Below are 112656 nucleotides of genomic sequence, written 5' to 3'. Positions count from 1 at the left end.
TAGCAAAATAAACTAGTGTTTGTTTCCTCCCAATGCATTTCAATAGGCATCAATGACAATGTATGCAGAGTTTCCCTTTCCAGCAGAGATCAACTTTAAATGTATTGTCAATAAAAATGTCGCTTTTCGGTTCACGGAAAGCATCACATGGCGCAATTCATAAAGTTACAACTAATTATTCCTTGTCACTTGTCCTTGTTACAAGTAATTGAATGAGTGTCATATTTAGCACATCTTTGTTGCACTCTGTATTTTATGAGTGTTTATTTTTATTAAATAAACGGTGACTCAGGTTGTGTGGCAATAATGACATCCAGGTAATTTCTTTCCACAGCTTCCTGGAATTACTCACCTAAAAAAAGAGAAATTAAAAAGAAAAATTAAAGTAAAAGTAAACATTAAGAGTAACATTAAAAGTAAAAATTAAGATTTGCTTTGCTTTGAATGGCAGATCCGATGATTTATCTAATCAAGACATTTTATTTGTGTGTGTGTGTGTGTATATATATATATATATATATATATATATATATATATATATATATATATATATATATATATATATATATATATATATATATATATTGATCATTGATACATTAACGTAAAAAGGTAAAATAATCAAGAAAAAAATGGTCACCTGGCTATTTTGGGCGGATGTTTGAAGGGCTATAATCGCTAAATTTAATCGACTGTCCGATTAGTCAGCCGGGTCACACTGAAGGCCTGGATACCATATAAAAAGTTCCCCTGAGAATGGTGGTGCTCAAAGTACAATGGCTAAAGTAAAAAAAAAAATCAAGAATCAACCCAACAAGCTGGACAGATTCATCAGACAACTTGAGCCCATTTTGTGCTTTACGTGAAAACAAGAAGCATTTGGGGGAAAATGCCTTTACTGCGCATCAGTTGGGATATTTTGTCTATCTGCCACAGCTAATCAACACAACATCACCCGCCCCCCTGAAGTGTGATACCGCAGCTGATATGTTTAGTGAGATGTCAACACAAACATATAAACATTACCGTCTTACTGCTTATCCACGCGCCTATGTGCATATGGCCGTCCATCTGTCCAAGAAAGTGATTCAGCGGCCCCGTACGTCAACATGTGCCGCAGCGGCTCAGCCTGTAGGCCTCGCTGCCTCACAACCCGCTCGCTCGCTGGCTAGCTTGCTTGAGGGCAATTAGGGAGCTTTGCCCTGTGGTCAGAGGCCCCCCTGGGAAGCCCTGATTGATTGGAGTCTCATCTTCCTAACGGGCTGGCACCCTGCCATCCAACTATGGAGGATTGGGAGGGGTGGAAAAAAGGGAGAGAGAGAGAGAGAGAGGGGAGACACACACACACACACACACACCGAGGGAGTTGGAGCACAAGTGACAAGCATAAGAAAAAAGAAAGAATAATGTCTCTGCGCATGTATGTCAGATGACAACGATTATTCTCTTGTAATCTTGGATTGCTCTTTAGACTTACTGGGCTGAAAGGGAGGAAAAAAAAAAATCTGTGGGAATGGGCACACGGGTCAACATGAAAGTGAAAAAGCAGTGACACATGTTCTATCAAACTATATTTATTTCCAGTAGATCTTTGTTCACGTCTTTCCACGATATGCGCCTCAATGTTCCAGACAAAAGGAAAGACATGACTATAACTACCACATGTATTTCTAGAAACGAAACAGCATCACGGGGTTAAAAAAAGCAACCCTGCCACATTTAAAAAAAAAAAAAAAAACATCTAGTGCAGTTTTGTCCATAACCTTTGGCTTATTCGTGGTCCCAAATCACAGATGTAGGAAGCTGTTTGTGCAAGGTAATCCTCATTTGTCCACCGTTTGAGGTCCAATCAGATGTCTAAACAACAATAACCCACAATATAAAAAAAAGAACACCATAACAATGTGAAAATGAGCAGCCGATTGATACATCAGTGTTTAGGTGAGCATCCATACTTTAGTAACACTCTGAAGCCAACTCACAAGACAGATGGAAGAGACCGATATAGTGTCACTAATGATCATAGCAGCTCCAATCGATGCTTCCCCTCCTTTGATTGAACAAGAAACACAAATGGTTACAAGGGCCTATTTAGTACTGCCTGAGACCGTTCCCCCAACTCCCCTGCCTCAAGTGCAGACAAAGGGAATGCACTTGGATCAATTGTGCTGAACAAAGGCTGAACTATGTGGGGTGACGCATCACACGGCGCTGCACCGCACATACGCGTAGCCACCCAACACTGAGCTGCCAACAGCCTTTCTCCTCCAACAGCCGCTCAAGCACAAAAATGAAGCAAAACTCTTGTTTGTTTTCCCCCTCTCAGCCCCCTTCTCCATTTTTTTTTTTTAAAAACTCGCTACATTCCGTCCCTCCCTCATTAAAGCGTGACAGCAAACCAAAAAGCAACTGTGCATGAGTATTTTTTGGTATATTCCCACTTAAAAGGTGCCATCTTACCTGGGTTGGGGCCCTTTGAGCAATTATTGATTTTACAGTCAAGTTTTGTATTTTTTAGAAGGGGATTTTTTTTTAGCCATCTGTGCGCCCAAACTCTTACAAATAGGGGTACACCAGTGATCTATTTCTGTCACTCAAGTTACTCTTCTACTCCGATGATCCCCACGGGACTGAATTTATGAGTAACTTTTGCTTTTTTTTCTGGAGCATAAATGTACAGCTGTGTTTCTCTGCTGTACAAGTTTAGGGTTAAAAATGAAAAATGATAAGGAACCGTCCCAGTAACAAATCTACTTAGGAGTACCGTTGCACACTGAAAAGAAATAAAACGTTTGAACGATAACAGAAAAAAAAAGTTGTTGTTTTTTTTATCAGGAAGAATGACTGACAATTACAGTAAAGTTAGTTTATGGGCAAAAAGAGTCATATTTTTGGGCAAATGTAATGAGAATAAAGTTGTTGTTTTCAAAACTAGTTAAAAAGAGTATTCATAATAATATAATTATTGTATAGTGCTAAAAACTAAAACATCATGAATTCACATTGAAAACAACATTTGGGAATGAAAAAAAGACATTCTATTATAAATTTGGGGTAAGAATTAAGTATTTTTTCAGGAAAACGATAAAATGTGATAAAAATATTTTGAGAAGAGAGAATGAGAAAATATTTTTTTGGGGGGGGCAAAAACAAACAAGAATCTCATGAGAATTAAGTTATAATTTTAAATGAGTGAAGCGATGACGTCATGAGGAAAAAAAAAGTTCTAACTGAGAACAAAAGTATGTTTTGGAAGAACAGAGACATGCATTTGTAGTTTCATCAAATGTTGTAAAATATGAGAAGTGAGTTGTTATGTGACGAGGGTGAAAAGTTTTCATTTTTTTAAGTTCAGATCTTTTTGGAAGTCCAAATCCTTCATGTGGATGTAATACCCCTTTGTACTTTAAACTATGATTGTCCTATCAACAAAATGGCAATTGGATTCATATAGTAAAACAAAATAGGGGTAAAGAAACGCAAAGGAGAAGAAGTAAAGAAAAAAAAACAAGAAGAAAGTACAGCACAGTAACCGGATTTGATTGACTATTGAGGACGGACGCACGGTCATGGAAAATATGGCCGCGCATTCAAAAAGGGCAGTCAGAAACGCATCATTCATCCACTTTATGTCCTTGACATGTAAAAAAAAAAGAAAGAAAAAATGAGAAGAAGAATAAAAACGTAGAAACAAAGTCTCTAAATCTTCAGTTTAGAATCCTTGTCCTTTGCATCGAGAGTCAGGTCCCTGCCATCGCGTGATCATGTCGGGGGAGCCACTCGATGTCACTCCCCATCGGTAGTCACATAGGTAGCCAGGTTTTATCCATGGACTGGATGTGTTCCTTGGCTTTCATCCTCAGTGCCGCGATACTCGAGCTACGCTGGTCCATGTCCTCCAGCGGGAACTTGTCGGGGTACTGCGCCGGACACTGGTAAGGCGGCGGCGCTGCCATACTCTGCATTCCCTGCCCCATGGACGGATGGGGGCTTGAGTTGAGGAAGCCGTGGCTGGGGTAGTTGGGCTGGAGACCTTGAGGGCCCATGAAGCCCGGGATGCTGTGGACCGGCGTGGCGCTGGTCAAGGGAGAGGTCAGCCAAGGATCCAAGGGGAGGGAGTTGCTCATGGGTCCCATGGTGGTATGGACCGGCGCAGGTCGGTTGAAGGACAGCATTGGAGGGTCGTGGAGCTTCATGGTGCTTGCGTCCATTTTCTCCTGGCGCCTCCATTTAGCTCTTCGGTTCTGAAACCACACCTGGAAATTGAATAGATTATTTCCAACAGTTCTATTTTCTCTTGAATTTGTTGAGGTTTTCGAGGCTGCGCCGCTTCCCTTATTCGTCCAATCAAATTTAAGCGTTTACGTGTTGCCATGTCAATCCAATTTCCTCTTTTAGAATTGTGTCGGCCAATACAACTCAAACCATATCTTAACGGACCCAGAGTGTCCCCTGATTGGCTAGTCGGAGCAAAACCTACGGGCATCTTTAACTAGCAAAACACATCTGTAGTTAACTGTACACATTAATATACAGGGATTTAGTTTTTATGTAGCACATTATGTACTGGCGCTAATTCTGGTGAATTTTGATTTTTGGGTCAATGCAAAGCTCCCTGCAATGTTTGCAAACTTGGCAGACAAGTTTCGGCCAGGCTAAGTGGGCCATCAAAGTTGAAGTGGAGTGACAATTTGGTGGCAGAAAATCAATGTAAATATCATCTCACTGAGCAGGATTTTTTTTCTCCTTTTTTCCCCAGTTTAGAAATCATGTTTTCCCGTCTATATCTACGTCAACATTTATATTTCAGTCAGTTCAAACATTGAACGGAGCAGTTCCAGACTGAATCTTTTTATGATCAGCCGATATATTTGGCAGAGGTTATCGGGCAAATGTTATGCTGAAGAGAATATGACGTCTCGATGTAATAGGATCACAGTGACTGGCGAGACCAGAAAATCTAAAGGGTTAATATGTTTGGAAACACACACGCTGCGACTTGCGTAATTATCTGGTATAATCGTTCGACTTGGCAAGCAAGGCCCGGAGCTTGTTGGCATGCTGCCGTTATCCTATAACGGTGTCGCTATGAGTCAGGGTTAGAATCCCAGGTCAGGTTTCGGCAAGACATACAATATACATGTACATATTTGTTGGTTCTCCAGCAAAAAGTATTTACTGGGGATGGACGTGTACCGATAGCAAGTATTGGTATTGGGTCGATATCGGGTATTAGTATCGGGCTGCCAACATGAACTTATTCGATACCATACTGGAAATGACTAATTAGAAGACTAGAAAATTACCTTTAGTTTCATGACATTTTAAGAAAAAAAATGCTATCTTACAATATACAAGTCTTTCTTTGAAATTGTCATTTTAATTGGTGGGGGAGGGGCAGTATTGTTGACTACTCAGTCGTACTGGTCTGCAAAATGTTGCCTCAAACATTGTTAATATTAACATAGCACTTATTGACTTTATATACAAAGCCTAATCTATTACTACACAATTTCATTTTATTTATTTATAATATTTGTAAATTAACCAGTGCTCCTTTTAGGGTATTTCCTGTAGTCCTGTGTAATTCTGTGCAGCTTTCTGGTCATTACGGTGGGAAGTCTTATGCGCTTGAAAAATACCAATCTGCATTGTAACTCCTCCCACACTATCACTGCTCAGCCAATCAAATGGAAGCTTTGTTTGTAGACAGTAATGAGTTCGAACGATGTCACACAAAAACTGCTTTGAATCGAGCCTCCTTAAATTTGAATTGACACCAGACTGACCTGAACCCGGACTTCGGGGAGGTTGACCTTCATGGCTAGCTCCTCACGACTGTACACGTCAGGATAATGGGACTTTTCGAAGGCACGCTCCAGCTCGTGCAGCTGGTAGGTGGTGAAGGTAGTGCGGTTGCGCCGGTGCTTCTTCTTGGGCTGATCGTCCTTGCACGGCTCCGGGGACTTGCCTTCGTCGCTCTCCGCGCTCTTCCTTAGTTCCTCCTCACACTTATTGCTAAACAGGTCGGAATCTTAAAAAACACAAGGAAAACACTTTACTATTTATTATTATTATGTTTCTGATATTGGGTTTCTACATTTGTTGCTACATTTGTGTTCAAATACATGTTCATTTAAGAATCATACTACCTCAATATCACTGCTAGTTTTGTTAGCCTTTCAGTGGTGTTTTGTATTATGTTTTAGCAATAAGCTAGCAGACTTTATTAAGGCCGTTATGTGGTTTTGCTGAAGAGACAATTTGTAATTATATTTGTTTATTTGTTACTTTGGAGTTGGAAAAAACATCATGAAGGAAGATTTTTTGAACAACTGAAGTTATTTTCCTTCAGAATTTTTGTTGTTACAAAAAGAAATATTGCAATATAAGATATTTAATGATTGTAAACAATTCCTGTTAGTTAGCTTTTTTCAATTATGGATGAACCTAAAATGTACTATCACTTTACAGGCGACTTTTTCTCAACCTTTAAATGTTCAGCTGTGCAAAACCGAAGTCCTTTTTGTACAAATTGTTGTCTAAAGGGCAAAATGCACAACAGGTGTTTGATTTCTGTTTCTCAAAGGGAAGTGTTCACTGAGCTTAGAGTATCACAAAGTGTAATCAGAAGCTAGCAAGAGCGCTGCACACACACTGAGAGAAGCACAGAAATGCCAATTTGTACTTTCTGGAAAATTTACCGTTTGATTTATGGATTAATAATAATAGACATTCATTGAAAATACTCATCATAAATTGACAGTCTAAGCGATATTTTCTTGTGTATTTATGTCAAAGCTGTCAAGTTGGATCTTATTGGATATAATTGGAATTCCCATTCACAAAACTGCAAATCAACTAGTCAAACTGAAGAATGTAATGCATACATTCCAGACATGCAGCCATTAGTTGGACAACTGCATCATTGAGCTACTGTAGATGAGTGAAGCCATCAATCCTCTCAACCTCATTGAGGCTTGTAAACACTGCTAATCGGATTTGTTAAACTTGTTTCCACCCTTTATCTGTTCCTAAAGTAAAACTGATGAAATGAAATACCGTGGCCTGGATAGCAAGTATTGTCCTTAGACGTTTATAAAACAACACTGGACTAGAAATACATTCACCATTATTGATGGGTTTAAATCTCAAGCAAATAACAGCAGTTACAAGCATTACTTCTGTTAAACATGAAAATCATAAGCAAGTAATTTGTACTCAAATTTGTTTAATTTTAAAGGCTCCCTGAATTGGATAATAAGGGGTGGATTTTACCGTTTAATTTATATTCCACAAATGCATTATTAATCACAAAGCCATTTTTTAGACAATTTTTGGGTTGACTTCCCTTTTAAGTGATTTCCATCCACCATAGTGCATCATGAGAGATCATCAGGTGTGCCTTAGGTCAGTATTTTTCAACTTTTTTTGAGATATTTTTTTCTTTGGGAAAAATCTCGAGGGACACCACCAGCCAAAAATGTTGAATTTGAAACTATAGCCTATATGAAGTCATCAATCGATGTTTTATCAATAGGATTCAAATAAACATCTTTTAAACACCCCTTAAGATCTTGTCTCAAAGTACTGTGCTGCCACCTATTGGCTAAGAGTATTTATTACATGATTATGCTGCAACACACTACCTTCACAGCCAACAATGGCACATTATGGTTCCAAAATTAGAAAAAATAAATGTAAAATTGAATAATATCCCGCAGCACAAACGACTATATCTTGTGGAACATGTGCGTCACAGTGGTTGAAAAACAACACAGGAACTGAATCAACCAAGTGCACTCATTGATTTAAAGACATCAGAAACTAAAAAAAAAAGTATCTTTTTTCATATATTTATATCAGCATTAGATGACAGATGTGGAGACACTTGTTGCCATTCATACACTAAAGAGATTTGTGTTCAGCTGAACCAGTTCAAATTCCATACAGACCAATTACAGTGAGTAAATTGTGATAAATATAAATATATATATATACGTGTGTGTGTGTGTGTGTGTGTGTGTGTGTGTGTGTGTATGTGTGTGTGTGAGTGTCCCGGCTCAATCGAGGCTGAGAAAACCTGCCTCGCGTCAGAGATAGTTCACAAGTTAGAAATGAGCTGCTGATTGCATTCATTTCTAACGTTCCACTTCATAGACAGTATGACATCATTGTTTGGAAAAAGCAAACGAGTGGGCCATGTAGCAGCCGGCTTTTTTTTTTTTTTTTTTTTTGGTGAAAGAGACGCGGTGGAGGCAGATAAAGGAGGGGTCGTGGTGCTCTTTCAAGTGGCGAGCTGGAGCGCGGGCGGCGACAATGCTGGATGCGGAGCTCGCTTTATCGAGCTCTCATTAAGCAGCCATGACAAAGGCCGGGCCGGGACAAAGGCCCGAGGTCGGGTGTGGTTCAGCGACCAGCTCTTGTGCCTGTCAGCCCATCACAGCCACTAGTCTGAAGGCTGTCCACTGTTTAGTAGCCAGCACACAAGGGAGGGGAAGCGGGAGGCGGGGGCGGATGACACCCAACTTGGGAAAAGTTGCTCATCCAAGGGGAAGTGGCCTGACTTCACTGGACGGTTACACAGTGAATGTCATCGGTGTGGGTGGACAGACATTGCACACGGCTATATGAAATATTTTTTTAAAAATGTGTAATTTTACATGAAGTGGTTAGAACCATGAACACCAAGATGAAAGAAAATCCCATTGGTACAGAAAGAACTTTCTTCGGGATTCTGATGGCCTACAGGAGCAAGTGTCAACCTCCAGTCCTTGAGGGCCGGTATCCTGCATGTTTTCGATGTTTCTCTCTCCAGCACACCCAATTCAAATGATTTGCTCATCAGCAATCTCGGCAGGAGCTTGAAAATGATCCAAATCCTTTGGAATCAGGTGCGTTTGAGAGAGAAACACTGAAAACATTCAAGATGCCGGCTTGAGGACTGGTGTTTAACAGCTATGACCTACAGTTACAATTATACCGCCGCCTACTGTTCTGGAAAGCAAATCTCTCTGATTGAGGGAAAATATATTTTTTATAAACAATAATGCCTCTAAGGATCAAGCTTGAATCAGAATCCTGGTCATTCGTCACATGCGTGTATTCCTCCGAAATTCATGGAAATTAATATTTGTCATGTCTGTGCTGGAAAGTCATCAACCACCTGTCAGATGTGAAGAAAGCTTCAGATTAGACGTCCGCATAACATAACGGTGACAACAAAACGAAGGCTCGTGCATTCTAATCTGCACGCAAGAGAAGATTAGAGGGGAATTCCACTAGGAAATGGGATTGGACTTTGGGGGCATAAACCCACTGTACCATCTTGTTCTGTGATTTATCTCCCAATCTCAGCCCTCACAGCTCATTTCATGCAACACATGGCAGTGTGGCGGAACATGATTTGAAATCTGCCCGTGTTAACACTGTTGACATAAATTGAAGATTTTTGTATGTATTTTTACATTTAAAAAATGTGACATTAAGTTCAACAAGCAGCTGTTGCAGAGTGAATAATTCTTCAAAAGGGAGATTTCATGATGAAGCTGAAGCTTACCGTCCAATCAAGCAAAACATCAAGCAAAGACTCGATACTTTATATTTTAAAACAACCCCTAAAGCTTAGCCTTTCGGTCTGCTATCTTAACGCTAACGTGGAATACCTTCTATGTCGTGGCGCTGAATCCTTTTAAGCAACAGACTAAACACAAAAGGTGAAGCAACACAATGAGACAGACAATATAACTGTACTCGGTCATATATTCTTGGTCCTCCACACATGAATCCTTTTAAGAAACAGACTAAACACAAAAGGTGAAGCAACACTACTAGACAGACAATATAACTGTACTCGGTCATAGATTCTTTGTCCTCCACGCAGAGCAACTCACGTATATCTGTTTTATGATGCATTCGGAGCACCAGCAAGCAAAAATTGACACAGTGCGGTAAAAAAAACGTGCTACATTCAAGTTTATCCAAGGACCGAGCGAGTCCCAGCTCCACTCACCCTGATACTGGTGCTGCTGCTCCGAGCTATCATCTTGAAGAGCGCCGAGGTGGCCGCTGTAGGACGGGTGGGAGTCGTGCTGCTTCCCGGAATCCGCCAAGCCCTCGACACCCACCTTCTGCGGCACCGGGACCCCGGCGGGGCCGAGCAGGGAATCCTGGTCCTTGCTGAATCCGAGGATGACGTCGATGCTGTGGACGTGGCCCCCCACCGTTACGCCGCCACCTTTGGCCAGGTCGTGGAAGTTGCTGGGCGAGAGGCAGCCGTCGTCCACCATGCTCATGGTATCCAGTGATAAATGCATCCGAGCGTGTGGGCCCCTCAGCGGCTCCTGCGGGCAGAGGGGAGGAGGCCTAATTGAGCGACACCACGTAAATAGGAGGTCAGAGATCACCTCGTTACCTCGGAGGAAGCCTGACGTGCGCCTAAACCCGCTTAGCACCGCGCTGTGGCGGGGGGTCCTAAAGTCTATCCCCTCTACTTTCAAAGTTTGGAACATTAAGAGGACACAAATGCTCACTGTTGACTTTTAGCTTATACACTGGACCTACAGCAGTCAGAATTCTATCAACTTGTGGAACCTGATCAATCAAGTTGACTGTGAATTGGAACCAGCCATCACTTATCGAAACTTACTGTATGTTTGACTTTACATAACAATTTTATTGATCATTTTCCATTATTTTATTACATCTTTTTCCAGTGATTTTTTTTTCATGTGTTGCCTTCAGAGAAAGTCAGAAATCGTAGCGTTCCTCACGCAACTTCCGTGAAAATCTTCTTTTACTGTATTCTACATGATCTATTTTTTCAAAGTGTTTATAATTTCCAAGTTTTTATGGTTGATAAACTGTCAGTATCTTTTGCTTTTTAAATACTGAAATTATAATATAATATAATATAATATAATATAATATAATATAATATAATATAATATAATATAATATAATATAATATAATATAATATAATATAATATAACAATGTGGGGTTTTTTTAATACATATTTTACACACTTATTTCTTTACAATTTGGCATGTATTTGAAGAAAACACTAATTGGGCATTTTACAAATACAAACTATTTGCTCCAATGTCTTTCTCTATATCTAATGAAAAGATTGTTAATCTTTGGTTTGTTTTATAGACTTTATTGATACTTTTTCATCGCAAACTTCAAACGCTTTCTCTTGGATGACATTTAAACTTGAATTTTAAAATTCTGAAAAACAATTATGCCTTCCTGTGGTCTAGCAGTACAGTACACACAGGGATATAGTTCAAGAGCAATAGCCATATATTTCGATAAAAGATGCCAGTGCACGTGTACGTATTATCACATGACAGTTTATGGGATCTTAATGGTAGTATACTCACAAATCCTAAATCAATTTCCTTCTCATATGCCTGCTCACAAGCGAAAACAAGTAAAAGTTCCAAACAAAGTCCATGACCACTTACCTGCTGTTACAAGTAAACGTGTTTCTCAGTTACTGATGCTCCTCTTCCGAATCCACTGCGCGCTCTCACCCTGCAGTTTGTGTTCGCCTCACATCCCTTTTGAAAAGAAAAAAAAGATGTATACCGTATATATAACTTGCGAAACAGCACAGCCAAACGCTCGTAGCGTGGAGAAGAAAGTTTCGGGCGTATAGTTGAGCCAGCGTGCACTGCGGAGAGGAGAGTAAACGAAAGGCGGGAGGAGGCGAGAGGGAGAGGTGGACGAGGCTGGTGGGAGGTGAAACAAGGGGATTACGAGGAGGGTTTATTAATTGGAATCCTTCCCCTTTAAGAGTGATTGGCAGCTGTTTTCTGCTCAACTAATTGTATTAAATGTCAATTTCATTCACGGCCATGGAAGGAGGCCTGGCCTAATGAAGCAGAGCGCAAGACTTTCTTTTGAGAAATTCTTTGTCTTTGGGACAAAAGATGCGAGGAAAGTTTTCACTTGGCACAGCCGGACATTATTGTGTTAAACGGCGAGGGAAAGGAAACTTTTACAGTAGAGCACTTGAGTCTTAACGTATTACAAGTGAATTGGTGAGACACAAGCGTTACCGGTACACGTAACACCAATTATCCATCTGCCTGTCCGTTTAGCCATTCATCCATCCATCAGCACTATCTATTGATCCGTCATCCATCCATCCATCCATTTATTCACCCATCCATCATCCACCCATCCAACATAATTATTCACCCATCCATCCAACATCCTGTTAATTGTCCATCCAGCCATCATCAATCCATCCAACATAATTATCCATCCATCCATCCATCCATCCATCCATCCAACACTATCCATTTATTCACCCATTCATCATCCCTCCATCTAACATAACTATCCATTGATCCATCCATCCATTTATTCACCCATCCATCCCATACTTCTAATTGTCCATCCAGCCATCATCCCTCCATCCAACATAATTATCCATCCATCCATCCATCCATCCAACATACTGGTAAATGTACATCCAGCCATCATCCATCCATCCAACAATTATCCATCCATCCATCCATCCAACATACTGGTAAATGTACATCCAGCCATCATCCATCCATCCAACAATTATCCATCCATCCATCCATCCATCCAACACTATCCATTTATTCACCCATTCATCATCCCTCCATCTAACATAACTATCCATTGATCCATCCATTGATCCATCCATCCATTTATTCACCCATCCATCCCATACTTCTAATTGTCCATCCAGTCATCCCTCCATCCAACATAATTATCCATCCATCCAAACAACACTATTCATTTATTCACCCATTCATCATCCCTCCATCTAACATAACTATCCATTGATCCATCCATCCATTTATTCACCCATTCATCCCATACTTCTAATTGTCCATCCAGCCATCATCCCTCCATCCAACATAATTATCCATCCATCCATCCGACATACTGGTAATTGTCCATCCAGCCATCATCCATCCATCCAACATAATTATCCATCCATCCATCCAACACAATCCATTTATTCACCCATTCATCATCCCTCCATCTAACATAACTATCCATTGATCCATCCATTGATCCATCCATCCATTTATTCACCCATCCATCCCATACTTCTAATTGTCCATCCAGTCATCATCCCTCCATCCAACATAATTATCCATCCATCCATCCATCCATCCATCCATCCATCCATCCATCCATCCATCTATCCAACATACTGGTAATTGTCCATCCAGTCATCATCCATCCACCCAACATAATTATCCATCCATAACTTCATTTCTTCACCCATCTATCATCCATCCATCCATCCATGCATCCATCCAACTTAATAGCTTTTTTTTAGCATAATTAATCAATAGCTTCACTTAAGTAGCTAAAGTTAGTTAGTTAAAGTCGGATATAAAACAGCAAAACATGGTGGGGCATGAACCACTTAAACAGCAATCTCTTCTCTTCCAACCTTTTGGAATAATGATACAACAAACAGGAAGTTAGTATAACTGCAGAATCGCGTCAATGGTTTTATTTCTTTCCATGATTCCCAATTTGGGCGGTATAGTGTCGAAGGGCAGGGCAGGGCCTCGCCATATTTAGTTTAAACCCCGGAGAAGAGCCGGTAATCTTAAAGCGTCCGACCTGAGAGCTTTTCAGTGTTCAATCTGGAGGACAGTATTTTCCATGTAAGCTGTTGTGTGACGTGCAGTATTTGACGTCTACGTCTATTCAGAAAGACGTGGGAAGCTCCTCCTGAATAATGTCTGTGATGTGTGGTCCTTGAGGATCTCATGTAGACCTGCAGCATCCTTGTCTGATTTATTAAAGGTCACAACTATATTTCAAGTGGTATCTCTAGGCGTATTTCATTCATCAACTCCAGAAGCTAGATTGTGTAACATCATCTGTTTGACTCATCTGCTGAAAATTTCTGTAATTAATTAATGTGCATTCATATAAAACTTAAGAAAGGAATACAATACTTTTCAAAGAAGTCATAACACATTACCAATAAGTTGCTTCATGTTCAATTAATTTGCTCTTAATTTGAAAAGAAAATGCACAGTTCCTGTCTTGGCAATAAAAATCTTTTGATATGATATTTGATTAGAATTTATAGGTATCATACTTTGATCCTCGAGGGCCGGTATGCTGCATGTTTTCCTTGCTTCTTTCTCAAACACACCTGATTCAAATGATAAGAATAACTTTCAAGCTCCTGCACATCTTGCTGATTAACGAATCATTTAAGTCAGGTGTTTTGGGGAGTGAAACCTGGAAAACATGCAGGACACCGGCCCTTGAGGACCGGAGTTTGACCTGTGGATTAAATTATATCTATAGGGCAGCTCCGTGGATTGGGGGGTTTACAAATATGGATTATGTTAGTATTAAAGCAAAAAATCTTTTATTCCTTTATTTTACCTACGTTTTGCTCTATGGCCGCCAAACATCATCACTTTGGAAAATGTAACCCATTCTGCACGTGTGGACGTCAGGTTAGCAAAGCGCTAGCTTCGTATTATATAATAATTTATCGTTTTTGCTGTTTGGACATTTTAAAACCAAATCGAAATGTATGATACATTCCTACGGTGTCCATAGATGGCATAATGACAGGCGCATCATGAGTTCACGCATGCGTGCATGCTTTGTAGACAAGTACAAAAGTGGCAGCTTTAAACAAGGGGAGGACACAGAGTTGAAGAAGCTGATGCCAGCTTAGCGTCCTAGAAATCAGCCATGACTCTAAAGACACTAAAGAGATTTCCTGTGACCTCAAACAAATCTAAAGATAAAGTTAAAGAGAGAACATTTACTAGAGGGACTGTCTCGCTGTTTACTTGGACGGACAAATGTTATTAAAAACCACAGACCGGGGCCAAGTCAGAGAGACGTTGATTGTGTCTTTATTTTTGTTCGGCCAACAAGTGAGTTAAATGCATCCTGTGTGTGATGTACGTTCCATTAACCTCGTTCGGGATTAGTTGGCAATGCCAGTGGCGCAACGGAGTCATACTAACATACTTCATTTCCTTGAATGGCTCATGGTAAATTTGAAATTCTTTTACTGTGATGAAAGCTGTGCTTTAAGTGATCTGACACGCAACGGAACGGATATATTTACCTGAAACCAGTTTAATAAGGGGAGTACTGACACAATTTTTTTTTCCTCACTTTGAAGTTCTGGATTGAAGAAGTTCTGAACTCCTGTTTTCATGCCACTGCAATACTGGACACAACACTAGCGTAGCGCTTTAAACCCTAGGTGTCAAACTCAAGGCCCGTGGGCTAGATCCTGCTCGTCACATCATTTTATGCTTGTTTGACTTCAAGTTTCTGGATAAAATACAAAATTTGCAAGTTTTCCTCAACTTTTAAACATTTTCGGGGGGACAAGCATTTTTTTTGTTTCCAATCTCTCTTTTGAACAGTTTTTACCAGCCGCTGATTTCAAAACTAGGTAAATGTGTTGACAAAAATACTCCAAATTGATTCGATTTCACGGTCAAACCTACCCTCTGACAGAAACTATAACTACCATGTGGCCCACTATAAAAATGAGTTTGACGTCCCTGCTTTAAAGAGAATACTTAGCTGAGGCGGATTGAAACAACAATTAATAAAAAAAATATATGTCTACTGGTACCAGTTGCTGCACCATTTGTGTTTAATCTGTTGCTTAAAATTTTAAATTGGCCAATTAATGAATTATTGAATTACTCTACAGTAATTCCTCGTGTTTTGCGGTTAATGGGGACCAGAATTCCCCCCACAATTAGTGAAACACCGCAAAGTAACATCATTGGCCTACTTTTTAAATGCCTTATGTTGAGATGTATGTTGTAATGTGTATGAAAAAAAATCTGCAGAAATCCGCCACCTACCCCCAAAACGGCAGATTTTTGCCAAATTTTAAAGTCCCGATATTGGCCGAATAATTGGTGAGGCTTTTCGAGTTTTCAATAGCCTGTTCATGGCCTTTAATGTAGAGTTAGCAATAATCAATCAAAAAAGCGAAAGGTGTGTTTTTAATGCACATGTATGTTTTTTCTTTTTGTACAGTAAACTTCAGATAGAAGAATTGTTAATCTGTCAACTCTTCTGCTTGTTTTAAAATTCCATTCCAAAATCTAGCCCTTTTAACTCAAATTTCGGCTTGCAACAGAAAAATAAATAGAAAAAAAAAAGTCAATACCTTGTACTCTCACAAAACTTGAAAGACTGGGTACTACTGAAATATGTTTCCATTCACTAGTAGGGAAAAGAAGGAAATAACCACCAACTTCAACTTCCTCAGCCACAAGATTGCGGTGATTATCCCGTTCCAATTTTGCTCTTACAAATCTTTGTCCTTCTTCTGTTCTACGATTTGCCCGTTATTCTGCGTATAAATTGGCTAAGGGGGCAGCAGTGTAGTTTTCAAGCTGCTTGGTTTTATCAAATGACAACATAAGTCGCCCTGATCCTATTAAAGGTAAAAGCAGCTAACGTGTAAATGCGCAGTGTCAGCTTACCCCGAGCGGTGCACAGACAGGCTGTAGGGGGATGGCGGTTGAGGCAAGAGCAGGGAAGAGTGAGGTAGCGAAGGTGATGGTCATGTGATTTTACTAGTGCTCTTAATATCAACTAAGACATGCAGGAAATAATCACTAAAAAAACAGCATCTAGTTGTCACATAAATGTGCATTTGAATAAGGCATTAACCTTGGTGACCTTAGGGGCCCAATCTTTCCTGTATAAAGTGACTCATTTAATTATCCAGGCAGTATTGTATGTATTAAATTGACTTGGATTTTTTATGTATTTGTTGTCTTATTGCAATGTGGGGGAAAAAATATTTTCTAAATGTTATGACAGTTCATGCAAAATTACATCAGTTATCCATCCATCCATTTTTGAAAGCCGTTTATCGTCACAAGGGTCACGGGCTTGCTGGTGCCTATCCCAGCCAAATAGTATGTGTAAAAAAAAAAAAAAAAAAAAAAAAAATATATATATATATATATATATATATATATTTATATATATATATATATATATATATATATATATATATATATTACACACACACACACACACACATTCAGAACGTACTTGTGTCTCAAGTCTGAGCATGACCCAGTTACTGGCACTAAAACGCATTGTGGGCTAAACATACAGTTCTTAGGCCGATTGTAACGAGTTGACTGGTAATCTATGCAACTGTTTCACTCTAATGACCTAAACGACTCAAGTTAAAAGCCACCTTTTTAGTCGGTGAAGAATAAATGCTTAAATAAGTGCATTTGTGGATTTGAAATAGTGACATGTAATGAATAGAATGTCCCATAATAAATAATACATCAGCAAACAAAAAATTCACAGTACATAAGGGGATTAATTTTGTATAATTATGCAGCAAAAAAATAAAAATAAAAATAGACACAGGGTGTGAGGAATATTGTGTATAAATGAAACGGTTCTATCCCTCTCATCATTTGACAGGTTCTTGTCTGTCTGAGTCAAACAGAAAGCCCACCTTAGAAGGTATTAGATGCATCATTAACATATGACGATTGGGATGAAAGCACCAGTAGGTAGTGACACAAAAACACAACCCTGTAACCAGCAGGCAGAAGTAAATCCTTCATGCAACCCCATCAAATCTTATATTACTATTATTATCATCTTTTTTTTTTTTTTTTTTTTTTTTACATTTGGTTTTATAGAAAATCCTTGTGTGGAAAATTGCAGCTCATCCCATTACGGATCTTGAGTTAAAAAAAGAAAAAAACAAGAGGCAGATTGAAGCAATGCTCCAGGACACTGGTTCATTGGGTGATGAGGATCAAGCCTCAATTTGGGTTTGTGTCTCCCGGGACAGAGACAAATACTGAGCTTACGCCGACTTAAATCTGCTCAACGCTCTCATCCAATGTGACAACAATCCAGCAAAAGGAACTTCATGTTCTGCTGACTCCTCAAGTGAGGAGCTTGTTGGCTAGGAACCATGTGGGGGGTGGGGGCGTGGGGGGCATATGCATTTAAACTACACTAAGTCCTATAGACACAAGAATGAACAAATACTGGAGTCGGTTATCAAGAATTGGTTGCTTTGCATAGTGCTGCCTCCCATCCAATCACTGGGAGCGTTCAACGTAAGGCCTTCTAGCTGGCTTTACTGTCACCAACTCATGATCTGATTGGCTATCGCAACTGTCTATTACCTATATGTGCCCATTGAACAGTGCACAGACGCCCGCACTGTTGATTGTGAAGCCCTCGGGCAGATTTCATGCCGCCTGGCGACACAATTTAGCTTAATTCTGATTGGATATAAACTCTAACCTAAACTACAACACTGGAATCACCGTAACCAAATGGATATAAAATAACACAAAGAGAACAGAATGTGGAGAATAATTACATCATACTATATTTAGGAAAAATACATTTAAATTATATTGACTTTTATTATATTTACTATAATGATGTCAGGTTGTGTTTAGCCAGCAGAGAAGGCCTTGCTGGCCCTGAGGTCCCACCAATGAGGGAACCTATCAGTGATAGTCCAATAGATGCAATCTAACCACTGTGAGTTCGATATCCACCTCTACATTTGGATCCACGCCCGACTCCATCGTGATGTTGTGATTCTTAACCAGGGTTGCATTTGGACATCACTTGTTCAAGTTTATCCCTCAGTTTGTGGAAAGTAGGCCTTTTGCGAGGCTCCTTGGCCCAGCAATTGGTCATGAGGGCGTAAACGGCAGGGAGACAGTTCTCCGGCGAGTCCATGCGATAGCCACCCTGCACTCGCTCCGTTACCTCTTTCAAAGTCTGTGGCACCCACAATACAGAGAGGAATCATTCTTCAGGCACATTGATCTAAATGTCAATGGACATTGCATTCATTACATGGAGGCTTCCTTCATACCATCTTTGGATATGGTTGACGACCATAGGAGAAGATTTCCCAGAGAAGAACACCATAACTCCAAACATCTGACTTTGTGGAGTATTTCTGCATTATGAAGAAAATACAAATAGAAAGAAATGTACAAGTAATTCTGCTTGCATAAGTATCATTCCCTTATAACCTTTCTAAAAGTTGTGCATTTATAAATGGTGTAAACTAGTCAGCCACCTCTTTGGTTAGAGCTTCAGGGGCACTCCAGCGGACAGGCAGTTTGGCACGTTGCTTATCGGACACCCTGGAGGCTGCCCTCGTCAGCCCGAAGTCGCTGACCTTGGCCACGTCGTCGTCAGAGACCAGGATGTTACGAGCCGCCAGGTCTCTGTGGACCAGCTTCTTGGATTCAAGGTACGCCATTCCCTTGCACACATCACTGTAGACACACACAACGGATTTTTATTTATAAAAAATCACAGAAAGACGTTTGTGGACGCACACGCGGTGTAAGGTTCTAACTTACAGTGCAAAGCAAAGAAGCTGCACGGAGCTAACGAGTGAACGTCCTCTTGTCCTGAGGAGGTTTGCCAGATTTCCCTGCAACATGAACGTAAATCCATGCAAGACAGATCAATATAATAGTTGCTCATTCAATCCAGACACCAAATCGAAATTACTTTATGTTTTTAAAAGTGATTAGCTTAAGAAGCATATAAAAATGGCTTGTACCAAATGGATTTTGTACTGATATAATCAACCTTCAGTAATCAAGTATGAGTGTAATCAATTACTTTAAACAATTCTTTAGTACAAAAGTATCTAATGGATTTTAGTACGTAATCAATTACTTGAGAACCTATTACCAAAAATGATCGATTAGTACTTAAGTATCTAATGTAATTGACGGTAATACTTAAGTAGCTAAAGTAATTCATTACTTGAATACTTATTTAAAATAATAAATTACATTAGGAATTGATTATTTAAATTAATTGATAAGCACCTAAATTAATCAACTACTTTCATACTCTTAGTACCTTAAGTAATCGTTACTTTAGTATTTAACTACCTAAATTAATGGATTACTTACTTTAAAACTCAATTGATTAATTACTACTGCTTTTTAATTCACTAGCTTCTTTAGCCAAACACTTGAAAAAAAATTATATATACACACATATGTATATGTATATATGTGTGTGTATGAACAAGGATTGGTCTGAGGATGGGTCATGTACTTATACCAAATGTCCAGCAAATGACAAATTAGGAAAATAGAAAATTGCCATTAATTTCATGAAATTTGAAGCAAAATGCTACATTGGGATGGATAGGTCCTTTTTCTAAACAATCGATCATTGTCTTTTTAATTTTTTAATGGTGTGGGGGGTGGGGGGGTGTCAAAGGTACTAGTGGTATTAGTTTTTGGAATTGAGTATTTCACACTGGTATCTGTCTGAAAAAAGTGGTATCGAACGTGGAAATGAGTCATTGTTTTGCACACTTTAGTGCATTTTTTTTACTCCACTGGTTTCAAAACAACAATATAATAACCTATGGTTTTATAAGTTATTGTACACAGTGGTGTGTAACGTACCTTAGTCATGAGCTCTGTCACAATGTGAAGGCCTTTGTGCAGGATGACACCCAACAAGCGCACCAAGTTTGTATGCTGTAGCGTCCTGAAAGAAGCCAGTCAAAAACGGCCGAGTGAAGACAAGCAGCTGAAAATATTTTTCTGGCGGTTATGGAAATAGACGTCTCCAGACGCACGTCATCACAGTGGTCTCCTGCAAGAAGGCCTGAGCCGTGACATCACACTTAATGGTCTTCACTGCCACCCGCTGGCCCAAATATTCACCTTCGAACACGGCTGGAGGACAGCAGAGGACGCAATCAAACGTACTGTACAACTTAATCATCAAACGTATTTTATTAGGAACCTCATGTGTGGACCCACCACCAAGGTTGCAATCCTAACAAATGTTTCTACATTTGAGCCAAAGAAAATCTATGAAAAAAACGCACCGCCAAACTCCCCCTCTCCAATGATGTGTCCCAGTTTCAGGGCCGTGATGTCCAGCAGCCATCCAGCTACAAAAAGACACACTGGTAAGATCAGCGATTCCTTGAAAAAGACCGATTTGGCCCATCTTACTCTTTGTCAACTCCGTCTCTGCCGACTTAGCTCCGTGTTTTGCTTTGGGCTTTATTAGATTTTGAGCAAGGGCGCCCTTGTTGTATAAGTAGAACTGCAAAACAGGAAACAATCACAGTAAAATGGTGACATTCATGTGAAAATCACATTGTATTTTTCCGCTTTTGGCTCCACTGTTTTGTGTTCCTCATTTAGAAGTTATAAATATGGCACATTGCCTAATATGGGTTTTAAAAAAAATTGTCGATCAGGCCGTGTAGTTCTTCTGCATGATTTTTAGCTCAGAGTTCTTTCACGGGACACTCTTCACTAATCTGCAATACTATATATCTCCCTGAGACCCACGGCCTATTTATGTTTGTCCAATTTGTCTCTGTAAAACAGCAAAGTTAATTGCATCCCACACAAAGACACGACACATCATTAAGACCAGGATGTCCTCAACTGAGCACACTGGGACTTCGTTGGGTTTGTCCAATGAGTCAAACGATGTAGTCCAAAAACAAATGTCCATTTGAATGGACACAAATTTATAGGCTATGTCTCGGGAGGATATTATGATACCAGACTTTTGAGACATTGGATGGACGGTTGCAGATGCTTGTGTGTAATGCTTTTGAAGGATAAAAACGACAACAACAGCGGGGTATAAGTGTAATTTTCTTTGGAAGTAAAAAAAAAAAAATTCATATTATACCTCTATCATATCAATGAGGTTGTAGAAGTGCTCCTTGTTATCAATGGTCAGTTTGTTGTCCTGATACATCACTCTGTAGTGGATGACCTCTCCACAAACGCTGACGCACAACACGTAGTCGCCGGGGTGTCGTATGGACTCTCGCACCAGAAACAGGCCGTCCTGGGCCGGTTGGAGCTCGCGGACCGCCTCTGGGCCCGTGATCTTCCCGTGGAACCATCTGCTGGAGGACAGCATGTTAGTTCCAATCTTGAAAAGAGCCTATTTTGATCAGCTATAATCAGGGTTATGTTAGTTTGAATTTTTTTAATATAGTTACTGGAGTTTTTGATTAGTTTTGCCTGTTTTGTCCATAGTTTGATGGCAATTTCTTTTTAAAATACAATTAATGCCTTTAAAAACACATTTTGCCACAAGCACAATATATGATTTCATTTTTCTATGTGACAGCAAGTGGAAAAAATATATATTTGTAGTTATTAATTGTGCATGAAAAATAATTATTTGTATCAAATTAATTATATCCAAAATATGAACTTCGCACTGCTGCAAAAAGCAAAATAATTGTACAAGCCCTGTGAATGCATTTTGTTTTCTTTTTACTCGTTGTTTGAAATGCTTTGCTTTATGATTCAGTTTTAGAATTAGTTCAGGCTTTCATAGAAAATTGTTGAATATTTCTCAAACAAGGTTCTAGTGCAAGATTTTTTAAACCAATTCACAAAGTGTGTGTAGTAAACAAAACTAGAATATCGACAAACGCTGTACATTGAGAATGAAAATAGAGGACATTTTCACTATAATTATAGTAGGTTTAAAGCATTTGGTTTTATTAAGTTAATGAAAATGTTTTTTCAGTTTGACTTTAGTGACTTTAGTTAGTTTGATAAACTATAATAACTGATCACAACATTTTATCTCAATTAAATGCACATTCTTTGCCATTGATGGCTATAAAACGTCAAAGATCCATTTTTACTGGGTTGGCAGTGAATAATTATTCTAAAGGTTGCTGGCAAATATCAGAAAATAAAAATGCATTACTCCCAGCAATTTGACATTTTGTGGAAGAACATTTAACTCGTTCAATGCCACTGACGGCTAGAGATGTCAAAGATTTATGCCCTCTAAACGTACAAAAATAGTAAAAATGTGATCATAGCAAAAGCAACTATGTCTATTAATGAAATTGAAATTTTTTGAAAACTTTTGCACTATGGGAGTCCAGGCTAAGCCAATCATTGACGTCATTGAGAGGCTTGCAAATGCCATAAGTTGGCCGCGAGCACCACCTGGTGGTTTTGGGGTGTCAACGCAAAAAAATTCTATTGTGCCTTGTTCGCAAGTTGTCGTTGAAAGGATTCATGCAAAAATCGGGGGGGGGGGGGGGGCTGCATAATAAAACATCGGGTTTTCAATATGTACAAATTCAGCAATATTTCCAATTTTGAATGGCAGTAAATGAGCCCGACATGGGTTAAATTTCACACCAATGTGTACTGGCAGCGTGGCATAATGAAAGTCATCATGTTTTGACAATCCATGCAATATTTTAACCATCCTACTGTTTTTTGTGTGCTTTGATATCACACATCAAAAACATCAAAAAGCCAGAGTTGCCTCAAAATTTCCCCCAAGGGTTAATGGCCCCTAAACAATTTTCCCGTTTTTTATTTGCATAGCCAACACAAGGCCTAATGGTTAATGAGATGAACTACTCTTGTGTAGTCCATGCAACTTTGTGATACAATACTTCCTTGTTGCCATTCTCCTTTTCCCAATTAGTTGAAAAACCTCATCTTTGAATCCACATTTAAAATCCTTTGGAGCTTTCTTCAGGTTAAGTCGAGTCATGTGACTCGAGAATTCGGTCTCTTGTTGCTGGAAAGCCCCTACATTTGAAATCAACCATTTCATTTAATCCGAGGCCTGGGTCCAATTGGAATAAGTCAGATATGCATTTCCACTAAAGGAAGTTATGAGCATGACTCCTACGATTGTGTTTTGTGAGAAATAAATATGTCACAACATCGACGTGAGATGATGAGATGTGTGAGAGCAAGAAAACAATCCCATTCAGAGGAATGTTTACGTACGGCATGAGGCTGAGGCTTGGATCCACACGCAGAGCTTCTCTTTCACTCACGTCGGCGCCATTTATGATCCCCTCGTCGCCGGTGAAGTTGTGTTTGGCTTTGTAACATCTCTTACTCTACAAGAAAAAAATGAAATGGTGGCAACACATTAGGTTTCTTGGTTTGACTAGTATGAAGGTTTATAGACGATCACTAACATAACGACGTCAGAAATAGGTCTCCGTTGTGGAGACAACATGGGGAGGTAGTTTGCATGTGTTCCCCGTGTCTGTGTGGGTTTTCACCAGGTTCTCCGGGTTCCTTCCAAATTCCCCGAAACATCCAAATATTGGACACACCAAAGGTTAAGAAAATTGATGGAGTTTTTTTTTTTTTTTTAAATAAAAAAGAAAAAAATGTTAAAAACGTTTTTTTTTCCGTTTTTTTTACCGTAGTCGTGGCAACAATAGTGAGAATGTCTCCTTTGTGGTATGACAGCTCCCCTGGTTTGGGCTTCTTGTGGTCCCCCTTGGCAACACATTGCGTACCAGTAGTCAAGCTCATCTGCAAGGTATCACATCTAAGTGTTGACACTCAATTTACTGTTTTAAAAGCATCCTAAACTGTTTAAGCCATTTTAAGCTGCAAAAATGTTTCAGAATGTGTCACAAATCTAAACTTTTCTTGAGCAAATGTAAAAATATTGTATGTCACACAGCTCAACTGTTAAATTGATAGTGCACCTAATTAAGACAACAGGACCACAGTTCTATTTCTGAGTTGGTCCATAAATTGACATAAGAGATACACACATTTGCTATACCGGTGATTTTGCCCTTGCAGAGGGGCCGCAGGGCTCAAATCATGAGAAAAAAGTTGTGACTTAAAATTTTCAAACGGTAATTACTAAAGAACGGAATAAGATAGACACATACTTTTTCTATGATTGAAGAATAGAATCTAATCTTTCGTATAGTACCAGGCAATATTTTGTCAGCCTTGAAAGATGAGTGAATGAGCTCAAGATCGTCTAGCACTCTCTGGGTTGTCTTTTCAAAAAATAATTGGCACTGAAAGAGTTAAAGGAATACAAGAGACTTTTCCAAAATAAATCGCATGCTCACACCATTAGGTACACCTGATACTGACAAATACACACTCACTGAGAAAATGACAAAAACTACAAATAGAAACTTTTCTCTGTCAAATATATCCACATCATGCCACTTTGGATGTTAATTCTTATTATTATATTATTATACCTACCTTTGCCATGGGCAGGTCAGGCTCGGAGGTTCTATTGATCACCTGGCAAACAAGAAAATTAATTACCACCAAAAGGCTGAGAAATTCTTAAGATCTAGTGTCCTAAAGGTCACATTACCTGATTTGGACAGGCAGCACTTCAACTTATGATATTGTCCATCACGAGCAAGGAGAGCAGATGCCGACCAAAGACGCATTTCAGTGTCTCTGTCACAGGACTTCCTTTATACTTGTTTCTCCATGACGCAATTAGTCACACGGCAGTTGGAGGTTTTGCTCCACAATTTTTTTTCTTTTTTATTTACAACGGCATAAAACCATAAACAACACAAACTCCACTGAGATAACAACTTGGCTAAAATCTCGCTCAGAAGGAAGCAAAGTGGGACAACCAAAATGAGACAACATTAACATTTTCAATTTCAACTGAAGACATAGTGGCAGAGTCTACAACTAGAAATAGTTGCACTTGGCAACTGAAACAAAAGCACTCATAGAAAACTTTTCAACAAAATAGTTGTGCAATCACCCCTTCGTTAGCTCACGTCGCACTGACGTAAGATGTCAACGTGTCCTCTTCCCGTCTTCAGTGTACTGCAGCCTGCATCATCGCGCAGACAACAAAAGCTCATAACCGCAAGATCATTACAAAGGCCATTCCCTCATCTCTTCTGCTAACTGTTACTGTTTACAAACAGGAACGGCGGCTTCTTAAGTGCTTGTTTTTCGCTCTGTGGACGAGTGACAGTTCAACATCGGAGTTTTGCTCACATGGCCACTGATTCGTTAGATTGTATTTTGCACCTTTTTTAAGTGTCAATAATTTACAGGAGGAATTTGTTATACATAAATGGCCCAGTCCTTGCCCTCTTAAAAACTTAAAAGAGGAAATGATTAATCGGCAACTAATTGGTGAATCGTTTGGATACATATTTCAACTAAAATTGCCCAAGGGCTCAGAACGTCAGCTTCTGTGCTCGATGAATGATTTTCAATTTCTATAGCCCTCCATGAACTGATAAGTATTGTTGCATCAAAATGAAAACATAAGTAATTGAATCACAATTGTGTCAATTTGAATTCAAATAATTGAGATGATCGAAATAATCATCAGTTGCGGCCCTTACTGAACTCCCATGTTCATGTTTTTTCTTACAGGCAGCTTGGCGGAGCAGCGGTTAGCACGTCTGCCTCACAGTTTGGGGACCCGAGTTCAAATCCACCTGCATGTTCTCCCCAACCCACATAGCTTCCTCCCACACTCCAAAAACATACAAGGCAGGTGTGTTGGACATGGTAAATTGTTCTTAAGTGTGATCGGGTACGTAAATGTTTGTTTGTGTCCTGCAATTGGCTGTCAACCAATTCAGAGTGTCCCTCGCCTGCTGCCTGAAGTCAGCTGGGATAGGCACCAGCAAGCCTGCGACCCTTGTGAGAATAAGCGGCTCCAGAAAATGGATGGATGAATGGATGTTTTTTTTTGGGCTTTGTGAAGTGAGATTATTGGTGTTAAAAAAAAAAAAAAAAAAGTTGACTGCTGCAGTTTGTCTATAGTGACTCATCCACTGATGCAGTTCAAATGAAATGGAATGATGCAATCAGCTGCTCTAGATCATTTTACTCTTTACACATTAACACCTCTATACGCATATAAGTAATGATCATGAGGGGAAAAGGAGTTGCACCTTTTACACAGTGAATCTTTTTTTCAAGAAGTCATCTCCTTCAACTCGACCCAGTCCTGTTTATTTTTTAAAGGTGACATTCAATCAGATGCTAAAGTAGCAAGTTGACCTTCTGGACATCAAGCACTCACGACCAATTCCTTCTTGTCCTTTTTGACTTCGCCTTCTCCTTCGCCTTCGCTCGTGTCGCCCAAGTCCCGTGGGCGTTTGCGGGTGCGAGCGCCGGCCTTGTTTACGGGCACGGAGTCCATGCCAAGGACCCGGTGGATCTGACGGAAGGCGAGCAGCCGTAGCGCGTGCTGGAGTAGAGGCAACAGAGTCGTCAGTTTTGCTTGTGGATGATAAGCATTTTACGATTGAGATTTTTAGAGTTTACCTGCGCGCTGGCGGTGACGTCCTCCCTGTCTTGAACATTCATGCCCTCCAAAGCGTCTGTCGGCTGTTTCTCGCAGGGGTCCAACAACCCTGACCCATCTACGAAAATGTGGCTCATACAGTCAGCTGTCCAATTGAATTAAGGACCATTTCATTAATGCAAAATACGCATTTGCAAAACTACTAATTCAATATTTGTAGTACCAGGCAAAAGTTTGGAAACACCTTCACATTCCAAACCTCCCTAACACGGCAGTGAATGCATTAAGTGTCCTTACACAAAAGTGGCAAATTAAGTCAGTTATGCAGTGAAAGTAATGCATTTATTCTTTGATACATGCCAGTTATGTATCGTGTTCCCTCGCCATTTTACACGTTTTTCCTCAAAATACCGTCTCTTAAAAACGGCGCCTTCTCGATATCCTTCAGTCACATTCTGTAGATGTTGAATGACAAGCAGTGATTTAGTTTAACCAAATGTGGCTCCGGGGCCATGTGTTACAGACCCTTGGTTTAGCCGTGATAGGTGGAAAACTCAATTACACAAGTACAGTGTAATTGTGCTGCAAACACAAATGAATAAATACAGTTGAGCTAACAAGAAGAAAACCCAATTATAGCAAGGGACCACTGTACCTGCCAGCAGGATTCCTGTGGCCATACACTCCAGCACCCTGCGCAAGGCTTCTCCTGGACTGAGCGGGCCAGTCGCACTGCTGATGACTTTCTCCACCAGCAGCTCCATTGCCTGAACAAAATAGGTTTCATATCACCTCTGCATATTTTTTGTTTACATTAAGAACCAAGAAGGCTTTCACTGGACTGTTTTCATGTTGACTTATATATAATTGTCAAAATCAATGAGCAAAATCAAGTTAATCTGCATTTATTTTGTCACAGTTGGATCAAGAACTAAAGTGCCTATAAATTGTACTCCGGCATTCTGGCAAAGAGACAAGAGGCTGTGATGCCACAAGTTAACCAGGATTTTACATTTTGAAAGAGATAAAATAAACAGTAAAAAAACATAACTAAAGTACCCACTCACCCAGCTTGGAACCTTCCCCCAGACGGGCACCCGCTGACATAAATCTCTTAAGACTCGAATGATAATGACACAGGACTGCAGTCCATTGGCACGAGCCTTCAGATGAAACATTCATAGAGGTGTGATCATCGTATTGGCCAAAAACACTAACATTGCATGCAAAACTCTCACCTGGAACCATTTGGCATGACGGAGTGCGGCCAAGTGTTCCAAACACGTTTTCTTATTCAGGAGATCAGGTGGGTCACTCTCAGCAACATCTTAAAGAGACAATACACATCAATTCATTAATTCGATCAAAAAGTAAGCCATGTATAGCCTTGATACACAAAGTGCGTGAGGAATAAAAGACGGACCGGAACTTCTACAATGCCTTGCGCATGTCTTTTCGGGTGAAACAAACAAATGCACTAAGGCCCGACTGATTTGAATTCTTTTGAGCTGATTTATTCAGGCCGGCCCTAAAATGTACCAAAAAAAAAAGTTGTCAAACATTTTCAAAGAAAGCAGTGGGTAACTCAAGGGCCAATGTGAAGGTATTAGTGACATCTAGCGGTCAAAATGCATATCACCTTGAAAGCCATTCCCAATATGTGTTGCCTTTACATCCAGCGGATGCTAAATATTTGGTGAAGCTTGCAGCATGATGAGGAAAATGATAAACACACACACACACGCTTTCTAAAAGATAGTTATGAACAGCAAGAACACTTCAATTTGCACTTTTCCCTAATGGAGCCCCTCATGTCCAACACACGGGCCCTTTATATATGACTTATGCACGGATCAAATTGTTTTTGACCCAGAACCACACATTGTGTGAATATAGCAGCTGATGCCTGGGCGACATTAAATTTTCAATTACGGATTGGTATTTTCAAATAACTTTTGATCTTGGCTTCCCTCTTCTTTTTAGTCATTTGATCTGCTGCATTACAAGGGAAGCCAACATCAGCTATTTTTGCCTCTTTGAGAAACATGAAAAAATTGCCTTTTTTCGCCCTGAAAACTTTGTGTTTGCGTGTCTTCCAAATATTCTCTTCGATCTTTAAACAAAGGCACCACCTCTGATTTTATGAACAATTTGAAAGGAAACTAGAGCAACAATTTCAATGTTTGATCCACCTGTGCTTTCCATGCTTTGCCAATTTATATTTTAGCTTCTTGAGCAAGGATCCTTCCATCCATTCATACCATCATGCAAGACAAAAATAAAAAATCGGGGAAATCAATGAACAGAACAATAGATAACAAACACGGTTGTATTATTGTGTGTTCTTACACAAATCCTATTGAATATGGTCTGCTTGGTTTCATTCATTTCCCCATTCTTAGTGCATTCTAAGGTTGAATCAAGATGACCCCGATAATGGTTCAAAAAGGGACTGTGAATTTGACCCACCTTTTTGAGAATCATTTGTACATAATTTAACTTCTTAGTTTCTTTTCAGTGTTATTCGTTTCACACAAGTTTTTGGGTGAAATGATCAACCAAGTTAGGTCAAATGAATAACCCAATAAAACAACCTTTTTTTGGGGGGGTTATTTTTTGCACTCTAAAAACAGTTGGGTTAAAAATAATGGGTCAAAAGAGGACCAAACCAATATTTGGGTGAATTTGAACTTTTGAGGTTGTTTTGCACACAAAAAAAAAAGTCATTTATTACAAGACAACCCGAAAAATTGAGTTGTTTTGTATAAAAAAGTTGGGTCAAATTGACCCAAAATTTGGGTCATCCCTTTCTGACCCAAATGTTTTAGGAGTTTGGGTTACTTGTTTCACACAACTTTTTGGGTGAAACGAATAACCCGGAAAGATGGACAAATGGACCCAAAGGGCAGTTGGTCCTGATTTGACTCAGTTTTAGGTTACTTCAAGACTCAAAAAACATGAAATGTGAACGTGAGTACACTCTAAAAACAGTCAGGTTCAAAATAACCCAGTTTGGGGCAAAAATTGGCCACTCTACTACTTTGAGCTGTTTGACCCAATTAATGGGTTGATTTGTCCAAGAAGAACCAATATTTTGTGTTGATGTGTTCATACAAAACGACCAATGTTTTGGATCATTTAGTGCAAAACAACCCATAAATTTGCGTTAAACTGAATCAAGAAGTGGATTGATCCTTTTAGTCCCAGGTTGGGTTATTTTCAACTCAACTGTTTTAAGAATTACAAGATTACATCTAGATCAGCGGACACAGAATTACATGATCAGCAAAACAAAATAAACAACTGTAGCCATGGAATATTTCACTAGCATGCTTTCTCAATTGAAAACATGCCAATAAATGCACATTATATGGAATAGGAGTGCTTGCACCAGAATCATTTTGGCGTTTCACGACAACGCTGGGTGGGCTGGGCAACAAAAGCAGGATTCCTTCACTCATATCCGAAACATGGTGATTGAATAAAAACAGATACGTGTGAGGAAAACACTCAAGCTCCCATATCGCTAGAATCGCAACATTGTGACATTTGGAGGAAAATGATTGGCATCAAGAAGTCTCCCCAAAACTCAGCTTATGAGCATGTTGAAAATTAGGGATGGGACGAGATAAAGATCAAATGAGATCTCGCACGTGTAGAATGCCACGAGATTTCTTGTCACTGCATTGGATGAGGTAACATTTTATTGGGCTGGTTTTTTTTTTTGTTTTTCCCCCAAGGGGAATTTGAAGTTGTTCCCTACAACGTGTTGCAACAACGGCTGATTTGATTGAGTGTTGACTTCCCATATATCAATCACAAATTTAGAGTACTAAAAAAAACTCCGTTATGCTGAAATTTTTATGTATGAGGCATGTTGCCAGCATTTAGCACGTCCAGCATAAATTAGCCGCAGGCAAGCATGTCGACTGCTCATAAGGCTGGCGACAAAGTTGACTCAAAATGTGTTCAATGGTTCTGACGTCACTCTGTATCATTGATTCAAATTTATGGGTAGAGATGTCTAAAATCTAATAGTTTATATTTGATGTGAAGAAAATGTTGATTTCTCAAAAATATATACACAGTTGGTCATTTATAATTAAATGGAAATGTGTTATTTGATCTTTCGATTTATATTTGGTTTTCATGAAGCACGAAAACGACCTAGCTGAAAAATGACCCAAACTCTCCTTTCTGGTTTACATACAATCGCGCACTAGATTGTAAATTTTTATCTGCTTTGTAAAAAAAAAAAAAAAAAATTGGAAAAAAAAATTGAAAACTGGAACATTTATACAGTAATAGGCATTATTTTATATTTCAAAGTTTGAAAGAAAAAAAAAAAAGCTAATCTCATTCTCGTGAGACATCTTTTCTCATGGGATTTGTGTCTCGTCCCATCCCCAGTGGTAATGTAACGACTGCTAATAACATGGACACAAGTATTCGGCCACTTACAGGCACTTTTATAACATCCAATCTAGATTTGGTGGCCACTTTACAGCTTTTGTCACATTTTGGAATGTGGTAGTGGGATGGTATAAAAGGCCTGAATACAATGTGGCCCGATACATTGTCCATTTAAAAGTACATACCCCCCCAAACAGTGTGCATCAACCGTGATTCTCACTGTTTCATGATCTTGTTTATTGTTAGCGTATCTGGGTTGCTGAGATGGCATATCATACACCCTCGTGGCACAGAAAGGTCGGAGAGCCCGGCTTTTGATTCTAATATTGTAAAAATAAATCAATAAGATAAAAAGATTGGGAGGGAGGGCTTCGTGCGGCTGTAAGAAAAAAAGGAGGGATGAAAATATTAGGACAAATTAGTATGAGCTTTTTTTTTTTTTTTTTTAACGGGTTTAAAACAAAGTTTGAGTGTAAATCACATCCAATCCATCTGAAATTGAAGCCGGGGTAGGGGTTGGGTTGGGTAGGAGTGTGTGGGGTGGGGGGGGTCGGTATACTGTGAGTGTATTAGACACAGTGCCAACATGTGCTTCTCTGCTACAGCAAGCTTTGGCTTCTCTAACCTTTCTCAGCCGCTTTTCCTGCTGCCTGCATGTCCGTCTCAGCAGCAGGGTCGTCCCTCACGAGCGGCGAGGTGAGAGAAACGGTCACCTGCATTACGGGCTCCTTGCTCGATATTATGACGACGCTGGCCTCCTCGGGGTGAGCCTGCACCTCATACTGATCTTCAGAAAATGTCTGCCGGTTAAAAGGACACTTAGAATTACTCACTACAGAGGAGGTGGGGTACATATGTGAGGGCAATGAGCCTTAAAAGGCAATTCTTATCTTTTTTTTTCTTTGATAGGCTACTGAAAATACAGTTCTCTTGACAATATATTGACATCACTAATATTTAGGGGAGGAACGTGAACAGCTGATGAAACCCCGTATCTCGCTCTGTAGGATTCAGGTGTCATAACCAGGCAGTGCATCTAAAGATCAGTGGATTAAACAGTACATTCACAGCAGGAGGAGCAAGCCTAATTCAGCATGTCATAACTTTCAAGTTGTCTCCTTCCGGCTTTGTCTTCTGATGGACTGGGGTTTCTCTCTAACAGGTGGCTCAATTTGTAGACGCCATCAAATGCTTATTGAGAGCATTAAAATGGATGTTGACTTTTCAAGCTGTCAATGGCAGAGAATAAAAGAATAAATGCTGTCCAAAATGTGTGAGATAAATGCCACTATGGGATATGAGAGAAACCCAGGAAAGTTAATCACAATCAAAATGTGTTTCCCGCAATGTAAAACGCGTTTTGCTGCTGATGATATAACCTGCAAAATACAATGTGTAAATTCAAAACAGCCTGCAAAATGCTCGTGGTACACATAAGCAAATGTTCTACTTTGTCAGGATTCATGCAGAGGTGTTCATATGAAATGTGAATGTTAAAAGTGTTTTGTCATGCATGGGGGAGATTTTCTTACCGCCAGTTCTTTAGGCAACTGCTTAGCAATGTTCTTGAGTAAGGAGATGGTGGGTTTTTTAGAGGTGAGCAGGATGAGTTGAATATTGGTGTCTCCTCGAAGTAACAGGCCTTTGGCAAGGATGCCCACCCGCATCACACCCCTTAACAGCCGAGCTGCGTTCGCAGGGCTACCAAGAAAAGCATAGAGGCAAAAACTCAATAAATTAAAGGTCATTTGGATTCCTATTATTTACTACTTTTAGTTTGTTGACGTAATATTGTTGATGAACTTTTAAGTAATTCATCTCTATGCATCTGAAAACACATTTTTTTTTATTTATCCAAGTTCCTTCGAGGAAGGCAACCCCTAATCTAAACTTTCTGTTTACTATTTTATTTGTGAAATATAAATTATGCAGTAAAATATAATGGCAGTTGCTCAGGGTTCAGGTAACAACCAATCGCAGCTCAGCCTGCGAATGATACAACTAAATGCAGGGGGAAAACAAGGAGAGACGTGATTGGTAACTTCGAGCCGAGATGCCATTTTTAGTGGTTTTTGCGGCTTAATTCATATGCCACAGATGCAATATTCTTCAAAATGTGTTAAGACGAGTGGGGGCTCCGAGAAGATACTGTTGCAACAAACATTTTGGGGATGACTTCCAAGTTAATAATTTGCTGAGACAGTTTAATCGTCATCATCCTCGTCGTGGACCCTATAATCTAAAAACGTATCCAAATTTGTACCTTTTTAGGTCTCCGCTCTCAATGGCAGCAGTTGCTATATTTTTCTCAAGCAGATTGTCAGATACCATCTTCAGCGCTCGCTCAGAGTGAGAGACGATCCTCTGAACAGCCTGCAACTCTTCCTCTCCTGGGTAAATGGAGGCGTGTTTGGCCATCACGAGGCGGTTGTCGGGTGAGTCTGGCCGCCGCACACACGACTTACACAAAAGGGTGAAAACACACATTAATCGACTACAAAAAAAAGGGGGATAGAGGACACTTTGGGTGAAAGAGAGATCTGCATTAGCAAAACTCACCAGCAGAGGGGGCACTGGCATACCGGGGCGGCTCATCAGAGGTGGGGGAGCCATCCTTCTCTGCTCCCCCCAGTACATTTGCTCGTCCTCCATTCTTCTCCAGTACATGTCCTCGTCATATCGCCTGCACAAGTGCGAAGGAATGTGAGAACAGTTCTTTTACACAAACAATTATAAACATGTTTTTGAGATCGAATGAGTTGAAGATTCTTAGCTTATTATAACAAGAGGGGACCTCGCAGTAAGTCCAATTGAGACATCAGTATTCAAAAATCAATTATTTTTAAAACCCATCCCGACCTTCTCTCAATTTGCCAGCGCTGCTCATCATCTTGCTGTCTCTTCAGCACCATCTTCTGCTTCTTTAGTTTGATCTCCTGCAGCTTTCTGGCTCGGTTGCTAGGCTTGATTTCCACTGGGAACTCCGGGTTCACCTTCCTCTGTGGAAAGAGCAAGTAGACCATTAAAGACATGTCAGGAAATTATTAGAAAATACGATAACTCATTTACCTTGTACTGAAGTCTGTGCCTTCTTCCTTTCAGGTGCATGTCTTTAGCATTGGGGTCATTGAAGCTGCAATCGCACAACTTACAGTGGAACCGAATTATTTTGCCATCACTGTTACGCACCTGAAACAATGACTGCTGGTCATTTACTGCACAAAATAAATTGCAACCTCTTGAAAGCCAAGATATCGTTGGTTTTCTCGGCTCACCTTCTCCACATAATCATGCCCGACTGGCTGGATGTCCCCCTGGCCTTCAATTTTGTTGCAATCCTCGTCTAGTTCTTGTGGCATGGTTTGCTCTATTTTCACGGCAGCCGCCACAGGGGGCGCTGATATCACAGTTGCAGGAGTGCTGGCTGGCTTGGCTGTAAAACAGTGTGACAACAAATGAAGCCTCCTGATACTTTGCGGGTCAAACTAACCAATTTCAAAGTGCAATACAGTCTCATACCTTCTGTTGCTAACTATTGTCCTTTATTTGAAGAGTATCACTTGATCAATTCAGTATCTAATTCAATATTGTTATTGTATCCTAAAAGTTATATTGGGACACCTCTAAGAGGATGGAATCAGGGCTGTATTGCTTCAGCCCTACGAAGGAAAAGCCTTGTGGAAAAGTAATCCAGTAAAATTGGAAATGCTTGCAAAAATGAGGTATTAACTACACCTTCAAAAAAATAAATAAATAAAAAATCGGCTTAAATAATTTTACCAGAGAAAGAAGCGTATTCAAATAACAATTTGAATAACAAAGACTCATACCGAATGTCAAATGACTTCATAACTTACAAGTGACAGCTGTTTTGGAAGAAACAAGTTTCTTGACTGTTGTGACTGTTTTGTTTGCCGTGTTTACAGCCGGTTTGGGTGCAGCAGTGGAGGTTGAAGTGGTGGCGACTGAGGTCACGTTGGTGGTGGAGGCCAGGCTTTTGCCAGCCGTTAACGTTGTGACGACCGGTGCAGAGTTCACCAACACTGGCTCAGTGGAAGGGATGGGCTTGCCCAGCTTGGTGTGCAGTTTTACCACCTTTACAAAGAAAGAAAAAGATTAAACTGTTATTTATTTCTATTTATTGCCTTGAGGATAGTTGCACAGATGGGAGATGCGCCGCGAATAAAACATAACGGTAAAGCATGTTGACTGACTTACTACTAATCTGAAAGAACAATAAACACTCAGACAATTGCACAGCTCCGCTAACCTTCTGGTGTTTGGCGCCGCGGATATGCGCAGCATAGGCATCAACTCCAGTGCAGGACACGTCACACAGCTCGCATCGAAACTGAGTCTGAACTCCTCTGGGCCCATTGGTAGCTCCCACCGGACCGCCGTTCTTTAAAGCAGCTTCTTTTTTCTTATGCTTCTGACCCTCAAGGTGCTCCCGATATGTCTGAGTCAATCAGATCACATGGTCAAAGAAAAGAGCAAAAGATCATCAATGAAAAATGCATACTGAATCCCCAATCATATACAGGCAAAGTACCCACAATAGTTGAAATCTGTGATAAAAAGCAGTGGTTTCTCAAGCTTATATTGTTGTCGTCAAAGTATTGCGTCAAAAAATTGTGTTACGAATGGCAATGCATGGCCATATGAAACCACAAAATAAAAGCGTCACTTTAATAGTTTAGCTCGTTGTAATTTATAACAAAAATGGCTGGAGTACACAAGTTGCTTTATGTTCCAATGTATTTGTTCTTAAATTGAAAAGAAAAATGTCCTGTTTTTGTCGCCTACAGCCAACATATGTATATGCAGTCGGACGGGGGCATTCAATTTGTTTTAAGTCACACGAAAAAACAAAATAAAAAGACAATACCATTTTTTAAATACCATTAGTTCTGTTCCACCCCTCCCACAGATTTAAACATAATGAAAAACACTTACTTGAACATTCAAATAAAAACTATATGTAACTGCAAGCATTTAAAGTTTGAAAATAATCACACATATTGTAGCTTCTGTATGTTAGCTACTGCATGTGGCTTTACGAGGCGGCCCCTGGTGGCGTGTTACGTGATATCTAGGAGCTAGAAGTATGCAAGTTGGCTCAAGCTATGACATAACTGGAGCACTCCTTTCCCACATAATGTAAAAGAGCATAAGGAACTTTCGCAATAAAGCACAAATGTCCATGAGACAAATAAATACTCTCTACAGAAAAAAAATGTGATAGTGTGAACAGTGATAAAGTAGGAGAATACTGTATATTTGTTGATGATGAAGCCCCTAAACAATTAAAATACATTCAAATCCAACCTTAGCCAAAAAAGTAACATTTGAGCACCTCACCTGAGGCCCTGCACAGCTTATTCTGCAAATGTCACAGTAATGAAGCTGGGGCTGCTTGGCAGGCCCTCTGGGCTTCTGCAGCTTATTCTGGTGAAAGGTAGGCTTTTTGTAGGCACTCCCCACTGAGCTGGTCACCATGTTGCTGCCGGGATTGCTCCAGGAAGCGCTTGTCAGTTGCTTGGAGGGCTGCGCTTTTTGTGGCTGATGGGATGAGGACAGCTGCTGTTGCTGCTGCTGCTGCGGCTGGTGCTGCTGCTGCTGCTGCTGCTGCTGCTGCTGCTGAGGCTGGGACAAAGTCTGCTGAGCAGACTGGTAATAGGGGGTGGCGGATGTGCAGGTGTAGCCGGTTGAATCATAGTTAGAGTAACTGAGGCCTGAAGGGATGCAAGAAGCCCAAGTATGAATTTCAACAGGCACGAGATGAATTTCCATTTCACCAGAAGCTCATTTTGGATGTGGCTCTCATATGACCTTATTAAATTGTACAGGAGTCACTCATGTCACCACTGCTACTATTACTGTTTTACTACAGCTGAGTTTGATTTTATGATATTGATCATTTTTGTGGATAGAAAACCCCTAAAAGATTGTGTTTACCAAGAATGTACATCATAATCAATACAACAATTATCTAGAATTTTCAGGAATAAACAGTCTTGTATTAACTACTGTAGCCGAAATTGCCTGAACAGAAAATAACTTTGATAATCACCTTGTAGAATGTAATGTAGGCCTAGTAAGGGGATGCCTTACTTATTAAGCTATTTTCAGCAATAAAAAGTTAATATTTTGTGTACAAATAATGTAAATATAAAACGTTTTTTTCCAGGTATACCTGATTCCTAAAAAAAAAAAAACCACATTTTACAACCTATCAACTGAAAATGACATCAGATGCGCTGAGGGATCACGTACTGATCACAGCTCAGCTTGCAGATGTTACATGACAAAACCAAGAAAATAGGTGAGCTGTGATTGGCTCTAAGCAACTGTGATGCCATTTTTAGTTGAAACCAAAAGGTAAAATGTGTTTTTTAAAGATTTATTGCACATAAAACATGAGATTACCAAATTATTTAAGAGAAATTATTGACTTTTTACTGCTGAAAGTGGCAAAAAATTAAGGTATTAGAGTATGTAAACTTGAAAGTACAACAAATATTTTTAAAAAGTGAGACATTAGAATTTTAAACATATTTTTATATGTATCAAGACCGTGAATTTATTGATGGTGAATAATGCTAAAGCAATTGTGACAAAATGGAGTGCGCTTCTCAGCTGAGACCAAACGCTGCACTGTTAATTTAGACTTATATAGTTCACAACCACAGTTATTCATGAATTACAACCAATGACGTAAGGCGAGCTGAGTTTTTGAAGAAAATGTAAAAAATGTATCAAACCTTTTCATTTTATCTGATGAGTGTTGTCTCTTACCTGAGTAGGAGGTGGCTGAAGCGGTGGAGCCAAGAGTGTAGGATGAAATGGGTGTTTGCGGTTGCTGTGTACTGCTGGACACCGGGTAGATGTTGTAGCTGGTGGACACGGAGCTGCACGGCGTCACTGACTTCAGCGTTGTTACCTGCCTTTGGGGAGGAGGCGGGTGGCTGTACACAGTGGTGGGAGCTGGAGTGTAAGCACTCTTTACTCCGACTGAAAGAGTAAAGGGGGCAGTGAGAAGGGCGACGGGACATTGGATAGGGAAGGCAGGTCTTCCGGGACAGTTGTCAGCGGTTTTGACAAGGTGAGCTTTTAAGTGCAAGTATCATGTGACCAGGCATGAGCCGATAAATGTCATGGTTATATATCGTAATTTTGAAAGTCACAGTTATTTAAAACTGCCCAAATCTGACAAAACCGGTATTTTTTTTTTTCCTTAACCCTCCCGCGTCATCTGCCTTACAGGAATTTTGCTGTCTGCAGCGGGACCCTTCTTTCGATGTGACTCATATTCTTTGGATGCCCCAGCCAATCACGTCTCCTTCCTGGTTTGTTGTCTTCAGTACCACTGTAAGTTAGCTACTGCAGCTAACTACCTCGGCTAACGTGGCTAACATGCTTATGCTACTTTTACGGATATCGCTTGAGGTAGGACACAAGCAGTCTAACGAGCTAAAGTGTGGGTCAAGAAAGCGAACCCTCGTTGACTTGAAATGACAGAATCTATATTGTACCATCAATTAATACACAGTACTTGAACGATTGATTTGAAATAAACTACTGTCATTCAAAGGTAGTTAATTTCACGTCAATAATTTTTCTAAATTGTGCATATATATATATATATATATATATATATATATATATATATATATATATATATATATATATATATATATATTTTTTTTTTTTTTTTTTTGGGGGGGGTATTGTTGTGTATGTAAATGTTTGTTATTGTAACAAGCTTGTTCATCTTAAAAACATTATAGTAAATAAATTGTTTGCAATTATTTGATTGATAATTGTTGGTGTGCTTAATATTAAGTCAAAGAATTTCAAAATGGCCCTTGAACCCTTGAATTTTTCCTTGTATGACCCCCGAAGAAAAAGTTTGGACACACTAGATATAAACTCATAGTAATCTTTTCAGCAACATGAACAACAATGAAATGTAGTCCTGCACATTATAAACATGAATTTGAAATTGATCTAAATAAGCTTAATCAAATGTAGAAATGTCTCACCAGTCTGGTAGTAGTTGTCAGTAGTACTCCTCTGCGCTGAAGCAATACTTGTTTGGTAGTACTGTTTATTGTCATAGGTGGTCACAACAGCAGGACGGGCATAGTTGTAGTTGTCCTGCTATAAATAACATATCATTATCAGGGCAACACTTCAGAACAAATGACTTTGTATATACTTTGAGATGTTCATGATCAAATTCAAGTACAGCGGTGTTCCAAATAGGGCCTAGAGAACATTATTTCTATAGCGTGTCAACTAGCTGTGAAGAATAATAAACATCTGCAGTGGTCTACTTTCCAATACATTTGTAAGTGACGCCATCTTAGAAGTACTGTAACTGTAAAACGTTTTTTTTTTTTTTTTTTTTACATAACATTCAAATGTATTGCCACTGAATCTTCAAATTTAAAATACCATACTCTCAAAATGTTTAGTAAAAAAAAGTTTACAACCATAAACTAGATACAAAAAAAACATTAGAATGAAGTGAGCAACTCTGATGCCAGAGCACCAATTTGCCATAGAAGATATTTCAAACAGATGTTATAATTGTTTTATATTTAATCTCAAATAATTGAGCATTTCCCTCCTAAATATTATTAAACGGCAGCTATTAATTTAACATTTTACGGTGCTTAGTTATACTGTTCGCCTATAATAGGTTATTAGGCTCCCATAGGTCATTGGGTCAACTGACCCCCGTTAGCCCCAGTTTTAGAACACAGTGGCTTTAGATAGCAATTAACTAAAAACGTGCACATTTGGGCATTTTGTCACTAAATTTCAAGATAACCTATAGAAAGTATGAGACTTTATGTCAGTTGTAAGTGATATAAAGGGAAGCCACAAAGCAATGCAGGAAACGACACGGATAATGGAGAGCTCACCGTGTCTGAGTAAACCTGATACGTTTGTGGTGTGGTGGTGGGATGCGAGGCTGCTGGGGGGTCCGGTGGCCTGTAGGTGTAGTCTGGAGGGGGCTGGTGGCTCTGATAGCTGATGTAAGAAGCACTAACAACAGGCTGAGCTGCCTGCACTGTAGCCGGAGAATAAGAAGCGGTCACGACATGAGGCGCAGCAGGAGCCTGCTGGACACTGTAGGTGGCCGTCGAGGGATGCGAGTAGGCCGGGGGAGGCTGGGTACTGAGAAAAATATATGGGTCGGAACATTTTGCAAGAGCAACCTGAAAACTTTGCAATACTTTATTTTTCCAGTCATTAATTCTAATTTCTACAATACTTGTATTCATTGGGTTTGTGAGCCTTCCTGGATGGACTATGAGAGAACTGGGAAGTTATGAGTACATTTTAAAGGAGAGAGTAAAGAGTAAATAAAAACGCTTGTAAACGCAACGTTTAAAATCTGAAGAAGTACAGCAATTAAAGCGCTGATAACAAATGGTGCAACCTCATTTATTTTGGGAAATTGCGTGACTGACTGAGCCGAACTGACTTCATGTTAATGCCTTTTCATCAGCACAAATAACATAAATCCAACTGCTGTCGTACTGTTTATTTATCTTAATCGCGATCGTTATTATTCCAAGTGGTTCAACCTCAGGTGAAGTCAGGTCACATTCAGGGAATTTAGCCACTCGCCTACTTCTTTTAAGTCACCAAGTGACTTTATCAGCTCCACTCCGTACTTGGCAGCTTTTCAACATTGACATTTAAACAAGTTAGCACGCGACTGCTTGATGGCAAACAGGAAGACAACATGAACTCGGCTAGCTAACGCAATTTAGCTTAGCAGCTAATGGTAGCTTGTTTCAGCAGAGCGGCGCTGTTAGAAACGTTAACAATCAATTCGAACCACGACAACGATCTATTAGAATGACTCTAAGGTTAGACTTAGGCACACCGTTTGAATTACCTGTACTGGGGACCGGCGGCATGCGTGAAGCCAAAATAATTGCTTGCAGCCATCTTGGCTTCTCCGGTACTGTACAGTGCACAATGATGCCAGCCGTCAAAGAGTCACCGAAGGACTGAAAAACAAGACAGTTCACCCCCTCAGACTTCTGTGTAACGTAAAACGACAACAATGTTTCTACTTTTGTTGTTTTGTTTCTACCATATTACATATATATTTATACCGTATTTCACCGTGTTTCATTTTTCACGATAAAAATGACATAGTATATCTGTCTATTGTAAATGTAATATTTAAATGTAATACCATATTTCCAGGAAGTCACTGTTGTTGCAGTTGTCCATTCGTTTCAGTGCAAACTCCCCGAAAGTAAACAAAATGTGCGTTTTTTTTTTTAATTGTACAACAATAAAGGGAGGGGGGGGGGCATAAAAAATTATTCACAAAACATCCTGCAAACAATTACTCCCAGAAAAGACACAAGATAGAAAACACCTTATGTTTTAAAACAACCAACCAAAAAAAAAAAAAAAACAAGTGTGCTGTTGACTTATTATTTTCATTTTCCAGACTGGCGACCAGTTTAGGGTGCGTTTCTTGCTTAGTCAGATTGGATGGATGGATGGATGGATGGATGGATGGATGGATGGATGGATGGATGGATGGATGGATGAGCAGACTTTGCAGTCAGCTGCATTTGACCAGAGCGGATCTGATTGGCTGAGTGCATTGGAAGCAAGGATCTTGAATAATGAATGTGTGCGTGCAAGAGGGGATTTGAGAGTTGGGGCAGTGGGTGTGAAAAAGACATGGGTGGGAGGAGAGAAAGGGATGCTGTTGCCAGGGAACACTGGTGACATCGAGAAGCACTGACAACAGCAGCAGGATTATTACAGAGATCATTGCTTCGTGTCCCCAAGTTGCTGCAGGATTAAAAGAAAAAGCTTTTCCCAATGCAGAATTTAGATGTAGTCCATAAACACAAGGAAAAGGGAATAATTGGACCCAGTATTGAGAGAAGTGAGAAGATCATGATGCCACAGCCTGACTGAAGAAATTTGGTGCAGACATCAGGACTAAGAGGCAGCCTTTCGACTCGCTCCTCACGGCCAGTCTTTTCCCAACAAAGGTGGACAGAGGAGTAGGAAAGTGGACGAGGAGTTGAGAGGGGGAGGGGGTGTTCCAGCACAGAGGTACCCCCTGTCCTCAAGCACCTGCTGCTGGCTAGCAACTGACATTGAGGACACTGTCTGTGTGTCTGTGCATGAGTGAATGTGCATGTGAAGTAGGGGAAGAGGAGACATATGCATTTGTGTCGGATTGGAAGATCGACTAAAATTTCTGCTCTTGAGAGGGAAGAGAAGGTCATATATACATACGCACACGAGGACAAACAGACAATCTGAAGAATTAGAAGATCTCCAGCATCTTATGTGAGTATAGTCACTGTCATCATGCCAGATGCTGAGCTGACCTCATAAGAAATCCAACTCTTCTGGGTCACCCTCAAAATGCAATGGGGCCATTTTGATGGAAGAGATCATTCTGTGCTGTAGCTTCACATTTTGGAGATTCATAGTCTACTCCCAGTCATATTTTAATATTTGGAAGATATAGGCCAATTCTTTGGCACGTCATCTTATTTTAGGAATTTAAGCCATCTTGTTCTCACTGCAGTTCACTTTCTCCTGGGAAGAAATCATCACAATAAAATGCATATGCATTTTTTACCATAGCAGGTTCAATTTTGATTTATATCATACATACATGACTTTTGGACAAATCCTTTTCTCGTTTGCTAACATAAGTGTATTAATACAATGATGTGTTCTTTGCTAAGATTCGAACCCTCAAATATTATTGAAGGGCTTTTATTCAAAAACATGTTCATTGTTGAGGCTTTAATTCTCAGTCATGAGAGGTGTTTCTAATATTTTGGTTACCATATTGTGCAATGGAAAAGCATACTAGTAGTATTAGACAAGGATGTGTACCTAATGCTGCGTCTCCAGCTATAAAATACTACAAATAGCTTAATCCAGTTCAATGGAATGATTCATCAATCCGTTTTCTATATCAGTGGTTGTCAACATTTTTTTCAATAATGTACCCCTTGTGAAATATTTCATCAGCAAAGTACCCTCTAACCAGCACAAAGCATTTTGGAGTTTAAAACAATGGTGTGGATTTGATAAATCCATGTCGGATTTATTCAACTTGCTGAACTACAACTTATAACTACAACGTATTTTCATCGGCAACTAGATAAGAAGATTGTGTAACATTCTCTGTTTTAATTTTGGCTTTGGAACAACATTTATAGTGGTATCTCTTGCCGTTCTTTTTTTTTTTGCAGCAACTGTTGTTTTGTTGTGAATGAAAATGTGCATCATTATAAAACTTAAGATAAAAGCATGCAACGTTCAAATGAGCCACTTAAATACAATTTAGAATTAAGGTCACCCATGTTCTAATTAATTTGCTCTTAATTTGAAAAAAAAAAGTACTGTTCCTGTCACGATATGAAAAAATAAGATTTGCAGATACCTGCAGAAAACCCTTTAAAATCTCACCTTCACATACCCACTTAGGGCTACTTGTACCCCCTTTTGAAAGCTGCTGTTCTATATCACGTCCTCATAAGGGTTTCAGGGGAGCTGTAGCCCATTCCAAGTGACTTTGTGGCAGAGACAGGCTATACTTGATTGGTCAACATTCAATCAGAGACAAACAACCATTCACACTCACATTACCACATAGCGGCAATTTAGAGTCTTTATTTCCCTGCCATGTATATTTTTAACTCAATCACTGCCAATGATGGCTACAGACATCATGTCCATTCAAGGCTGGCAGTGAAAATGTATTGATAGCTATATTAGTCAAAAATCCATTTTAACTGAGCTGGCAGTGGCTGAGTACAGAAAACCGACACAAGCAAGGGAGACCATACTCTTCACAGGACTAAGTTTTGAACCTATTACATACATTGCAAAACATATTAGTTACACTGAGCAAATGTGTAAAATTGTTTTATTGACTTCACTAAACATGTCGGTGTATAGAAGATAAAATATGCTATAACAGACTAGGGAATAGGATTAGAAAGCAGTGTGACAGAAATAATCGTGCATGTCATTCTAAACAACGACCTCTTGATTTCCACCCAGGAGGAGGAAATTCGCACAATATCTGACTTGAGCCACAAAATGGGCTTCATCACATGCTTCTCACATGTGCTCCAGTGGGCAGGGGTATAGAACAATGTGACCCACAGTGTTTTCAACTCCTAAATGTCACCATAAAGTGTAAAAATCACTGGATTTAATCCAGTCACAAAAGCAAAGCGTTTCCTTTTCCATTTATACATTACTTCAATGGAGCAACGGAGTTGACCAGTTCATTTTCTCTTGTGTTTGAAATTGATGATTTTATAAACATGTGTCTGCTCTTATTTTTAGGCCCCTGCTCTCCTTGCTGAGGGATGGGCACCACAGAGGCGACTCTCAGAATGGAGAACATGGAAGTGAAAGACGAGTGGCAGGATGAAGACTTCCCCAGGTGAGAATTCGCTCACTCCTTCTGTAATGTGCATGTTGTATTCTTGAACTGTAATCACTGTAATTCTACTTTAACTATAAAGTTCTACACATTATGATCGGGCATTCCAGCATAGCCTCAATGGCTATTTCATTGATTATACTTGCATAAAATGCAATGACTCAAGCATGTTTTTAAAAATGTGTTTCAAAATGATTAACAGAATATTGTCAGGAGCTCTTTCAATAATGCATTCAAATTCTTTTTTTTTGTTTGTTTTTTTAAACTGTGACCTTAGGTTGTGTGTAAAGTGCATAACTTCCTTGCGTTGCTCACCTCATAATTACTTGTAAAAGTAATCAAAGTAAAGATTTTCTTTGTTTGGAATGACAGGTCTACTACAGAATGAGCTTATCAACAAAATTCATTGCGTATGTCTAAGGATACAAGGTTATGCATGGATTTATGTGTATTTAATGATGACTTCAGTGTTACTTATATACAACTGCTGTAAAGGGTTAGTGTTCATTAAGGTAAAAAGTTCAAATAATCTGCAAATATCAATCATTTGGCCAATTATTTCTGGTCAATGTTTGAAGGGCCATAATCGTCTGTTTAATCGGTCGAGTTCTAGTATTGACTGAAAACTTACGAGACTGACTCAGGAAAGGATGGAAGGAAAGACCACCTTTCAAAGATGTTGTATCATATCTCTGCCCCCTGCTGGCAAATATGGTTACAACCATGTTGTCTTGACAAAACGTTTCCTCTTGCTTTGCTTTAATTTAAGTTTGCTTTAATACAGCCAGTGAAATCAAAAACATATTTGGATGCAGTTTTCTTGATTAACCATATCTATATTTCTTTCTGAGCTTCACGGGTGCTCTTCATAAACAACAATCATAAAAAAAAAAAAAATCCAGGCAAATAGGAATATGTAAAAGTAATCAGGAATAATGACGTCGTCATTATCTTTACATGTTTTACACAGCTCTTAATTATGCAAGTACACTTAATAATGGGATCATACATAGATGTAAGATCAGCGGACCGTAAAGGAGGACAAATGTAATAACACAGAGCGCTCCTCCTTCCTGTCTCAAGCAGAGAGCAGGTGTGACACTTTGTGAATGGTCTGGGGGATGGTCATGTGACTCAGCAGCAGTCACCGATCCAAAACACAACATCACCATTGCTGAAATGGTGTCAGGTTTTAGTGGTGGAGAGAAAGACAAGGAGGAAAAAGCTGCAGCAGAAGCTCTGTTAAAGTGGCCTCTGAGAAATGCTCCGTGCGAAACTAATGAAGGAAAGACAGGGGAGGAAAAAGAACAAGATAGAGGTGCATGCGTGTCGCCCAAAATACTGATTTGACCACATTTTTGTAAGGTAAGCATAATTTATACTCATATTGGTGGTTGAAATGTAAGAAAAGGAATGCTCTTGCTTTTGAGGAAAAATGCCATGTTATTCTGTATTGTATTTTATAAAAAAAAAAAAAAAAAGCTTGGCTTGAGCTCCTTGAGCTCACCATTCTCCTGCAGAGGGGATGATGAAGCATACGCAAGAATGCAGCACATGCGGAGATGTGCGGAGACCACCTCAGCTGCGAAAACACACTGCAGCACAGCTCCTTGCATCACTAATGTTCATATTTAGCATTGGCTCTGGTGATGTGTAGAAGTGATGAAATGGTCCAGGTGGTTCTGCATTCTCACAGAACACACAAACAGAATTTTTGGCTGTACCTCATTTTTTTCCCCCTCCCATCACCCACATCTTCTGTCCTCCCTTTTCCTTTTCCTCCTCCTCCGCCGCATGTTGCCAGGCAGCCTTGTAATCTTCGTCTGTCCCTGGAGAGAAGTTAATCATCATCCTCTTCTTTGCACTCCCATTTTCAGTGTTAATATGGATTAGTGGCAAAACTATTGTTTTAGATGGTCCACTGGACATCATATTAATTGGAATAATCCAACATGTTTTTGTGTGGGGTTATTATTGTATGCTCTCATAGGCAGTGGATGTATTTGCTCATTGGCCACACCGTTAATGCTAATGCACTATCACCAATTCTGCTTTAACCAAGCTATTAATACTCAGTTTTAATTGACATCATGAGACGAATCATTATTTCTGCCCAGGTGGTTGTTTTGATTGCTATATGTCACCAGGTGAAATGAAAACCTATTCAATTTGCGTGGCTCCACTGTTCTAAGAATAATAATAAATTTACAGTCGTATCGACGTCTCGCGTTGCACACGAGACATGTGGTGCATTCAAATGCATTCGAACAATTTATACAGTTTTTTGTTGTTGTAATTGTTACCTATTATCTATTATCCATTCATCTATTTTCTATAGAGGCTAGCGTTGCTACAAATGTTTTTTTCTTTGAAGATGGGAATTGGCGAGAAGTATATGTAGCACACAAAAAGATAAAAATATGAGAAATATGTTTCGGTATGATACAGTGCAACTTTATTCCAGTAAAACTTGCCACATATGCTAGTGGCTATATTAATAACTTAGTCTTAGTATCTCTCTGACAGTTACAAAAAAAACTGAAAATAGTTCATGTATGTATAGATACATGTATATTGAAAGGGGAAATCAAGTCAAAAAGGGCTTGACAGTGATATGTTTTGTGCGACCCAAATAGTCTAAACATTATCTATCGCAGATGTTGCCACTTGCTGTAAACTGAAAATGACATCACAATTGCTCAGGGCTCAGTAAATGACCAATCGCAGCTCACCTGTTTATTTAGTCTGGTCATGTGACATTCACAAGCCAAGCCATGGTTAATTTAAACTCTACAATAACAATTTTTATTAAAAAATATGTTTAGCGTAGCTGCACAATACATATTATTTTTATTAAGAAAATGTTTGGGATGCCTTCCATTTTAATATTGCTATGTTGCATTTTGTACTTATCAATTACATGACCGGTCTGTTGTTTGTCTCTCAGACTTTTACCAGAGTACGGAGACATGGACTCCTCTTGTGGCCTCACAGATAACAGAACCTGTAAGACAAGCCATTGCTTGCTCATTGTTTGCTCATTTTTCGAAAACTCACATCATCTCCCCTCTTTGCTTCATAGCTCCTCCCAACTCCCTAAATGTGAGCCCACCTGGAGGAGACGCAGGCGTGTCGTCCTCGCGCCGTACACGCCGTACGTTGGTTGCCCCGGAGATGAATCTTTCCCTGGATAAAAGCGAGGGATCTCTGCTGTCCGATGACTTTTTGGATACACCTGACGACTTGGACATCAATGTGGATGATATCGACACACCAGATGAGACAGACTCACTGGAGTTTATCACCAATGGCAATGACCTGGAGTGGGAAGGTAGGAGGAGCAACTATAAAAAAAAAAAAAAAAAACCATCATGTCAAGAAAATCTTAGTTATATTTGTAAATGCAAACATATAATAAAGCTCTTCCTCTTGAACTTATTAGATTGTGTAACGAGTGTATGGGTTTCCTCTGTGTTGTGCCTTAAATTTATAAACACTAAAACGCATGACTGTGTCAATTCCAGATGACACTCCAGTGGCCTCGGCCAAAGCAGGTCCGACTGGCGCTACGGGAGACTTGGACGAGGAGGGCAACGCCAACAACGGACGCCTGTGGAGGACGGTGATCATTGGAGAACAGGAGCACAGAATTGACATGCAGATCATCCGACCTTATCAGAAAGTCATCACACATGGAGGTGAGTGACAATGAATCATCTGTGTATGTATTTTCATTGCAAATGCCTGAATAGAATAATATCCAAACTTTCTTCTCAGGTTATTTCGGGGAAGGTTTGAATGCCATCATTGTCTTCTCTGCATGCTACCTGCCTGACAGCAGCATCCCGGAATACCACTATATCATGGAAAACCTCTTCCTGTGAGTTTAAGCTCATGACATTGTGTATGTACTGTGTTATGATTGTCAATGCCAAACAGGAATCTCCTGCTCCATCAGGTATGTGGTGAGCAGTCTGGAGATGCTCGTAGCTGAGGACTACCTGATCATTTACATGAATGGAGCCACACCAAGGAGTAAGATGCCTGGAATTAGCTGGCTCAAGAAATGCTACCAGATGATAGACAGAAGGTGGGAATCAGAGTGTGAAATATTAACTTATGTGGCTACTGGAAGAAGGCAAATAAAAATATGCAGTTTAATTGATGCCAAAGTTGAAATTGTAATAATTAAGGCCTCTGAGTATAATACAAAAAATATTGCACAGTCTCCTCATTACACTGTTATTTGCTTTGATGAAGACTGAATAAAGTTTATGTCAATTCCAGCAAAAGAGTAAGACGTTTGAAATAATTGTTTTCTGTTTTTTATACTAGGTTGAGGAAGAATTTAAAGTCTTTGGTCATTGCTCATCCTTCTTGGTTCATCCGCACTGTACTGGCTATTTCCAGACCCTTTATCAGGTGAGACCTTCATACTAGCTAGTAAAGGCTAAAAGTTAAAGCCCTCCAATTTTTTCCCGTTATATGTGTACTGTAGTCCCACTAGTCTAAACACCCTACTCTGATTAATATGACTTTTGTAATATACAGTACGAATTGAGCAGCAAAGGCTGCCTGTTTTTATCTATCTCAGAGGGCAGCCGTTATGATGCCATTTTAGCCCAACAGCAATTTTACAGATTTTAATTTTACAGATTAATTAAGATTCCAAAATGTAAATATTAGTCAGAATACCATGTTTGGACTAGCATCAAAAATTATATCCAATTAATCACAGCAATGAGCACTTCCTCACAGGGTTACATACTTTCATTTTTGACAAAAATGTTCCGCTCCAAATTTCATTGTCAAATACAATCTGACAAAAACAATTTAGGATAATAAACGCCAAAGAAAGAAAATGTGGAATTCCCGACTTTTAACAGGAGAAAAGACTATCGTTGCTCATCTACCTATTTTTGTTTTCAGACTAACAAAATGCTAATGAATTAAGTGAGATCATGTTCAAACCATACTGGTAAAACTATTAAGATTGTAGTCATTTTCCACTATTGCATTGACTGTGTGGTTCTCTTGCTGTCATTTGCAGTGTGAAGTTCATGAATAAGATCCAGTATGTTCACAGCCTTGATGAACTGGCCCAAATGGTTCCGATGGAGCACGTACATGTACCGGAGTGTGTCATTCAGTAAGTTTTTCTCATCTCTTTGTGGAGAAAATGAACCGTAGTTCTGACCTCCAAATTGCAAGTAATTGCAGCTTTCAATTATTATCTTTTATTAGTTTGTAATTATTGAAAACATACTTGCAAAAGAACGGGATGAAACATTATTATTAATTGCAGGTTTGACGAGGAAAGGATTAAAGCCAGAAGAGAAAGGTGAGGTTTTACTCATAATTCATTGTCTCTGACTTATTTCTTCATGCAAACTCTAGTCTTTATTCAGCTCATATTTCATGTTTGTAGGATGGAACAAGAGCAGAAGCGGCAGGTGGAGCAACAGTCCGTTCCACAGGAAACAGTCAATAAAAAGTCATCAGAGAGGTATAGGCCAAATTGTTGCATACTACTGAAACTTTGACGCACGTTGAAACATCCTCACTGAATAATTCCTCCCTTTCCAGGCCAAAGTCAACGATTGTCGAGCAAGGATTATGAAAAGGGAAGAACTCTGATTCAATAGGTACTATGACCTGTTATTAAATAATCTTACATTTAATACATCAATATTGTTTCGTGCTTTAGGCATGGACATAATAGCCAACTGCAGGGGCGGAGCTAAATGGTGGCCAGGGGTGGCAATGACCATCACTCGTCACTTTTTTTTTTTACATGTATATAGTATTCTCAGTCCCTTGATACTCTGCCACAATTTATTTATATGAACCATTTTTTGCTATCAGCATAAGAGCCTGAAAAAAAAGAGCTTTTTCAAATAAGTGCATTTCTGTTTAAATCACACATTTATTCTTTTGATGCAGTGTGCCACGTGGAGCATCTACATGGAAGATTCAAATACAACATATGCTTCCTTGTGTACTCATCTTTTTTCAATCACAGTGCCGTGGCAAACGCAACATCCCATTTCTCTCTCTTTTGATGAGAGAGTTCATTCACAAATGTAACATTTGTAAAGAAGCTTGTTGTTCAGTTGGACTTAAATGGTGGATCTTTGCACTTTAATGTTGGATAATTTGCCCGACATGGGTCACTAGAAGCCTAACAAAAGGATTTTCTCTTCTTTGAAATAGTTAAACTGCACAAATGAAGGAATGGGGGTTCTGTTTATCATCGTTCCAAACAGGAAGATGTGAAAGTAAAACCAGATGGATAGAGGAAAGGTTGGATCTCGAGTGTTTCAGATGTAAATACTGCAATGCCTTGTCATTGATGTTGCTCCATACTGTTATATCATAAAGCTTTCCATTTTGCTGACCTGGGAAATGAGAATGCCCATGATGCACTGACGAGGTCATTCTGTACTTTAACACCTTACTATGTGCCTCTAGTTCTTGATTTTAAAATGCCTGATTTTTATAGGAGAACTCTATTACCATGCAATTGTTACTTGTAATCATTACCTCCTTTTAAACAAAAACAATAATTCACACCAGAGAATGCCACTCTGGCAAACCAAGACGAAACAATGGTTTGCATAATCCTGCTAAAATGCAAACAAAAATAATTGAAAAGACAACACAAGCCCTTCCTTTTACTTTCACTGTATTATTAAACCAGACATGTCAACGGATGTTAGCCAAAAGAGGCTAATCCTGTTATCAAAACAATTAGTCAGTACTCATTTTTTACAGCATGTTTTTGATCATACAAATCGATTCAATATAAAATATATTATTAGTTTGGATATAGGTTAGTTTTGCTTATGTTTGTCTGTTGTATTTTACAGTATGTATATTTTGCACTAGTGATCACATTCACATTTTGCATGTTTTTATTTTTTTAATCACAAACTAAAACATCCAATGCATTGAAGCAGATTCTAAGAGAAATACACACCAACAAATACTGTATTTCTGATTATTTTTTCCGAGCTGTTCAACACATAAATTATATTGTTATAGATGTTTTCCTTTTTTCTTTTTGCGCTCCCTCTCTCTTGTCTTCCAGCATTTTTGGTAGCATGAGAACAAAATGCCGTAAATTATTTTTCTATTGAATCTGCATCATTGTAGTGCTATCACACAATTAGAATTGTGTGGCTTGTTTAGCGTAAAAATTCAGAGATGGCCTCCAAAATGTATTTTGTTTTATTATTGAGAAATTGTGCATGAGAGGCCATGAAATTTGAATTCTTGATAACATTCGAGAGACACCCAGAAATATTTTATCAATCCTGATGGTCTGGTATTTTTTTCAGTTGAGTGCCCCATATTGAAGACGTTGATAAAAATGATGGAACATGAATTAGTCATACAGACTTATCACATGTAGCCAAATTCTGTGCTATGTTATCTCTATGCCATGTTGACTCACATGAACTTACCAACATAAATTTCTTTTGAACATAAAAGCACAATAGTCACACAGATGCTGGCTACTTTTTGCTATTTTGATTGCTATACGAGCTGTTTTTGTTCATATTTGGATGATTAGATCTGCTTTGTGAATACATGTGAATAAATAGTCCTTCCCTGAAACAATGTGGTCTTTTGCTTGTAGCTGCACTTCATCTTGATAATATGACAGTCCAGAGTGAAATTTATTCAGCGAATATATCAGAAAATATACCAGTTGGAGTAAATATTGATAGCTCCAAGGTTTAATTTGAAGCTTTTATTATTTTACTCGATATGACCTAAGAGGACCTTTTCTTAGAAAACATGGGGTCCTGTGACATCAAATGGTCACATGAGTAACAGATCACACCCTTCTCTTCAGCACACTTATGAAGGAGACGCCCCTCCCAGCTGACCTCTGACCTCCATGACTGTGACACAATTTACACACAGACAGAAATAGCAACGTGCTACAGGGAGGTAGCAAAAGCCTGTACAAAGGTGAGATTTAAAAGCTAAAATAAAATGTCATTGTTTTTAACTATCTTCTTTTTAGAACTCGTTCTGTCAATGCTATAAATGCCCAGTGTTACCTTTTGTTATAATAGAAGTTCTGAGGATTTTAATTCAATGAGGGAAAAAAAAATATGGTGAGAAAATAAATAATTCGAATACTAGCTCAAGATTTATACTACAAACTTAAAATAACTAAGTTTAATGATCTCACTTATATTTTTCTGTTATTTTTATAATGGACTCAAGATCACTAGATTTGATAGATGATCTGCATTTTGTATGTATATGTACAAGGATTTAAAAAAGTGATAATGAATAGATTATTTGCTTTAAAACTAATTGAAAAAATGTTTATTATAATTATAGGACGCTCCGATCTTTGAATAGGTGAAAATTTCAATCTTTTATCTATTATCTTTTCTTTGTTAATATAGTCTAAAACATGACTCGTGGATGTCATTTCTATATTTATATTTCTATACTTATGAAAACATAAGTACAAATGATCTTCCGTTGTAATAATTACATCTTGATTTTAGCTAGAAGTGGGCCGAAATAAAAATAACTGAGAGGAGCTTTCTACACTTCTCGTACGTCCGATGGAGATGGAGAGGAATATTACAGAACCGACTGAAAATGCACAATGTAAACAGGTGCAAAAAAATACGGAAATACGTGTGAATTCCTGGTTTTGATTGGCTTAGAGGTCCCAGCTCAGGGTCATATGATTGGCCGATGACGGGTACTGACTTGCCTAGTAGACACCAGGGTAGTCTGCGTCAGTTGTGACGTCACTAGTCTTCGAGACGCTATAAATGCAAGTAGATCACGCTGAACTTCATTCATTGAGCTTGTAGAGTACACCAGAAGGGAAGGGAAATAAGATTTAATACTATTTTCGTGTTTGTTTAGAAACAAGAGGAACTTCGAGTTTCTTCACCCGAGGACCACTGAGAAGAAGCGGAAAGATGAAATACGTTATAGGAATTGGCGGGTAAGGCTTTGACTTTTGTTTGCTATTTCCAATATTCAACTACTTCACGAATGACATTGTCTCGCTTACATTACCACGCAATGACACAGTTAGTTAAAAGACGTATGTAAGACCTCACAAAGTCATTATTAAAATAATTAATGTTGTTCGTGGCGGAATCATTGACCAGTAAAATGTTGGTTCACCTCCTGTTTTTTTATTTATTTATTTATATATATTTATTTATATATTGTGGTTATTTTGTGTTGCCCTCCCGCCATAAAAACGTGAGCAGTTAAATTCCCGTTCGGTGTCTTCGGTGGGTCCCTTTGAAATGGGCGGGTATTTCAAATGTTACCGCGAGACTTCTCCCCCAAATGGAGGGAAATTCAAAACACGAGACTCGACCCAAAGAGGAAACGGCGCAGACGTATCCGCATTTATCTTTAAACACTGCTGACGTATTTTTATATTTATTAAAAACACGTAAGGTGTGAATATGTTTTAGGTGTTAGTTTACTTCATTGTCGTGGAACGTTGCGCCACACGTGGCGCCATGTTTACATAGGCATCTCACTATCGTTGAAAATGTAATTTATTCAAACGTATTGAGCTGTGTAGTAAGATTAAAAGGTACACCTCATAGAAAACAAATACCGCGACTTAAAGATTTGATATAACCAGTTAATTTTTAACAAAATAGCGGGGTTTTCCCCTTAGCAGTAAGGAAAACATGAAAATAAATCGTTTTTAGAATGCCAGTATCAACCAACCGGTAATTTCTATAATCATCATATTGTATGAGCTGCACATGTAACCATTGCGCCATTTGTGGTACGCTGTTCTGCAACTACAAGACCACACACACTGAAGACTACGTGTTTTGAGTTAATCTAAAATTTGAAAAATATCAACTTTTTAAAGGCAATATTTCCACAAGTTTATTGACGTTTAAAGGTTTGGTCAAAGGCCATGTTTAACTTTTTCTCCATTTTTGAGAAGAGTCATTTCAAATGTTCTGCTCAAGTTTTCACACTATACTGTACTGTACAGTACTTCCCACTCAATTCATAGTAATGCTGCTATAATTTAAAAAGTTTAATTACATCATTGCACATTTTATTCTGTATCAATAGCAAATACTGTATTACTAATATTTAGCATTGGGGACTGGTACATGGCTACTGTGCGATGAATCATATTGAATGCTTAGGTTTTGTGTATGTATATAGCCTATACAGTATTTCAAAAATCAAAAGTTCCCATACAGCATTCTTATTTTCATATTTTTAATGTTAATGTTTAATGTCTATTTTTCTGTTTTGCAGCGTCACTAATGGTGGCAAAACCACCTTGACTAATAAATTGATCAAGACATTGCCTAACTGCTGTGTAGTGCACCAGGATGACTTTTACAAGGTGAGTTTTAGCAAGTAAGAGTTGATTTAAGGCTTTGTGTGTGTGTGGGTGTGTGTGTGTTATAAACCATTTTTCATAATTTGAATATGGCCTGCATGCTGATAAAGTTATTTCCACAACACCCAACATGGTCATGCTAACATTTGCTTATCTTTGTAAAATCCTTTAGCCATACTTCTTCTGTTGGTTGTACAGTAAATCCTTGTTTATCACCACGATGCATTGCAGAACCACCTGCAATACAGCTCCCATGATGTAGAGATAATATACTGTTCATTCTCATACTTAAGGTTTTACCCTTCCCAGACACTTTAAACCCAAACTTCTCAATGCACACATAATTTGTGCTACATTTGTGGAACTGCAATGGAACATTGTACTTAATTTACTTACTTTCCATGAGCATTTTTGCCCAAATCATCCTTCATCTCTTTTGACACACTCCACACCCTCTTCAAGTGTTGAGATGGCTGTGAAGTTGCAGCAATGTTTTATTGGTGACTGTTATTTCAGAAACCCGATCAGATAGAAGTCGGGGAGGACGGCTTTAAACAATGGGATGGTAAGACCTCACTGGAGACTGCCAGCCCTTAAATCTCAAAAGAAGTCCATTCATTTGGACAGTCCAAAAAACATAACCTTTACTCCACAATTCAGGTTTTGGTTTTGCTAATGTATCATTTCTACTTCTGTAATGTTGTTACACAGTGATCACAGCTTTAGACATGGAGGCCATGACAAACACCGTCAAAGGCTGGATGGAGAATCCAGTGAAGTTTGCCCGCTCGCACGGTGTCCCGTTGTCTTCTTCCGGCATGCCCAACCCAGATGAACAGATCCACATACTTATTGTGGAGGGCTTCCTGCTCTACAATTACCCGTGAGTACTTTTAAGATGAGAGAAACCTTGTTGATACTCTGGGATGAAATTTAAAGTGTTGCAGCAACACAAAGCAGCACATAAAAAGATTTGTTTGAAACTAAGCCTCGGGGAGGAGTAAAGGGCGACCAAACTGGGTAAGTCGACTTTAAAAATAAGCCGTCTAAAAGTATCCGCGTCAAAGCTCCACCAGAACCATGTTTGCACCGGTTTTCTACACCTGACCCTTTTTGCAAATGTACACAGTGTTGCAATTGTGGCAAAGAAGAACCAACCAAAATAGTGTTACCAGAAGTTTGGGATCATTTCTGGTTGAGAAAAAAATGCAGAAAATCATGTTCAATATTTACATGTTGCAGTAATGGGGGGGTCATCTGTAATTATGGTTTTGCCTCTGTTTCTTGTCTCAGTGCACCACCTAGTGGCAGAATGGCTGATGCTAAAATAAAAGTTGGGATGGGGTCCTCGAATAATCGATGGAGTAATTTATGTTTAATAAGATTTGACAGTGACAGCCCTTTAAGTGTTTTAAATTTACAAACAGTCTTAGCATTGGGGTGAGTAAGGATCAGTTGTTACCGCTCCTTAATAAAAAAATAAAAATAATAATTATTAGGTGCTCTTTATTTACCTGAGCATGGAACTGACCTTGGGGTTGGGGTGCGGGGGTGCAGAGACCATAACTGAAGTCACATGGGCTATTTGGCAACTATCTGTGCACATTTAGCGTTTGCGCTGCTGCTCTTTTGAGATAAGCAGTTCTACTGAAATAGGCTTCTGTGTTCAATATGAATGCAACGATAAGCAGACAAAAACGTACACGCCCCTCTTCCGTGCATCAATGGTGTTAATCGCCTTTTCATATGTACTCTAGCAGAAAGCTGCTGGATGTTTTTGACAAGTCCTATTACATCAGCATTCCCTATGACGAGTGCAAGAAAAGGAGAAGGTAACTGGATTTTCCCACTTATTATCTTTTTAAAGTAATTTCCGCACCAATACTCCCCTGATAAATCCAACTTGTCAAACTAAATGTTCTTTTAATTTTCAGTACCAGACAATACACGGTCCCAGATCCTCCCGGCCTTTTTGATGGCCATGTCTGGCCCATGTACCTCAAGCACCGCAGGGAGATGGAAGATAGCTGCTTAGATATTGGTAAACCTACTGTAGAATGCATGTCCCCGCCCCACCCTAAAGTTTTAATTTTAATGGATTAATGTCCCCCCCCCACAGAGTATCTGGATGGCTCGAAAAGCAAAGAAGAGATCTATAACCAAGTGTATGAGGACATTCAGAACAACCTGCTTAATCGTTTATAGGTGAGAGCAGTACTACTGGATCCAAGATGAGAAGATAATGAAATAATTTTAGATATTTTACATTGCTAACAGTCTTATCACCCTGTTTTTGTGCTTTCTTGCAGCATGAAGACAGCACACCAGTGCTGTACAAACACCTGTAAATAGTTCCAAGGATTTTTTTTTTAATAGCTGTTTGTATGAGGTTTGTTTTTTGGTATTTTGTATATAATGAATTGATTTTAACTTATCAATGTTTTTTCGTTTTGTTTTTTTTCTCTCAAATATTGTTAATCCGATTTTCATCAGTTGTTCACACTGGACGCTTTGTCAATCTTTTTTTTTCTTCCACGCATAAACATCTCATGTGGGAGTTGAACATCAAGCATCAGTCATCTTTTTATCTTTTGTAGCACTAATAACCAAAACATACAGTTTTCTTTTTACTTCAAGAAATAAATTATGATGGCTGAAAATATTGGTCATTTTTTGTTTCTGCTATATATGTACTAGCTCTGCATCATACAGTACTGAATTTCAATTTGCTTAATCATCTCCATTAGAGTGTAAAATATTAGCAACATTATTGTGATAGTTCTAAAACATTGCAAGAGATAATTTCTGATTTAAAGTGATCGTTAAAAGGACATTTGAAGTGAGTGCTCTATTTCTCCCGCGTTTTGAGGAAATGGGGTCACTGCTGTACAGTGTCCCAATTATAGCCAGACCTTCATATCAGGCGTGCTGAAATTAAGTTGTCATTGTTTTTCCTTTCCCGCACTTTGACTTTGGTATGTTTTGAGAGCTTTGCCTGCTCATTCCAATGCATGAATCAGTCCTTTTAATTCCTGTTCTGGGATAACACCCCGTTTAATCTCTTGCGGTATGCCCGAGCATTTCACGGTGGGTGACGCTCACGATTTAGCATATTAGCGCTGGATTGCCAACACGTGAGCTAACAAGGCACAAGCTGGCATTTTCCTCATGATAAAATTAGATTAAAATGTCTGAGTATCCCCTCTAGGAACCTCTTAATTTTCTACTCTTAAAACAGCCACTCAGTGCTGTTAAATACAGATCATGGTCTATAGTTTGACTATGACTCCATGCAAGGTGGAAAAAGTAATTCAATTAACTGAACATATGGCTTAATCAAACAGAGTCCCAACATGTGAATGTCAGAATGAAAAATATGCCTGAGTATGCTTTAATTTACTTCTTTATAGCTTAGTCCAGGAATCAACTTTTTGAAGCTGTGAGTTAGTTTTAAGATGCCGGTTTTTGCAAAGTTTGATACACATTTATACAAGAACAAATGCAATATGATTACAGTACAGATAACCATATGTTGTACAGTATAAATAGTGTAAAAAAATACATATAAATGTATTATTTTAGCAATGCTTTTTCCTTGTGTCAATGTCTGCGTGGCAAGCGGGGGTGCACGAATTGTTTTCTCTTTCCTGGGGGAGGCGTTGCAAAATATAATTGAGAAGCACATGCCTAAATAAAGTAATAAGTAATCCATTTCTGAGGTAATTAAGTATTCAAATATATATATATATTTATATATTAGCGTACTATTGATTACCGCATTTTCCACACTAAAAGGCGCACCGGATTATAAGACACACCCTCAATTAATGACATATGTTAAAACTTTTTCAATCACAATATAGTAATACTCAAAATAATAATAACTCAAATAATAACTCTAAACTCTCAATAGCATAATAACTCAATGTCAATATGACCAGCCATGTTCAACTGTAAACATACAAAAGAAACAGGTAAAGCTTACTTTATCACTTCATTCCCCATCTACAAAACCCAATCTCAATATTGATCCATATACAAGGCCCACCTGATTATAAGGCGCACCATCAGCTTTTTTAAAAAAATAAGGCTTTTAGTTGCTCCTTATAGTGCGGAAAATACGGTACTTTATTACTTAAATTGATTATTTTAATATTTATTCCTTAAATTGATTGATTACATAAGTGCTTACCTGTTTGTTTCCATGCCTGAGTTATGGTGAGCAGTCTTGCTAGGAGAGGTTGCCGTGACGTTAACGTGGTGCAACTTCACAACTCGCCATCGCTGACGTCACCTTGTACCTTTGCCGAATGCGGCGTCTCACCTCAAGCATGTGTCATTTCTGTGTTTATTACCGTCACTCATTATTGAAACAGTATTCCTGACATCAGCTGCGGCTTTGCGCAATGTGACACATGTATGTCTTGTGGAAACGGAGTGACAGGCGGATTGTTATGACGCCCTAACAGGTGGACGTGGTCGGAAAAGGCGCTGGCTTGCCTTCCCCGTGCTAAAAGTGACATCAGTGTGAGTGAGTCGAAGCTGCAGACGAGCACACGCGCACACTTCAAATCCCTTCATCAAGTACACTCAAACAAGGTTAAGAGTCACCAAGGTCGCAGCGTGTCAGTCATCTGCGTGTCTTCCTGTGAATATAATACATGCAGGAGACTCCATCCGTCCGTCCATTTCCCAAGTCCCACCTAACCATCACAAATGACAGTGCACATCTGTTTGAAACTCAAAATGAGCAAAGCAGTCACAATAACGCAATTTGACAATACATTTCTTCATGATCCAATTCATTCGCTCTTAGTTTGAAAAGAAAAATGTACTGTTCCAGTCATGGATTTAAAAAGTATTTATTAGATTGGTGACTTCTGTAGAAACTCTGTTAATATCTGCCATATTTCTGAAGTACCTGTGCGCATCTACAGAGATATGCGTGCTCCCGTTTTAGAACCGTTGGTGTATAACATAAAAAGTCCACTAGTTGGCTTTTGTGCCAAATAAATACATTTTCCTGAACTTCACAGTTGTCACCTGCCATGATGTCATCAGTAACTCTATTGTTTTACTTTCCTTCTACTTTGTTCTCTTCATCCTCGGCCTCCTCTAGTTCTCACTCTGCTCACTCTTCCTGCTCTCTCCACTGTATTCCACAATAAAAGCTTTCCTGTGGTTAATTTATACTGCTGAGGCTAATTGCAAAGTTAAGGAATAATCGTGCGCTGATCACTTGGGAATTTCATCTAAAGCATGACATATTGTTTGTACTTCGCTGGGGGTGTGTTACAAAATTACAAACTCAGTGCAAAGAAGTGTTTCTACTTTAAACTTGCCAATGAACATTCAAATGACCTTGAAAAGGTTTGGGGATCTAGTTTCCATTTTGACTTTTTCTCTAGCATGACATTTCAATCTCCCAAGTGGGTTTGAGGCTCACTCATTGACGGTATCGCATCTCCGCATATGGGACGTGCCAGTAGACCTCACGTCTGCCAGGAGTTTATGAGAGGCAAGTGTGAGTACAAGACTGGACAATGAGAAGCATCCCCTCCACATAGCGGAGGAATCATGCTCATGTGGTTCCAGACGGCCACGAGACCACTGCATGTCTGGACCTTGTGAGTCAACCCTAGTAGAACGTGTCCAAGTACTTGTGTTGCTCACACTTGCTGGATTTATATTTACAAATTGTTTAGAGGCTCTAAGTGCTTGGCACCATGTGTTGGTATATTTAGACGTGCTTTTTGTGCTGCTGGTGGAGGAATAGACCATGGAGGTTTTTTACACACTATCTTGACCTCTTTTAGGCCACACAAAGTTAGAATGAATTATTATTAATCAACTTGATAACCTTGTTATTTGTGGTGTCCGATGCCTTTCTACCAACGTCAATCTGGGTGGACAAATTATGATGAAAAAGTTGTCAGAACCATGCAGTGCCACACAACAATAAAACACAAGGCACAGATCATTAATGTCTTTGACATTGTCCGTCAAAATTGAGGAACTTAGTAAAGACAATCGTTGAGAGTTGTGGCTCACTAGCGTTTCACCCCTTGCGATGGTGTTGATTTTATTGTGGATTTACCGCCATCATGTGGTAAAATACAGAATTTATCTTAAAAAGATTTTTTTTTTAATTTAGTTATTTTTTAGTTAACTATCTTTGTTTTTCTTTCGTCTCATGCGTGGATTCCAAGGCTAGCAATCACACTCCTCCAACAGATTTTGATTTGCATATTTTTCTTCACCCCGTGAAGAAATCCGGTGTTCTTGGCTTCACTCTCGTTGGCCATTTCCAAGCCTGTCTTGGCCTTCCAACTTTCCTCTTCCCCTCTTGGTTCTGGTCCAGTTCCTGACTTCTCATCAGTGGTGGGTCTAGCTTGAATGGCGCTTTAGAGGACCCTCACTTTGGCTCCATCCTCTCCCCTGCCAACACAAACAGGCGCACACACGCACAGATGAAAGACCATTTAGAGTGGACCGAATATTCACTGATCAGCAATTAAGAATGAAGTAACAGCTAGAGTTTTGAAAATCACATCCATCAGTACATCCCTTCTACTGAAAGTACTACCACAAGGGGGCGCCAATACCCCACACAAACGCGAATGAGTGAAACATTGCTATACATATCTGATTTATTAAAGTTTAGGAGTACATTTTTAGTGTAGCAGTATTTTAGTCATCAACTCCAGAACATATTGTATAATATTATCTGTTTTACGACTTGTCTGCATTACTAATCACAAAGTACAAATGTATAAAACCAAAATAAGAGCATGCAGCATTTTGCAAAGTGTCACTATAACATAACTCAGCAATAAATTGCTCTATTCTCCAATTAATTTGCGCTTAATGTGAAATGTACCTTTCCCATTGCAGCATTAAAAAGCATTAAATTTAATTTGCTGATATCTGCAGAAACCCTGTAAAAATTCCATGTCTTTCAGTAGCGTGGCTTGGTGGATGAGTGGTTAGCATGTTACAGTTAAGAGACCCGAGTTCAATTTCGTCTGGTTACGGCCTTCCTGTCCTGAGTTTGCATGTTCTCCCCAAGCCTGCGTGGTTTCTCTCTAGACACTCCCTCGCGCACTCATTGGACAAACTAAAATTGTCTTTAGGTGTGATTGGGTGCATCAAAGGTTGCTCATGCCTTAAACATTTTTTTTAACCCGCACTTATTAACAAACCAAGCTCACCTTTCAGTTTTAAAAATGGATCCCTTCAAGCAACAAAAGTTTGCCTAGCCCCTGTTCTAAGTAATTCCCCCTCCTTAGCGGAGGTCTGCGCTTGTTGACTGTGTGCTGTCAAGTGACTCATAATAGTCTCAAGACAAACATTTGCCCAAAATGTGTCACGGAGCTGTGACAGAACGGCTTGTGTGTTTATAACTGGAGCCTTCCGCAGCCCACTCCCACTTACTCGTTGGACCTCCTCGAAGTCAGAAGAAGAAGTCGCAGATGGAGAAATTCGCCCTCCTGCTGCTTTGCCTCCTGGATGCGGTGGTGCGCCTGAGTAGCGCGCCGCATCGTCATCCTGCGCGCGCACGGACCCACCCGTGGAAGCAGAGGTTCGAGTGGGAGAACAACGGCCGGGTGTACAGCTTACTGAGCACGGGTACCCAGTACCGAGCCCCGGCGCAGCCCAGAGGCCGAACCCAGCTCCTCCTGACCACCATAAACCGAGCTCACCCACCGTCCAGAAGAACACCCGCAGCTCCGGGTCGAGCAAACGCTGCAGACGCGGTTCAGAATTTGGTTCCGAGGGACCAACCGTGGTCACCGCGCCACGAGGCGGCCTTCACCAATCAGGAGTTCTCCGGAGGAGGACAAAGTTCCTCTTCGGATGATACCGGCGCGACCACACAACCGCTTTCGGATTTTACGCGCAGACCTGAACTTGTTAACCCGACGCCCAACGCGGATGCGACAGAAACTACAAACACATTGCGCCGAACTGAACCAGAACCGACTGATGCGCCTGTGATTCTGTCCAGAAATGTGGTTGAGGTGCATTATACTCAACAGAGGACCGATCCGATCCAAACCACCACGAACACAAGCCAGCCACGGCGAGATCCAGACATCAGCCAGCACGGGAACTCCGTTTTTTATAACGTTTACCCTCCGGACCAAAGGAACCGGGTCCCCGCACGACCGGTTCTACCTGGGCCTGGCCATGGTACCAGCTTCTTCCATAACGGTATGATGCCCAATTTAAAGTAGGGCTGCAATTAATGATTACTGTGTATTAATACTCGATGAATCTCTTGATTATTTTCAGATAATCTTGGAATTAGATACAAAAAGATGTTTTCTATTCCTTTATTCATGACGAAAAATTCTCTGATTGATTTGATGACTAGTTTAGTCCTTAACATGTCAGAAAGGATACAAAACTTTTCTTTCTTTCTACTAACATCTAGCCCCACCTACTTGGGCATTTTCAGATTCTAGACACTGATTATACTGTGATAATGATCCTGTCCTCCATTTGCAGGTCTTCCCGACTTAATTCCTGACCCATACTATATCCAAGCTGCATCATACATTCAGCGAGTGCAGATGTTTGCCCTCCGATGCGCCGCTGAGGAGAACTGCCTGTCCAGGTGCATTATTTTTGCCGCTGCTTTGTGCATCACTCCGCCTCTAATATATCCATATCCATCCATTTTCCATGCATTTACATTCAATTAAGACAGGTGCAAGGAAGCCCATTGACCATGTATGATTTATGAGAGCATTTAATCTACCCATTATGCAATTCAACACATGCCCACATTTGAAAAATGTGCAATTTAGCATCACTTTCGGTCTAGGATGCTGTGATTTTGTGTATTTATGATTTAGTAAATTCAGATTTAGAACCACTTGTATAACAAAAACAGCATAGACAGTAACTGTTCAAATAATACCTCTCTGAAACCCCCTGTTTTAAACTAAAATGGCTAAATTTTACTGTATTTAGTCATATACAACAATAAAAAAAATTGTATATTTGTGTATAATTAATTTGAGGACCTGTAAAAGTAAACATTTTTTTCACTTGCTGTCAGTTGAAAATTACTCGCCGACTCATCTGTTTTCTGAGCTTGGTCTTGTGACGGCTGCGCTATGATTGGTTGTCACCTGTGCACGGGTAATGTCATTTTTAGAAGACACAGGGGCAAAATGTGTTTTCAAAGGTATTATTTGGACACAAAAGATAATTTACCAAATTATTTATCAAAAATGGTTTCAAAAGATCCAAAAAAGAAAGTGAACACCCCCTTTCCAATGCCAGGTTTTATATTATTGAAAAATGAGACCGAGATATATCGTTACAAAACGTTTTAACAACATCAGTGTGGTTTATAACCTCTCATTTGTGTCTTTTAAAGCTTAAATAAATAAAAAAATGAAAGATTGTGGTTATACAAGTGTGCACCCTCACAACTGTTAAATAATAATGTCTTTAAAATGCTCCTGATTTACAGCAAACACATTTCAGCGACGTCATTAGGATTTTCCTGACACTTGTTTTGCTTTCTAGCAGAAGCCCGGAAGTTTCGTGCTCATGTAATAGTGCTCTTTTGGTGAAAGGCACTGCTCTGTTTGCACCAAAGCACATCTTTCTGGGGTTTGTGGTAGAAATGTTTGGTTTCATTGGTCCATTGCAAAATCCTCAAACACATGCGGAAAAACATCTTACTGTCTGATGAAAACCAAGGATGAACTTTTTGGCCATAATGAAATCCAGGCTGCATCTTAGTCAGCGATGTGCAGCACTACATGAAGCCAAACTGATAATTGTGCTGTTATTTGGCATTTTTAACCCCTTAAGACCAATTCATCCAGTGTGATGTTGGTGATACATATAAAAGGAAGGAAACATGTTCTTCCCCTTGAGCTGCACCGCATTATGATGTGTGCTGGCTTGTTGCCCACTTCGAAGCTGAGTGGCATACCAGCTGGCAAGTTTTCTTGCCAAGTCAAGCAAACGAAATGAAGGCATTAGGTATAACCGCAAAATGATAATATGATCTGAGCATTGCACTGTAATTGCCATTTGCCATTAAATACAGCTGCAAAATGATACCCTATGGAACAAATGTATTTAGTGATATTTTATGGCATGCAGGTCTGCTTACCACCCAAGAGTGAGCGAGCTGGATTACAGAGTTCTCCTCAGATTCCCTCAGCGCGTGAAGAACCAAGGGACAGTGGACTTCCTCCCGAAGAAGCCGAGACACGAGTGGGAGTGGCACAGCTGTCATCGGTGAGTCCACGGCTCATTTGTTCACGCCGCGTCTCTATTCGTTGATCTTGCTACTATACAGTAGTTTTTTTGTTATCCATTTGCTATCCATTATTTATCCTTTTTTTTTTTTTATCTGAAGTACTGCTGTGGTATGTCTTTTTCCCTTAGCAATAATTGTTCAATATTTGGTTTTTGTTTCTCTGATTTTTTTTTTAATCATAAATGATCCCAAACATGCGCTATTGTGTTTTTGGGGGAATCTCCCTTGCCGCCATTGCAACACTGCATATGTCTGGAAGAAAGGTTCTTGTAAAAACCGTGACGCTAATATGGTTCAGGCGAAGCTTTGAGGTGGATATGTTTAGTTTGATAACATTTAATAACATTTTTAAAGTTGACTTACCCGACTAGGTCAACCCTCCCCCCTGTCCTGATTCTTATTCAATAAATTCTATCTGAAGGCACTACCACAGCATGGAGGCCTTCAGCAACTACGACCTGTTGAATACCTCGGATGGACGCAAAGTGGCCGAGGGACACAAGGCCAGTTTCTGTCTGGAGGACACATCATGTGACCGTGGTGTACGAAGACGCTTTGCCTGCACTGCTCACACACAGGTCTGCTCACAGATGAATTCAATTTACGTCATAAATGATTGTGTACAAAAGCAACCAAGCTTTTTTTTTTTTTTTAACCTCTGTCAGGGGCTTAGTCCTGGTTGCTATGACACTTACCATGCCAACATCGACTGCCAATGGATTGACATCACTGACATTCCACCTGGAAATTATACACTCCAGGTAAGGCAAAAGCAACGAGATGGATAAAATTGAATACGTTTAGGGTAAATTTTCTGCATATTCCTCAGGTGACTGTGAACCCCTATAAACTCGTGGAGGAGTCAGATTTCTCCAACAACGTGGCAAAGTGTGATATCCGGTATACGGGAAGTTATGTGCAAGCAACAAATTGCAGGATCGCAAAGTAAGGGGCCGCTCAACTATGTCATTTTGTCTGCTTTGACGTTTAAAACATTAACAACGGGTGTCTTGTTTGACAGGAGCTGACCTGAGTGACAGATGTTGTCTTCATGTTGTTGGAAAGTCCTGCTGCTGTGATAGTTCTTTACAATGTTGCTCCAGCCACCCTAGTGAATTTTAAATTATTATTATTTTCCTTCTATTTATAAGAATTGCTTTACTGTTGTCAACGTTGAAACAACAGAAGCACCTAACTGAATAGGTGTTTTTTTTTTAGGATGAAATAGAATGGAATAGTTTACCGGTGAGGCCTTTTGTGAAATAAAAAAAATGTTTCTTGCATGTTTTATTTAAAATGTGTCCACCTTTTCACGCTAATAAGTGTATATTTATAAAAGTGCATTTTAATGTTGAACTGTTTTTATTTAATAAAGAATTTAACAAAGTACCATTTGAGAATCTTTCTTTGAACACATTCTGACATAGCAGGCATACTAGAAATGACTTGAACTCAGTGAACAACTGCTATCGTAATTTAGGCTGAAATTCTGAAATAGTAAAAGGTCACTTCTATGCAACAGAAACTGGTCCACACTTTTATTTCATTTTGTAAACTTTTTTTAAATTTTATTTTCATTATAAAGTGGTGGATAGTTGTGTAGTTCATTTACAAGCATTTTACTTAATCCATAAATTTAAACACAGATTTTTTTTTTTTCCATTTCAACTCCTCAGCTCATTATTTTTTTTCCAAACTCCAAAGATAAAAAAATTAACAAAATAAAGAAATAAATAGATAAATAAAGAAATAAATGTACACTATAGGGAGCCGTTGAAATCTTGACTAACCGGTGATTGATCTTGAATGAACAAAGACAACAAAAGAAACAGGGACAGACGCAACATTAACCATGAAGAGATATGAAGAACCAAGATTTACTCTATATTACTTCCCATATTCAGCTTTATTGATTTTTTTTTCCTTTTAATGTGAATGTTTACCACTATAGCGTGGCCACCTACAGTACTTTCAGCAATGAAGAAATATTTGTCTCATCCAAAAAACAAAAACAAAAAAATACAAATACTTCTGGGCCTGATTGTACCCACATTCCACTTCCTTTCCCTTAGGGAATGGAGCCAAAGGGGGAATGTGAATGGCTGGGGCACAACCTCCACGTTCTCCTCCTTTTCCCCTCACGGGGCTGTTTGTTGAGGGCAGGTCGTCGTGTTAGGAGTGCAGGGCGCGTGAGATGCACAGAGCTGCCTGTCAGCATTCCCTCTCCACCCCAAATGGCAAGGAGAAGAGACATTTCACAGATCTGCAGGCCAAAAGGGAAAGGAGCCTTGCCAAATCTGTACATCAGCACGCTGTTCCAATCTTGAAGTGCGTGACCAACTTGCAGTCAACAAGTGACAGAAGCAAGAGTGACATAACTACCTCACTGTTCCTAAGGGGGTAATTCTTTTTTTTATATGGGTAAAAGTAGTTGCTAACTGATGCTAAAGGGCAATGAGGTGTTACTTTAATGCTGATGTGAACCAAAAGCATTGTTAGGGTCGGGACAGGCTCATTACATACAAAGATGATTAACTCATTCAATCCCAAAGATGTATTTATGCATCTTTAGTCAAAGCATTAAATCACAGGTACTTATGCACAGTATTTTTTTTTCAACGATCAAAGTGAAGAAGGTGCAACTGATACTGAATGGTCATTCAATCCCAAAGACGTATTTATGAGTTTTTACCAGACATTCAATCATAGGTAATAATTTGCCATATTTTTTTTTCCCCAAATGTTACAGTAAAGACTATGAAAATAGCTGGCATTAACTGAGCTAATAACAACTTATTTTTTTACGTATTTACTTTCAAACAGGGACAGTGCACATTAATCAACATTTCTATAAATGAACTAAAAAGCTTGTTTCAACTGTAATCTTTTTCAAAATGTCAAATGCAATAGCTAAAAAACTACATTTCTTCAACATCAACTCATAAAAATACCACAAACAAAACCAATAAAGTATATTAAAAAAACACAATACATTACACCAGCTTCACGATTGATAAAACATTTTTAATCCGAAAACCCTAAATACAAATGGTTTAGATTATCTTTAGAATTACTCACGATTCACACGGTAAATAAAAACTGAGAGAAATCATTGTACAATCATGTTATACATATTACAATTTGCAATAAATATTCTTGGGTCCCCTGGGGGCCTCCAGGTGATGCCGAGGGGGAGGGGGGATGACCCAGGCGAAAGGGCTTTGTTTTGTCATGTGAAGTGTATTTGCAATAAAATTAGAATTTTCATCATATTTTCAAAGTTTCAGACATTTTGATGCACTTGATTATTTTTTTTTCAGTTTTAGACTAAGCTGTAACCCATTTAAACACTGCAAAAAATAATTAACAGTCGTTGAAAGTTGATTTCTATTGCTTTTTTATTCACACAACAGAAGACACAACGATTCCAAATTGCCCATAAGTTTTAATATGATCATAAATGGTTATTTGTCTTTAAGTAACTTCTAACTGTCTAACAACCAATCAAAGGAGGCAACTCTTTTGAGGATAATCGGTAGAGACGATGGCTGGTTAGCAAAGTAAATATTCTTAATGAGACGTTTCCTTCCTTTGATGCTGTTTACAACTATTTAAGTAGCTGTATGTACTTGTGCTGACACATAAGCACCAGACAGACATGCTGACATTTCTTTCACATCCCCAGTGTGTGCTCAAAGTCTGGGAAATGAGCGTCATTAGTGAAAGGCTGTGTTGCCCTGTCTGAAAGCACCGCGTGTATTTGCCTATCCCAGATGGTTTGTTTGCAGTCGTGAGAAGAACTTAGTGTTTGTATGAGTGGACAGAGCATGAACAAATATATTTGTCTGCCTCTGACATCCTGTGAGAGGAAACCGTTTGCATGAGCCACTCATTCATGTCAATGGCCTGAAATGTTGTTCCCTGTTAAAAATAGAAGAACGTGTGCCAACTGACCTTGGTATTTTCTCAACAAGCTCCTGCATAAAAAACACTGGCGAAAAAAATGATTTAAGGCAACATACCAGAATGTACAAAGTAGTGCAAATTATTTTTACTGCAAGCCTAACCTATAATACCAAAACATTCATATATATAATACATCTGACTGGTATTGTTTATTGTAATGGAGACTAATTCACAGTAAAAACCCCAAAATTAAAAAAAAAAAAAAAAAAAAAAACTTTGTGAGCCATGGCAAAATATTAAAAATAACTACAGTAGGCTAGTTTTAAAGTGGTCCTTGCACCCTTCCCTTTTTCTGTATGAAATGCATGTTTGGATGCCCCTGCCTGATTGAGGTTTGTGCTCACTGACTGCTCGTTTTTTTGTTTTTTTTAAGTCTAGTTATTGTCTAATTTTGGTGAGATATATGCGATCAGACAGAGAGTCACCAGGTGAATATTTGAGGAGGAGGCAATTTACTGTATGGACTTTTTTTTGTAATGTTCCTGCTGTGTTCATAGCTTTCACACATGCTTGTCAGACAATGTTGAGGTTTGTCGATTCGGGCCAAACATATGTTCATCTGTCACACTTTGCTGGGAGGATGCTTTATGGCTCCAAAAGCATATGTGTAAACGTTTACACACATGCTAACATGCAGTAACAGTGACATGATGGTGCTTATTTTTACCCCTTGTTTTGCATTAGTGTGCAAAGACAGGGTTCCAATATTAGTACAGCAAATATATTACAGATAAGTTGGCATAACTTACAGTCTTGTTTTGAGACAAATGTTATTCACAGACAGTCACACAGTGGTTAGCATGTCTGGCTCACAGTTCTGAGAATTGGGGTTCAAAATTCAGCTCGGGCCTTCTCGTGCTGAGTTTCCATGTTCTCCCTTTACTTACATGGGTTTCTTGCAGGGACTAGATGGTTACCATAAGAGTATTTTTGTCTTTATTTTACGGCGAATAAATATCTCCCATTACCCTGCAGTTCGCTAGGAAACTGCACATGCTGTAAATACACATTCTCTTTAAAATATACAATCAACAGAACAGTTTGTTGTCATTATTTAAATACCTAAACTAGTAGGCAATACCATGGACAAGCCCGTCATTGGAGCCCCAAGAGCTTGCTAGCTAGCTGTTGGCTAGCTCTCATAACATGATATGGTGGGATATATTAGAGCCATCAGAGGCTTTAAATTGATATGAATTCACGACTGAAACTTGTAGAAATGTGAAGGAATAAAAAAGAAGCTTTGTAAAATAGTATTTGAGAGAAGGAGCAGTGGATTGATTTCTCAGATTTCTCTTTTGAGGTCTCATTTGATGTATATTTCAGGGTTAAAAGTTTTACCATTTTTTTATCACACCATTAAAAATGTTTTTACAACATTTCGCAACTTTTTATTGTTGTGACGAAAATGGATGAATGGATGGAAAAGACAACTGCAGTTCACAGTAAAATTCAATAAGTGGCGATAGTGAGCATCAAACAGCTTGCCACTCAACTAAACAAACATCAAAAGAAGAAACCATTACTATGAAGTGGTAGTACTGGTCTTTTCAACGCTACAACCACTTTCACCAATCAAACACAAATAGAACGGAATGGCAGCGACAAAGAAGTTTCGTGTTGCGAACTTAACAGTTTGTGCTCTCTTCGTGGTGTTTCTTTCACATTATCCGGCTGATGCATCGGACGAACAAACGAAAACCTCGGAGTTTGATGTGAAACCAGGAGGAACGTTGTACACCTTCAGCGAATCTATTGTACGTATGCTCATGTAATAATTACTTCAATTCCTTAGTTTATTCGCTTGAAACATGTCTCGTTTTGCTTGTTAATTTGCCTTTTTAACTGTCATTTTGCTAGTGTTGCAGCCACACGACAATGGATACTGTCATTTTTTTGTTTATTCACCAGGCGTTTATCGACTCGATTAGATTTCGTTCATGATTTCATTGATTTGTGATTGTTTTGCCAAACATGAGGGATACGTTAGCGCTTCAATAAAGCTCGAACGTTCGTCACATTGATGTGCTAGCTTTCATTCTGCGTGATATTTCAATTTAGTTTGTGATGACAAATAACGCGAACGAAAGAGCTTTGGTCATCCTCTGTCTTTATTTTCTATTGGAAGTGTTTAAAATCATCGTACTGTTTATGAGCTTCCAAGTGGAATTTTTTCCTACTTAAACGCACCCATCAAGACTACAGTTTGTCGCACGCTGATGACGTCGGAGCCTGTGAACGACTGACACGTCGTTAGCCGTTACAACGGTGTCATTCATTGGCTGAAGAAATCACCGTATGCACTAACTGAAGTTATCTATCTACAGTCAAACATCAAATCGATTAGATTGTTCAGCAGCTACCAATTTAATCAACATTCGACATATTAAATCAAATTTGAATTAGAACCATTGTCTGTCTAAAAAATGTGCTAATCATCTGAACCTACCAATAATAATTATTCTCTGATATTAGTGGTCCCTTTCCAGAAAGTAGACTGATAATATTCTGCATTGCACTCAATCATATCAACTATTTCATGAATATATTACAGGAAGAGAGCAAATCCAAAACAACAAGTTACTTTTGTGTTGAATAGTCTGTGTTAACAGACTTAGAAATCAAGGTCGTCCGGTTCTAACTTCACAAACAGTCCTCAAGGTTATTTGTTTAAAAAGCAGGTAGTCAAAAGAAGCAACAAGAATGCTGATACTTGCTGAATACATATTTTCATAACAAAAATACCAAATAAACAACAGTTGGTTGATGAAACAGTCATCGGTACAAATGTTTTGTCATACACTGTCATGCAAAATACAATTTGGTTATGTTAAATTATTTATTGTTTGAATAATTGGTGGAATGGTTGATTCTTAAAAAAAATGTCTGTTTTTGGAACTAATAATTATCATTGTTACACTGATAATTAATTGCATTACTTACCACTATGTTTTTGTTGTAGCATTGCCAAATTATCACAATTTGGATTTACTAATAAATCCATTTGGATTACTTTTGTGAAGATCAGTCATTTTCAGGATTAAGAGCATAATCATACTAGTAAGTGATGATCAATTTGCATGTTCAGAAGCCCTTACTCACCAGCGTTTGACAAATTATCAATGGTTATACATTAGATGGAATGTAATGAAAGTGTGTCAATGTTCTATGTATTTTTTCAGGGGGAATATGAATGCTCATTCTCATTCGTTGCACAAGGTGGAACCAATGAGGTCAGTGTCACAAAACCCTCCTAACAGAAAGTTGTAACCCTCACATCGACACACATCACAGCCTTTCCCACATTTTTTTTTAATTGACCCTTGTAACTTGTTAGGTTAATTAGAATCGATGCCTGCATTTCTACCTGCCTATCACAGTGTGGAAAGTTATGTGTTGTGTTTGGATCCTGCACTGCAAAATGAACCACATTGCAAATTTAGTAAATGCGCCCAAGTAAGGGATGCTTCATTGTAGTCAGTCGACGGAAACTCCTTCCGACTGTTGAGGCATGTTCTCTCCTTTCTAGCAATGGCAAATGAGTGTTGGCCTTAGTGAGGACAACAAGCTGTTTTCCTGCTCTGTTTGGAGGTAAGCCCAACACAAATGCATACACAATCTACTGTAGTACATTAATTGAAAACAAGACGAAACAAGCAAGGGGAGCATGCAGAATTGCTACTGTCCTCTAGGTGGCAATCTTGTCATTTGTCCTCACATTCATACGGCTACAATGAACGTGGTACCTCCACCATCCTCCTTTTGTGCTTTAGTGCAGGTAATAAGACTAATAGGAAGCTCCAAAGTAGTAGTTAGTATGCTGGTAATAGAGGCACGGGGACCTAGAAAGTTGGAAAAATATACCCCTTGGAACTTTGAACTGAACATAAACAGTAGATGAGTTTCAGTTTCATTGTAAAGATAATAAACTAGTTGCTGATATTAAATCTCATCTATTTTCGGCAATCTTGTTGTAGTATTGGCTTTTTTTTTTGACGACGACGACATCAAAGAAGAGTACCAGAGATGTCAATCACTGATGCAGAAATGTAAATTAGTGCAACATGGGAAAATGTGTGGGCACATTGTACACAGTTTGCCTTTTAAATCTTTGGAAAAAAAACATAGCGACTGTGCTTTTGCATCAACAAGTTATGCACTTTCCATTTTGCCTCAAATGCTTCAAGACAGGATTCATTTCCAAACAATTCTACACAAGCGACCAAATAATGATCAATTAATTTATTACAATGTCCATCCCTAGTTACAAGAATGAATGTATGCAAATTAGTTAATATGCATGACAACTAATGATTTTGTTTTTCTCTGCCTAGGCCCACAGGGAAATCATACTTGTTTTTCACCGCGTTCAAAATGGAGTTGAAAGGAACCAAAGTTGAATATGCAAGTGCATACGTAAGTATAAACAAGCCGCTTTGTGTCATCAATGTTTGTCGTTTCAAGTTCACAAACGGGATTCCTCCAGCATGACAGTTGGTTAGGTACTGAAGTATGTGGATACTGATGTCAAATGATAATTATTTTAAACCGTTTTGCCTGAGACTAGCACCTAGGGTAATTCAGAATGACTGGGATGAAAAAGAGGGGAACATGAGATGTATTTTTATTTGCATGACTTATACAGTGGGACCGTATCGTGGAAAACTACTTGACCTGCAATAGTTAACCTATCAGTTGAGTGCCAAACTGTGGCAGGGCTTTTACTTTAAGAACTTGGATTTCCCATATCTGTTGCTGTGGCAACGCTTTTGCCCCCTGTTGTCTATTTTAATGTTCTAGCAAGTGCTGTCCTAAATTGCGCCGCCACTTGGTGAGTGTTGGAGTTCCATTCTGGGGTTTGCGCCTCCTCAGCGTTTCTCCTGACAAGTTGTGATCAGTTGGCACTGCGCTGGCGTTGGACAGCAAAAAAGCTGACACCAATTCAGCGCCATTGCAAAGACACAAGCCCGGGTGACAGTTTCGACTTGCTCTTACCTCGGATGTTCTCCGTATACACTCCCCTCCCGTCATTGTGCTGATCAAAGTGCTTCCCCCTACGCTGAGGAGGTTTGGAAAGTACAGAGTCGGCATAAATGTCATATAATCAAAGCGGCACAGAAGACACACTTTTTGGGGTATTTTTTCGTGTAGTCCGTAAATAAGGACGTCTTCAGCTTGGCAGTACAACATGGCTCAGAATGTCTTTTCTTTGCCTTACACTTGTGTTTCATACTGCTAAAACCGCCATGAAAGAAATGTTACACTTTTGACACATTGCTTCTCAGAAGCGCATGGAGTCACTGGCCAGTGGAGGATTACTTTAGAAGAGAGATATTATGGAAAATCGATGATTACTTCCTTACGTTTGGACTGTAGAATGTCCGGTCACATTCATCCAACAGATTAGTGTTTGTAATTTTTAACCCATTGTTTATGCTGTAATATCAAAAATAAAAAAAATGTTTAGTCCGATTTGTTGTGGTCGTTTGGGATGGCAGTAGATTGGAGGCCCTACAAATACTGTTTGATGAATGCATTCATTTATTTTTAGCCTTCCCAAAGCATGAATGGGATCAGAATGACGCAACGTTTTGTGGCTCATGTGTCTTGTGGCTTGTTCCAAAATTTTCAGAGGTATATATTGTGTAGAACCCAGGGACAAGAATGATAATAAAATATAGATATACACTAATAGCTATTCATTTGAATTGAATAAACTGAAAGTATAGCTGGAATAGGGAATAACAAATATGTGAAAAATGTAGCATTTCCAGTTTTATTGTGTTGAATGTAGTTTAAGTTAAGTCTATTAAACATGCAAGAAAAATGCAATAAGCGGGACTCTTTTTTTTTTTTTAAATTAGTTCCGGCATTTATTTATTTTGCAAATGCTTAATTAAGTGAAAGGATATGCAAGAAGACCATTTGATTCATAATGCGCTTTTCGAAAGGCACCCCGCATTTTTTTTGTAATGAATTTTTTAGGCGTGATGCAATGAAGCTCCTAATGGGTCGACCTTAACACTCCCGAGCCAAATTGAATGACAAACGTTAATCGCCATCACTATTTCGCTTTCCTTCTGATTTATTGTTTCATTTTGCAACTTATCTTGCAACACTTTGTCTCCATGGAAACCAATTTTATCTACCCTGGGGTTGGATCCAGCATACACCCCAAACAACAAAAGAACGCAGGCAGAGAAACTGGGAATGAAAGATTGAAACTTTATTTGGGTTTCATGGAGGGAAGGTTGTGTGTGTATCCTGAGCGATTGTTTTGGCCCCGCCTCCTTTCGCCATTCTGGACGTTCTCTTGATGTTCACCTGCGACACATGTGCAGAGAAATAACCTTGCTAAATAAGTACACAAACAACCCCGTGACCTTGTTATTGTTCCTTCAACCTCTTCTCATTCCTTTTATCGTATTCACGTGTGTGTGTGTGTATTCCCAGTCGCAGGTAGCAGTGGCAGGAGGACAGAAAGATAAGAATCTCCATTCAGAGGAGTACACCATCCAAGAGTCGGCAGGTGAGCTTTAATCATCTCCCAGTGCTTGTTGTGTCTAGGTCACCTCCATCTCTCTTGTGGCCAGACTACATTAGAATTCACTTTAATCAACATTTTTGGCTGCTTTGTTGTCCAGAATGTCAATTAATTAAAAGCCAACTACCATCCGGGCCCTGGAATGATCCAATTTTCACTGTTTAGGGATGACCACTTTTGACACTTCAACGGGTAATCAAGTGCGTGTAACGCCGTCGTTCTCAACCGGTGTGTCACGGACAGGTTGTAAAGAAAAGTAAATAAATAAATAAAGGTGGCTCCTTGGTTTACAAGGATACCAATAGACAAGGTTTCAAGGACAAATGTGCTTGGGACAAAAATACATACTGGCCCATATAAATATTAAATGTAATTATATGGAAGTATGATATGGGAGTCCATTGTAAATTGTGGACTGCCTGTATAGTGGAAATATTTGACATGTATCCCACCGCCTCTCTTTCAATGTCATCTAGAATAGACTCCGGTAACCCCCTACCCAAATGACAAGAAATGCTATTAAAAATTGAAATGAGGGATTTAACTCATTCAATGCCAAAGATATATTTTTACGTCTTAAGAATCTTGACATTTAATCCCTGGTACATAAATATTGTTGTTAAATTTTTCACATTCATGTTAGGGGAAAGAAAGATCTGAAAACGGCAGGTACGAAATGAGTTAAGTGTACTTTACTAGATTATTATAACACAATAACTATCAAAAGTTGCTTAAAATGAAGTTACGTGTTGCTTAAAATATTGGAAGTTACAAATTGGGATTTTCAAATATGAGTGTGTTATATGAGGTTACCTTATGCTTTAATCTTACTTAAAAATAATAAGAAAGCGGATGTCCAACTTTGCAAACACTTAGCAAGGCATTCATGTTGTTTGTTATAGGCTTAACCTCTAGAGAACCAGCCCATTCATCTGTGTCCACTGTAGTGGACATTGTTTTTTTGTCTTATATCTTTTCTCACATTCTAGCTAACCGACAAAGTCTCAGTGTCCTCGGTAGAGGACATCCTGGCCTTTCCAATGTTGTCTAGTGGGTTTGAGTGGGATGCAATTAACTTTGCTGTCTTGCTGAGACAAAATGGACTGAACTGCGGACACTAATGAATAGGATGAGTCTCTGGAGGATATAACATTGAACATTTATGCCTGTGTGTATGCCAAAATGGACGATGTGGAGAGACACATTATTATTAGTTTTATTAGATTATGGTGAGTGAGTACATTCTGAGCCACTATTTGCAAGGTGCACATCGCTTGTGTTGTTCACATGATTTTTTTTTCATTTTACCCACACATGAAGACACTAAAAGTGAAAATGCCATAAAAACTGCTTCAAAATCTAAAAATATGAACTGTCATATCGAGGGGCGGTTCTCAATTTTGGGTACGTAAGATTTTCACAGGCTTTCTGCAGATATCATCAGCAAATCTAATTTAATGCCTTTTCATGCTGTGACGTGAACAGTACCTTTTTTTCAAACTATGAGCAAATTAATTGGAACATGAAGGAGCTTATTGCTAAATTGTGTTGTAATGACTTGCAACATAATGTTTGTCAATGCATTGTTGTTATTAGTGGCAATTTTCTTGCACAAGAGTCAGAAATAAAATAGATGATTTTACTTGGTCTATTTTTTTGGAGTTCCTGAATAAAATAAGCCTAGCGATATCATTGCATATGCACTATACTAGTTTAAAGTTTAAAAATATTGACACAGATGGCGTAGGGCTCTGATTTAATTCTTTTTCTGTTTCTTCATCCAAACGTTTTGGGTACATCATTGGAAAAAAAGTAAGTTTGAGAAAGTAATTTTTTTTTTTTTTGACTCCCAGTGACACACACAGAAGGCAAGTTCAAGGCTCAACTGTGCAAGCTGATGGCGATCGGACGCACGAGCCACATAGAGCTGTGAGCGCTTGGGAGTACGAGTGAGCTTCCTACTTTTAAGATTGTCAATGGTTCTGTTTTGGGAGGCTGACTGAAGATGATGATGATGATGATGATGATGATAATGACGCAGTGACTAGGATAAGTGTGTGAGCATTTTCCCCTACCGGTGATAAATTCAACCAACCAGATTTATTATTTTTTTTACTTCCACCGCCTGATGTGTTTTTTTTTTTGTTTTTTTTTTAACATTAATGAAGCTTTCCTCTGTTGCTTATTCTTACATTTTAGGCACAATCTTTGCAGGTCCATCGGGGCTATTACAGTTGGAATCATAAATGTGCAATTCTAATCATTCCTATTTTCTCATAAGTTTTAGTAAGGGCCTCTAAAGATTTTACTGAAAAAGCTCCCAGCGGTTCTATAATCCTCAATATCGTCACATCAAATCCTTCATAACAGTTTCTTCAATATTACTTGGAGCATTTTTCACAAATCACCACTACTTTGTGACTTTTTTAGAGGTGCATTTTGTGCAGCAGGTTTTTTTTTTTTTTACATTTCAGCAACATTTTGTAGTGGGACGGGTGTCTTTTTGATACATCTTTAATGTGAACTTTTTGGTGCTGAAATCAATATTCCATCATGTACTCAAATCGTTTCTGTATTCCACAGTCTCTATTTGATGAATAAAAATTCCAAACGCACATTTGACCTTCCTTGTTTGTTTTGATTCGAAAGCTTTAGAAAGCTATGTTTTTTTCTTTATTATTTTTGGTTCTCTTTGTTACTGAAGCAATATGCCCAAATCAGTTGCTTCTATTCCCCTTAGACAACATTTCCATAATTTCTGGTGTGTCTGATAGGAATAAAAAAAAAAAAAAAAACTGTTGTATTGTTTATACCTCATTGGCTTTGCTGTGTCATCTCGCACTCTAGCGGCAGCCCGTGTAGGTTGAGGAAACGGTTTTTAGAAGGGATTTTTTTTTTTTTTTTTTTGGCCACTGTTAAGGCTTTCCTCGGTGGTCCCAACAGGATGTAAACCACATCTAGGTGATGGCTGGAAAACACAAACAAGATGTTACATCATTTTGTAAAAAGAGGCTGTGTTTTCTGCAATTTGTGATCCTAATAAATTTCCTCTCACCGGAAAGTCTTGTGATTTTGCAGGTTGCTAGGTTGTAGTGAGTTATGACAATCCAAAAACGTTTGCATGTTCACACGCGCCAAAGTGGTTTTTTTTTTTTTTTTTTTGGGGGGGGGGGGGGGGGGGGGTTCGATGTTTTTGTTGTTTCGAGTCTACAGACAGAAACGTCTGGATTTGTTTTGACAGTCGACAAGTGTTTTGATACACTGCTACAACTCAAGTGAGTTTGTCTGCTTTGAAAAGTAAGCTTTTGATCCATTTCTCAGTCAATGCAAGAAAAATGTTTAGAATTTGGATGCTGTCGAGATCAATGATTCCTAATCATGCTAGTCAAGCATAACAGCCGGATTTAGGTGGCTATTTTTAACCTTTTTTTTTTCCATAGAACACCTATTAATCAAAAGTTTCATAGGTGAATTTTAATTGGATTCTAAACATATTTCAGCAAACCGGTCTCCTATTTGACTTTTTTAACAATTAAATTTCAAGATTCTTAAATGTGACTGTTCATTTAAAACATGACATCACTGGCAAATGTTCCCTGAACTTTAGTAACATTTTAAATATCGCCACTTAGGCTTCACAACCATGCAGATGAGAAGACGAGTGTGTTGGCGTGTCTCAAGAGTGCCTCGCAACCCCCATTTCGCTGCATTATATTGAATGTGAAAAATTATGAGGAATCATTAAAAGGTTTTTAATTGTCTTCATTTGCATTGGAGAACTAGCAGCTTAATTAAGCCTTAAAAAAGTAGGTTCATTGTAGCCATGTTCCATGGGGATTTTTGGTATACTGGTGCAAATTGAACAGACACTCAGCAAAACATGAATATTCAAAGAAAAAACAAATGACAAACAGGGACTGAAATTATTGTCTTGGAAATTTGGCGATAGGCGCCCATTTTCATTTGTCGTTTTTGCGAACATCCTACTTTTGCAGAAATTACAGATGTCCGTGGATTTAAGCGTCCCTGGGATTTTAGCAAGAATGAAAATTAACAGAAATGTAAGATTTTGAGGAGCAAGTAGCTGGAAACGTTGCAGTAAAATGACATGAGTTAAACCCATTCATGGCACTGAAAAAAGCGCTACTGCCCTCTTGTGGGGGAATGTGAAATTGGATTAAGCATGTTTTTTTTATTAAATCAACTTTCAAATTGATGTTGAAGATTGTGTTTGGGAGTAAAAGTAAAATCATTTTGCAGTATTCAGATAACACGAGTAAGAAGCAGAAATGTTTGAGCATTTGGACACATTTAAATCGGTTGATTTGATAATTGATCAGCTTTCACTTAGTGCACCTCTAAATGCAGTTGCTAGACTGTATGTCAATGACATAGATTGATGAACAAAGATGTTATTTGTGGAAAAACACATATTTTTATCTCGATTATGTGAGACTGAATAATGTGCATAATTTCTCATGTGAATATGAGCCTCAGCTCAATAAAGGTTGGGAAACACTGGACCAGACTGTGATAGAATTACTGCAAAATACATTTTTCTATGCAAATTGTGCCTGCCGGTGAAACGCTGTCAAATCTTTTATGCGTCTTGTCATGCCCAAGATAAACTAATTTGACACACAAATATTCCTAATTTAATCTTTGCGCTGATGCAACAGCGCCAGATAGTTGCCCAGCAAACATGACTCCATTAAAATAAATGTTTCTAAATGCATTCGTTCCATTAGCATGTATCGTCCCGGGATACGTGTTTTCCATGAGATAAAGGGATTTCATTGTTGCCTCTTCATTTCGGGGGGGGGTGGGGGGGGGGGGGCTTTGCCGGGATGGACTAAATCCTGCAGTACATATGGGAACGTATAGCTTATGCATATACATTATATATAAGCGTCAGGAGGGATTAATTCATTTTCTGTTAAGCTTAGAGAAAGCAGCTCATCTTGTCCCCCCGCCCCCCGCCAATCCCAAAGCGTTTAATATACAATAAATGTTACATTGACCTGCAACACTTGACCGCTTGATGTTGACGACAACCACGACACCCACGAGGCTTCGTCCCTGTAATACAAGCATCAAAAGCCGTCCAAGTGTTCTGTATCTCGCTATCACTTCACTCGTGTCCTCTTTTTGACACTGCAGACTGCCTTTATGTTGACATCGCCACTCTTTAGCACTTCTAATGCCCCCCACCACTCCACCAACAGAATATAAAAATCCTTTTTTTTTTTGTTCTAAATACACTGCACGCTGGTAAGAAGCGGGGCAGATTGTGATGGCGTGCTATAAAAGTCCACTCATGATGTTGCTGCTGGGCAGACATGACTTTGTTTGCCAGCTGGTCCGCCTTTCTGCCGCTCCCTCCAAAATATCTCGGCGGCCATCTGATAAAGGCTGTCATGAGATGTTGTAAATACTTTCATGTTCCACTTTTGATGAGCTCATCTTGACTTTGGAGTTGCGAGTCAAAGGTTAAAGCGGCAGATTGGCCGCACTAAAAACGCACCAAGAAAGATGTTCTCTGTTCTACTCGTTTGCCCCAAACGGCGGAGTGTTCCAAATGGAATCCGAGATTGAGTTTGACTAAAATGAATACGCTGTTGAAAGTCAAATGAAACTTTTTGCGCGGGGTTTGGTGGAGGACCACGCCTTGCCGCAAATAGTGGAAACGCACAAGCAGCTGATTGCGCATGATAGCAGAAAAGCACTACTTTTGCATCGGACGAGTCCTGACTACATTTTCTCATTTCATGCCATCCAAGTGTTAATTCGTTTTTGTAATCCATGTGTTTTCTTTTTTGTAATGCAACCGTTTAGTGCCATCCATGAGTTAACTCATTTTTTGTAATCCAAAACGCACGAACTTTGACCAGTTTTTTTTTCTTTCAAATCACTAACAATATCAAACAATAAATGATTAGTTAATAAGCAGTAATTGCAGGAAAAAGTGACTTTGCGATATGCTTCGCGACAAAATAAACTATACGTGTTCCCGTTCTACATTGTGATTCAGTCATTGCAGCTTCATTCTATGACTATGATTCTATGATTTGATTTGACTAACACAACATAAACTAAAATAAACTAAACATAAACTAAAATAAAAGTAAATAGCTTCTTCGCAGCACTTCATATATATATATATATATATATATATATATATATATATATATATATATATATATATATATATATATATATATATATATATATACAGTATATATATATATATATATATATATATATATATATATATATATATATATATATATATATATATGTATATATATATATATATATATATATATATATATATATATATATATATATATATATATATATATATATATATATATATATATATATATATATATATATATATATATATATATATGTGTGTGTGTACATCTCATATCTCATACAGTGGGTGCTTTATGCCCTGCGCTTTATAGTAGCAATGTATTTTTAGACTGTATCTGTATTTGATTTATAAGATGTGAACGTGATGGATGTTTTGTGCGCCATTGTTGTTCTGTAATGAGTCTTCTGGTTTTATGTATGGACTACAGATGGATATTAGCGTCTTGCTAAATCTGGTGCAGCCATATTTGCCTTTGGGAGGTTTACGTAACATGTTTTCTTGCAATTTTTCTTCATATATTGTGTGTGTGTTTTTTTTTTTTTTCTTCGAACAAAATATCATTAGAAATTGACCCTGTGGGTTCTCCAGGGTTAAAACACACACACGTATATGGATTGGGTTCTGTTATATGAACATCCATCCTTTTTAAAACATTTCGTTTGAATGAAACTCGAATGAATGCAACAGCAGATGACAACATTCCCGAAAGCTCACTTCCATTTAATTTAACTAAGAATTCACCCAATGTTTTTTTTTTTTTTTTTTTTTTTAAATAATAGTGTTCTTCTAAATATATTTTTAATCCCAACTCTAAAGCCCAACTGGTGTTTTGTCATTGGCAAAACGAGCTATCCTCTTCAGCATGACCAAACAGGCTTTGGGCTTAAGTGATGCTGAAGTCGCTACGCAATCTTATCTATTAAAAAAAAAAAGCCGCTGAAAATAAACTACACAAACACCTCGGATGTGAGCAATGGGCGACCCGAATGAATAAAACATGGCTTTGCTGCGTTTGTAATGAATCAGGACTGCGTTCCACAGTCTCCTCTCCTGTCTATTTTGCATCTCCTGATATTTTGAAGGGAACAGATGGAGATTGTGGCCCAGGTCAGTCAAACCGTGGGCAGCAAAGGCAATAGGATTTTTCTAACACCGGGGGTCCTTGAAGGACTCCACCAATGGCCAGCTGCCCCCTGTCGAGGGGACGGTGACCCTGTCAGCTCAGAGTCCTTAGACCATGCTCCGGACTTATCTGGCCTGAATACGATTTATCACTCCCCCCCTTTTGCTACGTGTACTTTTGCGCGCCACTGAGCCAAAGTAGTCTGAGCTGCAATTAGTTCCCATTATATCCCAACGCCCGGTGGCGTCGATGTAACCCCCAAGGTCGTAATGCGCTCAGGAGATGTTGCTTCCCATTTTTTGCAATACTCATTCTTTTTGGAATAATCTAATTTTACTCTTTTTTTTTCCTTGGTGTTCTTTAACTCATTCACTGCCATTGATGACTAGAAATGCTAAAAATCCACATGTACTGGTCTGGCATTGAATTGGTGTATTTATTTTGATGATTATATATACTACAGTATAGGTTATTCACACTGCCGTTGACCTCTGTATAAATCAAGATTCAATTCTGACTGGGCCGGCAGTGAATTAATATAAGGCCCGATTCACTGGGATTTGCATGCGTATATGCAGGCAAACTTGATCGCTCACAGAAAAAAATGTGGAAGCTGATTTACTCATTGGGCACACCCAAGATTTTGTTTGCCAAATAGCCCCAATTGTGTACAAGTTATTTTGGCTGTTTCTCTCAGAGGCACAAAATAATGGGAGGAGTAGATGCAAATAGAGAAATTTAGTAAACCTGAGACAAATTGCTGTGGCTGATTTTGCCTCTTTAAATATTGCATATAACAGCTCTTTTTGAATGCTTAACCTACAAGTGAGGAATATTGCACAATTCCTGAAACTTTGTTGAGAGTTTTGCTACTAAAGCACACGCTGCATTGTACTGAGTTTGTAATTTTGTGACACACTAACACAACTGACTTATTTGCATAAGGTTTCTAAATGATCAACGCACTCCTTGCAAACTTTACACATATTTACTGCATTCTGATAATGACTTCATTTTTATATCAGCCTGAGCACTATGAATAAGACACAATGGAGGGAGCAGGAGGAGTGAGGAGAGTGAGAATAAAAGGAGGAAGGCGATGTAGGGGTGAAGCAGCAAGATGGCGAGGAAGAATTTTTCAGGGCATATACTGCACTAGCAATTTTTTAAAAAGCCTTGTTATTGAATGACGGTTAAAAATTCAACATGCTGCACTTAAAAATTGATTAATAGACAAATTAATTGACTAATTAAATGATCACTGAAATAATTGCTAGTTTGCCTACTATTATTCAAGTAATATATTTATTTTCTGTAACGCGGTAATTTGTTTTCCTTGTCCACTGACATTTCCAATTCACTCTAAATGATCTCGCATTGCTCTCGAAAATGTTCCATTCTGAAAACCGTCGTCCAGTTCAAAACTGTCTTTTTAAATACACTGTTCTCCACCACTTTTCCATCTCCAGCCAAATACGCCACAATCATCGTCGATCAAGCGTCACACCAGTAGCAAAAGAGCCGGCGATGTTTTCGAGAGAACATGCAATTTAGCGGCCACAATTTGGGATCATCAAGCCCAAAGTGCAATCTGCGGGCGCAAAGTGAGCATCTGCACAGGGGCTCTTGTTACCAGAACATTAACCCGGACAGATGTTATGATGGCTTGTGCGCGTTGAGCCTAAGTACCATGGAGATTTGTAGACAAGCTGTTCTTTCCTTACTCACCCCAAGTCTACGTCCTGTCACCTTGGAAACCTGCTCCGTCTCAGCTCCTTGTGGCCCGGCCTCGAAACTCTCCTGTTGGGTAGAAATGACCTGGAAATGACCATTCACGCTTTTAGTCTCTAATCTACTCGAGAGTAATTTTCTTTTGACCTTCCTCAACAAAAACTCAGAAGAACGGCGCCAATCATTGCTTTTAGTACCGTACCATTTACTATATTTTAGTTTTTATTTAAAGTAACTGCTGTTCGTATTATAGTATCTTACGAATAGAGGGTAATGAAATGTTTGTGTAGCTTGGTGCCAATCAAAATTTTGGAAGCATGTGCAAATTGAAATGGTCTCAAACAGTCATTACATTCAAGCTTATTAATGCTAAGCTGTGAACTGAAGTACATTTCAGTGCATAAAGTATTAATCTCGTCCTCAAGATGAAAAAAAAAACATTATATATATGTATATATACTTTATATGTGGAAAATATTTTATCTTGGCAAAAGGTGCCTCTTTTGAAGAATCATAATTTAAAAACTCACTTTTGATTAACATTTTTAATTCATCAAATTATCCCATCAATGGCTACATTTGTAAATAATGAAAATTGTTACAAATATACAAATATATAACACTATAAATGTTAAAAGTACTGTACAGTGGTACCTTGACTTTAAAGATGTTTGGTTAATTTTTTTTTTTTTGCATTTTTTTGCAAGGAAATATTGAACTTAGGAGTTTCTGACACTAATTCCTTTGATATAATTGCAACATAACCATAAATATTAACATAATAAATGTTAAAATAATTAAAATATAGCAAAAAAAAAGTAAAATGTGGAAAAAGTGTGGCCATTTTTTTATTTCTTGTATTTTAATTAATAAGTTTTATATGATTTAATATAGTAGAATGCTATTTTTCACAAATATCACAAAAAGAAAAGGTGCGGAACAGTGGATGTTTGAACACAAACGGTGAAGCAACACATGTAGATGGATATAACATTACTCACAGGGGTATCATTTGCGAAACTTGGCACTACTCTGGGGTGGCCATGGCCACCGCGAATAATTTGCCCCATTTGTCCCATGTTGTCTCATAATATGTAGTCACTAGTCAAGAAAAACTCATGGGGTTTGTTAATTGTAAATTTGTATTAGCAAGATGCTAACAATATGATTACTGACGAATAGCCTTTAAGTGGTAGTTTCGAGTTAGCAGTTAGCATTGAAGCGAGCTCATTTCGTGTTAGCTTGTGAACGTTAGCAAACTAGCTTACCACTGTTTCTCATATAACAGATAAGTAGAGCACATAGTTATATTGTTGTTTATGTTATAATAGCATTTCAAATGGTTTTATGATTTTTTTGGTTTCAGTTACTACGGTGAATAATAACGCAATAATCATCAAAAGGTGTTATCGCTCAAGCAGTTATCCGTCTAACTACTGCGGTGCTGCAACAAGGCAAGAATTGTTTACTAGATAACATATTTATTACACAAGACAAAATATGAACTGCACTTTGCATATTAGGTCATTTGTAACTTAAATAATTAACATAATAAGCCACAAAAATATCAACAGGCATTTTCTGGAGTCCTTGATATATTTCTGCTGGCCACTTTCCTATAGCAGTATAATGATATCCTGAAATGATTGCTGTGCCACCCCAGGTTTTTAAGTGGCCCCCCTCTGGCCACTCCTACAAAAAAAAAAAAAAAAAAATGTGAAAAACTACTATTGTCTCGAATTTTGTGAAACTCTTGTTTGCGTACATTGTGGGGGGCCTGGAACGAATTAATGGCATTTCATTTCATTCCAATGGGGTTTGAGATATGAGTTTTTTTTGGAAGTTATGAAAGTAGTCACCGGATGGATGAATTAAGATCATAAATCAAGGCTTTACCGTATAGAATGATTGTGAACACAACAACTTACTTGTTATTGTCGGGGCCGCCGTCTCACACCGTGGTTGAGAGCAGTCTTCTCTTTTCGGGGTACGGAGGAGCTTTGCGGGGATCCTGCGTCATCTTCGCGGGATCTGAGAGTCTGTGGTGAGGGTAGGGCGGAGGCTTGCGGCCTCTGCGGCCTTGCCCCGATGGCGGTTGGGCCGCCCCCGCGAGAGGCGGCCCGGCCGAGGACGCTCGCTTCTCTCTGTCGGCGTGGGCCGGCGTCTCCGAGTCCGCGGGCGGGCAGCTGGCGGAGGGGTGACGAGATGTCGCCGACGGACAGAAGCGCACGGTGGGCGGGCGGTCGCTTCGCGGCGGCTCGATGATGACAGACGGCCCCAGTGCGGCGGTCGGATGGCGTTTCGGGGACACCGGGGAGATGGGGCTGATCATGACCGAGGACGACCCTCCAGGGGAAGACGGAGGGGACTTGGGGATGTTGACCGTCAACGGGGAGAGTCCGGGGGTGGGCGGACGGACGGGGAGGCTCCTTTGCGGGGACGACGGCTGAGTGGAGGGATTTGGATTGTTGACCAACGTTAGCAGCCCTCCGCGTCGGGGAGAACTTCCGAAGTGAAGAGTTCTGGTCAAGTCTGTGCTGGGTTGGCATGGCAACTCCATTGGAGGTGACCTCCTCCCATTGCGATGGTCTCTCCTCAGGGTGAAAGTGGCTCCTCGAGGGTCTATCGATACCAAGGGCGTGGCATGGGCGCTGATCACGGTGACTTCATTGGAGCCGGAAGAGGAGCAGCTCTCACCCTCTTCTGCCTGCTGTTGATCTTCCTCGTCCAGGTCTATGCAGGATGTCAGATAGTCGATTTGATGGACCACCTGGACAACATTTCGCAGGGTTGAGAGCGGGCATGAGAGATCGACCGATTATCGGCCTCCGCTATTTGGAGATTTGACGCAAATCGGTATCGGACTTTTTTTTTTTTTTTTTTGACCCGACCGGCGATGTGAAGAAATCAATTTAATGTGACAGGATCTTTGTTAGATCAAAATGAAAACTGCTTTTACTTTGGAAATCTGATCATTATTATCGTGAATTTTCCAACGTTACACACCAAACCAATTACAAATTAGACATTGAAACTGTACTCCTAATACACTTTTGCTGTGCCGACCGCTGCGAATGACTTTAAATTAAGTTTTATTTATTTCATATTTGGGGGGTGGGGTTCGATTCATTACAAAGACTCACAGCGGTTGAACTCAAAACTATTGTGTAGAGTAGTGACGAAGAAGAAAAAGAAGACAAGAAGAGTCATCTAGCTTCCAGCCAGCCTACTTTATGAATGTTAATTAAATTTAGTCCTTCCCTATTCAAATCCCAACGAGTTCATGCACAGCCCTAGAATATTAGAATTTTGGTTAAAATTCCAGGATGAACCTGAAAAATATATTTTTTAAAAATCTCTAATCATTAAAATGTCCAACTGATATTTCAGCTCTTTTTCTGCACCATTTTGTTCTCTAACAAAAAGCTCAACATAAAAAAAAAATCTTAAATCGTACATGTTCGTCATGTCGCCCGTAATTATCATTTAAGCAAAGCTCATCCATGCTATTAAGTAGATAATGTGCTTTCAGATGATCCGACCACGGATCATCCGATTTGTTAAATGCAGGGTTTTAATTATTAGGTCTAAATAATACCGTAAATACAACATGAGACCACTCTGCCAAAGCTCCAAAATATGCCGCTGTTATTTGGAACACCGACTCTTGATTATTTACAGCAAATTATGTTAATAAAAAGCCCCACACACACACACACCGAAAAGCCTACATGGGGGTTTCATTAAAGTCTCAAATCATTCAATCACAAAGACGTATTTAGTGTATTTGTTGATTTTTTTTTTTTTTAAATAATCGGGTTGAAGAAGTGTCCAAAAAAGCTGGCAATGAATGAGTTAATCGTCCAAAGAGCAGCAATTGTCAACAGTTAGTGGCACATTTATAAACAGATGAAGCCACCGATCATTAAAGGGATAGTGTGTAAGTGTGTATTTCGCATTATGGACAGCAGGAGGTGCTGCAGTTGCTGCAATTAGCATTGTCAGTAGCCATAACAAACATGGCCGCCTCCGGAGAAGTGCCCCACCCCTGAAACTTACAATCATTTAATTTATCAGTTTTTAATGAAAAACGGTCCAAATCCTACACACTGTCCCTTTAAATTAGGTTTGACATTTATGAAGGAGAAAGCAGTTATGAAAATTGATGTTTTTCCTGTTGATTGTGCTATTTTTTTCTTCCAGGTTACAATATTTATGCTACATTTATCTGTAATAAGTGAATCAACTATTCTAAATCAAACATTATTTATTACCTTTGTGGAATATGAATTAAAGTAGCAAATTTAATCCGTTTTGATCCATCTGAAGGCTCGGCCATTTTGCCTTTGACTGTCAACTGAGAAAGACGTCACTGTTGCTCAGGATTCAGGTGACAACCAATCACGCCCCACCTCTTAGCTGAGTTTTGCCATGTGACATCTGGAATTTGAGCTGTGATTGGCCGTTACGTGAGCCCAATCACGGCTCGGCTTGCAATCACATGAGCAAAATTCAGATATAGCACTGAGCCACTGTGATGTCATTTTCAGGTGGCAGCAAGTGGCAAAATGGAGATAAAATACTGTATTTTCCGCACTATATGGCGCACCTATAAGCCTTAATTCTTAAAAAAAAACCTGATGGTGCGCCTTATAATCAGGTGGGCCTTGTATATGGATCAAAATTGAGATTGGGTTTCATAGATGGGGAATGAAGTGATAAAGTAAGCTTTACCTGTTTCTTTTGTATGTTTACAGTTGAACAAGGTTGCTCATATTGACACTGAGTTATTATGCTATTGAGAGTTTAGAGTAATTATTTGAGTTATTATTGTTATTACTTTGAGTATTACTATATTGTGATTGAAAAAGTCTTAAAACATGTAATTAATTGAGGGTGCGCCTTATATATGGAAAAGGTTTTAAAATATGTCATTAATTGAGTGTGCGTCTTATAATTCGGTGCGCCTTATAGTGCGGAAAATATGGTAGATGGATTTTCCTGCTTAGTTCATATTCCAAAAATGTAAAATTACCGTATGTTCTGCACTATAAGGCGCACTGGATTATAAAGCGCACGTTCAATGAATGGCCTATTTAAGAAAAAAAATAAAAAAAATAAAAAAAAATAAAAGGCTTTTAGGTGCGCCTAATGTTGCGGAAAATACGGGGATCAGAATATCCTTTTCCTCCGACGAGTCATGTTTTATTGAATATAAGCATGTCAATAAAATTGTTGAGTTGATCTCGCCTTTAAGGCCAAACAACTCACCGTAAATGATCTATTTTAGCTAATTTTTGGTGAAAATTATTTATTGACCTCAAATACTTTTTCTTTGCCCATCTATTCATTCCAGTGACATTTGGTTTTGTTCTGTGCCATGAGACTTGAGCAAAATATGTGATTTTTCTCAATAGAGGTTAGGGTGCACTGATGTAAATTACAGGAATAATTGGAAAATCATGAATACAATATTTCTATAAAGTGTCATAAAGATAGTGTTTTCGTTTGGCGTGCACACACACACGCGCGCGCACACACAAAACAGAGTGTAAAATAATGGCAGTTGCAATGATTGGAGAAAATTACTCTAGGGGAAAAGTTTGACCTCTCCCTCCACCTGTGCTCGGATAAATCCTGAGCTGGAACAGAAGCATTACTGTTTTTTTTTTTTTTTTGTATGTTCAAAAAAAAAAAAACATCCTCGCTGATGTCAAAGGATGACCTGTTTTTCCCCCCTCGTCTAGCTTTGTGTCGGAGGCATTTGGTTTTACTTTGAAGTGCAGAGTGCGCGTTTGTGTGTATGTGACGCTGGGCTATAACAGCTTGTTATAATGTCAGGATTCACCAGAGATAAAAAGAGCACAGGACCCTGATTTGAGGCTGCTGCCGCTGCTCCCAAGCGTAATGATTAGAAACAATTGTTTGTCAAGTCGAGCAGACGAATGTTCACGTTGTTGAGACGCGACGAAGAATTTGGGGGTTCGGTTATATGTTTATAATGATCCGCACATGATCAAGATCGTGTTACCTAAATGAAGCATTGATTTAAAATGGACTTTCATTAAGTACGCGCATGCAAAGAGTCTCCGTCCATACTTTGGGAAATGTGAAGCAACTCATTTATGTAATAACTACCACCACCGCTTCCATGATATGATCAACTAAACTGGGTGAAGATTCTTAGCCACTTTCAAGCAAGGGATGAATGACTGAAAAATGATCTTATTGGGATTTTTTTTTTCGTTCCCATTACTGTAATTGCAATTTAATACCCTCGTGAAGTTTATTAGAGATTGTTTTTTAGGTCATCCAGTGTTCAACCCCCACCCCCATCTACTCCAAATAAAACCAAAATGATGACATTTGTGTGTGTGTGTTTATGTATACAAATGAATGTCATCATATAAAATTTCAGCAACACCTTGAAACACTAACTCAACTGTCAAAACCCTACTTTTGAACCCCTGACCCTTGCTTCTTAAATAGTAGGGCGGGCTCCCATGGGGGGATGCGGATGACCCCAGGGAAAACAATTTATTTTTGCCATGTGAGGTGTAATTGTGATAAAATAAGGATTAGCATCTATTTTGTTCAGGCACAATGATTCTCTCAGGTATTTTTTTTTCAGTTTTAGACTAACCTGTAATCTGTAAAAATGTATTAAAAATAGTTAACTGTTGAGGAAAGTTGGTTTAAATTGCTTTTTCCTTTTGTCAGTGTTAAAAGGTATACAGTTTTATGTATACTTATACGATCCTTATAGATGATAATCTTATTTATGGTTACGGTCGGCATGGCAGGTGGCGAAGGGGGCGGGGCAAAATGCTTTCTCTTTCCTTTGAAAAATATAATTGAGAAGCACTGCAGTTTCCTAATCCTACATTGAAATCCTAGCACAAATTTGAAACCCTAACTTAATTAAAAACCCCAACATAGTTTAATTTGAATCCCTAACCATAATTTGCAACCCGAGTCATAGTTTGAAACCTTAACACTATTTTGACCCTTACTTTAGATCAAAATATGAAACCCAATCCAAATTCTACTGAAACTTTGTTCAAAAGCCGAACCCGAGTTTAAATCCCAACTTTCACTCCAAAACTTTAGTTGGAAACACAAACCACAATTATTTGAAACCCTAACCGCAGCTTGAAATCCCAACGCTGCTTTAAATTCCAACTCTGAAACCCAAATCCAGCTTTGAAACTTTACTTTGTAATTTTACCAACAGTTAATCCCTTACTTTAAAACCTTAATCACGTGAAGGCCGAAAGCTAGCTAAAATGAAGATTTGGCGAGGGGAAAATCTGACAAATAGGCTCAGAAAAGAAAATATAAACTAACGACTGAAACATCAAAAACGATTCACTTGAAATTGGCTTTGAATCTTCAGCCAGTCTCGCCTGTCATTTCAAGGGCGGCAAAAGTGTTGTGCTGCGCTAGTATTTATGTAGTCTTTTTTTTTTGTAACAGTGGGGCAGCGGTGGAGAACGGCTTGCTTACTGAGTTCTGACACGTTTCCAGAAATAAGACAAAAAAAAAATACCGTGTTGTTTAATTTTCCTCTTGATGGGTGGCCAGGCACCCCAGAGACTCAACTGCGAGTTTTCAAACCGTTTAAAAGTTAAAGGTACCTAACGCGGTTTAAGGTCCGGAATAATAATTTCCGATAACTCCAGAGTATTTCAGTGTACATGACTGTTATGCTAATGAGCAGACAGTAATCCGGTAAACGGCGTAGCAAAACACGGCCTTTCTACTTTTGCTCTCCCGTCGGTAGCGGCTGTCAAATGGGTTTAACTTTAAAGCAGCCGCAGGATCATTAGAATTCAACCAGTAATTGGTTCCTAAATCAAACCCAGGGACCGGCTGGGTTCATGCAACAGAATGATATAATAGGCCTTTGAAATACGGAAAGGCGACAAAAAGTCTTCTGTGCCTTGTCTGTCTTTGATGTGTTGACTGTTTGAGAAAATTGGGGAGGTTTTTTTTTTTCCGTCTCAAAAGTGTCAGCCTGTTGCCAACCCCCTGTCGAGGCTTTATGCTCTTTCATCAGCGACGTATCAACACAAGCGCACGGCAAGCGTTCCCCTCTGACCCCGGATGATGAAGTTAATGCCCGGGCGTCATCGCCGACCCGGCGGATGAAATGCGGATAATGTGCGACGCGAGGGGCACCGCAATAAATGGATAGTGAAAAGCCGTCCGGCTGAGCCTTGAACAGCATCTGTCCGGGAGAGACGAGAGTTTGGAGGAAAGGGATGACGATGACGCACAGGAGGAGGAGGAACGCGGGAGAAGCAGGTGGACGCTTCGCCTAATGTCACGCCGCATCATCTCGGGAAGCCCGTGAACGCGTGTGGCAAATGAGGCGTGACTCTCGTCTCATTCAATCCCACGTAAAAAGACATGCATGACTTAAGAGCAAACACCGCGCACGTTGAAGACGAGAGATGGGAGCGGAGTTGCGGGAATAATTTGCAGAGGGTGTTGGATGCGCACAACCCAAATGCTGACTCTCTAATGCATATTTAATTCTGCTGAAGGCGTACAGTTTGAGGATGCAAAGTCATATAAATGTCTAAAGACGGTTTCGGCCATTCTAAGGGACCAACGCGCTACACTAAATTTGTACCTCTGACCCTTGTGTGGTATTTCGTCCAATCCGAGGATCCGAGGGAGCTGAAATTTCACCGGATGGTGACGACGTGTCAAAGTTCAACATGGCACGACCGCTGCCATTTTAACCTGCGTATTCTCCCCCCTTCGTGTGTAAAAAAATTCCATCCACATGGCTTTGTTTGAAAAAAAAAAATTGCTGGTTTACAAACCCGCATAATAATGAGGTTTTATTCATTCAAAGCATTTCAAGCCGCTAGGTGGCAGTAGTTTTGCCAAATTCTGATCAATAGAAAGAAGTTTTGTCTGAACGTCAACGGCTGGAAATAGAATAGAATGATGATGTACATCGGTTTATGTTAGCTACATGCAAATGCAAATACAGAGAAGTTGGCAAACCTCCACTTCAGTCAGAAGTTTAGAGACCTTTGGATTAGATTTAAAAAAAAATACCCGGGCAGATAGGGCGAACTGGAAACATTTAGTACGCAAGAAAATGACCCGAAAATGGTCAAAATACTGCACAAGGGTTAAAGGGTCAAATGGTGGTCACTGGGGCTATAGGACTTGATAAATATTGAGCCCTTAGACTTTGTGTAAAGAATACGCTAAGGCAGTGGTTCTTAAATGGGGTTACAAGTATCTTTTGGGGGGTTCGTGAATGCAACCGAGGAATCCATGGGTATCAGGAAATCTCATTTAACGCTGTTTAATATCATGACACAACACTACACCTTTCTTTTCAAATTGAGAGCAAATTGATTAGAGCATGAAACGACACATTCCTAAACTGTGTTATAGCGACTCTTTTGAAAAACATTTGATACCTTTATTTTGTCATATTTAATTGAAAGCACATCATCATTAGTGATGCAATTTTTCAAGCAGATGAGCAAGAAATAATACAGATGATGTTATATGATCAAACATCTGAAATTGCTGAGTAAAATACACTTAGTAAAACCTACAAATGCTGTTCAAAAATGAATGCATCAGACATGAATGTCATAGCACTCTTTTTTTTTCCTTTCCAAAAATGCTTTGCGCTGGCTAGGGGGTACCTAGATGAAAATATATTTCACAGGGAGTACATTACTGAAAAAGGTTAAGAAGCATTGTCCTGAGGTGCCTACAAAGGATTCTGTCCAGCCCAGGATGGGCAGCTTTATAAAATTGATTCCCCTACCACACCTGATCAACTTAAGTTGTACTAACACTATTCGCCAGTAGATGGCAGGCATCAACTTAGTAGCACTTTAACTAGAAAAGAAAAACGTGTTGCTTTTTTGGGATCATTTTTGAGTCAGTCACTCAAGTACTGTAAATGGGAACTTTCAACAAGGGGCGGAATCTGAAATTCCGTAGAACTAACCGGGGATGTTACACTCTCAAGTCACAACCACAGATTTGTGTAAACAACATAACCACACCTGAGCAATAACGACTTCAAGAAAAAAAAGGAGGCAAAACGTGCCGCATTGCATTTTCAAAACCAGTGTTGGAAAAGTACAATAAATTAGACGAATAATTTCGATTTGGAACACGGCAGTCACTTTTTCCCCCCAATTTCTGACATTGAAGTTAATTGGCCTAAAGGCACATTTTTGTTCAGAAGGGCTTCCTTTTTAGACACATTGTAACAGTCATATCTACTAGATGGTGTTCTTTACTAATAATCTTCTGTTATAATGGCATACAAATTATACAGATGTAAAAAAAGGAAGAAAAGCAACTGAAATCAAGGTAAAAACTCATCAATTGCTGATTTATCAGCTCCCGGATGGCTTTAAGTGAATTCCAGACTAGGGATGAAAGTAGAAACAAGCAGCCATCCATCTTCTGTAGCAGTTGGTGTCATTAGGGTCTCAGGTGAGCAGTCATAACTGAGCTCTGAGGGAACTAAAACTACAATGCGGCGCTGTGACATAAATGAGTTTGACGTCTCTGATTTAGAGTCTTCAATGAATCCAACGTACGTTTGAGGCATGTGGGAGGAAGGCGGAATACTTGGAGAGAAGCCACAAGCAGCACGAGGAGAACATGGAAATGCCTGAGTAGTATTGTAATCAAGGTCACACCGACTGAAGACTAGAACGTCCTAAGAATGAGACGGGATCAAGAATTTTTGACATTGAGACCAAGACTAGACCAAAGCGTTTGGAGGTTGAGATTGAGACTGTGGCTGAAACAAGATCAAGACTTTAGGAAATAGACCCCAAGACAAGATCAAGACATTCGGAGGTTGAGATGGAAAGAAGCCCTTTGCCAATTGAGACAGAGACAAGACCAACACTTTTGGACGTTGATACATGGATAAGACAAAGACCTTTGGAGGTCAAGCTTGAGACAAGACCAAGACTGAGGTAGAGACTTACACAAAACCGAGACCTTTGGAGATTGAGACAGAAACAAAACCAAAACTCATGGAGGTTGAGACTGAGACAAGGCCAAGACAGCATGTATGAAAAAGAAATAAAAAAAGAAATGAACAAACAAAATTCACCTATCCAGTTTCTCACCGAATACAGTCATCTCCATAAAACATCTAAATTTGACTGTCCATGACCTAGCCTTCAATTCCCAGACCCTTAAAACGTGGTCTTGAACACAGTCTTGAGAGAAAAACCGATCTTGAGAACTACATTACCCCAAAGCGGTTCTGCAAAATCCCGACAAAATATGATTACCTCTTTCATTTCCTGCTGAACGTCCCTCAGCGCAGTCAGAACCTGCTCCAGGTTGTCCACCACCCGCTTGAGCTGGTTCCGAACCATCTTCCTGTTGCAGTCCGTCCCCTTTCTGCGCGAGTCCTCCTCACTCTTTGGTTTGTGCCGGACCCACCTGGCCTGGTTGGTGCTCAACGCTTGGATGCGCTTGCCGTGCTTCCCCGGACCTCGCAGAGTGGTGGTAAAACCCAGACCTCTGTGGGGAACCTCAGAGGAGAAGATGACTCCATTGAGCGGGGCGCCGGAGCCCTCCACAGGTGCTTCTCTGAGCACGCTCAGGTCTCTTTGGCTTTGACAGTTCCTCCTGATGTAACTGAAACTAGATCTGAAGCCACGCTGTCCATCCTTTGATGATCCCTGAGGGTTTGAACTTAGCCAGACGGATGACTGCAGGTCCCTCTGGTGAATAACGTGGCTGGTGTAGTCCCAAACGTCCTCCCTCCTCTCCTCCACGCAGACGTCAACTTTAGCATCTGGACCGTCAATTATAAGAGCGGGAGTGGGAACCGAGGGACTTGCCGCAAGAGGCCCGTATTTTGTGACCGGGGAGCCAGATGGGGGAGCGTCGCCGAGGCTGGCTCGGCTAACCGGATCCAGTTCCACTTCTGAGGACTGCTTGGACTTTGCGGGACTGCCTTCCTTCTGTTTCCCCAAGATGTGGTGACCCCTCAGCACCACCGGCAGCATCCTGGCCATCCCCACGCCGTTGCAACGCAGCTCGCTCTTCTTGGTCTTGTTCTTCCCCGGGATGGAGAAGATCCCGATGCTTTTGGTTCTCTCCAGCGGGGCCAGGTTGTCATGGAGCTCGGGATTGGATTTGTAGGGCCCGTTGAGCCCCAGGTCAGAGCTTGGCTGCGACTTGAGACTGTTGCGCAGCCACGGGATGAAGTGAGGGGTGTGAGGCTTGAAGGCTCGATGCTCCTTGCTGTCAGAGAACATGCTGACGGATGATGTCCAGGAGAAGCGCGGGGTGGACAGACTCCTGAGACGGCGGGAGCTTGCTTTTCTTTTGCCATAAATCTCCCTCCCACTTTTGCCATCAACTTCAACGGGATCTCCGCAATCCGTCTCGGCTTCCCGCAACTTTTATCCGATTTGCTTCCACTTGCGGCTCATTGTCAAACCGCTCGAGCCTCGTTTCTCCGTTTTGATTTGATCACCCTTCCTCCTGTTTTCTACCTTCTCCGCCCCTACTCCTGTCTCCGGAGCCCCTCTTTTAGACCTGCGTCTCTTCTTCCAGCCCTCCAGCGTCTCACTGGCTCTCAACAGCAGAGGCTTCTCATCTCTCTAGCGCTCTCTCTCTCTCGTTTCCCTGCACCCCCCCCTTTTTTTTTTTTTTTGCTCTGCAGCGCACTGCACTGCCTCCAATTCCCACTCTTTCTTCCTCCCACTCCCTCTCACGATTCTAACTCACTGTCCTCATCTCTCCGGTTTCTCTCTCTGCGCCGTCAGTCCTTTATGGTCTCCCCTCATTGTGACCGTCCCGCTCGTCTCTCCTCTCCCTCGGCTTTTGGTCACCCCGGCCCCTTTCCCTCCATCCCGCTCCAGCTGAACTCCAATCAAGATGCCAGTGTTATTAATCCCCGGTTAGCCGGTATGTGTGCCCACGTGACTCCCCCTGCCTGCGTCCTCATCTGATTACTCCTTACCCCAGCTCAGCTCTCCACAATTAAATGCTGCTTTGGATTGCAGAGCGGGTTTTAGGGGAGGGAGAAAAGGGGCAAATAATTGCAACCTAGGAGATCAGGCTTCAGCAATTTGACAGAAACTAGAAGCCGCCCGGCTGTAAAGAGCAGTGAAAAGTGTCACGTCGTGCATCCCACTTGTTGTTTTTTTTCCTCGCCATGCAACTTTCATTTGTTCCAATTATGCGGAGACGAGCGTTATTTTCGGCATTCCTCGTCGCTCCGGTAGTAATTCTTGGCAGCCAGGATGAGATTTCTTGTGTTTGACAAGCCCGGAGATGCCTCCCAGGTACACTCCTCGCTATTCATGCAGATGCCGGGGTCCCTCCCTTTCTCATGAAAAGACGGCAGAACATCCCTGACAGTTTTGTTGTCACTCAGCAACCCGCAACTCAAAGCCGGTGTCATTCTGCGAGTCAGCACTCCGACGTATTCCTCCGCCGATGCCCTGTTGATATGCTTACATCCTGTGACATGTACAGGTACATGACGGGGAGGAGGATATAGACTCGGGAGGGGTACTGTATAATCTGCAGGCTAAGAAGATTCCCGCCTACATGCCGACAGACTGCTGTCAGCCTGTAATGACCAGTAGTCTGGATGGAGAAAAAAAAAAACAATAAAGAGTAATAGAGCGGCTTCTCTTAATCCTGTGGAGCTTTCTTGCTCCGCACGGCATACTGGTGCATGTAGATTGAGCTCAATGGCCGCCTTCTGTGTAATTATGAGGATGCTCAGCGGTGAGGGAAAAAAAAAGCCCGCAATGAATGCATGATCTATATGCTCTGATTTTACACGGCGAGAGGTTCTTATGCACTTCTATATAGCGGCTAGCTTTGGAGGAAAACACAACTTCAGGCCTCGAGATCAGATAATGTACTCACTGCCCGCGGTATTAGGAGTTGTGGCGTCAATTTCCATGCGACAACTATAGTCGTGCTCAATTTCCCATCAATATCAAACTGTTTTGTTTTATTATCGCGCTCGCGGTTGGAGTTTTTGATTCATTCAATCCTAAAGACATATTTCTATGTGCTTTATTAATACAGAAATTCAACCCCAGGTACGTTAAGATTTATTTTTTCGAGTGTTGGCTAAAGCAGGATCTAGAAATGGTACTGAAATCAAGTTGAGTTCATTGATTACTGTACTAAGTAAAACGGTATTCAAAAACCTTTGCTTCTTAAGTACTAATATGTTACTTTAAGTATTAAAGTACTAAAGTAAAACATTACTTTAAGTATTAAAGTACTGAAGTAATCTGGTATTGAAGTAATTGATTTTTTCAGGGACTAACACGTATTTTTGATAATAAAGTCCAAATCATTGACTTTAGATACGTAAAACGTACTTTAGAAACGGAAGTACAAAAGTAATCGATTACTTTAGGTCCCAAAATGTACTTTAGGTACCAAAATGTACTTTACATATTAAAGTAAGATTACACAGTAATAAGCTAGAACAATTGATTACTTTGGTACTTAATTACATAATGTACCTGGTAATTAATTACATTAATTGGTAGTATTAATTGAACCAAGTACTAAATGAATCAATTGCATTTGTACTAAAGTTCTTATGCAAGTAATTCCTTTATTTACTAAAGTACTACTTTAGTGTTAAGTGTTTGAATGCCAAAAGCATCAATTATACATATATATATGGGATTGAATACCTGGATTTAAAAAAACAAACAAAAACAAAACATAAATATACGTCTTTGGGATTGAATGAGTTAATGGTGTAGACCTGCGATGTATCATACTTGACAAATGACAACCATTCCCTACACTGGCGTTCATCGGTAGTTTTGGGGGGTGCTTAAGCTCACATGTTCACTTCATGTTCTAATTAATTTGCTCCTAATTTGAAAAGAAAACTGGACTGTTCCTGCTGTGGAATCAAAAACATTAAATGAGATTTTCAGCAGAAAATACCATGTACCCCCTGAAGTGCATTCTCATTTGAGAACTGCTGACATATTACATGATCAATTGAAATGAAGTGACATTACGTTTAATCATTATGATGTCACGAATCACAGTTGAGCGTAATACCCATGTCATTTTATCCTTTGCTGTTAAACTGGCAATTTTACCATGGCACTGTATCCGCACCCCCTCGTATAATAGAAAGCATTTGAAAAGATGATGACCCCTTGATCTCAAACGGATACCCCTTCAATATGCGCATTCATCCATTTTCTGCAGGTGACATGCCATGAAATATATGCAGTGATGGGAGGTGGGCCGGGGTGAGGCGTTGGACAGAAGCCTTCTAGAAGAAGCCCGATATCCCAGCAGGGCGTGTACTAATCTGAGCTCTGTGGCCGCCGTCAATGGCACCCCCTCCCCCGGGTGGAGGCCCGACCCCCCTTGTCCAAAGCCGATCACAAAACTGCAGAGCAACTTGTCCTTAATGAAATTTCCAATCAATACGCGTCCCTTGAAAAGTCGCATTCATCCATTTTCTACAAGCTTTTCCTGTTACGGTCACTCGTGAGTTGAACCCCGCTGACTTTTGGCGGGCGGCGTCATATCACCCGGTCGCTACGGCAATTATAATAGTCACGCTATACTGTTAAAATGACTCAAGTCAATAAAACGACAAAGCAAGTGACGGCAAAAGACTTTTGCACAGCACTCTATATTTATTGCCCTTTTTAAGACCTTGAATTTATGTTTCTTAAAAGGCTCTATTTTCCTCCAATCAGCCGGCCCCTTGGATGAGGTCCATAAATAACACGGCGGCCAAATACACAATCATGGGAATAATAGGTAGCTGTCTCACTTGCGGTCCATTTCAGGTTGGCTGAGCAGCCACACCGCGCAGGTCGCCTCCCGTCCTTCCATTATGCTAATGCGGCCGTTGTCTGTGACTGAGGAAGCCGCCACACCGAATAACTTTCAACTGAAAACTGATTTTTAAAACTTTGTCTTTTTGGTTATTCAGAGTTTTTCAAGCGTGGAAACGCAAATATTTGACAACAGGTGTCTAAACGCTTATTTTGACTCAAGGACCCATCCCCTGGCGTGAAGGCATTTTTTTGAGAAACATTCCCAGCAGTCTTTTCTCTCCATTTTGTGGTGTTTCTCTTGGCTGCGCCTTTTTCAAGGTGTGTATGTGGGCTTTTTGTATAATCGTATTTCAGCCTACATGCTTTAGAATCTGATGTAACCTAAAGAAAATCCGCTACAGCCAAGTTCGACATGCAAAGCGCAGATCTGTAGAGATCTGAGAAGTAGTAGAGAAGTCCGGTATGAGATTCTCACTTTTATTGTATTTGTGGAATATGAATTAAAGAGCAAAATCCACATTTTTATCCCTCAAAAGGGGCCACCATTTTGGTCACTTAATGTTAAATGAAAATGACAACACAGTTGGTCAGAGCTCAGGTAACGAGGGATCACAGCTCACCTGGTTGTCTGAGTTTGGTCATGTGACATTCACAAGCCGTGATTGGTTGTTACCGAAAACTTCAGCAACTGTCAAGTCATTTTCACTTGAAGATTATTGGTCTGATGAAAGGTAAAAAGGTAAAAAAGGTAGAGTGATATGCATTGTAAGTAGGTTGCTTACAACAGAAACAGCTCAAGTTTAGCCTATAACATCAAGGCAAAGCACCCAGCCTGGACTGCAGCCAAAGCTAACAATGTCTTTGTTGACATCAACAAAGACACTAATGGAGCAAGCCATAGCAAAGCTCTTTGCAAAAAAAAAAAAAAAAACTCACTCAGCATTTGAGCAAGTCTAAAAAGAAAAGGATGGTACAGTGTTTTATTTCAACATTATTTTGACTTATTTTGCCATTGACAAAAAATGCACGTGTTAAACTCTGTTTCAGAGGAAAAATAAAACATTGAATGAGGTTTTTTTCTCAAACATTTTTGGAGAGATTAACGCAGTCACTGCCATTGACGGCTATACACGTCAAAGATCCATTTAACAACGTATGAGCTAACTTATGCGCTGCCATCCCAGTTAAAAAGAATCTTTAGTCATTAACAGAAGTGAATGAGTTCAAACGCGATTATTTAGATCAAATATTTACGGATTTGAATTAAATAATCTCAATTGTTTTTGATCTCTTTTGTGTTTTGTTGTGTTTATTTTTTTTCAGGTATGCTTGCATTCTGACCATATTTGGCAACTTGCATCTTTAATTGTTTTTTTTTTTATTTAGAAATACAAAGAATGTGTTTTTAGGTCACTATCAAATTAACATATGGCGAGAAAGGTCTGTCTCTCCTTGCAAACTTGTACAAATTCCCGCTCTGTTTTACCACACAAGCCCCAATTGTTGTCACCGTGATGTACCTTTCAGTTCCCAGCAGGAATAGGAGGAACACTGGCGTCTTGTCACCTTGCCCACTTCCTCCTGGAGGCAGCGTAGCATGTGTGTCGCCTCGCAAGTCTTGGCTCAAGTGAACCGGCTCTGCGGAGAGACAGATTCTTCCCCGACTTCCTGTGAGCAGAAAGAGCGAGCAAGACAGGGCCACTAGGAAGAAAAAAAAAAAAAAAACTCACACGAGCAATTCTCTGAAGGGCAAAGGTAGCGTGTCTGGCTACATTCGGTGTGCAAAATATCTTTTGGTCACAGCGTGGGCACCTTGGAGGTATTTCCGTAGAAGTGAAAGTGCAAGTGAAACGATGGGAGTTTTTACATTACTATGTTGTGAAGACGCACAAAAAGAACCAATGGCATTTGTGTAAAAATGATACGGAATTGACCTGTGATAAAGCTAGCGGGAAAATTACATTTCTCTTTCTCGAAACCGCACAGATATGAAATAGTCTACGTTGATGCATCGTAAAACTTTTAATGAGCTCACAAGCACAGCTTCAAAGGGCTTTTTTTTTTTTTTTTTTGCCATCCTCAAGGCAAAGCAGCGCAGGCACTTGTTACTTGGACCAATTCGTGGGGGGCAGGCTCATTTGTGACCCAGCTGGGAAAACGAGGAATTCCTATGCTCTTACTTTCACAACTTGGGGTTCAACTTCAGATTTGGTGCAATTGATCCTCATCCTGATGCTTCATACTTATCTGTGAACTGATGCAGCGAGGACTGAAAATTGCAAAGTGATGGAGCTGGAAATGAAATCAGTTTTAAGGTACACCGCAGCCTCAACAGGACTCCCTGAAGGACGCAGTCAAAAAGCTTCTCTAGGTCTACAAATCAAATGGAAACTGATTAGGCATTACTCTGCAGAACCTTGCTGAGGGTGAAGGTCAGGTCCAAAAACAACATTGCTCCTCCTGAATCCATGATATGACTTTTCATAGGATTCCTGAATAGTCTTAACAGACTGACATCAGGTCAACCCAACTTTATTTTTATATAACAACCCCAAGTTTTGTCAAATTGACACAAGTAAATTGACACAATTTCTTGGACCTACTCCTTTCGGTTATCTTTAACAACATTTTCCATTCTCCAATTTTTTTCATATTTTTATTTTAGGTTTGGCTCAAGGAGTGTTTAAAATGGCTGGTTCTCATCAATAACTAAAATAATTGATGTGTACCAACCAGTGGGTAGAAATAATCAATTACTAAAGCAATTGATTAGTTGCACTCAAAGAAATTGATTACTTGAGTGCTTTAGTACCGAAAGTAACTATAACTATAGAATTGAAACACCTAAAGTAATCAATTACTGTTGTACCTCATTGCTCAGCGTAATTAATTACTTTGTACCAGCCGGTCTTAGACCATCCTTTTGCCAAACACATGAAAAAATTTGTTAAGTGGGCGCTTTCACCCCTGAAAATGTTCAATGGCATCAGCTGTATCCATGTTTTGGAGGGGAGAAACCTACGTCCTCTTTATGTACAAGAACTGTAAAAATGCGATGATAGCAAAAGTCGCTACGTTATATATTTGTGAAATTGAAATAGGAATATGTATCATGTCATAATTAGAATATTATGACTTTTGCATTACGGGAGTCCAGGCTAAGCCAATCATCAAAGTCATTGAAAGGCCTGCAAATGTAAGTCGTCCGCTAGCGCCACCTGGTGGTTTTGGTGTGTCAACACAAACATTTCTATTGCAGCCCTTTCATTGAGAGGTTTAAAGCAAAAAATTGGGGTAAATGTATGATAAAAAATTGGGTTTCGATATGTCGAAAATATTTCCGATTTTGAATGGCAGTAAATGAGCCCAACATGGGCTAAATTTGACATCTATAGGGTGTACCTCTGGACCTCCTGTTTGCAAGCATTTAGAAGGAACGGCAGCGTGGCAAATTGAAAGTCAGCATGTTTTGACAATATTTTAGCCTCTTACTGTTTTTTGTATCCTTTTTCTTTGATCTCACACATCAAAAAACATCAAAAAGCACCATTTGCGTCAAAATTTCCCCGAGGGATTAATGATGATTATGCTTATATGAAAAACCTGCTGCTGGTTGGGTTATTTAGACCCAAGTAAATTGTAGTGAACTGTAGATTGGATTTTTGTGGGGTGGAGAGAAGAAGCCGTCGGTTGGTTTCGGAATCAAACTAAAGTAAATGCAATTTAACATTCTGAGCAGACATTTGTGGTGGGTGACTGGTTCAGTGGGTAACAGTGCTGACTTTGGACCACGCATAGTCACTGCTGAAAGTTTGCAGAGAACACAAAGTTCTGTTTTGCTGCATTAAAAATGGAAGCGAGCAGATGCTGTCTCCCCCCCCCCCAACGTGTCCAGTGTGGCGTTGTTGATAATTCTCCTCGGCTCGGTGTTCTGTGCTTAAGCGCGCTGCGCCCACAAAGCTGGTCATACACACACCGGAGAAGTGTGTCTTTGCTGTCCCCTTGTATATTTTTGTGTTGTGTTTTCAGGAATCCCCCCCCCCACTCAAAACTTGCCCCCCATCCCCGCCGCGCTTTTCATCCTTGAACACGTCAGTCAGGTTCTCTCTGAGGACTCACCGGAGAGGAGGAGAGCGTGAGATGTGGGGGACACCAAAAAAAAAAAAAGAGAGAGGGAGAGCGTGGAGGAAGAGAGGTTTAAAAAAAAAAAAAAGCAGAGTTTTGAAAGACTTTTAAGTTGCAAGCAGATTGCCGTCACTGCGCTTGCCAGAGGGGAGAGCACCTTTAAGCATACGGGATGAGAAATGATGTGGAGAGACTACAAAAGCAAAGTAATACATAAATAAGCAGCGTTCACGTTTGCTCTGCAGGGGCGGCTCACCTCCTCCAGGTCGTTGTTGAGGAACATTTGGAAAGCGCTCAGGAGGTCAGCACCTAACAGCCTGTAAAAAGATTTTTTTTTTTTTTTGGGACTACGTGCCAGTGCCGATTGAGATGTCAGCCTTGACATTGGGATTTGCATAGAAATGAGGAACAAACCACAAAGAGAAAAAAATTGGGCTGTGAGGGGACGACATCAAATTGTGACAAAATGTTATACATATTAAATGAAACTTCATAGTTCTCACGCTTCATATTTGATGCAGCGCATATGAATCCGCTTCTGGACAGTCACTTTAACTGAAGCTGGAAAATGTCCCTGGGTACCGTAATAGAAGACGCACCCTTAACTTATTCAATGCCAGGGACGTATTTTCACGTTTTTTAACGGTCCGGACATTAAATCTTAGATACTGAATTATTACATAAATACGTAAGGACATTCGTTTCCAGATACTTAATTATTAAATCGATACTTAAGTATCTACGATTTTTTTGAAAATAAATGTGAAAAAAACACCTGCATGCTCTTTTTTTTATTGCATTCCACTTTTTTTCAAGTCAAGTCAAAGCTGTTTATTGTCATGTGCACAGCGTAGAAACAAGTTTCTCCGTACAATGAAATTTTAACTTTGCCATCCACACGAACGTTGGAACATAAATAAAAAAAAATCCCTGCTCCTTTTTTCGTGTGCTTCTCTCTTGTAAAGTGTTTTGGTTGTTTTTTTGTTTGCAATTACTAATTTTCTTCGCTTAGTTTCTTGTTTGTGTGATATGCACTTCAGGGCCACCGTAGTTTCTGCATGTGTCAGCAAAACGATGTTCATGTTTTTAAATGCACTGAGGAGCAGTACAGTTTTCTTTTCAAATTAGAAACAAATTAACTGAAACACAAAGTAACTTTTTGCTAAAAGATGTTATAGTGACAACAACAAAATGTTGCAAAAGAGTCAGTAAGATTTAAAACGTTTTTCATTACAGACAGCAGGAAGGGCTGCAGGTGCTGCATTTACCATTGTCCATAACTATAACAAACATGGCCGCCTTGGGAGAAGTGCCACCCCCTATGTAATATAACTTAATGATAACTAGACATATGATTATATTTAAAACATACTGTTGGTCATTAAGAACACATTCATTTGCAAGTTTTTGACATTTACAATCATTTAATTTATTGCTTTTCAATGAGAAATGGTTTAAATCTTACTCACTGTCCCTTTAAGAAGGTTTTATAGAGATGTGCATTTCTCGAGCAGGGTTAATCAAATAAATGATGGTAAACAATCTCCAATCTGGTGTTACTCGTTAAAATACACCTAGAGATGCCCCTAAAAAGTTACTTATAGCGTATAATAATGCACGGAGGGCACATAACTTTGTCTGAAGTTTGTTTTTTGTTTTTGTCCAATGAAAATACTTTTAACACATGTGAGTGTGGAATACACAACCTCTCGAATCCATGAATGAATTGAATTCAAACACCAATGAGTATGAAAATCGCGACAATGTTTTCTACAGCTTAAAAAACCCCACATAATTCTGTGTTGTTATGAAAGACATTTCTGCTATTACCATGGCAACCCCAGAATATTGTTAGTGGTACTGGTCAACCAGCCAAATGATTTTCCAACAAAGCTGAGTTTTGCACAGAAAAAAAAGATCATAATGACTGACGTGGCCTCTTTAGATTCCAACTGTGTTTTCATCACTTCCATTTCCTTCAGCTTGACAATATCGGACAGAAAGCTGTTAATTAATGATTCAAACACTAATATGCAATTGAAACACAATGATCTCCATTGGGAGTGTCAGAATAGCTGTATAATTTGATATAATAGGCCAGAGGGCTTCATTTTTCTAAGCACTTCCCAGTGGGTTCAGTAGTTCAAGCATTACAATTACCCTTGGGCGCCTCCAAAAAAAAAAAAGTTTACTGCTGTCCATTTTAATCCGAGTAAATCTCACTTCAAAATTGTAAGAAGAGAAAAAGGGACCAAAAAATCCTTTCCTGCTGCGTCATTTTCAGACATTGGGACCAAAGGGAATTGTAATTGATGATTAAAAAAAAAAAAATAGAATTAGAAGTGTGGAAGTGTGCGGGTGCAGCCGCTTTTAGAACAGTGGTTGTAAAGCTGAGGCCCCTTCACCCATGGGGGGTCTGTGAGTCCTGCCTTGGGGGTCCACAAACTCACTTCAATTGTTATGTTGTATTATTGAGAAGAAGTACGGCAAAAAAGAAAAAAGTATTAGAAAACATTTTCCTCTCCCTGTTTTAGCTTTGGGCCATTGAACTTTTTCAATGCCATTGACGGCTATAGACGTCAAATATCCATTTTTTTTTAAATGGCGGACAATGAATGAGTTATTTTTCCACTCAACATATGTACATCGCTGGCATATATTGAACAATGGAAATGCATGATTTGCAGAACATTTCGTTATACGGTCATGACTTCATCTGTTATTTTATGAAAGAACATTTTACTCATGCTCTCTCTCTCTCTCTCTCTCTCTCTCTCGCTCTCTCTCTCTCTCTCTCTCTCTATATATATATATATATATATATATATATATATATATATATATATATATATATATATATATATATATATATATATATATATATATATATACACACATATATATATTACAGTGGGCCCCCAGTTTACGAACCCCCTGTTTTACGTATTTTTCATATATATATATATATATATATATATATATATATATATATATATATATATATATATATATTTGTCCTAAAAGTTTTTTTTTTTTTTATAAAATTGCATGAATTTGTGTACTATATTTTTTTCTTACAACCACATTTTTGAACATTAGATCACATTTTTTTTTTGGTGCCATTCTGAACACAAACATCAGGCTTTTTGGTTGCATCCATATTGACAGCCAGTCAGACATCGCAGCGATACGCCAAAATCAATCGTATCCTCTCAGGGATGCAGTGTGAAAATCCTGCACAGTTTGTCCCGCACGACAATCTATTTTTTTTATGTGTGTACGCAGCCAAACAAGCACCCGGGATGTCATCTTTGATTCGACAGAGGAGCGTGATATTACAAAAGTTGTTTTGTTCAGGTAAGGAATTGATAAGTGAAAAAGGTGCGGCGGTTACACAGGCGGGAATGCTAATGGATCCTCCGTAGGCCGCGTCTTTATCAGCGTACTCTTTCTGGGGATGCGGGCCGGCTCCTCTGCAGTCACTTCATTATGGAGAATGATAATTGCGCCCCAGTGGAGGTTTGTTAGCCCCACAGCCTCTCTTCCTTCTCTCCTGCTGCTTATCGAGTCATGAATGCAGAGTCAACTTTTTTTTCAATTTTTAATAATAACTGCTCGTTCTGTGAGGCACCAAACTATGCTAGCTTGCTCTTCTATGGAGGAAAAATTGCCAGATTTATAAGTGCCAAAATTCAATAAATAAATGTACCGTGCAACAATTAAATAAAAGTGTTATTAATTCAATAAATGTTTCATTGATTAAAGAAAACATTTAATTAATGAAGCATGTATTTAATTACTGACACATTTAATTGATTAATTAAACATTTAGCTAATGACATGTTTGAAATAATTAATCAAACATCTATTTCATTCATGACACAATGTCGCGGCGTTTCATGCATTTACTTTATCTGTCGACCTCGTCAAAGTTTGATGGGCGGGTCATAACACTTGATTGGTTACCCTAATCTGCAAATTAAGGCGGGTTCTAACACCTGATAGGTTCCCCTGCTCTTTTAGCCAAGACAGAGGGGGGTAACCTCAAACTTTGATGAGCAATGTTGACAGATAAACTACAGTAGAACTCCTCTACAACAAAATCATGTCTGCAGCCAGAAATTTTGCACAACAGGGGACTTTTCACCACAGCCAATCTATGTATGACGAAAGGCGCAAAACCATCCAACTAGCCCACATTGAAAAAAAAAGAAAGCAATTGCCACATCTACAATAAGCATTCATTTGATATATACAGCAATTTCTTGCATAATGTCTTTCACTTTGTTTCATCCATTTTTCATCTTTATACTGTTAATGCGTTTTCAAGTGTTAAGCTTGGTTTAAGCTTAACGTGTCTGCGAGCTCCGTGTGTCAAATGACATTATTTCGGTAACCACGCCCCACCGGGCAGGCAACGCGTTTCTGCAATGCTTATCTTCTGGAATTTCTTTACAAACAGAAAACATGGCGGACAAACTATTGCTTATGGAAGTTTGCCGGCGCATACATGCGTCTTTATGATTCAGCTGACAAGGACTACCGTGACCTAAATACCATAAACAACTCCCGATAAGCACCACGTTGGGGTGAGTGAGGAGCCTGTTAAAAAATGCTCGGAAGACTTTAGAAAAAGAAAAACATTTCATTGTAGAGGACATTTACTGTAAATGCATGAAACCCCGCATTTCATGCATTTAGTTTATCTGTCAACATCGCTCGTCAAAGTTAGTAGGCGGGACTAAAGCCTGTTTAGCTCAAATCTCGTCCAATCCAATGCTTTGGCGTGAAGTGGTTGGCGGCGACCATGGTGAACTTTCCTGAGCTTTCAGGACCTTTGGACAATAAAAATAACACAAAGGATATCATTGGGGTACATCATTGGAAAAAAAGGCTTGAGAATCACTGCTTTGGGGTATAGTCATGGCCGTTGGAAGCATCATAGCGGAGTTGGCAGCAGTTCCCGCTCCCCGGCCTGGCCCCGCCCCCGTCGACCTGCACTCACACTGTCCTTCAAGCTTTGGGGCTTTGACCCAATTTGGTGAACCATCACTCACAGTCTCTTTGTTAATTTATTTATCCTTAACAACGAATGAGTGGAAGACACAATATGCTGTAAGTGTCATGATTAATGTGCCCATCTGCAGGTCACGGATGCGACGGACCACATTCATCACGCTTACTTTATTTTAAGTGCCGCTATGTATTTCGATTATGCAAGCTTCCTGATACCATGAAGAACTGGCAACAGACTAGTACATACGGTATGACACTTGTACTTTATGTATGTAGGCCAAGTACACCCATTGAGAACACATCAGAGCACTCATCGGCAAACATAGAAACGCTGAGGTGACTGGTGGGTTCCAAACAAGACTTGAATTTTCAATATTTAAAACAGGAAATACATTATGCTTTTTACAGTTGAGGTAGCTTGCACTATTTTTTTATGAGTATAGTTGTTTTATGTGTTTTGTACAGTACATTTGCATTTAATCTCTGTTCTGAATCATGTGAGTACAATTTTGTATGCAATGCATTTCAATTGAATGATTTAAGTACTGGACAGTTCATAATGTTCCTAAATACGGCTTTTTAGGAATACATTTTGGAATCGGTTTTGATGACCACTTCTGTAGCTTGTATTTATGATGTTGTGTGAGACGTAGACTTTAAAAATAGTTGGCTTAGCCGTCTAAAGGCAACTGTTTGACATACTGACTTCAGAATGTTTGACATTTTAGACATTTGCTTGGAAGTCAACTTTAACTCATTAAATCTTGTCTATTTTTTGCAGAGTACATGTATTATATTGTAGACTGCTGTGGACTACTGGACAATGGGGAAACTTTTTGGAGGGAAAAAGACAAAGAGAAACAATATATTATATTTATTGAAACCTCATTTTTTAAATATTTTTTGTTGTTTTTGTGGCCCTTATACTTATAGGGAGGAAATTCTTTATTTAATGAAAAAAATCTTAGACTGGCTACCCAGTTATGGGTTAAAAAAAAAAGTACCGACCCAATATTTGGGTCAATTTGACTCACATTTTTGGGTAGTTTTGCATAAAACAACCCCACAGAATTGGTTATGAAAAAGAAGCCAGAAAGGTTGGGTTAAACTGATCCAAATTTTGGCTGTTTTTAGAGAGTATGGTATGCTGACTGACTGGCCTGGCCAACATTGTAAATCAAACCTTGGTATCAACAGATATTTTCAAACAAATTAACAGATATTTAAAGATTTATAACATGAATTTTCACAACTGTAAAAATGTTGATTTCTGAGGCAAACCAACTACAAATGTGACCAGCAATACAAATCAGTTTTACACTCCCGGCCTAGTATGTGGACGGTTTCATAATTTTGTTTGTTAGTTTTTGGAGTTTTCTCTCTTTTAATTCCAGGGGTCAGGAAAAAAAAGTACTTTGAACAAATACTGGCTCACAGAAGGACACGGCCGGAAAGAACATTTGCAAACAAGTCCCAATAGCACATGTTGCCTTTTGGCTTACTAAAGAATAAAAGCAGGCGTGTCATGACGGTTTAGCTTTTTGGGCCTAGCAGTTAGGTTTAAAAAAAGAAAAAAAAGAAAACTCATGAGGGCGACGTGACAGAATCGAAGCTCCCTCAAGTCAGTTGACGGCCAACAGCAAGTGTGTATTCACAAAACGCACAAGCAGAGATAATGACCATTAGAGGATAATTGGGCGCCGGGACCAGCCGCAAGACTTTCAAGCGCACCACTGGGACCGTCGTCAGACACGCTACGGGCCAAATTATCTCTCCGTAGTCCAAGCCGTGTCAATGACAGATTAAACTTCACACTGGATTCATAAACGCAGCGCAGTGATTAATTTAAATATTCCAGAAACAGAAGCAAGTCTCTGGCTGACTAATTTCCTGCTCTTGCAATCGACTGCTGCGTGGGCCCTGAAGGAAGTGGAAAGAAATGACCTAAACTTGAATTGCTTGTGAGTCAGATGGGTTTTTGTTTATTTTCATGGCTTCCTCACAATGCTGGGAGCGGGAGGGGAAAGGAAGGGGAAAGGGGGGGGATTTGAGTGACTAAATTCAGGTCAGACAGTCCGATTAACGCCTTGATTTGGCCGGAAACGTTCCAACATACTAATGAGAGAGAACACGCTGGACTAGCGGTAAGCACAGCTGCCTCGTGGTCGTAACGTCCAGATTTTCAATTAGGACAAAAACGATAGATTTTTTTTTTTTTCAGGCCAGTATTCACTGAGCCCTGTTAGAATGCATGTTTGACTTGCAGAGTTGTCAATGGCAGTGAATGAATTCACGTATTCACTACCAGGCCAGTAAAAAAATATTTGATCCTTGACGTCTATAGCCGTCAATGGCAGTGAATGAGTAAATACACAGTACATAAACTAAGGGCTCGACCGATAAGGGTTTTTTCTTTTAGGTTGTTGATAATTTTTGGTAGAAAAAACTACAAGTTACTATTGAACTAATTTTTA

The 112656-nt window shown here is 39.4% G+C and overlaps 8 protein-coding genes across 19 annotated transcripts; 4 read left to right on the top strand and 4 right to left on the bottom strand.

Moving 5' to 3' along the window:
• Positions 1-1558: 1558 nt before the first annotated feature.
• rx1 (retinal homeobox gene 1) lies at positions 1559-12220 on the bottom strand. 2 transcript variants are annotated; one of them, XM_088426301.1, is made up of 4 exons: positions 11471-12220; positions 10013-10365; positions 5790-6034; positions 1559-4256 (listed from the first exon to the last, which is right to left on the bottom strand). In XM_088426301.1, exons 2-4 carry the CDS (start codon positions 10314-10316, stop codon positions 3804-3806), a joined length of 1002 nt encoding a protein of 333 aa, XP_088282427.1. In that variant the 5' UTR covers positions 10317-10365; positions 11471-12220; the 3' UTR covers positions 1559-3803. The 2 variants fall into 2 exon arrangements, with proteins under 2 accessions (XP_088282427.1, XP_088282425.1); XM_088426299.1 differs by having other exon boundaries at positions 10013-10343; positions 11471-12218.
• Positions 12221-17091: 4871 nt separating this feature from the next.
• On the bottom strand, positions 17092-25316 carry matk (megakaryocyte-associated tyrosine kinase). 2 transcript variants are annotated; one of them, XM_088424999.1, is made up of 13 exons: positions 25197-25316; positions 25079-25120; positions 24263-24376; positions 23834-23949; positions 21738-21957; positions 21041-21134; positions 20911-20976; positions 20656-20755; positions 20480-20564; positions 19406-19479; positions 19117-19318; positions 18907-18993; positions 17092-18809 (listed from the first exon to the last, which is right to left on the bottom strand). In XM_088424999.1, exons 2-13 carry the CDS (start codon positions 25085-25087, stop codon positions 18627-18629), a joined length of 1350 nt encoding a protein of 449 aa, XP_088281125.1. In that variant the 5' UTR covers positions 25088-25120; positions 25197-25316; the 3' UTR covers positions 17092-18626. The 2 variants fall into 2 exon arrangements, with proteins under 2 accessions (XP_088281125.1, XP_088281126.1); XM_088425000.1 differs by lacking the exon at positions 20656-20755 and having other exon boundaries at positions 20911-21134; positions 25197-25273.
• Positions 25317-25342: 26 nt separating this feature from the next.
• zfr2 (zinc finger RNA binding protein 2) lies at positions 25343-41539 on the bottom strand. 2 transcript variants are annotated; one of them, XM_088424997.1, is made up of 19 exons: positions 41452-41539; positions 40466-40721; positions 39578-39695; positions 38331-38546; positions 36894-37267; positions 35803-35991; positions 35390-35627; positions 34808-34965; positions 34602-34721; positions 34392-34531; positions 34092-34215; positions 33796-33992; positions 33065-33233; positions 32158-32332; positions 28358-28446; positions 28187-28282; positions 27775-27886; positions 27140-27237; positions 25343-27062 (listed from the first exon to the last, which is right to left on the bottom strand). In XM_088424997.1, exons 1-19 carry the CDS (start codon positions 41502-41504, stop codon positions 26883-26885), a joined length of 3102 nt encoding a protein of 1033 aa, XP_088281123.1. In that variant the 5' UTR covers positions 41505-41539; the 3' UTR covers positions 25343-26882. The 2 variants fall into 2 exon arrangements, with proteins under 2 accessions (XP_088281123.1, XP_088281124.1); XM_088424998.1 differs by having other exon boundaries at positions 39578-39692.
• Positions 41540-42298: 759 nt separating this feature from the next.
• On the top strand, positions 42299-52635 carry atcaya (ATCAY kinesin light chain interacting caytaxin a). Of its 3 annotated transcripts, none has more exons than XM_088425003.1 (13): positions 42299-42884; positions 44913-45012; positions 47960-48018; positions 48095-48343; positions 48537-48710; positions 48790-48892; positions 48971-49102; positions 49348-49434; positions 50063-50161; positions 50318-50353; positions 50441-50518; positions 50599-50657; positions 51226-52635. In XM_088425003.1, the coding sequence occupies exons 2-12, from the start codon at positions 44936-44938 to the stop codon at positions 50630-50632; spliced, it is 1128 nt and encodes a 375-aa protein (XP_088281129.1). In that variant the 5' UTR covers positions 42299-42884; positions 44913-44935; the 3' UTR covers positions 50633-50657; positions 51226-52635. The 3 variants fall into 3 exon arrangements, with proteins under 3 accessions (XP_088281129.1, XP_088281128.1, XP_088281130.1); XM_088425002.1 differs by having other exon boundaries at positions 50956-52635; XM_088425004.1 differs by lacking the exons at positions 42299-42884; positions 44913-45012 and adding an exon at positions 46149-46377 and having other exon boundaries at positions 50956-52635.
• A 279-nt stretch (positions 52636-52914) lies between these two features.
• mibp (muscle-specific beta 1 integrin binding protein) lies at positions 52915-58056 on the top strand. Of its 3 annotated transcripts, XM_088425708.1 has the most exons (9): positions 52915-52992; positions 53920-54001; positions 55309-55399; positions 55913-55961; positions 56108-56279; positions 57154-57228; positions 57331-57437; positions 57516-57601; positions 57706-58056. In XM_088425708.1, exons 2-8 carry the CDS (start codon positions 53976-53978, stop codon positions 57599-57601), a joined length of 606 nt encoding a protein of 201 aa, XP_088281834.1. In that variant the 5' UTR covers positions 52915-52992; positions 53920-53975; the 3' UTR covers positions 57706-58056. The 3 variants fall into 3 exon arrangements, with proteins under 3 accessions (XP_088281834.1, XP_088281835.1, XP_088281833.1); XM_088425709.1 differs by lacking the exon at positions 52915-52992 and having other exon boundaries at positions 53839-54001; positions 57157-57228; XM_088425707.1 differs by lacking the exon at positions 52915-52992 and having other exon boundaries at positions 53839-54001.
• A 4716-nt stretch (positions 58057-62772) lies between these two features.
• loxl5a (lysyl oxidase-like 5a) lies at positions 62773-66931 on the top strand. 2 transcript variants are annotated; one of them, XM_088425705.1, is made up of 7 exons: positions 62773-63610; positions 63908-64016; positions 65528-65665; positions 66109-66265; positions 66353-66448; positions 66517-66632; positions 66709-66931. In XM_088425705.1, the coding sequence occupies exons 1-7, from the start codon at positions 62869-62871 to the stop codon at positions 66713-66715; spliced, it is 1365 nt and encodes a 454-aa protein (XP_088281831.1). In that variant the 5' UTR covers positions 62773-62868; the 3' UTR covers positions 66716-66931. The 2 variants fall into 2 exon arrangements, with proteins under 2 accessions (XP_088281831.1, XP_088281832.1); XM_088425706.1 differs by lacking the exon at positions 66709-66931 and having other exon boundaries at positions 66517-66636.
• A 4245-nt stretch (positions 66932-71176) lies between these two features.
• On the top strand, positions 71177-78812 carry mydgf (myeloid-derived growth factor). Its single transcript, XM_088425569.1, has 6 exons — positions 71177-71410; positions 72836-72886; positions 73183-73244; positions 73988-74069; positions 76107-76182; positions 78051-78812. The coding sequence occupies exons 1-6, from the start codon at positions 71249-71251 to the stop codon at positions 78128-78130; spliced, it is 513 nt and encodes a 170-aa protein (XP_088281695.1). The 5' UTR covers positions 71177-71248; the 3' UTR covers positions 78131-78812.
• On the bottom strand, positions 75863-98696 carry LOC148416955 (uncharacterized). Of its 4 annotated transcripts, none has more exons than XM_088425564.1 (5): positions 96521-98696; positions 87140-87981; positions 85209-85298; positions 79011-79165; positions 75863-75977 (listed from the first exon to the last, which is right to left on the bottom strand). In XM_088425564.1, the coding sequence occupies exons 1-2, from the start codon at positions 97496-97498 to the stop codon at positions 87163-87165; spliced, it is 1797 nt and encodes a 598-aa protein (XP_088281690.1). In that variant the 5' UTR covers positions 97499-98696; the 3' UTR covers positions 75863-75977; positions 79011-79165; positions 85209-85298; positions 87140-87162. The 4 variants fall into 4 exon arrangements, with proteins under 4 accessions (XP_088281690.1, XP_088281692.1, XP_088281693.1 ...); XM_088425566.1 differs by having other exon boundaries at positions 85209-85280; XM_088425567.1 differs by lacking the exon at positions 79011-79165.
• Between the last annotated feature and the right edge of the window lie 13960 nt (positions 98697-112656).

This window comes from Hippichthys cyanospilos, chromosome 10 (genome assembly GCF_059441005.1).
Source record: "Hippichthys cyanospilos isolate Australia breed blue-spotted pipefish chromosome 10, RoL_Hcya_1.0, whole genome shotgun sequence".
Lineage (NCBI taxonomy): Eukaryota > Metazoa > Chordata > Actinopteri > Syngnathiformes > Syngnathidae > Hippichthys > Hippichthys cyanospilos.
The sequence above is the reverse complement of the archived record's forward strand: the minus strand, read 5'-3'. Positions and strand labels throughout refer to the sequence as shown.

Coding starts and splice junctions, on each gene's coding strand:
- rx1 (XM_088426301.1), bottom strand. CDS start 10,316: ATGCATTTATCACTGGATACCATGAGCATGGTGGACGACGGCTGCCTC. Junction 6,035..10,012: donor GCAGCAGCACCAGTATCAGG/GTGAGTGGAGCT, acceptor GTGTTTTTTAAG/ATTCCGACCTGTTTAGCAAT. Junction 4,257..5,789: donor TCCCCGAAGTCCGGGTTCAG/GTCAGTCTGGTG, acceptor TTCAATTTCCAG/GTGTGGTTTCAGAACCGAAG.
- matk (XM_088424999.1), bottom strand. Junction 21,135..21,737: donor ACCTCATTGATATGATAGAG/GTATAATATGAA, acceptor CCTGTTTTGCAG/TTCTACTTATACAACAAGGG. Junction 20,565..20,655: donor CAGGAGACCACTGTGATGAC/GTGCGTCTGGAG, acceptor GGCTTCTTTCAG/GACGCTACAGCATACAAACT.
- zfr2 (XM_088424997.1), bottom strand. CDS start 41,504: ATGGCTGCAAGCAATTATTTTGGCTTCACGCATGCCGCCGGTCCCCAG. Junction 39,696..40,465: donor ATCAGGTTTACTCAGACACG/GTGAGCTCTCCA, acceptor TGTTATTTATAG/CAGGACAACTACAACTATGC. Junction 34,722..34,807: donor GGCATGATTATGTGGAGAAG/GTGAGCCGAGAA, acceptor TCATTGTTTCAG/GTGCGTAACAGTGATGGCAA.
- atcaya (XM_088425003.1), top strand. CDS start 44,936: ATGGGCACCACAGAGGCGACTCTCAGAATGGAGAACATGGAAGTGAAA. Junction 48,344..48,536: donor CAATGACCTGGAGTGGGAAG/GTAGGAGGAGCA, acceptor TGTCAATTCCAG/ATGACACTCCAGTGGCCTCG. Junction 50,162..50,317: donor GTACCGGAGTGTGTCATTCA/GTAAGTTTTTCT, acceptor TATTAATTGCAG/GTTTGACGAGGAAAGGATTA.
- mibp (XM_088425708.1), top strand. CDS start 53,976: ATGAAATACGTTATAGGAATTGGCGG. Junction 55,400..55,912: donor ACCAGGATGACTTTTACAAG/GTGAGTTTTAGC, acceptor CTGTTATTTCAG/AAACCCGATCAGATAGAAGT. Junction 57,438..57,515: donor AGATAGCTGCTTAGATATTG/GTAAACCTACTG, acceptor CCCCCCCCACAG/AGTATCTGGATGGCTCGAAA.
- loxl5a (XM_088425705.1), top strand. CDS start 62,869: ATGGAGAAATTCGCCCTCCTGCTGCTTTGCCTCCTGGATGCGGTGGTG. Junction 64,017..65,527: donor GAGGAGAACTGCCTGTCCAG/GTGCATTATTTT, acceptor TATGGCATGCAG/GTCTGCTTACCACCCAAGAG. Junction 65,666..66,108: donor GAGTGGCACAGCTGTCATCG/GTGAGTCCACGG, acceptor TTCTATCTGAAG/GCACTACCACAGCATGGAGG.
- mydgf (XM_088425569.1), top strand. CDS start 71,249: ATGGCAGCGACAAAGAAGTTTCGTGTTGCGAACTTAACAGTTTGTGCT. Junction 71,411..72,835: donor ACACCTTCAGCGAATCTATT/GTACGTATGCTC, acceptor GTATTTTTTCAG/GGGGAATATGAATGCTCATT. Junction 74,070..76,106: donor TTGAATATGCAAGTGCATAC/GTAAGTATAAAC, acceptor GTGTATTCCCAG/TCGCAGGTAGCAGTGGCAGG.
- LOC148416955 (XM_088425564.1), bottom strand. CDS start 97,498: ATGTTCTCTGACAGCAAGGAGCATCGAGCCTTCAAGCCTCACACCCCT. Junction 87,982..96,520: donor TTCAGCAGGAAATGAAAGAG/GTAATCATATTT, acceptor AATGTTGTCCAG/GTGGTCCATCAAATCGACTA.